Consider the following 144,179-nt stretch of genomic DNA (forward strand, 5'->3'; position numbering starts at 1 on the left):
GTTTCCCTAAATAAAGTGACTATTCATTTATTTAACTTCAGCACAAACTTGTACCATATTTTGTCATTTTATTACAATCATATAAGTTAGAATTGTGTTATTATACTACCCTTAGCCTTGGCCCATATTTAATATGCATGAGGTTAGGATAAGCAGCAAGCACGTTAGCTGGTATGTGCGCTTGACATAAGAATTATGAACTACCATTGATGAGATTTACAGTTTCATTTGCAGCATGCAGTCATTTATTGATCTGGAGGAGCTTATTAGCGATCCCTTCCACATGCTTTATCAACAACATGTAGCTGTCATCCCTCCTAAGCAGCAGGTTCCTGTGAGAAATCTATGGCTTTGTCACTCACTCTAGGGAGTTAAAGAATGCCCTGTCACAATACACAGCTGTCTATTTTATACAATATACATCATGACACAGCTTCAGGCTATGCTCTCACTATTCTACATTTTGGGGCAAGGACATCCTTTAACTTGCTGGTCTTTTTTTTTTTTATAGATTGGCCCAAAACACTTCACATCATTGTCAATTCTTTAGTTTGAGGTAGTAAATATTCTACTTCTGCTTCTATTGTTTTTGTTCATTTAATTGCATTTTTTAAGTAGATGTTTTGTTTTTTAAAGTGGTCAGTGTCACTCAAGTCTGACACTATTTTGCATGTAGGTTTTGTATTTCATATATGTGTATAAGACAAGTTCATAATAAGAGCAGCTGGTCAGCTATGCAAAATGTTAAATGGACTGGTTCTTATATAGCGCTTTTCTACTCTTTCCGAACACTCAGATCACTTTACACAACTTGCCTCATTCACCCAAGGACTTTTTTCTATGCTCTTTCTATGCAAGTGCTTTCTGTCCAACATTTGCGTGCATTTATACTCTTACAGACAGACTGGAGAGAAACCTGGGGTTAATATCTTAGCCAAGACTATACTCTTTGCATGCAGACTGGAGCAGACAGGGATCGAACCACCAACCTTCCAATTGGTGGTTCTGATGCACCTGAGCTACAGCCACTATTGAGGCAAAAGTGGGCATGTCTTCATTTCGCCACAAGGAAAGGCATACTCACATGAATTCTGTCTACAGCTAAGACTAAGCTTGTAAAGCAGTGACTCAAATGTTTATAACTTGTGAACTTCAAGTTGATTAAAATCTGATATTGATAAATCATATATTGGTTATCCCAACTATGTTTGTGATGATTCAGCGCCCAGAGCTTGACCAAATATACACGTAAGACACGTGATGTCAGTGGCTTGAAGCCTCATCTTTGCTCCATGTTTGAATTTTAAAACACGCATTTATCCCAGATCATTTATACAGCTTCGCTCTAACACATTTATTGGCCATCATCAGTCTTGCTTAAAGTATCCATGCATTAGAGATGGGGTTGCTGGGGGGGAAATTGCCCTAGTTTGATAATGAGGCCTGCAAGAGGTAGGTTGATGGCGGTGGGTGGGCTTGGGGAAAGAGACTCAGTAATTAAAGTGTACAGGTGATTCATTCAAAGAGAAGGCAGAGTATGGGAATGTGACAACATTGCAGTGAAGATGAAGCTTAATTGCAAATGTTGGCTATCTCTGAAATGAATTATTCTTACTGGGGTGTCCGTCTTAGCAGAAGCCGTGCTGTGAGGATGAGTTTATCTATGAGAGTTTTACTTTACTTTGTTTGTAAGTATAAATATAAAATATGTCTAAATCTTTTTTTTCCTAATTTTTTCATACATGTAAATGATTCACATGATGGTCATCAGACTTGTGTACTGGCCAACGGTCATGATATAAGATTGTAAATATGATTTAAGGACAAATATTTCTTTATCTTATGCAGTTACATACAGTAGAGCACATCCTCACTCATGTTTATTAAAGCTGAAATGTAAAGCGTAACTTAATATCAGTAAACACTCATATTTTACTAAATATCCCAATGATTTCTTTATAGCTTACCACCATTAAGGACAACCTTAACAAGAGTGTGCAATGTATTTAATTGAAATAGCACTTACAAGGAAGAATGTAGCCTTGAATGCCATAATAGCATGGCCTAAACCAGTGCACTGAACTGAACACTGATCTTAAATAGCTTAATACCATTAACTTGTCCACTCATTCTGTTTACAGCCTGAGAACCATCATCGTGTGCATCTTGTGACCAGTGGTTAGGAGATGCCATTGTAAATAGCTAATGGCCCAACATTTTTTAACTGTCCACATACAGACAGATCTTGTCTTGTACTTTCTTTTTTTTTTCCAGCATAAAACATGTCTTTAACTGTATTAATATTAAAAAACAAACAAACAAACAAAAACATTGGATGCATTTCATAATTATTTCTGCCTACGGTGGTTCTGAAAACAGCAGCTTAAAGAAATTTGGTAGTTATTGTAATTGAACAAGTTCTGTGCTCCTAAAATGGAAAAAGGGCTGAAAAGTCAGAACGAGGAGAATTAATGCTCTAAAATGCAAAGGAAAATTCAAATATGAGGTCTTATAGAAAGTAACGGATTTGCAAAGTTTAATCCCTTTTTAAATAGACTGTACAGTGAAGCTAGTCCTTAATCTAGAGGAATTCACAGTCCATTTCAGATGTTTGGGCATAGTGGCTCCACAGGGGTGTCACTGTAATAACCCCGAGTAGGAATCCAGCTAGTCCATCCACAATAATTACTGTTATTACCAAGAAATGAATCTGGTCTATACTTAATAAGGCTCAGATGAAGACTTTTCTGACATGAACATGTTGACTTACTTTGATCTCAGTTGAAGAAAATGACACAAACTATCCAGTTCTCGTAACAGCAGTCCTGAGAATAAAATTAAATTCAAAATCTGTGTGCTATGTACATCCACACAGCTATAAACAAAACCATGTTCTTTTTCCTGCATAATAAATATTTATAAATATTTATAAAAAAAATTTTTCTTAAGTATATTTCAAGTGTTAGAAAGGTGTATGGAGATATGGAACACCATTCTTCTTTTGATGATTGTAGTGGACAGTTTTGCGTTACAAGCCCTGTGCTACTGGAAGAGACTACTTCCATCACAACATTAAATTTATTTGTTCCCTCTAATGGGATACATGAACCAAAACCATAAATATATATGTATAGCTTTGTACAGTACCATTAGATACACAAAGTAAATTTGTGTAACCAAAACATGAAAACTGTAGTGGAATCTTTTGTGGTCAGAGAGGTAAGATCTGCCAACACGTTTCAGAAAGAACTCTGCATTGCTTTTTAACTGTGAATAATTAATTCCAGGGGCTGAAAAAAAATTAGCTATTCATGACCTTGATAGTGCACACATTAAAGAGGGTAGCGTTTGCTAAACGTGAAATTATATGCGACTAGAAAGGCATAGCTACATCACTGAAGTCACCCCAGAGTAAACAAACGAGTTCAGCAAGCAGAGGAGGGATTACCATATCTCCACTTAACTTATTTTATCCTGTGAGAATCATCAATATTAAAGGGTAAGGAGAGGGAGAGAAAGTGCTGAGGTGGGCTTTTAGCAGCAGGGTGAACCACTGTGTTTAAGGAGAGAGATAAATGAAAGATCTCCCTGGAATCTACAAAGAGAGTAAATATAGTCGTTTCATCTTTTCTTTTAACTACACAAGGTCTCTTCATTTTAAAATAGTTTAATGCAGTTTGATGTAACAATCATCCACATTCCCGTCCTCTCGTGTTATTGAATAACTTCTTATAGGTAATGTGTTTGTGTTGTCAACCTTTTTGTTTTCCTGTGCAGAAACAGACAAACACAAATATTGACTGGACAGTTTTGAACATATCTGCAGCCATGGTAATATTATTATTAAATCAATCATGGCTACATTTTGCAGGTCATTGCAGTTTTGACACATAAACACAGTGATTCTAACTGAGGCGTGACCTGTGTTTTTGTGCCTTTGGGCAATAAAGCCAGTGAATATGCTGTGCTTGCCTGTCATACCAGTATTTTGTACCATACAGAGGTAGACAGTGCCCCAGGGCTATCAGAGTCAGCATGATGTCTTTGCCAGATAAATAATCCTACAGGGACAAGTACTGGATTGCAGATCTATGGACTTTATTTCTGTTACTTTACTTCTCTTAACTTATCTGTCAGTCAAAAGGGTGTGACATTAAACAGCACACACACACACACGCACACACACACCCACCACCACCACCAATACAGTGTTTTCACACATGCCACACACATGCTAGTCAAGGCAGACACAGCCCAGGAGGAGGCCACTTGTTACACAGCCAACCTCCAGCTGATATAAGTTATTGATATTTTCCTGGCTGCTATTAAAACTTTAAAGAGGCTGTGATTAGATGGCTCTCAAAGCCTTTATTTAACTGTATAAAGGTGTCCCTGGTGTGTAGCACTGTGGGGCCATACAGGTATAACGAATGAACATCTGTGCTGCGGTCCTCCAAATCTTGGGTTCCATGTAAAGGACTTTACCGCTACTTTCTAAAGTTGTTCATTTACATCCTTAAATCTATTAATAATGTTAGTAATTCCATAATGTAGTGTGATTTAATTCTGTTACACTATCCCTCCAAAATGCTTATTTTATGTTTAGTAAACTGTAATATTTGTTCTAGGTCACACAATATCCATCCCCCCCCCCCCCCCCCCCCCCCCCCCCCCCACAAATAGTAGAAGTTGTGTTGTGTTTAAGCCAATTGTTCATTGGACCTATAAAATAAGCTGGATCAAAAAAAAGAAAGAAAGAAAGAAAATGTTAAGTTTGCATTTCATGTTTTCCCAGTCTTGTTTATGGTAAAATTGCATTATGCCACTATGGTATTAACCTGCACTATAAGTATGTAAAGTCTTTGAACCCATTATTTTTTGGACTTTTTTGGACAATTTGCAGGAGTAGACTTCATTTCTATTGATGCCTTTGCTATACAGCAGAAAAAGATGGCTCAATTTCATGGCCACGTTTCATCTCTTCACATCGTCTACATAATTTCGCTGTCATGTTTGCTGCCAAACTATCAACATTTTTCAGTCAGGAGGAATTTATTTGGAATGATGATGTCAGTCATTTGTCTCATACAAGGTATCTTTTTTTATTCTTTGGGGTCCATTTATAGATGCTTCACACTGGACTGTGACAGACATTAGTGTGCGTCAGTACCAGCTTGGACAGTGCTAAAGAATCATGACTCTGATGGTAGGGAAATATGAGGGTAATTTTACTGCAAATAAAGAGTACACTGTGCTCCTTTAAGGCATTTAAGGCAGTGAAATACAGTTGAGCCCCTCAAGAGATCACAGGGTTTGGTTTTGGATTTTTTTGATTGATTAATTGTTTGCTTGTTTATTATTTTGATCTTATAGTAGTCACAGTACTAACATAGTGGAATGCCTCATGTTTATGTAGCAATCCAGAATGTAGAACTTTGGCTGCTATTGCCTGACCAGAGTAATAAAGCATATATTTAAAAACAAATTCACAGTTACATAGACAGGTATAATAAATTAATCTTCTAGTAGTTGATACCACACCAAAGCTTTCATGGTAACAATAAGGATGTGGTAAGAAAATGTAACTGACAATTAAGTATGAAACCAGGGCTTTTAGAGTACTGTTTGATACTCATACCGAAAACCTGAAGTAGGGGAAATATCTCTGTGTAAGAGTATTACTATGTTCATTTATATTGTATACATTTACTTCTTTATTTATTTTTAATTAGCAGCTGTATTATTGTTCACATGTTTGCACAAAACCTGGGATCAGCGCTGAGGAGTAGAAAGCCTAGTCTAGGGTCATTTCCCTGTGCACTGACCATCCTTATTATAAGGCAGCTGGAATCATGGGAACTTTTAACGTTGTGGTTACAGTAACACGAACAGGCCACAAACAACACCCGTTAGTCTCAGCCCCCCCCCCCCCCCCCCCCCCCCCAATAATTCATTATTTTCTCCATTATGATCTCTCATTCACTTAATATTCACCCTTTCTTCCGCCTCCCTTGTCTTTTGGTCTTTCCTTCCTCTGAAACACCAACTGAAGCCCTTCAGGCTCACCGTATGCTGAACACTATCCTCTAAGACTATGAAAGGTTTAGGTGAAAGATGAGCTTTACGCAAAACAACTGTCTAATAGCTTGGAAACAGATATGCTGACATAACATCTGTAATGTCAAAATATCTTAATATGACAAAAAACAATAAAACAAAAACCCAAACAATAAAAAAAAATGTATGCAACAATTTATCCCAGTGTGTGTTTGTGTATATATATATTTCTCTCTCTCTTTCTCCCTCTAAACATTTTTTTAAACACTTTTGCACTACATGAGTAGATAGAAATTTGGGATATAAATTATTTATAACCTCACTGAAGATTTTGTGACAAAAATTATGTAACAACCTCAGAGAAGGTTTAGTAATAGCAGTCTATTAACAGAAGAGTCTCACTGAGGTTTCAGACCAGCTTTCATTAAATTCTTAATTTAAAAAAAAAACTACAGAAGCAGATAGAAGTAAGTGTGCTATACCACTGAATGGAGCAGTTTATTACTTTCAATTTACAACAGATTGTTTTTGTGTGTTTTTTCAGGGGATTTTGTGGAAAGCTTTTTTTTATTACCACAACACAAATTATAATTAAAAAAAGGAAAAGAAAGATAAAAATGTAAAAAATACAGTTGTAATGAAATTCTCTAGTAATTCATTAAAGGTGTTTTAACAGCTCACAGGTAATTTTGGTGAGGACTTTTATGGTATTTCCTTATTTCATGGTAGATTTAGATGGTAGCTTCCATGAAACACTTATCTGTCTTTCTACCAGCAACTGCTTCGTGTCTCTTTTTTCTGCCCCACATTCCTTGTTATTCGTTTTGTTTTTGTACCACTAGTGCTTCTGTCTTCCTTGATTTTCTTTCTGCCTTCAGTCTTTTCAAGCTTCCTTTACCTTCCTTACTGTCTTCTATTAATTGCACAGCTTTGTGGGCTGCTACAATTCCTGAGGGAGGTTCTACCTTGAAGAGCCAGTTTTGGAAGTTGGCTCTTTCCACAAGTACCACGTCCAATTTGGCCCATCTATGGTGGAAAAGCCGAGTGGCGACCACATAATGACCACTGTCTGAGGGCCTGGCTAATTTTTCATGTTCAAACAGGCGGCTGACTCCTGGACCCAGACTAGGTCTAATGTAAGGTTTGTAAGTGCCTCCAGAGGTCATAAAACACGGTAACCTGTGCGTCTGATCTCTTTTATGTAATCTAAACCATGACTTTCATGACAGCCTGCTGTGGCAGTGATAAATTCACTAAGATACATTAGAAAAGAGTCTTAACACATTTTCCTAGAAAAGTCTGTGTCTTTATCAGTTAATTTAACACAAGACTGCTTGGCATAATAAAAGAAACTTTTGCCAATATGTTCTTTCAAAAAAAAACAACTCATTTTTAGATTATGCATTTTTAAAAATCTACTCTCTTCTTCTGCACCGATCTCATCATTTCTGAAACAGAGGGGGTAATTTAGGTGGTGTGCACACGAAAACCAGTTTTCCTTGCTAGAAATGCCAGGCGCTCATCTGAAAACACCCAGCTGGGACCACTTGAGAGCATTTTGGAAGCTCAGTGTTTTATCAGCTGTGAAAATTTGGTTGCTGTGATACAGAACTTGCTTGAAAGTAATGTGTTGGAAAGGAAAGTACCAGAGTCTAGCTGACTGCTGCTTACCTGGTAGACCCACAGTACAAACTCAATTGAGTAATACACCCAGTTATTCTCTGTAACTCTGTTTCATCGTTTTATTTAAAAATTTGACTGAATTCTCTACATCTGACATCTTGCTGTGTTGGACCTCATGCTCCTCATCTCTTGCTCAGTTCAGGTGTTGAAGAACATTTAAAAGGTGTGCATCTGTTGGAATTCCAGACAGTGTCTTGATAGTCCTGTGAGAGTACAAATATTGTGGTGTGTTGGGGGATTGTTGTATAGGTAATAATATAGTTTCTCCTTTGCTTTCCTTTGCCTTTGCCTCCTTTGCTAATAGAACTTGAACACTTGAAGTAGGATGTAAAGTCAGTCTAGTATTTGTCCACTTCAGTTTCACTATAATTGGATACCTTGGTAAAAATAATGATAAAGAAAGAAAGAAAAAAAGAATAAAAGAAAATAAAAGAAATAGACAGTTATGAGCTACTTCATTTAATTCTTGGAGATCTGAAAAAAAAGGGTTATAATCACTTTAACCATTATAATCACCTTGCCACAGTGTTAGTGTTTTTAGCATCTTATAAAAACCAATCTAGCATAAAAGTGGATCTAACAACAGAGACTTCACCCACTGGTTTTGGACTCTGCATTAGAGCATTGAACATCTTGCTTTTTTGAAGCCAGAAATGATCTTACATGAGACGGTAGACTGCACAAGTTTTCAGCTAATAATAGCTAGCTTGGTTAAAAAAGACCTTTAATAAACTTTATCTGTGCAGCTCAACACACAGAGACAGTGAGTACAAAGTGACAAATAAAATCACTGAAACTGAAGAACAAACTTCTTGGACAGTCTGGACCATGCTGTTAATCAAAGCACCTGTCGCTCTAACTCAATTATGCAGATGGATGAATATAAGAAGAAGAAAAAATCACCCCACTCATGGTTTTTATTACAGATGTCAAAACAGGCTGTAAATAAACTTTCTAATGCTGTAAATTTGAACATTTATCATAAGAGTTTAGGTGAGTTTAGACTCCCTTTCAGTACCAAGTGGTACAAAGAGGAACTGCAGTTGTGGGTTGGGTTTTTCAGCTCTGGATGTTGCCCCATGGTAAAAATACAATGCTCCTAACATTTTGGCTTTATAAAAACACTCCTGAGTAAATGCTCCCTTATGTTAGCAGTTTTATTTTAGAGCTTGAAAACATGTCAGCTAACCCTTGTACATATTGTCTGAAACCGAAGGCTATTACTCTTGATTCTGTCATGTTCCCATTAGTTCAGCGATAGGTGTTTATGTACATTTTCTTTTGACCACAGCTCCCCACAGAGCAGCTGCTCTTAGCTTTTGGGGCCTGTTGCTTGAGTTCTTCACTCTCTTTCCAGCCTGTCCAAGTGACATTGGCTTTTTGGCCTGATTCTGTGTGGTTTTGCTCCAGTAAACTGCACACAAATCATGCTTCCAGCAGGCAGAAAGATAAACATCCTAAATGTATTAGCAATAGCATTCTCACTGCAGTATGGCAAAGAAATGAAAATATGGTTTTGGAAGGCAGTGCATCATAACTGTTAAATACGGAGTCAGCTACACTTTGTGGGGGTCACTTCAGATTTTAAATAGGTTAGTGGAAAGTATGCAGCAAAAACAAATGTCTTGCGTCATCTCAATCCTCTAATTATTAGTAGGGATAAAAAGAATAAGACACGCAGATGAGCCGCAGTAAGAATAATAGACCACCTCTATTGTGACCTAGATAATCCATTATGTAAATGGAAATATTCACTGCTCATATTGTGTTAGCCGTCTATATTAATTTCTACTGTGTATTTGTGGGTGCGGTGGTTTACCTCCTTGTGTTTACAGTGAGTTGTGAAAATAAAACAAGATGTAAGACAAATCCACAGTGAAGAATTGCCCCTTTAGTATAATTCTTGTACAGTATAATAAGTATATCTTATTGTAGAAGAATATGTCTTAATTATTTTGAGTGATCACCTTTGCACCACTGTTGTGTGTAGCCACATAATTACTTTGCCACCCAAATACATTCTGGCAGAATAAGGTAACCTATTGTTATGATGTGTCATTGTTTAAAAAAACAACAGCATTTCACTGACTTATATGAACTTTCTTCAGGAACCTTAAATCAAATTTTAACCCTAAAACTTAATAGCCCCCTAAGAACCAAGGAAAAAAGAACCTTCCTATTGAACTTTGTTTGTGATTTCCTGCCTCTTTGGAGCTAAAAGAGGCCACCCAAACACATGAGATATCAATTGAAAACCCAGGATGCCCTCTATTTAGCGCATCAGGACTAATAGGGTAGTAATAGGGTAATAAGTCAAAAGATACAGACCAAAAACAAATGTCCATTACAGAGGACATAAATAAATAGGCTGGTTCTCAGGAGCATATAGAAATATATGATAATCTGCCACAGTCTTCCTCTTCCTGTAAGTGAACACCACAATAAGTGATAATCTGTTGCAGTGTTCCCATTAGCCTTTAGGTAATTTACATCATAATTCTTACAGTGGATCACTTTGTCTTGCACATCATCTTTTAAACCATATCCAGTAAACATACGGACCCGAACTGTTCATTCTTGCACTGACAAGCTCTTTCTCGCTTACTCGAAATGCCTCTTTGTGGATTTCCTGTGTGAGGAACACAGACTAGTCAGCTTCTCAACGAATCCGGACTTTTTCTTGAGGTCTTCTAATGAAGGGTGTTGTTACTGCAATACAGGATGTAGCTCACTGGCATCTTCATGTACAACTTAAAACTTGAAACCTCAATGAAAGTACCTTGTGGCCTTGTGAAATACGAATGAAGAACTGCTTTTTAACAATTAAAAAAAAAACTTCAAGCAAAGGAAACGACTAATGCGAGAAAGTTTTCCTCGTGTAGTCATTTCATTACTATAACAGTTGTGGTTTTAGAAGGTGATTACACTGCATGCTCTGCAAATTGTCAGTCTAAAAAGAGTTATACATGTTTTGAATATGTTAAGCACAACTGTTGTTAATGGGGCAGTGCTCAAGGAGATGAGTGGGAGATGTGTTTTCTAATGCAGAACAACTAGACTATGTACTCTCAAACACTGAGGTCTATTCAGACACATATTCAATTTAATCTCTATTTTAAAAATGGTTGATACTCAAATCTGCACTTAAGGAAGCATGGGTTTCTCATTGCCCTTGCTGACATACAATATCCCAATAATTGAGTTGTATTTATGCCAGTGACTGGAAATCTAATGCAAATGTGACGCAAAACAGGGCAACCTAAAAAGATGGTTGGAAAAAGAAAGGACAGCTACTCCACTTCTGGGATTGTGGCTGTAAAGTAGCTGCCAAAACTGAGACAAACTCAGTAATTCACCCAAATGTTAGTCTGTTAATTCATGGTATCTATACCAGACAACTGTAACGCCAACAAGAAATCTAAAAAGACACAAATGCGCAATGAAGAAACTGAAAAGCAGTGGTTAATTCTGTTCTGCATTTCTGAAGAAAATAAAATATTTTTGGGTGTGAAAAATCTATGTTAGTTTAAAAAAAACACATTTGCCCACTTGTACATAAAACTTCAGATCATCTTTTTGTGCACCACAGACGATTTAAGGGGAAACACTGAGATTGATGCAACAAATTGACTTCTAAGTGAACAAGAATTACAGTCTTCTTTTAACACTTAGTAGGTTTGAGTTAGACATCATCGACATCATCTGTAAAAAGCCATCAAATGAATTTTAACCAATATTACCACTTTCATCTACACTAGGATGATGTGTCCTAAATCAATAAGTAATCAAAACAATGTATTTACATTTACTGCCAAAAAATGCACGGTAGTTTAACACTGCACAAAATAAACCTGTGAAAGTTAATGACCTGAAAGCTATTCTATTATAAAATGCTCTTAATCACAAAATCCGAGTAGACGATTGGAATAACAAAGGAAGCTTCAGAGAGAAACTTATTAACAAAGACACCTCTAACCTTAAAGGACACACATTTGTTTATGTCTGGATGTGTGTATATTTTTTTGAGTGGGGGAGGAGGAGCTGTCAGTGGCTTGTCTCATCTGTTGGCAGGCCTTCCATCCATCAGGGCTTAAGTAGTTTTCCAACAGTACATTGACCTTGAGTGCCTGGTATCGATTTCCTGTGGTGTCGCACTGAGAGGGGTCGTTACCACGTGGCCCCTGCCGTGGGGTGTGATCAGGAACAGATTCTTGAAATCCCGATGCGATGGTGATGGATCGGCAGCCTCTGCTGACCATCAATCCTCACCTACCGTAACCAGGGTGACACCTGAACTGAATTTATCATCATACAAGCCACAGACGTGGCAAAGACAAGGATGCAGTGTTACACTGTCAAATAAACTTTCACGCAGGTACAAACAAATACACACTCAGTTGTGTGTACTATATCTGACCTTAGCTGAGAGCATATCCTTTTTCTATCTACGGTGGGCCCGTGATTAAACTGAGGATAGAATTTAGATTGCTGATGTGACAAGATGATGTATGACTAGATAAGAGTGTGTCCAGATATAGTTGTTCAGCTACATATAAAAGGCATCAACACAGTAGTAAAGATATCCTCTCTGTCTATGTGACATTGTAAAGAGGAGAAACTGAGCGAGCGCAAACTTCTTTAGCATTTAAAGACAAAAGCTCAAGTGACCTTACATGACTTGTCATCACTGGGTGTTATGAGCAGGTTTATTCTTACGATAGAAAGGTTATAAAATCAGGTGAAAAAAAACACTCTCCTTTTTTAAAAAGAAATTAAATTTGTTGTATCTATATTTTCTGTATCCCTGATATTGTCTCTCTGAGCAACAACCATGGTGATAAATTCAGTTCAGGTACCTGTATTATTTGCTTTGTCGTAGAGGGAGTAGTCTGTCGTGCCCTCCAGACCACAGCTCAGAGCCACAGCTGTAGGCCCCATGTGGAGGACATCAGCTTACAAGTGATACCCAACAAAACGCTCTCACAGTACAATGCTCCTTTTCTCTGAGTTCCCCAACAGGCACCACACGATGAGATTGAGCCAGAGATTTTAAGAGCAAGCAGATACACGCACACACACACACACACATACACACACACACTCGTCCAAGTTCTTATATACTTATTTCATTAACTCTGACAGCAAAAGAGATTAATGCAACGCACCAGTAATAGCAAAAAAGCAGAGTCTAGAGGCCCAAAACTTCTCCATATGCAGATGCCTCACTCCCAACATCCTCACAGTAAGACCTGGATTAGGTAGCATCAAAGGAAGACGACTGTAATCAATCGATTTCTTTTTTAATGTTAATTCTTTCATCAAAAGTAAAACTTTAAATTACTCTTACTTTTTATTTTCAATTAAGATAGATAGATAGATAGATAGATAGATAGATAGATAGATAGATAGATAGATAGATAGATAGATAGATAGATAGATAGATAGATAGATAGATAGATAGATAGATAGATAGATAGATAGATAGATAGATAGATAGATAGATAGATAGATAGATAGATAGATAGATAGGTTCTTTCTTGAATTCACATGATGAACTATGTACAACTGTTGACTAGACATACAGAAAGATCTTGCTGTGATAATTGTACAAACGAATGCCTTTTCATGTGCTAATGTACAGTTTTTTTTTCATTGTTCTTTGATCTTCTCAGTTTGACAGTGGACTGGCCTCCATCTCACCAGTTTGACTGAGAACCAAAGCAGACAGGACTAATCTATCCACACACAGAAGATGGCCTAGACCGTGCTTCAGAACAGCACGCTGCTTTGATAAGGAATGGCTTTGAATGATTCCTTAAACTATTGATTGGCTTGAAGTTGACATCCAGCAGCAGGAGAAAAAAGACAAAAAAGAAAGATAAAATCAAAAGGCTTCTTACTTATAACCCTTTAAGGCAAAAGTTTTGTATGTGAATATCTACGTAGTTTTCCTACTTGTTTTCTCTAAAATTTCAGTCTTACTTGCACATAACAATTTATTTCTATTTCTACAAATGTTTTTAATTAAATATCAGAAGATGTTTTATGTAATTAGTATAAATTGTCCCAAGAACTAAGAGGCTTTACCAATTTAGGTGTCAAATTAAAAACATTTTTAGTGTTTAAAATATACTGATATGAATTTATTTAACAAAACACAATACTAATGATAAATGACAGCACTTAAAAATAAACCTATGGCGGCATCAGCTTGCATAGTTTCCTTCATATTTGCGGTTTCAGTGTGGTACAGTAAATACATAAATAAAGGCATTGGGTTGGAGGAGTTGCAATGAGTCTTCCTGTTTCCACTTGTGGTGTCCTTGTCCGTGGTCTGCTTCTGGCTGCACAGGCTGTTGTAGGAACAGCTTCTCTCTGTGCACCACATAATTCAGCCTGGGAGGTAAGCTCACCCCCTACAGCAAAGTCGAGACAAGACATTGCTCAGTTCTTCCACTACTCCATGTACTTCTACATGAATTAGTGGAAGAACATGTAACCATCCACATTTCTTTCTTTTTTTGACAGAAACAAGCTTGGGAATCGTGGCTTTTCGAGTTGTTATAGTTAAAACGTCTGTATTTTCTGATGAATTTTCTTATAAAAACATAAAAAATAAATAATAGCAATATGCTAACAACTACACAGGGAATTTTCAGGATTCTACAATCCTTTGTTCATATGTCTGTGTCCTTCCAACCACTGTGCGCCATTCCTCTTGCCTCTCTCTCCAAACATTGACAACAGCGTAATTTGTACTGCTTTTCCCAGGGGCCTAATCGTTTACTTCCTGCTTGCAGAATATGCAAGTATTGATTAGATATCAGACCCTAATTGGGGTGCAATCTCTCTCACCCTCAAATGTTCAAATCTATGATGGAAATGGCAGAAAGTAAATAAACTAATAATACTTGTAAATAATTCTGGCCACTTGCCCTGCCACCACATAAGTACATTGTCTAATATTCATTCTTTCATTTCAAACCCAAGCCTTTAAGATCACAACAGTGGAGCTAAACTTTGCTTTAGCAAACATCTGCCTATTAGATCCATGTAAGTGATAGTTTCACTCTCTGTATTGTATGTAAAAGGATTGACCTACATGACCCCAGCTCTAGAAAGCCTGCACAGCTTTCTGCTCTGCTTGGCCTCTTTGGAATACTGTGGGCGGCTCCGGGCACACGGTGCAGAGCATGGCTGGAATGGGAATAGACAGTTAATGGGCACTTACAGGATGGTGAAAACATTTTCCTCTGGAGATTGTGTGGTTTGGAGATTTCTCAGCAGGACGTAGCATAGCCAGTGTCCCGCCACTCACTGCCTCTGTGTCTATGTCTATTTTTTAGTGTACTTACCCAGTTTCTCTTAATTTCTGGTGTAATAGCATTCAGCTGTCGGCATACCTCAATGGTAAATTGCAACTGCTGGTATGCTGTTTACTTATGCCTATCTGCCCCCCTACTAACTTTATTTTTCCTTCATTCATCCCATGGCACTCCACTGGACAGGTTTTCCACACACCAAAACCAGTCTGCTTATGGTGTGTCTGAGGGTCTGGATTACAGTGGAGCTTTTCGCTCACTGCCCAGCAGTGTCTGGTGATGGGTACTGGCTGGGCCCCAAGCCTCACGTCCACTCCAGACCAGACATATGAGAATGCCTTTGAGTCTGGTGTCACCTCAGGATACGTTGGAGTCAGCTGCACATTTTCCGAACCCTTCGTTCTGCTTTTTACTATACTGCTATATCTCTGTCCATTTAATCCACACCTCATATAAGTTTGGACTTCAACCTTAATATACAGTAGATTTTATGATCTATAAAAAGCACTTTCCCACTTTCACTTTCATGTTTTTTTTTCACTGAATATGTTTGCTAATGTTAGGTCAAGTGTTTGCACTGATTCCTACTTTTCCACAGAACTGTAAAATTTTCCGATATCTACATATGAGGCTTACTTTTGTGCCAGTCTTTTTGATTGAAAAACAGCAAAAAATCTGAGGCACAGATTAGATCACTTCAGTTGTAAATGCTGAAGAACATACAAAGGCTAACGATGGCTAATGACTGCTGACATCTCAGCATTGTAGACTGTTTTCTGCCACAGTACAGAATATGCCACAGAGGATTGTTGAAGTGTAGGTGCTTATTCTCCGAGAGTGAAGGATATGTGTGCCTGTGGGAGGGGTGAAATCTGCAATGGAAGGCAGAAGTGTCCAAATGTGACCCCCTCAGCAGAACCATCCAACTCTAAAGGCTATCTAATTGACTGGACGGTGCTCTCCTGCCTCTGTCCATCCTCCCCCAGTCCCTGTGGATAGCCATCAGATGGATTGTGTGAACTTGCCCCTAATCAAGACCCATTCACCACTAATGAGAGGACGGTTAATGACCAAATAATGTGTGTACATTAGGTCAGTGTGTCAGTAAGGCAGAGGGATGCATAAAGCTTTAGACAAGCAGGAAGCTTGAAAATTAAAATAGTCAGATTTAGCTGATATGGGAAAAAAATCAGCTTTTGAAAATGAATAACAATAAACTGAAAATAAAGAAAATACTTGCTTACTTTTTGCTTTTTAAACATTTGGAACGCTGACTCGAAAAGTATTCTCTGTCTATGAAATTGGCTTGTTTTCCACTAAATTTATTTGGTAACACATTCAACATTATATTTGTTAGCTTTTATGAAAGCTCACTCATCAGAGAAACACTCTCTAAATAGCTGAACCCATTTGAGAACTCATATCAGTTGTCTCACGAAGATGCAGATAATTTTCTTGCCCACTGGCTAGGCCATAGTTGCACATCAGTCATTGCTCACAAATTTAGATATATTTTTATGTATCTAAATGTGCCATTTGTTTTAATACCATGATCACAATGTTACTGACGTCCCCACCATCAACACACTTTAAGCATGAGGAGGAAAAATGGATGTGTTAATGGTGTAAGTGGAACAATGGGATATAATTATTTTTATTACAGAGCAAGTATCTCCATGCCATCAACTGGAAGTAACACAAAGCTGATGCTCAAAAAAGGAACTTTATGCATGAATTTGTAATTAATTTGAATCGTAATTAATTAATCTGCATTCTGTTATTCTATCAGGTCATCTCTACAAAAGTTTAAGAAACAAAGCAAAGAAAATTACCAATTAGTAAAAGAAACAATATTACAAATGTAACTGATAAGCTTCCCTAGAGTTACCACCAAACTTGGTAGTGAGACCTACATTTTGGTAGGGGGAAATGTTGATGGTTAAATGTAAAACAATAGCTTAAAAGCAGGCTCAACTATAGCTCTGTTGGTTGAGCAGGAAACATATATGCCAAAAACCTGCTGAAGCTTGGGTTCAACTCTGCTCTAGAACATTTCCTGTCTCCTGTGTTTCTACTCTGCTTGCACCATAATGCTAATAAAATCTAACTAAAAATTTTGTTTTTAGGCTCTAATATAACTCTCATTTTGGTCTCCCTCTTTATGAGTCCATAATATGACGTTAATAGATCTATTTAAAACTGGAAACCTGGAAGTAGTAGAAATAAGGTCAATGACAAGTTTAATGAATCTTGAAACATCTCTCTCCAACTCTTTGGGATGCTAGGTGTCCTCATGAGAATTTAGAACCAGACTACTATTTAAAAGGCCCTGGATGACCATTTTCCAGTCTCAAATACCCCTTTCAGAGTCCAGGTTAGTGTAATAAATGTCTATTTCTAGCTGATTGTGTGTCATCCTTGGACCGGATTAGTTAGCAGGCAGCGGGACCTCTGATGGACCAACATACCCTCTTCTGCCACAGGAGAGACAAGCATGAGGATTCATCCATCATTGCTTTTATGAAGACCTTCCTCAAGGGAATGAGCAACTACTGACTGCTTTGCTAGGGTTGGAGATGAACCTCTGGGGTACATCCTGGTCTTGTTTTCTTGAAACTGTGAACTGGATTTGATTTTGATTGCTTGATTAGCTAAATGCAAGGCAATTTCAAAAGCTATGCCTAAATAGATAAGAGCTGTAAGTGTTTGAGACTGTTGCTTTCACTTTCAGTAGCACACTATAGGGTTAAGCAGAGTGCTGCTCAGGCTGGATTGTATTCTCTTCCTCCACACTGTGCGGGGCCAAGGAGGGGGAAGGGAAACAGGAGATTTATGTCCTTCTGTGACACATGCTGCTCTAGGTCTCATGTTAGTGGAAAATTAGATGTTTAAGAGTCTGGCAGAGAAATACAGCTCTCTTTAAATCCTCTGCTTGTCAGCCAGTGTAACAGCATTATAACTAAAGTCCAGCATGATAATGCTTTTAATGACAGCAATATGTCACCTTTTCAGCAGATTTTCATGGTTCTTTTACTCTGTGTCCAAGTGAAGCCCTCAGCTGTTTAAAATACAGCTTATATGATGCTTTATGACTTGTCATGTTAGGCACCTACAAGAAAAAATGTAACTTGACTTGAAGATGAACTTAAAAAATAAAGGGTTTTTGTCACTTTGACCTGATTAATATTCAGACAGCAAGTTCACTGACAATGGAAGCCCAGTTTATCAACGTGCCTGCCCACTCTGCCTGTACACAGAAAGGTCTATGAGTGAAAGTGGCTCATAATGCTTTACCTAAGGTCTGTGGGAAAATGACTTGGGACATAATTTGGCAATCTTTTCCAAACAAGAAGTCACAATTCCATACTTTCCACCCATGACAGTTAGCCTTTGTCCATCCAATCTGACATTCCCATAATGCCCACGTGTTTCAGATGCCTCCCTCTTCCTTGTTTCTTCAATTCTGTGTCTGTTTACTTTCTAAAGGGCTCTCTCTGCCCTCTGTTCTCAGCCTTGCTGCCCACTCTTCTGTAGGAGAAGAATGGAGACTGTAGTAACTGCTGGACTTCTCGATGATGCTGAGGCTTGTGCCATAAGATACACGGTCCAGAAGCTTTTGAACCATCCATCCATCCATTCTCTTCTGCCTATCCTTTTTCCCATTACACAATTTTTGTTCTTCAAACTGAGTTTCATCACATTTATTTTGAATACAAAATGTAAATGTCATATTTAAATACCAAATACCAAAAAATGATCAAATATGCGATCCCCAGTGTTGTTTATCAGAAGGACGGCATTGGTTTGGGTTGTCTGGAAATAAACCGAGACCCTACTAAGGAAAATTGAAATTTTCAAGTTGTCGAAATGATCAAATTTATCTATAAATGTTCATGGCTGCCTCTTTTCAGTGATATACTAGTAGCCCAGCATGAAACCCACAACAACAAAAACTGAAAAAATTAGGGTTTTTTTTAACGAAAGGGTAGATTTAGTCTGTCAATCACAAAGGTTCTATGAATGTCAAAATTAATAAATGTATATGTGTAAAATAGGCTAAAATATCAACGGAAGCAGTAAAGTTAATGTAGCAGTAGTTCAAGCAGAGTTTTTTTTTTCTTTTGCAAGAACATGTTCATACAATTACCAAGAAAAGCAGTTTCACTTCACAGCTGAGATGTGACTGCAGCAGAGGATATCTGTGACCTTATAAGGAAATCTGGATGTTGACATCTGCTCAATACTCTGAAGTTTGAGCTTTAGGGTACTTTCACAAATGGGTTTCCCAATTTTTCAGAATTCAGTTGAATTCAGTTCAGTTTAGTTCATTGTTATGTATATAGTATCACAACAACAGTTGCCTCAAGGCATTTTTTATATTATATATCTTATTATATATCTAATTGTTATAACCCAACAATCAGTATATCCCCTTATGAACAAGCGCTTGGAAACAGTGGGAAGCAAAAACTGCCTTTTAACAGGAAGAAACATCTGGCACAAACAGGATCAGGGAGGGGCAGCCATATGTGTGGTGAGTTAAGGGTGAGGGGAAAAGAAGCAAGCAGAATGAAGAGAAGTTATTAGTTATGGAGAAATGTGGTCTCTCTTTCTAGTCCCTGTCAGATATTCTCACTACAGCATTTTGGATCAACTGAAAGCCCTTTAAGTAGTTTTTAGGACAACCCGATCATAAAGAATTACAATAGGCCAGCTTAGAAGTACTAAATGCATGAACTAGTTTTTCAGCTTCACTCTGAGCCAAGGTATTTCTAATTGATCAAATATTATGCAAATACAAGAAAGCATATTTGTTTAATATCCACATTAAAGGAAATGTCCAGGATTCCTTACAGTGTTACTGTAGGCCAAGGTAATACCATCCATACTAAGTATCTGGTTAGACACCATGTTTCTAAGATTCTTAGGGCCAGGTACAAAAATCTCAGTTTGATGGGTTTGTGTCATCTGGCTTCATGGACAAATAAAGTTGTGTATCATCTGCGTAGCAATAAAAACGCATGCTATGCCTTCTAAGAATAAATGATTGAACACGTAATGTTCTAATCTCTGTTGTACAAACTTTACAAACTTGCAGTCAATGGTGCACTGAGTGCACTGAGGTTTAGCGGGACAAGCATAGAAATTAGTCCACTATGAGAGGCCACAACAAGATCACTTTTTAACCTGCATTAGTGATGTTTCTATACTGTGATGACAGTTTTACAACTCATCTTTCAAGAATTTTTGAAAAAGAAGGAAAGTTGGAGATTGGCCTATAATTAGCTAACACAGCTGGATCAAGTGACAAGTAATCGTTTTTATTACCGCTCCTTAAAGGCCTGCAGTACACGGCCCATTAATAGACTTATACTGATCATATTTAAGACTGAAGCAGTAGTTAATATAAGGATTTCCTTGAGCAGTCTTGTATGAATTGGGTCTAAAAGACACATTGATGGGTTGCAGGAAGTGTTTATTGATGTTATTCCAGAAAAACTAATAAGAGAGAAAGAGTAAATATCATTAGTACTGCTAGTAGCTTTACATAATGATATATTTGTGAGGATTATTGTGAGGGATTACAAAAGTCACTGACAAAAAGTCATTGACAGAAAAAAGTTTTTCATAAAATATCCAAGACGATATTTATTTTTACTTCTTCTCTGTCAGCCCAATTTTATATTTTTATATTTTTAGAATAATGATTTATCTCTATAGAAGCATTGATCTAAAACTTTACTGTTTGCAATTGAAACACGAAAGACACTTCATCTCATTGCCTCATCTGTAATGGCTTCAGGACTATCATCAGACTTATACTGCCAGGAGATGGTTATCACCGCCGGACATCCCTGTTCAAAACTTCAAATCCAGCTCACCCTCATCAGTGAACCAATCCCTAAAACAACAATAGGGGAGATAAAAACAGTGCTATATAAACCACAGCAGCTTGTCTTCCTCTTGAGCACAAAACCTGTGACCACTGCTTCCTGGGTTAGAGATTGCAGCCGGATTTCATCCAGGAAAGGACGGTTATTCTCTTAGCTAATCCCAGTTCTATGGATGTTGTGAGAAAAGCTTGACCAAAGAAAAACACTGGACTACCATGAAAAGAACTGAATAGAAAAGCAGCTGAAATTTTTGTATAGTATATGTGGGTTTGTGCAATTACCAGTTATTTGACGCATAAAGGAGAAGACGGTGGAAAAATGTTCTTCAGATGGCATTTAATAAGTGATTTGTAACGTTATAGCCTAGAGATTATGCTGTTTGTATACCACACAAGGCCATCCTATTTAATCTCATCAAACATAACAACCCATATCATGTCTTCTCTGCCTGGCACTCCTTAGAGATATACACAGCCTCATTTATCTGGTCTGGACTGGGTCCAAAATCTTCCAGCAAAACCTAAATTTGTGTAACAAGATCTGGACCTTGAGATGCACGCCTGCCACAGCAAATTGGCCTCATGTAGAGAGAAAAAAAGAGGAGAAGTAGGGGAGGGCTGCAAAGCTAGTGAAGATGTAAGCTAGCAGGGGGAGGTAATCTTAGATCCTACATGGCCTGGAGTAGCGTGCCCCCTGATGCTAAACATTTGGCAGTGGACCAAACTGTGAGGACAAACACCATGTCTTCTACAATTAGACACAGTTCTCTCAACATAGTAACATGGTGCTACTTCAAATGCGTCTTTTTTTTTTTTTCAGAATTGTTGGTGTTTAATTTGGGTTTGCCACTGGAAGTGGCACTGGCTTAGTACATACAGTCAGTGAGCTGTAAATCCAGTAGGTAGGTACAGTTAGGGTTTTTTGTGCATGATAGAAATTCTTGCATTTATCATTGTTACAGTTATTTGTTTTGGAGTTTGCAATGCAAAATAAAAATTGCTTGATTTCAGACTGAGAAAGATTCTGTCATTCAATGATGTTTAGGACTGACTGTTTGAAAATCAAATATTCTCTCATGGGAACACTTTCTGTAGTCTCTCTTTGTTCTGTTTCCCTTTTTCTGTCTGACAGCAGATGTAGGTGTGAGATAAATGTGTTCTGGTAGTGTGTTGCATGGCTGGTTGCAAATTTAATGTATATCCTTTTTAATCTGAAGTTTCTCTTGGTTTAGGTCCAGTTCATATCCACAGCCTCTATGTACTGTTTTCATTTCCCTGGTCAAGTTTTTCTTTCCGTAAAGGTGCAAATGAAATCACTTTTCTACCTGCCAAAATATTTACAGCTGCTTAAACAGCAATATACCACGCCAACTTTATGTCAGTATTTCCTTATTACACATTTGTTTAATAATAATGAGTTGTTAATTACTACCAACTTCCTCTCCTTGTCCAGAAGTGATTAGTGAGGTCCTTAATCAACTCATAGACAGAGAGAGTTTAAGACACGCTAAGAGAAATCCACCAAAACATTCATCTGCTTGGATCGTATTGAGATGCAGCTTTTCTGGGGGTGAATGAAGCACTAGAAGTACTATCACTGTGTACTTGAAACAGTGCATTTCGGGTAGCTACTGAGCTTATAGAGTGCAACACTGTGACACTAGCGATAGTTCTCCCATATGGTGAGGTTTACATAGTACAGTAAAAGCACTTTGGTTTATGTTAGTCAAACACTGTGGTCATGGTTAGAGGCTGATAAATACAGGCAAAGTCACTGTGAACATTCATACATTAGAAATCTCACCAAGCCACACATTAACTAACCTAGGCCAACTGGGCCAGAGGCTAAACATAACCATAAAACATAATAATTTCACTCAAGAGGGTATTATACAGCAAAATCGGATCTTTTAGCAGAAGGCAAATCCATTCTCAAATATAATAAGTAGCATTTTTAGGAAATTTAATCGGTGTGCATTTACCTCCCTTTAAAAAACACTGGCTCTCAGGAGTGGATCAAAAATTCAAAGAACTTTATCAACTAGTTTGTTCAACTTTCTTTCATTTGTTATTCTATATTTGTAGCTCTCCTTTTAGTATATAATATAGATTTCCTACACTATTTCCACTGTATATTTTTTATGCACAGGCCTTTTTTTGTGCTGAATACAAGGCCAGTTCGTGCCACGAGCTGGAGAAAATGAAGAAACCTCAGCTCAGTTTATGCAGCCAACACTGTAAAATTAACCCTTTCCATTCCTCAAACTGGCTTTCCTTTGACCATTTCTTGTTGAAGAGTTATTGCATATGCATCACCCTCCGTTGTGCCTCCTGAACACAATGGGTTAACACAGACACTTCCTGTGTTGGCAGCAGTCCCAGATAAAACATGCCTCTGCACGTAGACGTGCAGACGATGAAACATCTGTGTTGCAGAATTGACACATGCATACAACATTTTACAGTTCTGCGTGCGCACCCCCCACAAATCTTCTTTATTGTTTGCCTTTTATCATATTTTTAGATGAAAAGATAACAGTGTGTGATTCATGAGTTTATTTCAATTCAGATTTGGAAAAAGAAAAAGAAAGATACTTTATGTAGCAAACTGCCAAGTCATGTGAAAGACTCAAAACGCTCATCTAATGTCACTTATTAACAAGATTTAATGCTACTTTTAAAAAACCAGTGATTGCAGTTGCCTTAAATGTTTGCATTTTAGTTTGTTAAAGAATCAGCTCTTTTGTGAAGTACTTATTTCCACCTTCCAGTACTTCATTACTTTGTTACTTCATAAACATTTTTGCTTTCTTTATCTGTTGCAGGATAACAGGGTCATATAGAATGCACAGACAAAGTCCTGTTAAGTAGAAGTCAGAAAAACCCAAAGGTTTACTCATGTTGCTGGCGGTGATTAGTGAATTTTAAATTATCCCTTGCTGTCTTTGTTACTGAACAATCATAATCACATTTTGAGTACTGGGAAGCTATTCAAACAAATCAAATCAACCTGTGTGTCCTCTGTAGATAAAAATGAGCGTCTGATTTGATCTTAATTTAAGTTATATGCTCATTATAACATGGGAGTCCAGCTTTTTTCTTTTGTCAAGTGTATGACATTGGTGACATTAACACTGAGCTTTGAATAATCCATGAACTTTAATAATACAGGGGTATTTTCCCCCGTCCTCCCCCATGTCTTCCAATTTGTAAACGTGAAGAATACATTGCACTTTCTACAACAGAGACCTTTTGTTTATTTAAAGGTTGCTATGCCAGACAGGCGGTATGCAACACTAGAGCTGCGGTGCCCTGAAGCAGTCACATTAATGAAAATCAAAACAATTGTGAGCAGCAGGAACAGCTGTCGTGCATACACGTTGGCGAAATGAAACTGAGAAAACTGAGAGGAGGTAGTCCCCCAGTCTCCATTGCAGTATTAATGTGAAGGAAATTTACACTACTACTTTTAGTTTCACTAGACTTTTCAACCCATCTCAGCTATATGTGCATAACTGTATCTCTCACTTGTTGCTTGTGTCTAGGTGCAGGGAGCTGGGTGTTTCTGCCCCAGGTGGAATTACTACCCTAACCATACCACTCGACTCGCTCATCTCCTGCTACAGGTGTGTTGTCTGATCTGGAAATCTATGGGAATCAGTTCTCTCTTTGTTCTGTTCCCCCATTATTTTCTGTCTTCCAGGAAAGGTACGCCTTACGATGCCAGTAAGGCATCTAGTGCAGATGTCACACCCCCATCCATCGACCCAGATCACGTCACTCACTAAACTGAAGATTCACTAAGATACAGAACTTCCGTTAATGACTTTATGCTACATCAGCACAACCACACAATGCTAAACCATGCTAAACCACACAAACTCAATTAAAACAATTAGTTATCCACAGTCCAGCTAGTGGTATAGCATGAGTTAGATTTATTTGAAAATACTTCATTTTCTTTGTTCCTCCATGCATCCTCTTGGGATTGCAGAGTAAGTTTCATGATGGGAATCCTTGAACTGGATCAGTGAGGTTTAAGACCTTCAGAGGAATAAAAGCTGTATCTTTTTATCAGACTTTTCCCCACAGATGACAGACAGTTACAGCAACACAGGAAACATTGTAGTGTTTTAACACGTACCAAGTCCGGGGTTCCCCAACATCTCAGGATGTTATATATGAACTTGCGGCATCACATCCTGCCTTCCTCTCACTGCTCTACCACATCACATTAAAGAGAACCTATGCACACACACACATATATATACAGACAAAACAGTACACAGTACACATACACTTGAAAATATTCCCACACTGTGGTGTTTCAGTTTTGTTTTCTTTGCCATTGTACTTCACCTACTTTCTAGGCTTTTTTTTAATCACTCATTGTTTGTAACTTAACCTCTTTAACCACCTTTGAAGTAGAATATTCTCTTATGTGAATAATGTAGACCATGCTTTATTCGGCATGTAAAAAAGTTAAAAGATTGCTTAGCATGTCTGCTCCTGAATGTCCTACATTGTAATAAAAGGATGACAGACCTTGTGAATATTAAAATGTCTTTCAAATGGGTACTGAAGAGCGAAAATGGAAATGTTAATGCAGAGAAAGAGAGACAGATCCGTTTTGCACTGTCCATGTCTGACTCAGTGCTCAGTGTGCAATAATGACAGAAGTAAAGCACACCACAGTGATCAGTTGGGTAAGCTCCTAGACCTCCAATACACCCCTCTTCACTCTAATTGACGACTGTAATTTGATGGCACTCGTAACAGAGTTAGAAAGCAATTAGCGTCATGGCCCATCGGCACAAACAGTGCAGAGAGGCCACCTGTGGGTCACTTTTTAATTTGGTGAGTGCTTAGTGCTTAGCGCAGGACTATGCCTTTGATATACTCCGTAGATGGTAAATCCTGTTAGTGCTAACTTCACAAACTACCCCACCAACCAATATCCATCTAATCCACTGGTTAGGAGCTCACCAAGCCACACAGCAAATTATTAGGGTGTCATCTGGCCTAGGATTAAAATCCAGACTCCTTCGCAGAAAAAAAAAAAGAGATGAAAAAGTGGAGACGAAAGGGAGGGGAGGGAAGAAGGACAAGGCAATGATGGGGGAGGGTGTTTAATTAAAGCGACTGATCCGTGCTGTTTGTTGAAGGACTAATTGTCTTTCCCCTGAGGAGGCTGTTTCCTCAAGGAGCCTCTCCAAATTATACTCTAGACGGTAAATCCTTCTTGGTGGTGAGGACTACAGCTCTAACTGGAAAGGAAAGAATAATTTAAGGAAATAAGTTTATTTCAAAACAGTAACAACATACAAGGAGATTTCCTTTGTTCCTTTTGTTCTATGTAAATACTGATGGTCCCGAGTGTCTGTGTTTGTTCTAATTAGGCCAACAGTGTTGATCTTGTCAGACACTGTGCTGTCCCTTTTTTGTTTTTTACCCTGGGGAGTGTGTTTAACATGTAGCCTGCAAGCAGGGTACTTGACCCAGAATGACCTTTAACCTCTAATTAAACCAGTTTGGGTTTTCCTCCCTAGCTGTTATCCTCTGGCCCAGATTTCTGACTTTCCTGCCTTTGACTGTAAACCTGCCTTTGAGCAAAACGCCACATGGTTCACCAGGACACAGTATAAGCTGTTTATGGCAGTCAGTACTCATTGTGTTTATGTGCATTGTAATGTGTTAATGAAAAATGCATTGTACCAGGTGTATAGTGGATAGAAAAAGAGAGTTTGGCATAGTCTGTTTCTCAGAAAGAACGTTCCCATCACATGTTTTTAGGGATCAGTGTTTTCTTGTTTACAAGACTTGACCCTGGTCTTGAGCAGGAGTCCAAATTATATTTTGTCTAATCTGGTCAGGTGGGGTTATGTTGCATTGCTGGATTTCAATATGACTAATTCCTTGATGGATCTAAACAGACTCCCTATTAGCGCTGATCAAGTGGTGCACCACTATCATCACATGTCGGTTTTCAGGTGGGACAGAGAGTGTGAACTGATGAGAATATGACATTTATTCCTACTCATTTTGACCACAGCTGCTCATTAATGAGTAGCACGTCATGCTGCTGCCAGTTTTAGTGTTCTTTAATTGGGTCTGTTTGGGTTTACCGCATTTTCAGATCTAATTATCCTCGTGTTCGACAGTCTTTGGGTACTATTTGGTTCAGGTCTGTTTTTTGAAAGCTAATTCAAGCACATCTGGTCCAGGGAAGTTCTTCATGAGCTTATTTGAGACTGTTCTAAAATGTATTTTTCAGAACTTGAAATATTAATAAAATTGGCACCACAGCTTTTACTTTAGAATCTATAACCCTTCATTTAACAATTCTGATCAACTTCAGTTAACAGAAATCATGATTCACACAAAAATTATGATCTATCGGAGAGGAAAAATCCTCTAACTGTGGAAAGTTACTGCTTTCTGTTTTTTTCTTTGTTTTACACAAAAATCTAACTATGTAACTGAACTCACATAATCACCAAATCAATGTATTGAAGCATGACTGACCTTTGCTTTTTTTGCTTTGCTTATTCAATTATCAGGAGGTAAGACTCTTACACTAGACGTAGGTGTTTCATTAGAAAAAAAAAATATTGCACAACCTTCAAAACATAATTATACATATGCTTTACATTCTCCATCAGTAGCTCAGCACTGATTGTGGGTTTTATGACTGAAGGTTAAATCATGGGTTTTTTGTTTGTTCTGTTTTTTAGAATATACATCCAACAGGTCCATAATAAATCACATGTTCAATTCCAGTATGGCTTCTGATTGGTGAAGAACACACTGTCACTAGGCAGTTTTAACCAGTTACATTTCTCAAAACTCCACCTACATAGACAAAGCCAAAGCTCTGGCCCCCACTTGACCAAACAAAAGAGGAGAAAAAGAAAAGAACTGAGAGATCCCACAGTGCTGGACAATGACACAGTGTAGACTGGACATGTGTGAAGTGTGGATGCTGTATCAGCTCTTTGTGCTACGACTGCTGAAAGCCTGAGTCACAGCAAAGTTCTCTGGGTTGATTTGTAACTGGTCATAGTAGAAAAATACTAGTTATTCTTTTCTAATAACAGGACTTGAGAGAAATATTCCAATAGACAGCACTATAATAAGTACTGGTAAAGACGTTTGAATGGCCCTTTTAAGCTAGTGCTGGATTACTGAAAATTCTTCATAATATAATATCAGAACACACTGTCCTCTTTTACATTTAGTTTCAAACGCCTGCAGACTAAATCAAGATACTCCACTGGGCATAAAATCACAATTGCATGCATATAAAATGTAGTGGTCTCTAATGCATCCGTTCTCCTGCAGTCTGGAGCTGAGGTTTGTCTATGAGGCCTGTGTGGACGTGTGAGTCTAACTGGCACTCTTGCAATATTTCCAGCCGGCGCTAATGTCTTTAACAGCCAACTGTGGTCTGAATGGGGTGCAACAGGAAACACATAGCTGTCATCAAAACACACTTTTCTGGTCAAGGGTCCTTACGATAAATAAAAACAGGTTTGATTCATGCACTGACTATATTTTCGTGATCCCAGATAAGCTTGCCAATTCACTGTCATAAACAGAGTGAATTTACAGTTCCTATTTTGCATTTTCTATGGAAGGGAGAAGGTTAAGTAAAATCCAATGGCAACATATTCTGCCTTGTACGAGAGTGAGCAGTGCTGTGTCTTCACTTCAACTGTGCATGGAGTGGGAGCAGCAGTCACAGATGGTGAACAAATGTTCTATTGAGGGAGTGTTGCACAAGAGTAGGTTCATGCGCAGCCTAGCAGTGAGCTTTGCTGCTGATGGTGTGAAAAGCAGCCACCAACAAACACGACTTCTTCCATTGATCTATGGTGCAATTTCACTCGAAGAGTGGGAATACATGTTTGCTTTATAGCATGTTCCCCTTTGTTTGTGTCTGAGCCCTTGCCAAATCATTTTACTCATTGATCAGTATTGATCAGAGTAGCTTAGATATGGCCTAATCAGTCTTAAAAATTCTGTAAGAGCTGTTGTAGATTGGTTTTACATGCCATGTATTATTATTTAAAATAAATCAGCATCCTGTGTTGTCGGTCTGTAAGATATAGGTTGTAATGTAGCACCACTGAGTTTGGTTTTAAGAGAAATAATATTAAGACAAAAAATATTAAGACATTTCTTCAGATTTATGTAGGGCTAAAGCTATTTCCATTACATCTGGAATATTTCATCTCACACTGAATAACAAACCAGATTTTGCCCACAAAATTGCAGAGCAGGCCATTAACACATAATTACTTGGTGTGAATAATGGCTGCATATATGAAATGCAAGCATTTGGACAGCATTAACTTTTTTCAGGTTTATGTACCTTAAAGAAACTGAGAAAATTAACAAAATGTGTCAGGAAAGGGAGGCTGAGTGTAAGTATGGACACAATATGGTATTTAAATGATCTGGAAATGTGTATTCTCTTTAAATTTACGTTTTACACTGTTTTATTGGAGGGGCAACCTAGCATAAAGTAAATCAAATATAATTTGTTCAGGCCTCATATCTTTTATCACTGACATTTGTATTTTCTGTCTTAAAAAAGTAAATAAATAAATATTACACCCAGTTTTGTTTTTCATGGTACACCTAGATACCAGTGTACAGATTTCTAGGGAAGATGTCCCACTTGCAGATATTTTTTAATAATTTTTTTTTAACACATCTGCTCTTTGGTGGAAAAGACAGACACACATACATGTTGCTCTATCTTTCTCTTTAGTGTTGAAAATGTTATATTTGATTCAAGTCACGTAGCATACTTGGCCAGGTCATAGTTTTCACTTATTTCTTCTTTAGAAAGCCTCTGTGTAATTTTGGCAGTATGCTTTAGATCGTTATCATGCTGGAATGTTGCTCTTCTGTCAGACCTTTGGAGAGTCGGACTCGTCTCATCAGCCAAAATATTGGAATTATCCACAAGCATTCGCGGTGCCATCAATAAATTTCATCTCCCAAACACCTTTTGCACTCCATATGCATCACCATATTGTCATACTGTCACATCCCTGCTTCACTTGCAAAACTACACATTCACTTCAGCAGAGTTTGCCAGGCACATGCCAAACATGCTGGACACCATGTGCATTCATCTTTGTGAAGTTTCAGAATGAGATTTCTCCAGTTCCTCCGAGAATTCCTTTTCTGTGAAGCCTTCATGCAGACACAAGGATAGACACATCCCATAGATCCAAACCAACATACTTCTATTGCTCACATGTCATTATATAATCATGTTCATGAAATTAACCTAATTAATCATGGGTCACCATCAAAGTTTCAACAAACGTGTACTTTCGTGGAATTCATTTTCTTCTTAAAAAAAAATAATTTTATTGTTTATAAAAGGAATTTTTACTTTTCAAATTATGAAATACTTGATTGGTAACATAGCCTTCAATTGTTTCACAATTGAATAGATTATGTTGCACAGGGCGATAGTCTCTTTTTTGTGTAATGCATTTTCCAGGAGGACCCCTGATTTTGCAGTGACAAGACAGATGTGCATTGTGTTATGTATGTTGGTAAAACAAAAGGAAAACAAGGTCAAACAAATGTAGCGCTGTAGGGAAATCATAGATGAATTTGGAAACATTAATTGCTATTGGGCCTGACAGCAAACACACTACCAGGACTTGTTGTTATGGCCTTTACATTAATGTGAAAGCATGCAATGATTGAGGATTCTTCTAATGAATGAGTTAAGATTAATAACAAGATTGGACCAGGAGCAGAGGGGAAAGGCAGACAGGATAATGAGGGTTGCCCTTGTGTGTGAACAGTTATGCCATTGTCTCTGTGAGTAGGTGTTTTGGTCTGGATTGGTGGGCCCTGTGCTGTAATTGCGGCTTGGAATGTCAGTCTTGTTAGAGGATGTGCTTCGACTACTGGGTGTCATTGTCTGTGTGCAGTCCAATGACAGAGCTGTGGAGTCACAAACTACAATTTAGTTCATGACTTTTTATTAGCCAATTTAGTTCCTATGTCTCCATGGGAAGAGCATCTTGCACAGAAAGACATTTGACTAACTGCTTTGACAAGCCTGAATGTACAACAACAATGCCTAGCTTGAGTGTTAAGCATATTCTATGTAGTTTATATGCATAGTATAGACTGAATGTGTGTGTGTCTGTGAAAAGTACATGTGTGGTGGGTGGCAGAGTGCAGTAAGCATTAATACTGTATCCATACGCAGGTGCCACATTGGTTGCTAATTTACTGAAATAATGCATTAATGTGGCTGCCATATTGTTCTGAGGTAGGCCTCTTAATGCACGAATGCCTGTGGAAGGAGAGGTCAATTACAACTCATTACTTGGTGAGTTTTCTTTTCCATTTTTATTTATTATTTTACACCAGCAACCTTATCTGACATTTCTATAACATAAGGTTTTAAACTGCTTGTCACTGACTCTACAGTTTTAAAAAACTGATGGGATTAATCATTCATTTACAGTAGCTGTCTGTCCTGCCTGACTTTAAATGAAAGTTCCAAATTGGTAATTTTGTCTTCTCTTCGTAGCACTGTGGCCGATGAATATCGTCAAACTGTATCTTTTAGGAAAACTTGCGCAAAATACACAAAATAAATCCACCTGAAATTATTTGAATGTGTTATTAACTACAGTTCAGAGGCCGCTAGCTGTCACTAAAGGACATGTTAGTATCGTTAGCATTCAGAGAAATAGCTTACATAATTTAAAGTCACTTTAAACATTTACACATACTGTTGCATTGAAAAGTATTACTGATCAACTCACTCATTTCATCAGAACATGAAATCTCACAGAAATCTGGCATTTAGTCTTGTGGCAGTTGCAATACCTGATGAAGTTACATACCAAATTCAAACCTGTGACATTCTACTTTGAAGCTACCATTAAGGTACCAGCGTTCAGTACAAACAGCCTACAAATAATGGTGCTAAGTGTTTTGACCTCTACTGAGCATTAAGTCCTTAGCACCTCACTATAAGGTTGTCCTTTATTTAGGCATTCTTTTACTGAGTTGTTGTTGAGTATTTAGAAAAGTTATTCAAACCACTGCTAATAATGCTACTGCTGAGTATGATATACTCTAAAATTCCCTTCTTTCATCCTTTACTTTTCTTGGAGTACACTACAGTGGATCAATACATGGCCAGACTCCAAGCTGTTGGGGTAATAATCCTCACTTTCACCATGTTTTAGACAAAAACAAATGCTTAGCAATTATTCACTCTTTTGCAATAGCAATAATAATAAATGTACGACTTGTTTTTGTGTAAATTTTGGGTCAAACAGCCAAAAATGTAATGCATTTATTGGTATTCAGGATACTAAACAGCATTTGGTAATGATAAGCCTGTGACATGCATTTTAGTATGACACCTACAGATCCATAGATACTTGCATTTATGTGTGTGTGTGTGTGTGTGTGTGTGTGTGTGTGTGTGTGTGTGTGTGTGTGTGTGTGTGTGTGTGTGTGTGTGTGTTTTTGTGCGTGCGTGTCAGGATGCAAAGGGAATTTTGATGCTTTGACACACTAATCACCACATTGACTGAATTATCATCACGTGCTGATTGCAAGAAAGCAATGTGAACTTTTATCAGTTTAGCTGCCAAGAGATATAAATGTACGCATTGTGCAATGGTGATCTATCTCTCTATCTCGCTGTTTTTCTCTCGCTCGCTCGCTCTCTCTGCCTATCTCCCTCTGTGTCTCTGTGTCTGTCAGAAGAGCCCGGAGACTCATTGTTGCGCAGGAAATGCTCTCACGATACAGACTGCTAGCTTGTATACTCTAGATTTAACCCTATAATAGCAAGAGCGACATTTAACTAACCAGCTCCTGTTTGCCTAATGTTAAACCCTCATTCCAAAAACAAACTGGACAGACTACAACCAAATAGAGTTACCAAGAAAAACCTAGACAGAAGATGAAACTGAAAAAACAGGTGTTTTTTCAAATTATATTTGTATTTTTGATTGACATTATGCTTTGGAAATAGAAGATATATTTCTTTTTTTTGTTTTTTTTTGTTCATGAGGTCTTTACGTTTACAGACACTGACAATCTCAGTGTCTGTAAACTGCTTCTGCTTCTGCCGCTCATAAAGACTGACAATTATTTACCTGCACGTCTCGTGTCTCTCACGTACAAATACAGTGGGGCACTAGTTGCCTTAGCTTAACAACATGTCTCCAGAGGAAGAGACTTTTACAGGCCAAACAGCCCTGTGAATATCTTATCGCCCCCCTCCTTACCTATGCCTCTTTTATATGAGTCCACACTCATCAATGTCCACACTAAAATCTCCATTAAAATGAATCATTAAAATAGAGTTTGCAAATGAACTAAAGCATATCTTTTGAAGAGTAGCAGGCCTTTGGCTCAGGATTGTTTAGCGCATTTTTTAGGCTCATTTAACAGTGATAGATTTATTTATCCAGAAGGTGCTTCTCTGATCTTTTTATCAGTCCTGTAGGCTGAGAATGGGCCTGACTTTCAGCCTGCCTCCTAAGCCTCGTCAGTATCTTCCCATTTCATTAGGAATCACTCAGCACTTCAGAGAAACATTCAATTACGCTCCAATGGTAATTAAATGTTCTTCAAATGAGTTCATTTAAATCATCGCCATTTGGGCTTCAGTTGGGTTTTTAATGCCGTGCTCAACACAGAGCTCAAATGAACGTTAAGCGCCTCACCCAGTGGGAATATTTGAACGGCCATGCTCACAATCACAGTCAGATGACTTTTAACCAGCTTAGCAGCGTTAACAATTGAGAAGATATCATTACTAGGAAAAGATCAAGACTGCAGGATTTAAACATGCAACAACTCTGATAATATTGGTAACTCTCTAAAGCAGATGGTGTGTACTTGCAGGTCAGAAATGAACCTCACAGTTTCAATGTCACAGTCAGTCTTATTGGAGAAGAGCAAGTGTGACATCGCCTGAAGTTGCTTTGCTCACCGTGTTAGATTATGTCTGATTTGACATGGGTAATAGAGGGGACAAAATTCATCCACTCACGTTTCATTGTGACGAAGGTTTCCACATTACAGGTTTGGAATGTATGACGATAAAAGGCTTAAATGTCATTGCAAATCCTGTGATTAGAAATGGCTGAAATCCAAGACCAGATTTTTAACATTATGGGACATTATGGAAAACGTTAAATATGACGAGGTAAAGCCCATAATGACACTTTGTACTCTTTCTTTGGCAATAGTCTTTTTATTTAGTTAATCAGACAATCCATTATGAAGGGCACAGCTTTAGTTTTACAATAGCTAATGCACCACTATAAAAGCTGTAAAGTGTTTTGCTCTTTTGTTTTTTTACTGATGCTACCTTTAGAGCAGAACATAAGTACTGAGTACACTCGTAGAGAATAAACTTTTAATTGTTCATATTGTGTGTTAAAAGGACCACCTCCTACCACAATGGACCAGCCCTGTACAGTCCAGCATAATAAATGCAATAATTATGTGTTTCTGATATAACTGTAAATCATTTAATGACCCTACAAGCGAGAGTTATTTTTAAAAGGGATTCATCAATATTCTCCAGGGGTGTATAAAGAAAGGTCAGAAAATCTCTTATTAGGCTTGAGCATGCGCATGGGTGTGTGCCTCTCTTTGCATTTGTATATGTCTGCATGTAGTTGGGAATAAGTTTGTGCAATTGTTTCTGCTTTCATGTATTTATTTAGATAGAAGAAATGTCCTTATCACCAGTTCACAAATATGTAGACGTATTTCATCACTTCATCACACAAGACTGATAAAAAATGAAGATCCTGCTTTTCTAAACATTATAATATTATGTGCCATAGCCCTGAGGCCACATCATTTATTGCATATGAGAAGTATTAGATTTATGTACCAACATACAACACACTGGATTTGAGAACCCTTCTAAAAACTCTGTGGATCTTATCAAACTGTTGTTTGTCATAAGCAGACTGTTTATCTTCACTAAGTCAATAGTCTGTATTGGCATATTTGACAAATACTGTGTTGAACATAATAAAGAGATAGTCTCATTAGGTTCACTGTAATGACCATGTAGAAGGTGACAAATGAATGGAAAAACAACATAAATAAGGACATGTCCAAATGCTAAACTAAACCTAAAGCCCTTGTATAGAGTCACATGGAAAGGTATAACATTAGGTGGTATTATATCATATTATTATTTACCACTGCCATGATGATCAACTCAACAAAAATGACAGGAGTAAAAAAAGTTATCATAAAAAAATTTAGCTTAAAAAAAAGCAAATAATTATTGTTTTTTGATATTCATTGTGCATTTATTCATTTTTGCATTTGTGAAAATACACAGCAGGAGTTAGAGGCTGGATACTTTCCAGATGCTTCTGTACAACACAACAACTCCCCTGAACATTGCATGTTTGCAGCTTAAAAAATTTGTAGCCTGGAAATTGAGAAATAGCTGCTTTATGGTAACGAACGTGCTATATCAGCACTGAACTGCTATATTGTATATTGTATGGAAAAACACCCCTTAATTGTTTGTAAAACAGCGAATGCAAACAATGAAGTAAACATATTTCATGTTCCATCCATCCATTCGCATCCGCTTATCCTTTTCAGGGTCGCGGGCGCTGGAGCCTGAAAAAAGGGGATTGGCCAGCTCTTGGATTTACGTAAGCATCTTGCGTGTATTTAACACAATTGCCTCATGCTTTAAAGTTAAGTGTAACTACATAGTGTAGAAACTACATGGTATGCAGAGAGGCTGTTCATATCATGTTCAAGTGAAGTAAGTCAATAATATATCAATGTTAAATCCCGCGACACCGTTTCAGACTCGCGCTCTTTAGATCGTGGTTTCAGGAACGCATCCATCTCAGTCAAGTCGAGCAGCCACCTCTACTTTTTTTAGTATACCAAAAAAAGTAAATTGGGTGGTTGTTACATTAAAAAAAGTCTAACTTGTAATTTGAACACAATAATTTCATGTTTCTATGAAATTTCTACGAAATTCAACAACTTAATTTGTTCTTGTTGACATGATACAATCTAGTAAGAGTGGTTAGTTGCTGAACTCATGAAATTCACAAGATCGCACAAGATTTCAAACTGCAGGAAAATCACTGGAGTTATAAGAGGCAGACAACTACACACGCACCACGTGCATGCTATTGCTATTTATTGTGTAATATTACAAAAAGAAAAAAATTCTGCATCAAATACAGGAAATCATAGCTTTCCTATAAGGTCCTGTGTTCAAATCCACATTCTGGCTAGTTTGCAGGTATTCTGGTTTCCTCCCGCAGTTAAAAGTCATGCAGTTATTAGAGTTAGGGTTAACTGATGATTCTAAATTACCTGTGAATGTAAGTGTAAATGGTTGTTTGTTTCTATGTGATAGACTGGTCAGCTGTCCAAGGTGTACCCTGCCTTGTAACCTATCACTTCAGGGTTATTTCCCAGCCCTCCTGCAACCAGGATAAAGCTAGAAGGATGGTAGTTGTTGAAGACCCATTCAATTTTTATGGTAACCAGGATCTAGACTTTGTTGAAGATTATGTAATATGAAGACAGCATGTAGTATTTAAGTGACCAAGTAGTATTGGGGTAAAAGTTATTGAATAGTGTTAAAATAAAATGACAAAATTGTGAAGGATTAAAATATTCCAAGAGCTCAATTTACTTCATCTGAACATGTTTCAATCACGTTTAATGAACACAAAATGCACAGGTTTACTGAATATGAAAAAGTTGTGTTGATTTAACTCAGTTGTTTAAGTTTCTGCCAAAGCAAAACATTTGTGTGCAACCAATGTCCACTATTGAATCAAGTAAATCCAACATGGACTTTTTTTCAGTGTATCCCAGCTGTCATAGGGAAAGAGGCGGGGTACACCCTGGACAGGTCGCCAGTCTGTTGCAGGGCTAGCACACAGAGACAGACTGTCATTCACACCTATGGGCAATTTAGATTTTTCAATTAACCTATTCCCACAAAGTGCACATCGTTGGGAAAGCTATCCACCAGTTAATATATCATTTAATTGTGATACACATTAACCTTACACATGACAGTAAACCAATACATTATGTTCATGTGAATGTAATAATGGCTAATATGCAAACCACTCTGCCAACTCTTGTACAATATTGACTAGTCTTCTTCGATTACTTAGCATGGGGTGAAGAGAATAGCATACATTTACTGGGCACATAGTATTAATTAGCAACCATGTCACTGAACTTGACAAATATTCAGCTGGGGGGGAGGGAATGGAATATGAGAGATAAAACCTCAAAACTCATGTGTCATCCCAGGGTCGTGTGACACTAAGACAGTCTAGAAAACATGTGTGACTGTGCTGTTCACAGCACTGTAACACATTCACTGGTTTACTGCTGGTTTTTTGCCATGAAGCCAAAGAACTGATACTAACTTGTGTTCAGACACCAGAGTTCTCTGCTTACATAAAGCCCACTAGCTGTAGGCTACGAAATATTTTCCACCGGTGTCACAGTGGCTAACCAAACTCCACCTCAGACTACAACCCTGCTCTCCTCCTGACCTTATTTTGTCTTCTCTGTCCTCTATCACACCCTTCTCTGCCTCACCCTTCTTCTGACTAATGGATTAAAGTAATTGTGACATGGCTGTGCCCACATTCTGTTGGTAGGGTGAAAATTGATATTCCAGCTTTGTTGCTGTCACTAAACTGTTGATGAAACTGCATTGCAGCAGTGCAATACCAGCTCGTCTCGTTAGTAAAGATGTAAAGCATGGGTTGCCTTTCTGTCTTCTTCATTTTACAGTTAAAAGTAATGCTCAGAATGCTATGTTTTATTTGGTTTCTTGTTTGGTAAAGCCATACTAAACTTTTTTTTTTAGCTAAATTGCCTGTATGGTTGCAGGCTCTATCGGCTTCCAGGTATTTGAGTGCCAACATGGATACAGTAACAGTCTCTGGTTAGCCCTGCCTGAAACTGAGGAACCCGCTTCCCACCACACACAAAGTCTAACAGATACAAAAGACAACTTACTGACCTCTGATCTTCCCGCTCAGTTGCCTCTAGAGCTAACCAGAATGAGAGAAGTTCAGACAGATAACAGCAAAAGACCAACCTAAAAGACAGTATTCATGTTAATGCTAAAATTCTCTTCTAAGGTTTAACAACTACTGACTATATACTTTGTAAAAAATAAGTGTCACCATAGACAAGGAGTCACACAACAGATGTGTGTAGAAGTAATGGAGAAGTAAATTTGAGTCCTTATCTTATCAAAGCCATTTTTAATATTCAGATCTAATCTGAGGTCAGAAAATCAAATTAGAACATGACCAACACCCTAGATTGATCATAAACCATTACAGACCGAAACTACAAATCATGTTGTTTTGTTTCTTGTTTGTTTCTTGTTTGGTTTTTAAACAGTACACTGTAAACAACTACACAGTGTTTAATGCATTACAATTGACGGTTTACATGATGCATTTTAGATTAGCAAATTTAACATAGTCAAAGCAAATGAATTGATAACATGTAAGTGGATCCATAATTCAGTGTTTAACACATTCACCTAACCTGTGAAAGATCCCCAGCTCAAGAGTGGGAAGGGACGCAAATCCCAGAGAGAGTTATGCCAGGAAGGGCAAAAATCCATGCCAAATCAAATATGTGGATTCATCCCTTGTGGCAACTCATGAAAATGTGTGTTAATTAAATAAAATGAGTGAAATAGGTGACACACAAAGTGAGTATATACACAAATAGCCTTCTTCAGTCGTGTCTCACGATTCTTAAGTTTGGAAAGCCAATGAACACATTGAACATTAATGACTACAGCATTCTAACAAGCTGCACTCTTCAGTTTCATGTGGCTGCTGTGGTTTCAAAAATCCTCCAGATTTTTTTTTCAAATTGCTGAAAAGCCTGAGCGAAAAAATGAGGTGACCTATTTAATGAGGCTGGATGGTTTCATATCTTTATAAGTCAACCTCGCGTTGCTGTTCCATCTCATCCCATGAACGTCTGTCTTTCCGGTTCGATAAGTTGTCTTCACAGCATATACTGATCTCTCTCCATGTAGATCTCTCACAGGTCTGCATCATCAATAACTTCAAAGGCACAAAAGCAGCTAAATTAGGTTCGCCACTTTCTTCTGTCATGACTAATGAGCTTTCCCTTCGTTTGTATATTAGTCTCAGTCCGCTGTGGCCGCACCCCAGGGAACAGGCCGCTGCTGTGCCTTCCTGTGAACAGGTAAGCCCAAACAGATGACAAGGCAACAGAATGGAAATACAAACAATAGGGTTTTGTTTGAATTTTATTTGAGCCATATGTAGCGTTCAATTACCATACAAATGGATACATCCACTTACCCTTTAATAAAACATTCAGTAACAGTAATGATGATGTTTTTACACAAAACACAGCCTTATAAAAAAACTTTTATTCTGCATTTATTCTAATTTATTCAACATGTAATAAAATATTTGAAAGTCTGTTGTTTTACCAAATTAATAATATATAACTAGTATTTCTCCCATTTAAAGATTAGAAAATCAGAATCAGAATACTCAAATAACCCCCATAATGTTATGTCAACAAAACATAAAGACATAACCTGAACTATAGTTTTGGGCAGCCATAGGCCAAGTGTTGAACTCCCTGTGGTTGTAACATATCTGGTTTATTGTCAAGATCATCTTCCACATGACTGAGTTGAACTATCATTAAATAGGACGCATACAAAAATCTAAAAATATACATCATTGCAAAGATGAGATCATACGCTTGGCGAGAGAGTGGGAAACAGGCTATGATTATAGGCTTTTGTCACAGGAAAGAAATGGTTATTTGTCAGCACCATGTCAAAATAGGCCACAAAAGAAATCAACACTCTTGTGGCCAGTAAGACAGGGCCAGTGTGGCTTACATCACTATTTTCCCTAACAAACTTCTTTATTTTTTTTTAAGTGAGCTGCTATTAGTCATTAGTTAATTGCATTTTGCCTATACATTAATGGGAGACTTCAACAATACACTGTATACAAACTGTATACAAACCTTACTATTTATTCTGATTTTTAAAAGTCATGCTGTGTCCACTGGGGTAAAGAAACTATAACCACCTAACTAGACAGGACTTACAGTGGAAGCTGGATTACCAAGACTGACTCATGTTAGTGTTGTACACAAGTCAATTAAATGCAGGAGACCTCTGAACTGAGATAAAGAGCAATGTACTCAGATAAAGTGAGTTTTATGGCTTCCACAGAATATCAGTTTGCACTGAGCAGCGGGTTCACTCGCATCCACTTCCTCTGATATGACTTCTTCCATAAAACACAAAATTGACTTTGTTATGTAAGATGTTTGAAATTCAGTCGGGGTACCGTGTCTTTTTCCTACTGAAGTGAAGAAAACAACGACACTCGGACCGTGTACATGTGTTTGTGTTTTGCAAACAGTATATGTTTCATTCAACTTTCAACTCTTCGAAGATTGTGTGGACTGGATGGGGAGGGGAATCCCTTTCACTAGCGTGCCCAAAAGGTGGCAGTGTTGAGTTTTACAATGGTGTGCGAAAACATGACAACCTCTTCAATCCGCCTTTCATATTTTTTTTTCCTTTTTTTGCCAAGTTACCGCGCAGCTTCTTACATGCCACTTTTGTTTTATATTTAGTTGATAAAACATAGTTTCTAGGTTTTAATTGTGCTGTACATTCAGACAAATAACAGACATTGCCATTAGGAAGTGGACGGGTTTTGTTCAGGTAATGTTCGCAAGATTAAGACTTATGTCTTAAAATGTATAACCAGTTTATGCTACAGGGTTACGCGAACTATATAAGGTCTGTTTTATGATTGCTTTATCTCTTTTTTCTATATGTCAAGCATTACAACTCCGTTTTGTAATTAATTTAGAGCATGCTCTGTTTCGTTCCACTTACAACTCATACTTCGAAAAATTAAAGTAATAAATAAATAAATGAATAAATAAAATGAAATCGAAATTACGATAAAAAGAACAAAAGGATCTATGCTCCGACTGACAGTCAGCTGGTGTCCATTGACGGTAGATAAAAGTTTTGTTTCTCTGGGCTACTAATATGTTAATTAGCTGTTAGAGTGTGCGACCCTATTGGCTCGTCGTCCGAGTCAATTTCCCATTTCCAGCCTGACGTCAGAGCGGCTACAATGCTTAAACTCATCTGCTGTGTGATCCCACTAAAAAATCGCCCCACCAGACAGCGGGTTAGAACGTGCAAGTGAGCTTTTACTCCCTGACCTTCGGTGTGTTTCCCTCTCCGCGTGCGCAATGTATTCATGAAGACCCCGTAAAGTGTTAAATGTTTGAAATCCAAAACCGCCGAATTTCACATGCTGAAAAAGGACTCCGCTACTCGTACGCGCGGCACTGGTGTGTCAGTGCAATAGACTCTGCAAAGAAACTCTACTCACACACGCCTGCAAAAAGGACGCCGAAAACCTAATTTTTTTTTCAGTTTCAAGACAAACGCGTAAAAATCAAACTGGCTCACGTTCTTCCCAACCAACCCAGTTTGACAGCTGCTCTTCACCCCGTTTGGAGGACTGTCAGCAGCAAGAGGATGGCATCAGAGCTGGCAATGAGCAACTCCGACCTGCCCACCAGTCCCCTGGCCATGGAATATGTTAATGACTTCGATCTGATGAAGTTTGAAGTGAAAAAGGAGCCGGTGGAGCCCGATCGCAACATCAGCCAGTGCAGTCGCCTTATCGCCGGGGGATCCTTGTCTTCCACCCCGATGAGCACGCCTTGCAGCTCGGTGCCCCCTTCCCCAAGCTTCTCGGCGCCCAGTCCGGGCTCGGGGAGTGAGCAGAAGACACACATTGAGGATTTCTACTGGATGTCCGGTTATCAACAGCAGCTGAATCCAGAGGCGCTGGGCTTCAGCCCCGAAGACGCGGTCGAGGCGCTGATCAACAGCAGTCATCAGCTCCAGTCTTTCGATGGCTATGCCAGGGGCCAGCAGTTTGCTGGTGCAGCCGGAGGAGGAAGCACCATGGCCGGGGAAGAGATGGGGTCCGCCGCGGCGGTGGTGTCGGCAGTAATTGCTGCGGCAGCCGCTCAGAACGGAGCGCAACACCACCACCACCACCATCACCACCACAGCAGCAGCCACCACCAGGCACCGGGCGTCCAGTCCAACGGCACTTCTGGGACAAATCACCCACACATGCGCTTGGAGGAGCGTTTCTCAGACGAGCAGCTGGTGACCATGTCAGTGCGGGAGCTCAACCGGCAGCTACGGGGGGTCAGCAAAGAAGAGGTGATCAGATTGAAACAGAAGAGGAGGACCCTAAAGAACAGAGGCTACGCTCAGTCCTGCCGGTTCAAGCGAGTTCAGCAGCGGCACGTCCTGGAGGGAGAGAAGACACAACTCCTGCAGCAAGTCGAGCACCTAAAGCAAGAGATCTCCAGGCTGGTCCGGGAGAGGGACGCGTACAAAGAAAAGTATGAGAAGCTCATCAGCAACGGCTTCAGAGAAAACGGATCCAGCAGTGACAACAACCCTTCATCTCCGGAGTTTTTCATGTGAGTTTCGACATTATCGCGAAATAAAACTATATCAGATGAATAACTCACCCCGCGTAAAAAGTTTTCATTCTGAAACTTTTTTTTTTATTATTTACTTGACGCAAATCCCACTATATGCCTAGATGAAGAACTAATTTATCAACTTTTTGATTTTTTTTTATTACATTTTTTTTTTTTGAAAATAAGTTCCCTCCATTCTACCACTGCTGTAGATTTGGAGGGCTTTGTTATCCGCATTTTTTTTAATCTAGAAGAGGCGTATTGAGAAAACTTTCTACTTTTTGCTATCATACTCAGTATATTACACATAGTTTGTCTGTCAAGATTTTTTTTCATCTCTGTTCATTAGATTTGCAGTGTTTGATATTTGAAAGTTGATCCAACTTTATGCCGCAGTATACCAAGTGTGCATGCAAGCACTAAGTATACTCCTTTGAAGTTCATCAACTTGGCCCTTTTTCATCATTTTAGTTTTGATTCAGTGTACAGATTCTTATCAAAAGTGCATCCATCGACAGTATGTTTTTTCCTTTTTTTCTTTCTTTCTCCTTTTTTTATTTTTTATTTTTTTTGTCTGCCAAACTTGGAGGATTGCAAGCCTGCCGTTTGACGCCACCTCATCTCATGCGTTTGCTTGTTATTGTGTGGAGCAACAAAAGACTGTATCCATTACAAACTCTTCATTGTTTTAAAGAGATGTGTTATTGAACTGCCCTGCATGCTGGACATGTATGGTTTTTCTTTCTATGCTTGAAGATGTCCTATTTTGTCGGATGACTCCAGCATGGCACTCATACTTCATTTAGGCCTCCTCACTTTTTTGGGACAGAGACAAAAAAGTGACAGGACTTCCCACCCCCTGTAGTGGTGCATTTCAGCTGTGTTGAAGTGCACCACCATCGGCTGTCATAAGACTGCAGTGAATGCGCTGGCATTCCTGGTGGAAGTTTGTCGGCGGGGACCCTGGTGCGAGGGGAAAAAGAAAAGACTTCAGTATGAAGGAAATTACCAGTCAATTTCCTGGAAGTTTAGTCTGTTGCTAAGCCTATGTTGTTATTTAAATATATTCCATTGTGCATTTGTCATCATTTGAATAATTTTTAAAGCGTAATTTAAAGACAAAGTTTTATAATCTATGATGCAAAAGATATCATGTGCTACAGCTTATGTCATATAGATTTCTAGGATAATTAATAATAAGATTGCTGCCCAAAACTATTTTTAACACTGATTAAGAGAAATTGGCTCGGCTCCAATTTATACAGTGAGCAGTATTGTGCAGTGCATAAAACAGCGCTTTTGCAGCATGTGCTATAAACCGAAGTGTGAGAGATCTGGTGTCCGACACACATTTTATTATTATATTTTAAATAACTATATTAAGAAAAAGTATATTTGGAGAAGACAATTCTCACAAGTCTAAGTAAATTACTGTGCTTTTGAAAATGTGTTTCTTGATTGAACTGACTTATTCTGAACAGAAATGCACTAAAAAAATGTCATGTGGAAAATTAGCTTTCCATCTCCCAAGAAGATAGATCTGACATTCGTTTACGACTTAGTCGTATCATTTGGAGATATTAGCATCAGTTCAGGGTATACTGTTGTTTTCTCTTAAATAAACGTAAACATTTGCAAAGCAATAAGTAATTATTCTAATCTATAATGTCCGGACATTATTAGATCGTCAGGGAGTGTCACCCTGCATGTATAAAAGGGGGGAGTACCATTCGCCAATAAATTTTGAAAATATGTTAATTAATCTTTCATCTTACATATAGTATATATATACATATATATATATATATTTTGCTGTGCAAAATTATTTCATTCACTAACCATATGTGATGTTCATATGTGCTCGTTTCTCATTTCATACAATTAAATGATATGCAATAAATGTATGTAATTGTCTTCAATAAGTTTCTCACTTTTCTTTTGAGTTGTCCTGAGACTCTTTGTTGTTTGTGAGTGAAACACACAGAAATGAAACTAGAAAACATGTCATCTCCATATTACTGCCCCACATTTTAACACTGCTTATAGGGGTCTTGTTACCCTCTTTTTAAGGCGTTTCTGCCAGAATTAATTTAGTAAGAGCTTCTTACACCATTTTGGAAGAATCAGAAACAGGAATGAATTGAACATTTAAGGAAAGCAATTCAGGCTGGCAGTGTAAAAAAAAATTGTAAAATGTAGAGATGCAAGTCCATTGTTGCAATAACTTAATGAAGCCTAATAATAATAACAATAACTCACAGTGGCGTGCAGCTAATTAAACATTTCTGCTTTGACAGTCTGTTGAATGATAGAGACGCATGTTTCTTCACAATCCATGAATTAACACCAAATAAAAATATATGTATTTATTATTTCCTATGATGATGATCCTAAAAAGGAGAAACAGACCTTACCTGCTGACATTTTTCATTTAAAGTCCAACGTGATTCTATCATTATAATCAAAAAAAAAAGTGTTAGAAATATTGTGTTTGCATCTCAGTTCATGAACTTCATCCTCATTTTTATTTGCAGAAGTCCAATTTGATTTTATGTCTGATAAATCATGTTAACATTATTATGAACAGTCTGGTCATGTGTGAGCCTTTCTATTTGTGCATATGTGTGTGCTTGTCTTAAGTGCTGCTTCATGTGGGAGTATGCAAGCGTGTATTTGGACTTAGGTGTAAATCTGAATGTGTGTGTGTGTGTGTGTTTCCTTGAGTGGCAGTATGTAATAATGACAACACTGTGAGTTTCTTGTGGCTGTGCATGATGCATGCTCCATATTTGTACCCTTCACTTACCCTTTTTACACATTCTTTGCTTACTTATCTGTTGTGCCCGCTTACCGTGTTTCTCGGACACTCTGCACTTACAGTCATTAGCATGTCATCGTTTGGCTTTCTCAGTTTCATCCAGCTCTTTCCTTTTTGTCAGTGGGTCTGGACATTGGCCTGAAGCAAACATGCTGTGGGAGACGGGGCGCACGGAGGGCACAGCCATGTCAGGCATGTGAGGGGGCGCTGGAGAAGGTGCCAATTTATGTCAGCCACTGTGGTTAGCAGAAGAATCTCTGCTCTGCTGTACCCAATCTTGCATTGCATTTGGTGTTTTTACATCATATGCTGATTTTCTTTTTAACATAACTTTTGGACTGCACTTGGACACGAACTAAACTTGCCACTTTCCAGAAAGACAAGAGGAAAAGTTCTTTGCTGAGTTCACAGGGAATAGGCTTGTGGGCATTCGGAACAATTTGTTTGTTGAAACAGGAAGACCAACGTGCCAAAATACACTTTGAGGAAACGCTACAGTTTCTGAAGACAGATTCAATCTGGATTTGTCTTCTGTTTTGCAGTTTAGCCACAGATTATCAGTGTCCAACGGATACAGACAAAAAAACGCCTTTCATAAAAATGAACCGCACTGTCAGTGTGTTAAAGCAGTAAGTGCTCAACCGTTCGTAGTCTTTGCCATTATAAATTTCATACTTGTTAAATTTGCAAAAAAGCAAGCTTCTGCGCCATCTGCCAATGATGATGTGCTACACAGCTCATCAAAAAGGAGAGAGAGGGAGAAAGACAGTTTTAACCCAAGATCTGAGGTGTGCACTGCTGCTGTGGTGGCTGATTTGCCCAGAGTGAGGGGAGAAGCTGAGACAATAGTCAGGCTTGGGCTGAATTAAATGATTTTGCTGATGATTAATAGTAGTGTGGGCCAGTGGCTCCTGCGATGTAAAGATGATAAATTGTGAGTGTAGCTCTGTGCAGCTGTGCCAGTGTTGGGTCTTAGCATGTACACACCATGCAATTTACAGCCAAGCCGTTCTCCTTCTTCCTCAATTTATCTAATTACATCTAAAGCAGTAGTAGTCTGATATGTCACATTAACCACAACAATGTATGAAATGACTTTAGAGAGGATAATCATTTGCTTTTCCCCTCATTTAAAAGACATGTTTTTGTATTTGCCATTTCAAAGACGAAATAATTTCCTCTTTGCTTAAGAGTCTCTTCTTTTCTGCCTCTCTTTAAACCATGCTTTCAGTGCAGTGGGTTTTTTGATGTGTTTTGAGTGGCATGTAAAAAATGAACATTTGTTTTTTGCTAGGGGCTTCTTTATAAGACTCTTAAACTTATTTAGTTTGATTGTTTCCTCATTGGAACAGATCATTTAGACCTCTAATGTCCATCCACTAAAACACAGTCACCGCACGCATACTAAACATGAAAACACACTCACCAACTTACAATACGAAAACAAAAGAATAGATTTGCTCCATTCTTTTGTTTCAGACCATAGTGTTATTTGTGCTTCTCTGTGTGTGTGACTCAAACAGTCGAGTCCCCGAGCTAAATGGCATTTTTTGCGAAGACAGATCTAATTTGTAAAAAGATGTTTCCTCTTATATCTGTGGTGCCCGTACGCAGCGGTTATGTAAGTGATAAAATGATCGATCTTCCAGCGAGACACTCATGTGGAACGCTGGCGCTATGCAGGTTGACAGCATAAGATGCAGCACAATGTTCAGTTAAGTACCAGTACGCCAGTCGACACAACCAAAAATAAGAGCCGGTTGGGGGTTTGAATTCTTACAGGCTTTAGAAAGTGCCAGAGGAACAATTGGAGCAAATCTTTTTGTCTTGCTGTTTCGCACGGTATGTCATGTATGTGTTTGTAGGTGTAGATGCATGAATCCGTGTGTGTGCATGCATGTGTATTCCTCTTGTTGTGTTTTTTGTCAAAGAGGATGAGCAGAGGTCAAAAGTTACAGCGCACAAGGCTGCTCTCAAAGTCATTAGAGTAATCCCTGCCCTGGGGAACTCATGCTCATTTCCTCTGCCCAGAACCCAATGAATGAGATGTACACACACATCCGACATAGGATAGTATCCAGTAAATTCAGCACAACTCCCTGCTATATATATTTTTTAATTATTAACATCCTATATTTCACTCCTGTCTTTACATTTTTTGAATCGCAAGAAAACAAATAATATATTTTTGACTGTGAAAAGATTATATAATAATACTATACTATAATAGCACACATACAAAAGGAGTTTAAATACAGGATGCAGGAAAAGTGTCTATTAAATATGCTGTGAAGGGCAGTGGCACTTGGCTTAAGCTGGCCAGGTTTATTTTCACGCTGCCATTCATTCTGATTATTTTCATGTATTCATTTATTTATTTATTTACTCTGAGTCTGGTAGTATTTGTGGCACACATGGTGAACATTTAATCTTGTTCTCACACCCACTTCATTCAACCATTTCATTGTGGGTGTTGCAAAACAAAGCAGCCAGTCGTACATGGGGTAAATTCATTGTTCCTGTCTTAAATATCAACTGACTCAGAGTGGGTGTGTTAAGCTGTGGCTTTCTGTCACATTTTACACAACTGGGGTTAATAAAGACTCACAAAATATCAAAAGTGCCAAGTTTCAACTGTGTTTTTTGAAAACATATTTTTCTAATCTGTCTTAGTGTGATGAGAAATCCTAAATAAATGGAATAAGATCTTTCTTTTTTTTTTCTTTGCATTTTCACATTTGTTCGTCCTACCTTTGCATGGAATTTGCTTCTGTTTTTCATTTTTACTATTTTCATTTTCAACAGTTAGAAAATGTTTTATATGAGTTTGGTTGTGGATAAAAACCACTGTCGACAGAAGATTGGAGAGAGGATGTGCAGCAGCAGTGGCAGTCATGTGTCTCAACACAACCAGGTGGCAGCCACATCTGTGAATGGTCTGTCTAAGTAGAGAAACAAAACAGGAACATTATTCTCACATTCATAGTGTAGAAGAGAGGAATAGTACAATCGTATAAGAGAGGAATGGTGCAATAGTGCAGTTCACTGGGAATAAATAAATGCCAAGCATCAATACTTACACTTTACACTTTGCTGTCGATGATGTCTGTACATTTCTTTCTTTCTTTTGTGGCAGAAAGCTTGCTTCAAATAGACATTAAGCTGATACATGTGGTGTCATTAGAGAGTCGTCCTTGAAAGACTGGCTGCAGGTTATGTTGGTAATGAGGTGGTAGGGATTTGCTGGAGTAATTTTATATGTCTGTAAATGGACCCAAACCAAGAGCCTGTGACTTAAATAAATGCAACAGCGCTAAAGCAAGAGGTAACGGAGTAAAAGAAAAAGTGAGACACACAGTCCTTCAAACGGGCATATGTTTGTGAAATTTCTCCCACTAAAAATCTAGCTACATGAGTGAAATCCCTCTGTGCTCCACAAATGTTTTTGTTTTCTACACATTTAAGTCCATTCCTTTGGTTCCTCAGGTGTAACTTTTAAAGCAGATCAGTATGAAATAGGGAGCTGCATGCAGAGCGATACACATGGAGCATAGATGTAAGTGCAATTTTGTTGTTTAGGTAAGTCCAAGTCATATCTCAGCATATGTATTTTTACACTTTCAGTACTTTCACCTTGAATGACAGGTGAAATAAAGCAAACCTAAGACATGAAAAAGATAATATCCTGCTATATCTAACAGGTGATATGATTTGTCAGCTGATTGGCTGCTGATCACAGTTTAGCACCATTAGGAGCTTTTTGGGTTTTTTTGTTTTTTTCTTAACATCTGTCATCACAACAGCTGCCTCACTGCTTTTGTGCCAGTTCTATGTGGCATTTATTTGAAAATCCAGTGATTTAAAATTTCTCTCACAGTAGCGTACAGGCAAATTACTTCCACCGCTGTTATTTTCCAGGAACTTTAAATCGGCCCGGCTTGGAATCTGCAAAGGGAGCTAAGAGCTGAGCTAATGTTTTTACTTGTGCTGCAACATTTATAGGGGATATGAACTGTATTTGGACCCGCCTAAAGAAACATGCCCACTTTTGTATGTTTTGCCAGGGTACTTCTGAAAGTTTCAGTCACAAGGTAGCAAGGAAACAAGACTTTATCCCTCTCTTTTTTATTTGCCACGATTCCTCCCCTGTTAGAACAATTCATTATTCAACTGAATGAGATGAACAGAAATAAATGCCTCTACAAAAAAAAAAGAAAAAAAATCTATTTTGCCTTGTCTGTGTGATGGCACGCCGTACGTACGCTTAGATATTTTAGTTTTGTCTCTTGTGTTTTGATGCATGGGTTCCGCCTGTAGAATCTATTTGCATGTAAATTTTTACAATTCCCCCAGCATCAAACATTTACTATGATACATGTAGTGTATTTCACCAAAGAGACAAGGTGAGAGTGAATCTTGCTCAGAATGAGTCTGCTTGTTTCTTTGTGATTGTTTGTGTGGGCCTTCTTGTGTGTATCCGTGTCTGATGCAGACAGAAGGGAAGAGGGTGAAAAGGTGACACCAAGCATATTTACGCTGATATTAATTTATCTGATCTGTTTGTCCAATCTTTTCTGCTTCTTCAGGTCATCAAGAAAATTTCTCCATCTGTGATTTCAAGCACCATCCCTCCGTGCCCTTGAGGATTCTTGAGGTAAATGTCTGATAACTTTGGCCTTTTTTTTTTACATTTTCTGCTTAATAATAGTGAGCAATATCAGATTTGTTGAGTTTACAAAATATTCCTTCTTTAGAAAAATACCACAGCTTTGCACATGCTACCAAACATAGCTGTGTTATACAAGTATTATTTGTGGTATGCATTTTTCATTTATAGCACTACACAATTAAATCCATATTAACTATTCATTAATATCAGGCAGTCATATTAAACGGAGAAAATAGTCACCACATATGCTACTGAATGTTTTAAAACATAATGCATGTCTGTAAGCTTTTTATAATGGATACATAATGCATTGTATATGCTAAAGAGCACACACCTTCTTAATGTTGGCAATATCTCTCTACATCTATCTCCCTGATGCAATAACGTTCCTTGATATCGTATCCATTATCATACCTTATTTTATCCATGGAGAAGAAAAATCACACGACACATGAAGTTTTGAGTCATCCCCGATCAGGACAACCGGCAGATTAGAGCCACTCATTCAAATGCAAATTATATGTTCGTGTTTTGCACCAGTGACAAAGAGTGAAAAATAAGATTTGAATCTTGATATCAATTTGCAGAGACAAAGGGCAACCTGGGAGAATGTATATTGCAAACCCAAATGTTCCTGTAATGGTTTCACTGATTGTTCCAAAGCAAACAGCTGCAATGTGCTTCATCATGACACATAAGAATGAAAGAGCACTTGCATTCTAACTTTTTCCACCAACGTAAAGAAGAATATACTGTAAGTGTGTGCGTGTGTGCTTGTGTACATGTATTTGTATCTGCTGTTATTTACTTGATTGTCTCTAAGTGGGGAGCGGGATCAGTAGCTGGCCTTTCGCCAGATCCACTTAACTTCAGGAGGGGAAGCAGGACAAAAGCCATCAGGGAAGACAAGGACAAATCATCTTTAGATGAAGTGTTTTAAGTGCTCTGATTCTCCTCCCACGTCATCACTGTGAATTAGGTGCCCTCTGCTCACTGCTAAGGGGTGTCGAATATAAACAATGCCATGGGAACGGATGTTAAACGAATTAAAGTGGAAAACCATGAGGGTGTCTATCTTACGCGGCCTCGTAAATCTCGGTTCTCCTGCCATGCGCTATGCTGATGTTGTGCTCTGACAACCTGCCAGCTGAACTTAGAGGTGCTGCGTGCGGTGTGGTCTGGTCGATCCCATTCTTAGCAGTTTCAACCATGGCAGACATTCCAGGCAGAGCCATGTCTTTGTTTTATGCAAATCCATGCATATGAAGAATGGGGGGGGGGGGGGGGGGGGTGATGAGCAGTCTGGCCACGTAGCTCCAGGAGGACAAGCTGAGTGATGGAGACGGAGAGCCAGGTCTTGGTGTCCTTGCCTGGGGAAACAGTGTCCTGACTCGAGCCTGGACTGCCACCAGGACACTATGTCACTGTGCCTCTACCTAACTAATCCTAGAAGAAAAAGATTTTCCCAGGCACAAATGTATTTACGCCACAAGATGCAGAGCTGGTATGAAGATACTGTAAATAGAGGTTAACATTGGTATAAAACTACCTGCCAGTGTGCTTTTCCTGTGTGTTGTAAAGGTAGGCACAGCTCAGGGGATTGCCATGCAAAGAGACACTGGAGTTGAGAGCCCAGTAGGGAGCTGAAGGACCCAGAATATGCTGACAAAGATAAAATGCCAGGTGTGTGTATATGCAGTGTAAGAGGCTGTGAGAAAGTGCAAATATAGATTGGGGGGGAAAGGTCTGTGTGTGTGTGTGTGTGTGTGTGTGTGTGTGTGTGTGTGTGTGTGTGTGTGTGTGTGTGTGAGTGTTTGTGCTCACATAAAGATACAGCATACAGTCATGTGACCATTGTATGACAACGTGGTTTGGGTGAAACCTACTGAAGCAGCATCACCCACATACCACAGCTCATCGCACTGTTCAATTTCCCATCTTATCAAGTGTCTTTCGTTTCTTCACATCTGTGTTTTTCCTCTGTGCAGTAAATTATGTTGTTTTTAAACTTCCCAAAACATCTTCTCTTGCCCACCCCTTCTTAGAGTTGCTTGTTAACGGTAATGGTTAGTAGGAGGCGAATCCGTCACAGTGTGCTCTATTTCTGGGTGCCAGGATGTTGGTCTCAGTCGTTGAGGGCAGATGAAATCGATCCAGATTAACCTGTCATGTGGGGGAGAAAATGAATGGGACAGAGGGGTGCAGAGGCCATGGAGAGAAGGGGGGCAGTGTGAAGTATAAAAACAACCTCCTCCATATGGGTCAAAAGTTGTGGGATGATTTATTCAAGACTGGGTGCTATCCCACCTTCCCCCCCTTCTATCTGCTCCACCTGCCTCTTGGAAAGGAGTGAGAAACTGGAGACTGTTCAGGAGGAGGTGACTATATTTAGCCTTGGTGACCAAAGACACTGTGGTCTAACTTTAAAGTTAAAAATACATATATCCATGTACAGTGAGATGGACACAGTTTGCGTCATCACAAGGCACCTATCACAAATTTGTCAGCTTGAAGTGACTCGTGAAGAACGAGTGCAAAGCAATGTGCAGCTTCCAATGGATGCCTTTTCATTAAAAGACTGTATGAGATTGAACTAAGTTTTAGTACCCCTGATTAAATTCATGCTATTAAAAGTTATCATGAAACAAAGATTTTACTTGTAATTGTGAAAATTATGTATCCTAAGAAAAATATGTGTGTGTGTGTGTGTTTGAGGGGGGGGGGGGGGGGGGGGGGGGGTTAGGGGGGCAAACAAATAAGCAAAAACAGAAGAAAAAGAATTGAGATTTATAGTTTCATTTGACTGTGAAGTGCTACTAGATTTAGCCTGTGTTTGGGCAGAGCTCCACTTTGCTAATTATTTTCCTGTGGCAGAGTTCTCAGCATGGCGCTCCTTTCTCACTCTGAGAAGAGAGACTCACTGGTAAGTGCTTAGTCAGCCCTACTCTGGGTGTGAGATACTGTTGAGTCTCTAGTGGACTGTAGGGAGGCAGAGCAGCGTGGGACCAAAGCCATGACAAGGTGAAGGCTTTAAAGTGAGGGCGGGCCCATCATCACCCATCAGTGAAAGGAAGAGAGATAATATATGAAAGTTGGGGACACTGAAAAAGAGTTCTGTTTAGTATACTCCTTATTCTGTACTGTTAAAAGTGTTATGGGAAATATCATTGCTGTGTTGTTTTGCTAGGTTCTTGATGCCTCTTGCAGAGGCCTGAAGAACCCAGACACTGAGCAAGAGCTGTTATAAAGCTCCATAAAGCTAGCGGCTTCACTCTTTATCAACTAGCAGTGGCATGGACTTTAAAATATATCAACACATCATCATCAGATTCAAGTTATGACTTGATGGTTCTTGACTTGATCTCTGGAAATCCTGCCTGCGTTCTGTTTCTCTCTTCCCTCTCTATTTATATTCCAATGTCAAACTTGCCCTTCTTTCTATCGCTACTCCTCTTTATAGAGTGGCACACAGCTCCTCCTCTTCTGTCTGCCCCGCTATCCTCCAAATGACTCTCCTCCCAAACAAACTTAGCTTCCTTCCCCTCCCCTCTGTTCCCAGCGTCACTTTCCCTCCCTCCCTCCCTTCACCTCACACTGCACCTGCTTCCCTCCCGCTTTCTGTTCCCTCTCCAAACGTCACTACTCTCCCTCCCCCCCCTCTCCACTTCTATTCTCCCCCTCGTTAGCTTGATGAATGGCTTCACTGCAGGGAAAGTGCTGATTTTCATCCCTCTGTCTGATTTCTGCTGGCTGTTATTAATTTCAAACACTCAGAGAAAAGCAAGTGAGTCAATAAATAAGGAAATGAACACACTTCATCCTGCCATATAGCAGCTCTTGCAGTCATTCACCCAGGGTGCGGGTCCTCTGTGGAGGCCAAGTCTGCATTTACACTGATAGAGTTCAGGTCCCCTCCTGAATCACAACACGGCAACATATTTTTAAGGCAAGAATAAAAGTTGTCCAGTAGCACTGCATCATATCAAATGTTCCTGTAATATTTTTAGTATCTTGCTTCAACAGGGCTAGGGGGGAGACAGAATGGTACAAAGCTAATAGCTCTGAAGAGACTTCCAGTGTCTTCTCTCATCTTTTCTCTTTCACCCTATAGTGCACCATTTAAGAAATGTACACACAGAGTGACAAAGAGGAGGAGAGAAAGAGAAGCAATGAGAAGTAACAGGCTAACAGAGTTATTGCTGTGCATTAAACAATGCTGTCGACGCTGTGTAGTTAGGGCCGTATGTCTAAGCGCACATTACTTACATTCCTGGCTTAATGCATTGTGCGTGCCTGCTAATGTCAAACACAAATAGCCTCCGAGAACAACACAATTCTCTCAGTTTCTTGCTGTCAAACAGGAAATTTCCAACCAAAAGTTACTTTTCTTTACTTTCTGTTTTCAGTTAAAATGCTAGGGTATTTAATCAGTCCAGGATCCCAGTAATGCATGCAGAGGGACAGATATTAGGCCTAAGATATTATCACACTGTTTACAAAGTGTTAAGACAAGCAATCAGGTGGGAGCTTTAGTAATGCACACACATCATTAGATGTTTAGTCTGTGCTCTAGAGCCACAAGCCACAGGGCTGTTTCTCTTGGCCATTAAAGCAATATTTGGTTTTACCTTAATAAACATACAGATTTTTTTGTAATTAGCTGATAGATTCCTGACACCTTACTAACTTTCAGCTTTATAGAGCTCCCAAGCTGAATCACTTCAGTGTTAAACAGTGTTGCAAGTGCAATTTAATGTTGTTGTTTTGCAGGCGTACGTTAGTCATAACTTGACTCGCCTGAACTTTTAGGCAGCATTTTATATTTAGCACACTTAATAGAAACTCACACATGGCTGCACAATGCACAGTCAGACAACTTGGACAATTTAGACAAAACTGATATTTCTCAAAACTGATAGTGAAAAAAAGAATACATCAGCTGATAAGATTAGGTGTATTTAAAAGATCATGAAGAAAACTGGGTGTTAAGTTAATTTTGCTAAACTGATAGAAACATATGGTGTGCGTGGACGCCAAAGCCCCTACCCCTCCTTTACGATGTAGGGACAGGAGTGCTGTAATAGAAGAAACAGTTAGAGCATTTAACACTTTGTAAATAAACATCGGGATTCTAAATGCAGTTCCATAACTAAACCAGAGGACATTTATGGGAGGTGAGAACAGACATAACATATTTTAACTGTGTATGTTTGAGAAAGTCCAGACTTGGTGTTCGGTCAGAGAAGAACCAAATAACATAATATAGAAAAGTGTGTGTGACCTAAAAGATTGTGTGTTTAATTTGAACAACAATAGGTTTTGCTTCTTTTTGCTTACACTGATTACAAATTATGTGGGAATGTATGGTGGAGGAAGATGAAAACAAAGCTGTAATAATTACTTAGCACTCTTCAGTTGCACCCTGTTAAAGATATGCAAACTTTGCTTTTATAAAGGGATGACATATGTACATGAGAGGAGAGGAGAGGAGAGCTGTATTAGTAGTAGCTGCAGGGGTAGTGGAGCCTGTATGTCTGCTTCATGGCTCTGTGAGCGCAGACATAACTATTGTGTTTACAAGGCTGAGTTGCTCTTACTGTTAAATTATCGAGGTGGGGGCGTGTTAAAAGAGGAGGAACAGAGGAAGGGGTGGGGAGGGGGTAAATATTTGTCCGTCTCTCATAGTTCTGGTTAACCAGGCTGAGGAATTCTCTTTGCATCTTATAATTACAGAATTTGGGTAGTGTCACTCTTGGAGAGTGCATGGCCTCAGAGACCTGAAAGAGGAGGCCCCTCTGACACAGCGTGGAGAACGAACCTTAAAGTGTGGAGGCGGGAGAGTGGCACGCTTCTGCGTCTCACTACTGTCAAAGAGGCTTGTGTCAGGAGATTACACCGTGAAGTTAAACACCGTGTTGGTCACTTTTTTCTTTTCATTTGCTCTCTTTTTATTTTGGCTTGGACCAGTGTGAGACCTTTCGGAAAGAATGTTGTGGCTGAGGCAAAAAAAAAAAACTAAAATGAAGAAAGAACCACAGTCCTAGTTTGCTCAGTCTTTCGCGGAACGGAGGAAGCTCTTTCCTCTCCCTCGTGCACAGCCCCATGTATTGAACAACATCTTCACTCCTCTTAGTTTTTATTCCTTCTTCCTCTCTGTGGCCTGATCATTAAAGGAGAGGGATGAGTTCACAGCTGATAGTGTCTGGTTGCAAGAAGCGGACAACGGTATAGGATGACATTATCGGAAGCGGCTGCATATAGATGCTAAGACCAAAAAAAAGACACAAACAGAAAGAGAATATTATGGCGTACTTCTCTCAGTATAAACGTCTGTCTGCTTGAATTACAGTAATGACCCCTGACAAACCATAATAAGACACATGGATCTCTATGGATACAAGCCATGACCAAAGGAATGGCTCTCTGTTTACTTTCCATTTTGACATTCTGGAGTATGAGACTCTTGTTAGCAAAAACTAAAACGTGATTAGTTTCCTGTTCTCTTCTAAAACTAATAATACACTACACACACACACACACACACACACACACACACACACACACACACACACACACACACACACAGGGAAAAACACACACACAGAGAGGCACACAAACACACACACAAACCCATATGAATAAAAGAAAGAATATTAGTAACTTACAGCCAAGTATGGCACAACTGTTATTAGTGAGAGAGATGTGTAAGGAGGGTGATGGAGAGGGACGAAGCTTACCCTCTGTCTCTGTGGCTGAAGTGGAATAGTTGTGGTGACGGGTTGTGACAGCCGAGGGAACGAGGGAGCAGGAGGGGAATATCACTCCAAAAATCCCCAGGATACAGGGAGGGAAGAGTAATTTAGAATGAATGGCCTGCCGTATGCTCTCGAGCAGTTCCTCTTGTCTTTCTCACTTATGGATATAGAATTGCATGTGGACAAGTCTTTTTCTATCTCCTTCTCTAACACACACACATGCAAACACACACGCGCTTGCGTAATAGATATTTACTCTATGAATTCTTGCATTAACTCTCTAGTCACTAGATTATCATAATGATTCAGCCAATAAGTATTAATACTGGCTCCTTCGCTGGATCCCTCGGGTCAAAATTAGACATACATCACACATATGCCACACCAGAATGAGATGCGCACAAGTCCTGTACACTGACTCTCATTTCCTTCCATCGTCTCTTGATAGTATCCCTAATAGACCTCTCTCCCAGTGGCACACTGCTGTTGCAACATTCACCTACTATTGCTTTAATGAGATGTCTGCGCCTGTATGAGTGTGTGCGCATATGTCTGTGTGTGCCTGAGAAAGAAAGATGTTAGCGATCCTTGCGGCCCTGTTTATCTCTACGCTTGTGTTGGAGTAGAGGGAGGTCAGAAGCAGGGCTGCTTGTATCCATCTCCATTCCCATGGCTGCTCTGTCACAGGCACAGTGGTCACAGGAGAATGAAAAGACTATGGATTTTTTCTCCTCCTCCCTACACTCACCAGAGTAGGAAGATTAGGCAGAAGATGAGCACAGCCTGGCCCATTCAAAGCAGCTTTAAGCCCAACACTGGAAGCATCTGACCTGAGTTCTCTGGTTCATGGAGCACAAGTACACACAAGACATGCATTCGCGCACGCACACATGCACAAATCAACCAGGGAAAGATTTCTTGGTTTACTTTTCCGGTTCAGAGCTTGGTCACATGGTGTCTGGGTGTTAAATGCTGACATTGTGGCCTGTGTACATTAAGATGCTATAAGCACACGCAAGTGCACACACCTAAAACACTGAGAAATAAGCCTTCGCACTCCCTGCTCAGCAGCCCCAGATGGAGGCTGACAGTTGCATGTGCATAAAAAGATATTTTTAGGGAAAACTTAATAGACAATAAGGTGAAGCGAGTCAGGAAAAAAGAGGGGAAGGAGGGGGCATCCACTCATAGGCAAACAGTAATAGGGAGATAAAATTCAAAGCTCTGCAGCTCTCACTAGCAATTAAAATAATTTCCGTATAATTTGAGAAAGGCCTGACCCGCCTTATCGGTTTCCAGATAAGTCTCCTCCTCCTTCTCCTCTTCTTCACCCAAATGCAGAGGGCCTGATGACTGAAAACCGACAGCGCACTGATAACCACCGCCATATGGGCTCCCTCTTCTCTGCTCAACTCATTTCACTTGCTGCTCTTCCCTCTGCACAAACACTTAAAGATGCAGGCACACAGTCACACATGCAAACACGAAGCAAGCGCCATGATCAAAAGCTTCCCTTGTTTCTTGTTTTATTGTGGTGTGTGTCCATGCGCGTGTAATTTGTATCATTTCATATTCTTTGTTTTGCACCTGGGTGGAGAAGAAAAAACGTTAAGCATTTGTTTCTTTTAACTGAATGGAAATTCTGATTGAGAAAAAAGCGTAAGATTGAAAGAGCGAAGCATATTCTAGAGAAAGTGTGGGTGAGCGAAGCGAAACTAAACAGGGCCTGAAACCTGATGCCGTCTCTGTTTACGGGGGTTTTGTGTAAAAGTATATATACTATATTAGATAAAACTAATGTTGTGGGCAAACATGGACTGCAAAAATTAAGCTTGCCCGAATGACATATAGATGAGGCATCATTTAAATATCTTTCACCGGACTTGATTAGAGCGCTTAGAGTGGCGACGAGTAACTGTAACTACTTCACACCTAGCAGATGTATTGCTGGGGACAGGCAGTGTCAAGTTACAATATATTTATATTAACTAATATATATTCCAACATAGATTAAAATAAGTTGTGGTTAAAAGCTGGTTTTTGATACTGTGTTTCACCTGGGTTGAGTGCTTTGTTCTGCTGTGTGTGGGAAAAGATTCCTACATTGCTAAAAACTGACACAGATACACATACAGTGACACAACATGCAGAGGAGAGGAGAGAAACTAGTGTGGTTGTAAAAGATGCAAATAAAACAAACTGTGCACGTACTTTAAATAAGCCAAAGAACAGAAGTCAGAAATTTGTTTACGTGTGTTATTTTTTTAATTTACTTTTTGTTGGTTTTTTTTCATTCCTTCAATAATTTGGATGATTAGTTCTTAAGAAAGTTACAACTTGAACCTGACTTGAGTAAACGGGTGCCACCGCAATATGGCACCCATTTGGGAAGCCAGTAAGTAAGGGTTCCAGTATTCTAGTGATGGTTCTGCAAATATGAACTAAGTTCCTCACGTACAAGCTACATGGGAATCACTGTGGTCAAACTGTTGACACTCTTCTTGGTAGATGATAGGATGTGACAACTGACTACAGACTTTTTGCTACTTTACATAAACAGTTGTGGTGGGAAATGGTCAGTGGCAGTTATGGCTTGTGTGTCACAATGTGTCAAGTAGGCTGGTCTCAGATGGCCCATTTGGGTCATGTGTGAAACAGTGATGTGACACTGTTATTCACGAATGGTGTTTAAACCACAAGCATCTGTAAGTGTGTGATCTGCAAAAGAGAGATCTCGGTTTTTCCAAGAAACAACAGTTTAGATTAGGTGTCATTTGGTGTGCTTTATTTAAAATCAATGTGTGATTTTTTTTTTTAAAGGCGGTTACAGATTTAAAGAATGTGCTCTTGTGCATTGGGATGTTTGTGTATCTTTTTTACCTGTGTGTGCAGCGCAAGCCTCGAAGTTGGTAACATGTCTGAATCATTTGGGAGGTTGTGCTGTCACGGACGCACAGAGGGCAACGTTCCAGTGAACAGGAGGTGGGTGCAGTGACATAAGCGGGACGCAGTACATCTACTATACGCGATGCTCTCACAACACCTACATATGGAGGGGTCAAGGACATGCACACGCTAAGTAATGCATATACACTATCGTGAGATGTAATTTATTTTACATAACACTGACTATTTTGAAGACCAATTTCAAGACAAATTCTGTGCAACATTTCTTTGCACCATTATACTGCATTTAAAGTGAATACAATTTTTTTTCTAGTCTCTGAACAGATACAGTACAATAAAGAGCGAGTCTGGTTTCATATACTTGGCAGCATCCTGCGCACACACTGTGTGCGTGCTGTAAATAGCCAGAGTGTGTCGTGCATCTCTGCTGTGTTTGGACCTATTTTAGAGCTGACACAGGAAACAGGGCCATTCTGACAGCCACCCTGCCAGCCGGTACTGCACACAGCAGCCCAGGAACCTTCTGTCACACACACAAACACTCACACACATAGACACACACACACACACACACACAGTCATACACACAGAAAAACTAGAAGTTTTTCATGTTAACAACCTGCCAGTCCTTAATCCACCTCATAGGCTTCCACAAATCATTTAATGTCCTCTTTAAGGACACATTTTTGTGTTCACCTGTGTTTTGTTTTTGGGGTTTTTTGCAGTTCAACAATAAAGACCTTCAACAAAAGCCCTGGACCCCCGTTCTCAAACATCTCCCATCACATCTTAATTACTATCAATTTCAAACCTTGCAGTACAGAAGTGATTTCACATCTGAATCAACTAGAAAAAAAATAGCTTCTGTGTTACAGATCCTTGCATAATATCAAGAAAAACGATAACTCTGGCAGAGAGAAGCTCAGTTACTCAAGACACAGGTTTCTGCTTTCAGCTACATGAGACAGCTGGAGATCCAGTCCACAGTTAATTTAAAGTTCATTCGTGTTGTTCAGTGTGTTTGCTATTCTGCTTCCTTGTTCCTGCACCGTCCTATTTTTTCATATATCCACCAGGGTGATGTAATTTAATTCAGCATCTTTGTAATTCATTCATTTGGTAAATATTTTGAGGGACTTAGTAATATAGAGGCACAGACTGCGGGAGTTTAAAACCTAAATTAAGCTGCATCTCAGTGATATGACAGTGCTAGCTCATTTAGAGACAGTTAGTATACAGACATAAATGCCTCTTCAAAGGCTGCTGCAGAGTCCCACTCACCAGCCTCTCATGTTTGGGGTGGAAGATAAATTCTGCAGGCTGCTTCTGCCTTCCTGTGTAATTATGTGCACGGTGATGTGCCTTTACAGCCTGCCTAACAGTCGGAAATTATCTCCCGGAAATGAAGTCCAATTAATTGTGGCACTTTGCAGGCGTACATGTGTGCAGAAACACTGTAATGACACTTAACGGGAAATTGGCTCCTGTTGAAATATTTAATAAATAACTTGCGAGGTGAAACAACCTCATATGATACTGACAAACGTAGCTTGTTCTTTTGGTTTTTTCTACACACACAGACACGCATACACTTCAATTTAACAAATTTCTCAGTTGCTTGGTGTAAGGCATCACACTAACCGGTAGTTAAAAAGACGCATACTATGTAAACGTATCACAGTTTTTCCTGTGGACCTTTGTCACATGTCACCCATTTCTTTTTCGCCTCATGTTTCCAGTCACTGCCTGCTGCCAGCTACTGAAGAGAAGAAAAATGCCTGAATTTATCATTTTTTTAAAGAAAAATAAAAAAAAAAATAGGTAGATTTTTTTTTTGACCTACACGTGGCTTTACAGTATCGATCCAACCTAAAATGAAAAGGTCTATAAATGGAAACAGCAGTCTTTTAGGGTCAGTGACACACCGTGTCACGCCACAGCAGCTCTCTATTGTAGGGCACAGTGTGTTGAGTCAGCACTTTTCAGAGAATAGCACCTTTTGTTTTTGTCTCTGGGAGTCTGGGTGTTCTGCCCAGAATCACCGTCCAGACACAAGCCATTCGGGAATTCGATTTTTCTTTCTAATAAAAAAAGAGATTTGTTTCTTATTATGCTCATTTTTTTAGTTGTTCTCTGAATATATTTGAAGTTTTAATTCACTTTTGACATAGAATATTCCCCCTGTGATTTCTTATTTCTGAAATTATGTGATTACTAAATGTACAGCAAACAGTTACTTTCTGTACTCTCATACAAAAGCTGTTGGAGTGGATTTGGTTGATTGCTCAAGCACTCCTCAGCAGCAACGTTTTACAGGAAGTGAGTGGATTTGAACGCCCATGCATCTGATCATCATCATAATTGGCTTCAGATTAGCTGCGACATTCCTTTAAAAGTTGATGTGTTCACCTAATTTAAAAATTCCCATCCTACAAGTCAAGTTTTCTCAAATGTGTATGAAAGGATGCGTGAGTTTACATTCACCTCTACATGTTTATAACACTAAATGACATTAGGGCCATTGTGATCTGCTTGGTTACACATAATAGTGTATCTGGCCAGCGTGTGAGTCTGTCAATATGTGTGTGTGTGTCTCTCTCAGTGTGTAAAGACCCGTTCAGCTCGGCAGTATGGCACATAAATGGCCACAGAGGGGTGCGAGTGTCAGCCAGAACGCGTGCTTGGCAAGCACAGAGCTATGCTATTAGCAAGCGCTAACAGTTTTATTATTAGAAAATAAACGGTGCGCTGCAAAACTCTGAATGTTATTAGCACCTCACCATCTGGGTCTGACAGCTGTGTTCAGCCACCATCATGGCTGTTCTGCTAAAGGCTATATCTGAAATCGCCACTCTTTATCTACAGCACTTTCACAGTCGTCCTGTGTCTGTCAGTTTCCTCTTTCTCACATTATCTCTTTTTCTTCCTCTTGTTGTTTTTCTTGCAGACATGAAGATGGGTAGATAATTCGCCAGCGCAAACTCTTGATTTCTCACACTGAAAGAATTCAAACATTTTTTATTATATCAATAGAGGTTTTGTTAGTCCTGTGTTTCAAAGTGTTTCACTAAGATTTAATTTAAATAAGAAAAAAAAAACCTAAACCAAAACCACAGGAAGAATTCTGCTCTCACAGAAACTCAGTCCTTGACTATTGTTCTATTTTATATAAAACATGTTTTACACACAACAGACAAAAAGAGCGTGGAAACAATAAGTCTCATAATGCTTTGTTAAAAGAGACATACTGTCTGTGCTTGCTTGTGCGCGACTTCTTGCACACTAAAATGTGTTCCCTTTTTGTAAGTGCTTGAAAGTGTGTCTGCAGGGATACCTTTAGATTTCTTTCCCCCGCATGTGTGTTTTTCCCTCCTTGATCACACAGCTTCTGCAAGGCTTTATTTAAACAGATAACCTGCTACTAGAAGCCCCCAGCACCCCCCCAAAACCTCCTAAGTCCTCTCCTGGCCTTCCAGTCTTTAACAACAACCCCCATCGAAAGGAGACACCTCCAGAAATTAGCACTCTTATTGCAGACACTGCAGAAAAGCCTACCCTCCAGTGTTTCTCTTTCTCGAGCAGAAAATACTTTTCTCCACTAAAACAGGCCAACTGCTTCTAGGCGTGCATCTCCTGTGCCCGACCTAATCTACATGCATACTTACCTTCCTTTATACTTATGGGCGTCGCTACCGAGAAGCGTGAAGGACTCTGGATGGCATAAGAATCTATTTCACATATAGATGCACAGGGCTTGCGCACAGGAATAGGAAAGAGAGCAAGGAAATAGGAAATATGTTTTCAATTTCACTCACCCTCCATTGTATTGTGCCACGGTTATCCGCTGTCTAATTCTATTTGTTTAAGTGTTCCTTCACTGTCTGGTGGGTTTAAAGAACAGCGTCAAATAAGCTTTACAAAGAAAAAAAGTGGATGATAATAATTCATTATTTTATTTTAAATGCGATTCTTTCATTTACACAAGCAGCACATATTGAAAAATCCACAGCATGGGTTTTAGATAAGCTAAGAGGTGTCCAGTACACCTCTTAAAATTGATTGAGATGGACTCAACTTTTCTTCTCTGTCCAGGTAAAAGTGGTTTATTTTTAAATCTTCAAAAGCAAGTCTTCAGGATTCAGTTTTGGTACAAAAACTTGGCTTTAATTTGTAATAATTGTGGGAAATGACATATGGATGCAAGATAGAGAGCAATTTATACAGACTTTAAATGAGTAGTGAGCAAGTGAGTCATTCTGGCAGAAGAAAAAGACAATATTTGGCTCTGGACTTGTTCAAATAAGTTACACAGCACTGACAGTATGCTTGTATTTTCTTCAGCAGTATGGTCTAAACAAACAGCTTTTGAAACGCTATCAGACACAGGGAAAGCAAGCACACTCATTTCACACTGCCTGAGGTTTGCAAAAGGACCATTTTGTTTTGATGGTGTGTGCGTTTGTATTTTTATGCAGCTAAACACATCTGTGTGCAACGTGGTAACACACTTGACTTGAGCCTGACCACAAATCATAGTGATGGTTGGTGAGCACCACATAAGAGAACAGAAATGAAGCAGATAAGATTTGAGATCAAACAGACCTTCCCCAGTCGAAACTCCCCTCAAGGGGCAGCACGGCTACAAAGTGCTACTTAGTGTATGTCTCATTTAGTGGAGCCACTACTGCAACCACTAACGAGGTGATAACACAGACAGATGATAAGTTATTAGGAAAATGAAATAAGACCTGTTAAGTCACTTTTCTTTGCTTTCTCTGTCTCTCTCTTTCTCCCCATTATTGTGTCATTGTGCAGTATTTAATGGCATCTTTCAGAATAAATTCTGTGTATAAATACAGACTGTGATTTCAGTACTTTAGTGACAACATAGAATGCTGGTCTGAACTGAGATCTAAGCTCAATTGGTCCAAACACAGCAGACAATTGGCCTCCGAGGACAGATGAGGAATGGCATTGATGAGAGGTTTTTGTCACTGGCTGGGAGCCAGAACTTAATGTGGATAGTGGAGTATTTGAGTTTGACAGGACTGAACGCTGTTTGTCTGACAGCTTACTGCCGCATATCTAACTCTAGATAATATCCAAAACCACTTCTGCCCCTTGTGCTCCCCAGTAGCTTCTTCTTGTTTTTTTTTTTTTAAATGCATGCTGAGATTTTCCCTCTCCTCTATATTCCACATATCGGTGTAATTGGTGTAATTCTCATCTTTAGTTTCCAACACACTCCAGCAAATGAAAAGGTCTCAGTTTCACTACAACCTAAGTGTAGCATATTCCAAGTCTAAACATGCACATATACAGGAGCACGTACTGCTGCACACATTCATGCGTTGTAAAATTATGAATGAATTTGTGGAATAAGTCTGCTAAAGCGAGCCCTTGTGAGAAAACTATAAGAATGTGCCAAATAAAAGGGGTTGGGAACCAGTGCTGTTAATATCGTTGTCTATGTGTGAACTGCTATCCCTCCAGTTTTTGTTAACTCTCCCCTCTGTTGCTGTTTAATGTATCAGAGGTAGCCACCATCCTTCTAAGAACTGGGTTTTGGCTGACTCTATTAATGGCAGAGTGACAGAATCAAAGGCGGCTTTATAACCGTTATCCCCCTGTTGACAGCCAAATTGTTCTGTCAGAGAAATCCTGACTTATCTTATCCATTGTTCCTGTGGTACAAATTCAACCACAAAGCAATGGATACAATAGCACACTCTTACACTTTAAATAACTTGAATTCAGCATCCTCTCCTTTTGTGTTTCTTTTTTGCAGTGTAATACTCTAAAGACATTTAGGATTTCAAAGAGGACAGATTTGATAACTTGCATCTCTGCTGGAGGAAATGTGCAGAGTGTGCGTGCGGGTATGAAGGGCGATGTATGTTGCGAGTAGTGGATTGAGAAAATGTTATTACATAAATGGACTATGCAAGACAAAGACGCTGATATTATCATAATTAAAAGTGAGCAGCACCATATGGTGAGGGAAAGAAAGCAGCTCATAAACAATCAAATTGAAAGCCTCTTGGTAAAAGAGAGGTAGAAGAACAGACAAAGTCTGAATGTACACTTTTCTATAACCTTCTCCTCTCCTCATCTCTTCTCATCCTCTATGTGAGTGCATGCTTGGTCAGTGCCCTGGTCTGCTAGGGGTCTACAGTATGCTCCAGGAATAGTCCAGTCACGTGGACGCACTGTGGGATCTGTTCCCCTGGCAGGAAGCTGTTATATGGTTACAGTTATTTTTGTTGTCTGTCTGGGGATAGTTTTTACTGCGCTCCAGAGGATCAATAATTGTCATAAAAGGACTGCGTCACCTGGTGCCTTCTTTGAGCAGGGCATTGAGGCGGTGTGTGTCTGCGTGTTTACGTGTTTGCAAGTATACACTGTGGGCAGGTATGAATGGGTGAAATGCTTGGGTGTTTGTATATTAACTTAAGAAGGGAGAGGGGTCTGTCGATCTAAGCGTGTGAAAAATTGTGAAATGTGTTTGTTACGTGAGAGGAAATGAGCTGCAGACAGTGTGGTATCCGTGGTTATGAGATGTTTTTTAGATGTGTTACATTTGATATATAAGGATGAGGTGTCATGGGTCAGTCAGTGTGTTGGTGAATTTGACCACAGCGTGCACTTTTGTGATGGTTTCATACTTGCGATAACAGTACATATTGCCCTTTACCTCTTTGACCTCTTGTGTCTGTCTGCACTTTTTTTTGTCTAGAAGGCCACACCACATCCCCGTCTGTAGCATGTCTGCCAAGTATCTGTGTCTCTCTTATAACTTGTCTACTGTATACAGTATATGTACCACCACAGCCCTGAAGCTGAAGTCAGCCCTGGGGACTCAGAGAGGAGGTCCTATAACGGCACAGGCAACGGAAGCTGGCTTCTAGCTAATTGGTTCCTGTGTTAGCGGCACACAGAGACAGTGTCAGACTCAGCACTTTCCCCCCTTGTTCCCTCTCCTTTTCCCTTTCTCCATCCATCCATCCCTCCCTGCCTGCCAGCCACAGATGCCGCACATTTAACATCCCTTCAGGACACATTCATGAGCTAATATGTGCATTGCTTGATGCCTGTGTGCTGTGTGTTGCCAGAGAAGTTAGGTGTGGCTCAGGAGCTAATAGTTTGGCAAAAAATAAAAACAAAAATTGCAAAAACAACATAAGAAATTTGGGTGAAAAATAAATAAATACTTAAAAACATGGTTTAAAATTAAGAATTTATTTTTTAAATCTATTTCCTCTTTGAGGAAATCTACACCTCGGTCAGTGATATTCACGGTGATTGCTGCTAATCTATCCATCTATGCCTGCAATCTTGCCCATCATTGTCTTCTTTGTCCTTTGTATCTGTCTCAACCCACAGCCACAGCCCTCTCTATGGGTACAGCTGATGAAGGTCATTGTCTAACTCTGTTTATGTCCACCCTCCCCCCCTTCCACAAACACATATGAACACTCCTTCAACCGATGGTCCCAATGACAGGGAAGGCAGACTTCTAGTCCAAGTAATCACAGCTTGTAGGTGTTTGTGTTCCAAAATGCACACAGATGCCTCCACTGTGAGTGTGTGTGTGTTTTCATACTGTGGGAGGAGATGACTATGAAGGGTATCCCACTGAGTGTGAGTGAATTTGAGGAAAGCGGGCCTTTTCGCGACCCAATCACAGAGTAGGTGTCTGGTTGGTCACCGCCTAGTGCTGTGTGTTTATCATCGCAGGATGTCCTCTCACAAATGGGCTCAAACTTTGTGAGCCACTCGCTAACTCACATTCATAAGGTATTATCCTCTACATTCTTGTGTTCTTGCCAGAGGGTAAAATACTGTAGCACTGTCTGTGCTGTATTTTCTTGCAGTTAATGTTGATGGGAAAAAAAATAATCATACATATTCTAGATACACAGAGAAGCTTAGCAATGCTTTGTCCAACAACTCAACAACAATCAATTTTTTTTTTTAAAAACAACAAATGCACATTCATTTAAACATTTATTTTCAGTATTTAATCCTTCAAGTTTTCTAAACATCACCATAAATGTTTGCAGTCAGCAGCAAGAAATATTGTGGGCTTGGAAATGTTGTCAATGAACATTTTTCATTAACTGAATTTAAATATATCCCTATGGTATTGCATTTCCTGCTAAATGCATTTGCTAATTAAAAAAAATGTTATGCATGGAAATATGTTTTAGGCTGATGTGCTGAAACAAAGCTTTACAAAAATCTATGAGATGGAATTTCTTCCACGAGACACTTTGTGCGACAGACCCTTGTCTCCTGTCACACCCTTTAAATCGCTATGATCTCCCTCCACCCTGACGACTCCAGAGATGACCTCCTGTATGAGGGTGGCAGCACAGGCTTGGCCCCCTCTCTGCTCCACTGCATTAAACATTGATGGAGCTGTAAGGGAAAGCTGGAGCCTGTCTCACACTGTGGTCTGGCCCTCACCTATAGCAAGTCTCTTCTCTGGCTGCAACCTGTCTCCTTTCAATTTCTCCCCCTCCTTTCGTAATCTTTACGTTTATTACTGCTGTGGTTATTTGAATGTGGTTGAATGAAGCTGTCTGCAGCAAGTGCTCCTCAGTATAAGGAGACACATCAAATCTCAAGAAATGATAAGTGTGTGCCTGTGGCCAGTTGCACTGCACAACGTGACTTCCTGGAAATGACTGCGTGTGTGTGTGTGTGTGTGTGTGTGTGTGTGTGTGTGTGTGTGTGTATTTGATTTCTGTATTTGCATCAGTGTCTGTGTGTGGTACATTTATGTTATGCATTATGACTCTTAACCACAGAGCACAGCTATATGAAAGGAAGTGGTAGGAGACAAGACGGCAAATACTTTCCTTTCCTTATCAGTGTGTGTGTGCTTGTATGTAGCAGAAGCGGTGCATAACATCAGACCATCAGCACCCTGCTATTTTCACAAAATGTAAAAAGATGCGCAATTGCTTCTAAAGCACTTTCAGATGCATATGAATAAAAGCTTGATTAAATCATATGCACAATGAAATTATACCTTGAAAAAATAAAAATAAAAGTGTATGAAATGTGGGGGCCTGCAGTGAGGACGGCATCAAAGTAACAAGCATCGCTAACAAGTGAAATTTACTCATCCATTAGGCCAGTTGAACAACATGTAGTGACAAGTTCAAACATGAATATATCCAAGAGAGATTTAGTTACTGCCACCCTACCTCACCCATCTGTACCCAGTGCAGACTTACCATGGGAGATCTCCCACACAACCAACAAGTGGTAAAGTTCAGCTGCATACCAGACCTGTTAAGACTGTAAATGTATTTATAGAGTGCAATATGAGCTGGGTTCGGGTGTTGGACAGTAAGAGAATGAGACTTTGTAATCTACTATGTATGAGAATCAATGTCTGGTGTTACTTTGTGTTAATGTGCGAGGTCTGGCAGGAAGCATGTGCCTTAAATGTTTGTGTGCATGTGTGTGTGTATGTGTGTTCCTGTGGTGAGGATGAATGTGTGGGAGAAGGCTTGCGTTAATTAGGATCATGCCTGATTATGTGGCTTTAAGGCATGGAGAGTTTGTAGATAATCACAAGTGGTTTGTGCTAGTGTGTTGGATCCTGAGAAGGTCTACTGATAGATCTCTCTGCCAGTTACCTGCTTTAATAGTTCACAAGCGAACGTCCATTCAACACATGTAGGAGTACAATAGGACTGTTTTCAGCTCTGAATTACACAAAGCAGGGATATGATACATCCTGCAAGTGCTGATTAATATAAGAGCAGTGCACTTTTGAAAATAAGATCATCATGATGCAGTGCAAAAACATAGAGGAGATAAAAAGTGTAAGACTCTAATAAAACACTCAACCGATGCGGTACATTCCTTACTTTTTTTTTCCTAGGTATTTTAAAATGATCTGAATTGGCAAAACTAAGCATTCTCATTAATCCGAGCATCTCAGAAGAGTTATCTGCTTTAAGATGAGAGAATCACATGAGAATAAACCTAAGTGAAATAATCACAACTCTGAGCAACAGCAAACGCGGATGAATAAATAAGGCTGACTAAATAAATGATCAGTGATTGTTTGGCTCTAAGTGCTGTTGCTGTAGCTCAGCATCCTGATTTAGTCGAAGCCTTCAGCCATCCCTCAGCGGCGCTATGGTCTTAGCGGAAGAGAAACGGCTAAAAAGCCCCATTCTTCTTCATACCTTCAATATTCAATGAGAGTGCTAATTGCAACGTGCTGAAAGAAAGAAAAAAGGGAGGGAGGTGCAGTGGGGAGGTGGGAGGAACATACTGGCTAATGGTCCATAGGGGGAAAATAAAGAAGAGGAAAAAAGGGGGATTTAAAAAGTTAGACATATCCTCAGGAGGTTCCTTCTTCTGGGTTTTTACCTGTGCGTCTCTTAGCTCTAATACTAATGCTCATTAACCAGTCTGTGTGATATCCGCCATATCACTGCTACTGTTAGCCACCATCACCGGGAGCACTCTGGTGAAGCGAGTGCATCGAATGGTTACACATATGCTCCTCTGTTGTCAGCCGGAATACGACCCCCCCCCCCCTCACACACACACACACACACACACACACACACACACACACACACACACACACACACACACCTTTTTGGGGTTTTTTTTGTTTTACCTCAAAAGTTAGTTGGATAGATAGCTTGGAATATATTTGCTCAAGGTGCACCCATTTGTGAAGAAGAATTTGGGGATGCATATGCATTAAAAAGTCTTTGTGTGTATAAAATGCAAGCGCAGCACTTTAGCTTTCCCTCATCTTTCTACCCCTGTTTCTCCCTTTAATCTTTGGCTGAGTTATAATACAATAAGTCTCTATAATCACTGAATCTGCTTCTCTCGACTTTGCTGGGATAAATGAATGGGCTCAAAAAGAGGTGAAGGAAACAGGAAAAACAAAATAATGCAAATTTAAACTTGATATTAATCATTATAGAATAAAAAGTGATAAAATATCATTACGTTTAATACTTTTTGCATTGCATTCCACTTATGACCACCAGAGGCAGCATTTCCAACATGTCTCTCTTAGATATTTTAGCTGTGGTGTTTCCTTGTCCTATGTCTTGCAGTCAGCCCTTTCACTGTCCCCTGGTATACAGCAACTGAAATACTGCTGATAGGAAGTTTTCCTCATAAATCATGCCATTCACCAAACAAAGCAATAAAGATGTTTGTTTGCATTATTGAAGGAAAACTATTGCCTGAGGTCAGCTTTAAGCAGTGGCGTGTGTGTGTGTGCATGTATGCATTCTTATAATACGTGTTTACTTCTTTGTTTTCCTGCCAAGTATTTTTTTTCCAGGTCTAAGGAAAGCACATTTTGTTCATTTTCTATTTTTTCCACACTGGATCAGGTAATAGTATTTCAGACTGCTCAGCCAATCAAAAAACAGCAGTGTGTGTGTTTGCGAGCGCTTTTGAGTGCTAAAGTGGTACTGGGAAGGGGGTTCTGTATAATGCACAAACTTAAAATATACGTTTGGCTGCATGTCTGTACTTGTGCATAAGAGCTGGTCCGCTTTTATGTTCCAATGGGATCTTTGGGGATTATTTACAACTCTTGACAATTTTATAACAACCCATTTGGTGCTATTTATATTGATCACACATGCTGCCAAGTACAGACTCAGAATAAAGGCTCTTCCTGAAATGTATTCATTCTGGGCTTTCTGTTTTTTACTCTTTCCTCCTCTTTTCACTGCCTTACTGCAGTTTTGACTTGCTTCAAGTTTTTTTGTTTTTTTGTTTGTTTTCGGTGACACATGCTCTCTCCTAAAACTTGTCCCTGGAGTTACAGTGTGGCCCTCTTATTAGACACACATCATAGTATATGTCATATAGACCACTTTCAGTTTGCAAAAATATATTTGAGGTAAAACTGTGTGTTTTTCGCCACGCTCATGCTAGACTCAAAAAATGAATATTAGTAGTATATCAGTACTGATCAGTGACGTCTGCCTAACCCTTTGCCTTGTTTGTGTTGTGTGGCTTCTGTCTTTCTATTGGTGAGTCACACAGATACCCAGATAAATACACAAAAAACACTCTGTGGTTTTGTGTTTTAATTACTGAAGTGAGTCAGGAAACTGAAAATCACAAAAAAATGTTTCTAAAAGCATGTCTGACATAAATGAAATACTCCATATTGTCTGTTTGACAATATGTCAAAGGTCAAAATGTTGTCAGTACCTGTGCAACATAGCTTACACCTACTTGATAATTAGAGAGCAACCCAACCCAGGTCTCTATCAATAGGACCCTCTGCACAGTTGGTCAGTAAACAGCATTCCAGATTAAGCCTGAACCTGGTACACTCGTTAAAATCAAACCCAAGTATTTGGTTTCCCGTCATGACACTTCCATGTGATTCATCACTGCATGTGTTTGTTCAAGTGTGATGAAAGTTTATAGGCAACGTCTCCAGCTGTGCTGTAACTTAACCTAGTCCATGGGAGTCTGTTCTGGGCTCTCATGGCCTTCAAGCAGTCAGCACTTCATCAGAGGGAGAGTCTGTGAGTGCTTTGCATGGCAAAAATACTACTTTTATACCGAAACCAAGAGGGAAACTTAAAACACAACTTGAGAATGTTAAAAGACAAATAAGAACATGGGAGACAGGTAAAAGGTGTGCACTGGAGGGCTTACATATAGGAAACTAAACAGCTTATAAGAAAGACATTACTTGCTTGCTGTCCACTTACTTTAAAAACTTTTTACGATCTTGTTTATGCTGCCTCCTCATCCTTGCCACTCCTCCCTCCCATTCTGTCACAGAATGAGTGATGGTAAGTGGCTTCCAAGCGGGTACTGCAGAGTGAGGGGACGAGAAAGTACCTGCTTTTGTTATCTTAACACGCAGCACCATGCAAGAGACAACCATCAAACATCCTGCACCACACTTGACAAGACCAACCTCTACTGATGTGAAGGGAGATGGGATTGACATGCTTGGTAGAGTGCGCTGCATCCCTGGGCCCGGTAGCTTTATGAGTCCAAGTCGACGATAAAGACACAGGCTTCCATGGCCTCAAATGCTCCCCGGGTTAGGGTTAGAAAAGCATATAAAGCAGGGACAGGATGCCTGTTTAGTCAGAGTTCAGTGTTATCTGAGTAAGCTCTTCCCATTCACAGAAGCAAGAGTAACCACAGCTCACTAAGACTTGAACTTTAAATAATATCCGTATCCACATATTACCACTAATTTTCCATTCAAGGTCACACAGATGCATCAAAATGAACAATGCAGCTTTATCTTTCCACGGGCACAAAAATAGGCAACTACACTACACGATAGTGTATGCAGGCACAGTTATAACCATACACAGTATAAAAAATGTAAAAAGCTACTGTGACATCACCTATTGATTTTGGACTCTTCAGTGTTAATGTTTTTTTTTTCCTGCTACCACATTTGGATGGCAGTGTCAGTGCACAAACAAGTATCACCACCAGTTAGTGCAAAGTAAAAGACCAATGAAACACTAAAATTTCACACACTAAAACTGAAAAACAAAACTCTTGGATAGTTTGTACCACACAGGAAGCATATTTTTAGCTAGATAATCTATTAAGGATGCCCCGAAAAGCACCAAGATCACAAACACTGTGTAGTGAAGAGGTCCAGCTTTGTTGAGTCAGCCACATGTCAGACCTACAGAAACTGCAGTTTTCTGAACTTACATTAGCTTCATTTCTCAGTTTTGCCTATTAGTTAGCTTTGCAGAAAGGTGAAGATAATGGTCAAGTGAGGTCATGGTGAAAACACCAAGTAGTAAGGCTGACCATGCAGCACTTGGTAATTGCTGCTGGGAAGTGCAGCCAACGGCTGAAGAAAGATGAACATGTAAGGAGCAACAAGAGAACTATCAATAATGGGGTGAGGCCCACGAAGGTAGGACTGCAATCAGGTAGACAGGATTTGTATGGACCTGATGCACACAGTTACTAGTAAGTAGACTACATAAAAACAAAGAGCTAGGACCTGAGTGTAACCATTGAGCAACACAGGAAATAGAGGGATAAAGTACAGGGAAAAGGGGAGAAAACAGAGGGCACATGCTGAACAATGGCAGCCACAAATGCAGACGTGAATACACTGGAAGAAAAGATTATTTCCTGCTTTTCACATACCTGTGGCATGTCACTGACAGATGCTTGTGTCAGTGTTTGTTTTAGCAGCTAGGTTTTTGGATGACAGGAGGAAGCTCTGGAAGAGCTCTATCAGTGTTTAGACAGATACCACTGGGCCTGAAAGACACGCAGGCTATCCCCAGGCCATCAGGTCACTACTCCTGAAGTAAAAGTATCTGACCACAATAAATGGACCTTGACCAATTTATAATGCCAGATAATTGGATGTATTAGATGGGTAGTTTTACTGGCTCAGGGCAGTATTCACTTTGCGCAATTGAAAAAAATAACAAATTTAAGAAGAAAGTTGTAATATGTTTAATCAAAACTAACTGTACGGGCCGTGCTAAACCCTGTCCATTTATAGCTAATACCATTAGGTATGAGTAATTTAAATGAGTAATTTAACATAACCAGTGACTGACGTGACAGTCTGTTTGACCTCGTTTTCAAAGCTTTCTTTATGACTGGAAGTGCCCCTCTTTGCAGGAAGTTGAACAGTGTTTCATGGAAGAGAAATCTTCATTTCCCTACCCTCATGTTCGGGAGTTAACAGGACCATGATGAGGAGCAGGCAGAAAGAAGATGAGGAGCACAGGCAAGATTAGACACAATGAGAACACACAAGTAGGCCTACATAGACATCTGTTCCTACTGAGAAACTGATGAAGAACAGACCTTTACTTTCTGTAGGTACAGAGACACACAAACACATGCTCCCAGCTGCACTTAATGCACAGCGTACATGCTCATGTAGCACAGATGACGGACAAGTTTTCAAAACATTTTATGGATATGGTTCAGCATTGTTAAACTGGAAATAACAAGGCTGCTGGTACATCTAAATGCAACTGAGAGACGGTGGAGATGTGAGTCAGTGCCACAGTCCAATCGCACCCTGTTTTTCTAGGCGTGTGAGTGAGCGTTCCCTTGACAACCTCTGACAGTAAAGTGTGAATCATCAGTTGTTTCATCATCATCACACTCCTCCCCCGGAGCACAGTATGGGGGCTGTGACCGCTCCAATCTTGTTTTCTAGTAATGTGTTAGCCAACAAAGCTTCATACACCTTTCTTCCTACTTTTCTAACCCGCCCTCTATTTGTATGACTTTGTCATGCTCTCAATAAAGTGGATCAGCTTCATCTTTATATGTATTTAAAGGAAATCCATCTATGCACAGCAAATTATATACAAATTTATTTAAGTCTTTGACATTTACGCTAGGCTTTTCTCCAGAGTAGAATTTATACAGATTGTGATCGGGTCACTTTCCTTTTTTCTTTTTTTTTTCTTTTTAAGATGATTTAATTTCAGGAACATTTCTCTCAGAGAGGAATTAGACTGGGAATTGGAATTAATTAAATAACTCTGTGGGTCAGTGATGAATGGTTTCAAATGGTTCATGCAACAAGAGAAACCACAGCCCCGCTACTTGTCTCTAACAGCTCCTCAAACTGGAGGGGGGGGGTACGGGCTGAGGGGTGTGGGGTGAGGGCTTCCAAAGGCAACCTGTGGTAAAGGTGGTCACACTGAGGTTCACAGCTACGTGTGAGTGCTGTATTGCTTTTGTTCAGATGAACTTGCGCACAACTGCAGGCACAAACCTACATCCGTGTGGGGCCGAGAAAAGGGAGAGAGGCAGGTAGTGAAGTTTCTGTTGCCACAGATAGTGTATCAATTCTCACCGCCTCAAAAGTCACCGGAATGCGAGACTGCAGCTTCTGCCACTGCTGTGCAAACAAAAACACTAACAGACTCTGAACATCTAAAATGCCCGCTGACATGTTCCACTGAGCGAGCTAACATAATGAATGTTGGTTTTCAGCAAACTGTCTTGACAATAAATTAACTGGATGTATTGCAACGGTACATAGTGACCTGGGCTTTCTGCTGTTAGAGACAAAACACTAATGCATCCAGTTATGTAGCTGTATTGCCTTTGTAGCTGTGCGCATTTGCGCCTGTTGTGGAAAGGTGTTTTATTTATAGTTATATTGTTTGACATTTCTAAAAATGCATTATACGTGAAAGGGGTGCATTAAATTGCCTTGGAGAAAAGTTGATGCATCAGATTTAGGATGGAGTGCAGTGTTTGTGAGCAAAACATCAGCGGGCTGTTTTGGCGCCTGCACACCAATGCTGCCATGATTCACTCTTTTCCTGTGCACAAATGAAAATAAAATACCCAGCTCATGTCAGTTACAGCGGCAGTTGTGTAGCCCTTTGTAGGTTTTATGTGTAGCTGTGCATGAGATCAGTGGATGCAGATCTCTTCACCCTGAATAGGTGAAGAGAGGCCAAATAATTGCAAAATGAAGCAAAAATGTGAAAAAATTTCACAAAAAAAACTGGTCACAGTATTTTAGCGTTGATAAATTCTACTTACTAGTATAATGAACTGTTAAATATTGAATTTTTTGTCTTGCAGTAGTGTTTGTTTTCTTCTGTAATATGATTGTCCGATATGAGCTGCACCTTCCCAGCACTGCGGAAAGGATGGTATCTATTTCTTCTCCTTCCTGCCATGGCTTATAGAGCAGGCATCCATATCTTACCCTAACCCCATCATAGTTCTCTCAAGCCTGATATCTTTGTCAACCGCACTGAATAAAACGCTGCTTCCTGTTTGGGTTGTCCAAGCAGTGGCAGCTCTCTCTTACTGGCTGCTCTAATGTTCCTATGTCAACTTTGACCCTACTTAACTGAAACCACTGTTATCAGCCTGGTTCGCCCCAGTCACAGGAAGTCATGCTCTGAACTCAAGGCCTAAGACAGGGTTATGAAAGCACGTTGAAAAAAAAAGAAGTGAGGGGTGAAAATCTACTCAGCAGAAACATTTTGTCCTTTCAGCCTGCAGTATGCACGCGTGTAGTTTTAGTGAAAAACTGAAAAACAACAACAACAAAAGTTCTATCCTGGTTAGTGATGATGCTATTGTGAACAGAAAATAGGTGAAAGAAAGAGCATAACCTGAAATGATGCTGCTTTGACTGGGTTGGATTATTTATGATGTTCAGTATGGGTGTATGTTTATTGTGTTGCAGTCCTTTTCTCGTTTAGATTAAACAAACAGCTCAAGGTTTCAACTGCTTCCAGAGTCTGTCTGGTATAACCATCATCTTTTCATTCACGCTTTCAGAGATGATGTTTATTTGACTTCCTCTTCTATCCTCCTCCATTTCTGGTGTACTCTAAACCGCTACACTCCCACACGGAGTGCTGCAGCCCAGCAGCTGGTAAGACAACGAGTAAAAAAATGTAAAGAGACAGACCTCTTTTGGCTTGGCTACAGGGGTAGTCACACGCAGCTAGTAGGTGCTAAGTCTCATGCTGAGTCTGAGTACAGAAGACTTATGCTCCAGCAAAGCTCTGTCTCCTTGGTTACAACACTGCGTTGTGTGCTTGTTATGCTGTTAAACATCCAAAGGTGGACTAAGTGACAAATTATCTGATGGGAATCTTTGATGACGAGTAAGAAATTTTAAAGAGTAAAAGTAGGAGTGTCTGTCTCAGCGAGGGTGCATACATAAGGGACAGCGTAAAAGATGAAGAGACTGAAGTTTGAAAGGAGGGACAGACAGCATGACAGACCACTGAGTGTCTATGAAAGTGAGCATAGCACCGTCTCCATCTTTCTTAATAGAAACACGCACTAGTCCATTATGGGTAGGTGTTTGAGAATAAATCATCTAACAGGGCCCTTTTCAAAGCATTACCCTGTCAAACCTAATCTAACCTACCTCTGTCTGCCTCTCTCCTCCCCTCCCGTACCATCCCATGCCGCACTCCCTCTCCTCCCTCCCTTAGTGAGCAAAGCCGTTTGCCGCCTCAGGCAAGGGCTGGGAACATAAGCAAAGTCAGAGCAGAGTCGTAGATTCGAGTCACCACCACAGTGTCTCCTCTCAGACTGCATGCTTTGCCTCGCAGAAACAGGCCAGCATTATGAAGAGAACACTCTGGGTGAACACCATCAATTTGTGTTTGCTCACCCATCGCAATATTTAGGCCTCAAAAATGATGCACTTTGTGTTCCAAGGACATTGTGAGTGCGGGATTTGTAAATGAATTTGTTTGTGAATTTAATTTTTAGAGGAAGAATGCCGGAGCCTTTGGTGAACCAAAAGAAAACAAGTTAATAGCGTTTGATGTGACCACTGCTGCATTGAACAGAGATGAGAACTACTTTCCTCATGTCTCCTCTGTGTCTGTCACACAGTGTGGTTTTCACCACAAGACACATCCCCTATCCTTCTGGGAACCATAAGGCCAACCTCTATAACAGCATGGCAAAGCAACAAATAGACTAGTGCAGAGACTCTGAAAGCCAGAAAAGTTTTTGGAAAAACATGCAGAGCGATGCTATCTCTTATGCGGCTTAAAGAGGGGACTATTTGACTTTAAATGCTCAGAAGCTTGTCTCTTTCTCATCTTAGCTGATTTTTTTTTTATCAATTAAGTTTGAGAGGTGTACAAAAACTTTTGTTTTCTAATTTGTATATTCAGAATTAACAATGTAAGGTTTGGCAAGGATTCTGATACATGAGAACTGTTTTGCACAGCTTTGCACTTCCGTTCTCACTTAAGGACAAGCCCCATTGATCGGTTGGGATATCGGGCAATAAGCCCTGTGTGTTTTTCCATGGTTCCCTCCAGAGCTAAAGCACGCTGATGCACAGGGCTGCTATGACTGAGATGGCTCGGCCCACTGACTGACAGCACTGGATAAGGGATAGTGTGACTGTCCTCAGTGCCAGCACAGCTAGAAGTGATAAACACCAGAAACCTGATCCAGAGACAAGAGACGCCTTTGCCTTCGACAGAGCTCAAACTTAATGCACTTCTGTTCTTCTTAGCCAAGCCCAGATTTGCTTGGCTCACTCTAACTGAGCCCGATATATTCTGGCCAGGTGGAGGTCAGTGGAGGCTATTCTGGTAGTTTTTTGCCCACTTCTGATTGGCTCTTCCAATTGCCAGTCTATCAGAGCACTAGATAGACAAACCATCAAACTTTCAATCTGTGTGCTGCCTCTGCATTATACTGGGCCTTTCAGTCTCCATTATTCCAAAAGCTTGTCCTATCCAATATTCCTAAAGGACATACAGGACCTGAGCATTCTCTCCAGTCTGGAATATTTATGGAAAGTTTATTTTATCTGGTTTTTTTATTGCTACTCTTGTGCAAATAGCCCCCCATAGAGTCCCTGGTCCCTGCCCTTGCAGTAATGGCAATGTAAACATGGGAAAGTAATTTGAATTCTAACAAAGTGGAGATTAGCTGGTGACAGTTTGTGGCATGGGCGATTATTTCTAAAATAATCCTGTTTTGATATGCATCTGCGTCCTGGCAGGGATTTTCAATTTGTTTTCCCATTGCCGCATGTAAACAAGCTCTAGTGTCTCCTTATCATGGCGTCGCACGGACAAGGAAAGCGCGTATTCCCCCCACCACCCCACCCTTTCCATCTCACCACACAACCTGTCTCTTCAAGCCTGCATCTGGTTAGAGTCGCTGAGCAGCCGCGCTTGTCTGGGTTTCAACAAGTCTCTCTATCGAGAGCAGGTAGGGGGTTTTATGTGTGTACCTGCAAGTCATTTGCAAACATGAAGTCCTCAAAACGCACCTCCTGAATATGTTCTGCTTGAGGGGTTCTGCCCATTCCCCGTCTGAATAGGCAAATATGCAGCATGGCAAAATGGCCTCCTGTCTGCCAAAGGAGGCATCCTACCCACAGGTCTGGGGCATGTGATAAATGTTTACACTTTTGATTGTCAACCAGCAGTTCGGAAAGAATTGACTATTAAAATGAATTACTTGCCTTAAAAAAACCACTTTAAAGTTACAGACTTAATCCAAAATATTACTGGAAAATGCTGTATTAGAAAGATTTATTGTTGCAAGTCTTATCTGTCACTTCTGTAGATGTAACTAGTGACGGGCTTTCCACATGGTATCATTTCACATGGTGCTTATAGAGGTGGTAAAACCATGGTAAGTTCTGAGCAGCAATATATTAGCTGTTTACTTGTCCTTCTTTCATGTGGATAGAAAGCCAGGGAGCTATTTATCTCTCTCTGATTGATTGCTCCTGCCTGAAGCTAATCAGCATGTAGCTTGTTGTGTCTTAATGTTTATGGGGATTAAAGGAGGATAAACATGGTAATCCCTAGTGTTGTGCAGGACTTCCAATTATCACGCTGCTTCACCAAAAATAAGGTCACCATAGATTTAACCTATTAATACGATATAAGCCAGCCAATATCCCCCTGTTGTTCATTTCACCATAGCTAAACGTGACATTGGACCCAGATCCAAACCCACAAGAACAGGCTAAAACTTACAGGTGACTCATCTCCACGACAGTAGGTTGTGACTGGAGCTGACCAGCTGGGTTAGGCTGTGGTCACTGACGTGCCAGAGGCAGGCTTCCTTACAGATAGAGATAACAGGCAGAGGTGAATGTCTAGTCCATGCTGACAGTCTGGATCGATTAGGGATGGATCACTTACACGTACCGATCGTTACAACCCCACCCCAGCACTCAGGTGGAGCCATGGAGTGCACAGCAACATAGAAAGGTGATGGTCCTGACTGAAGTGCGTCCTTGCCCAGATAGCTGTTCTTTGGTGGAGGTGGCATTTGCGTGAACTTACTTTTAAGAGTCATTTCCAAAACTGTTGACAAAAGTATCCTGCGATCTTTGACTGACATAGATTGCAGGATTGATATACCTTCACATTTCATACCATTAAGGGTGTAGGAAAAAACAGAGTGGACTGGCTTTCAGTACAAACCACCTCCATATCCTCCTCTCATTAATCTACTCTAATATATTCAGTGCAAAGAGCTGCTTTCCTGGGGAAGAGCAAGCAGGCCTTAAATTACAATACAGAGGAGTGGAATCATTACTACCTTTAATGTTCCCAATCTAATTGAGGTATTAATTTAAGTAGAGTCTCCAGTGAGGATTATTCATAACTGCTTTTTAATTTAGAAGGGTGATCAGCAGAAATATTCCCAGATCAGAGGCAAAGTTCCTCCCCTGGTTTCCCATTTCACTGCTTTTGAAACCCCCTGACATTTACATGGTGAAGCAGGAAGAAAATACAGCAGAAGAGAACAGTCTGGGTTTTTTCTTTTCTTTCTTTTTTTTTTTTTTTTTAGCAATAAATGCAAACAATAAATTAAATCTACTTTGGTGTGTTTCTTTTGTAATGCTAAAGATTATGTGTTGCTCAAGGCACAACTAGACACAAGTGTGGCACTGACTATGTAAAGTATGCTAATCTAAGTATTACTGAATGTCTCTAGTCGAATGATAGCAGAGAGGCTGATGTGTTAATTAGCTGCTTCTGATGAAGCATAAACAGTGGATTGAAACACAATATCAGTGTTCTGTCTGAATGAGCCCAGTCAAGTGTAACAGAAGCTTTAGCCGAGGAGAATATATTTATGTATACATTATTCCTCCTACAATGAAATGTTTTTGGAAATCCATGACAAGTTTTCGCAGACTGTGTTCTTCCGTTTGAAATCACTTACTTAAACAGTGAGGCTCAGCGGGGAGGATTATTTGTGATGGAACTCCATATTGAACCACAGCAGCCAAATTTGGCCAACGGGGAGAAATCAGCAGCCCAAGAGAGAAAGGCATTTGACTTTAAAACACACACACCCCCCAAAAAATGCACTTAAGGGACGCGCATGCACGCTTACATTCACATACCAAAACAAGCACACTCACACACACATGCACATGGACCATGCCCCAAGGCACTCGAGTCACGCCGATACTGTCGCAGTCCCCCTGTGGCACAAGAACCAGGCATGGCATGCCATCTGGAGTTGGGAGGAGGGTTTGTTAGAAGGGTGTTGAAACCGAGTGGTACATGCTTCGACCGTGCGGCTGACCATCTGGCTTGGCATACTGTGTATCAGTAACTTTGAGCATTCCTGCAAGAGGGAGGAGGAGGGGAGATGGATGGATGGAGACAGAGAGGTAGATAGCTGTAGGGTTAAAAGCAGCCAGAGCACAGTGGCACCAAGCTGATGGATGTATTCTGTGCTCGCTCTCTCTCTCTCTCTCTCTCTCTCTCTCTCTCTCTCTATTTTCTCTTTTGCATTTGTGTTGAGAAAGCAAAGTTGTCAGTTTTGCAGGGACACAATGAGCACACTCTGTGCTCATAGAGATTAAATAAAATTCTGCATGCAATACACAACATTAGGAACAGAAATACTGATCACTATTCTTTAATAAATCCATTTAAACAAGAAATTCTAGAGTTTAAAATAGTTGAGTGAGTGTGTGTGTGTGTGTGTGTGAGTGTGTGGTTCACGCTGGTTTAAATAATCTGAGGTATGATAATGGTGGTTTAGACAGTAAAGGATATGTTTTTTCAAAGATAAAGATAGCCGTTGAGTTAGTAATTATGAGGTTTGATTAAATAAACTGTTCTAGATTATCTTTACTGTCACTTTTAGATCACTCCACACAAGTCTTATTGCAGTATCATGCACTTGTACTGAGAAAGTGGATGAAATATGAAAGTTTGGCAATATATCCAGGCAGTAAGCAAAGACTGTTGGTATGGTTAAAAAGTAAACGTAGCTTCAATATATTATGTGTCAGCACTCAATTTCACAGTTCACAATATATATATATATTGGAATCTAATTTTAAATGTTAGATAAGCTACACTAAAATCTGATAAGGTTTTTGATTTGTTTTCATGGCCCAGACCTTCCAAGGACCTTTTGATCACACCTCTCAGTCTCCAGTAAAAACATGCTTTTACCAACTAAACCATCATTATCAATACAGGTGTCACTGATGTCAACGATGTGAAATTACATATAGAACTGTGGCGAGAGACAAAAAGTCTATTTTTAGCTGATTTCTCCATTGATGGGTTAAATTATTATCATCAATATGAGATTAATAATAAATTAAATCAAGTCACTACAGTTTCAGATAACCGGCACTTGCAACACAGGCATTCCTGGACTTCTGCATGCTTTGAAATCAATGTGGGTGTGTGTGCAGAGTGGCGATACTGATCCTTCATTGTCATCTTTATAACATTCAAGAAGAGAAGTGTATTCTGACAGAGTACATGTCTGACAGTTCAACGGATATTTCAATTATAGCTGAATGCGAGTGTGCAATCAGGGACACGCTCCTTTATTTCATATACTGAAAAGCCTTTTTATAACAATTATGGTAAATCTAATTCGTTCATTTTCATATTCCAACATGTGAAAGTCTCTTTATGCTGGAAATGAGAAGTAAACCCCTGGTGTGTAGTCCTCTGTCACTTGTGTGCTAAGTTTTTCTTTTGTTGTTTCATTTACTTATTTATTTTTGGATTTTATGTCACACATTGCGGATTATGAAGGGTGCATGGGACTACCCTAATGGGCGTACATTAACCTCCTCTACCACACTATCCCAGCAGTGATGCTATCGGTCATCGATGGCACAGGGACGACGAACGATTGGACTATGGAACAGATCGCCCAGTCCTAATGACACATGAAAAGCTTGGCAATGACATGAGATGCTAAATGGCTTTAAAAGCACATGCTATGATGGAAATCACAGTCGCTGAGTTATAAACCTTTTTGTTGGCTGCTTTGGCTGAATGTTGTGCAGCTTTTTTTTGTTGTTTTCTTAAATAAATTGTGTAGTTTACACACATATTTTAAGTCAGAAGTGGGACATTACTGATCTTATTTCCAAAAAATAACGTTCCCTTAATTTATTGAAGTACAGGGGGAAGTTTGGAAAATGTAATCATTCATTTATTTTTAGTGACTTCTGATCAAAACAATGCTTTTTCTTCTAATCCAGTTCTTACTTATTACATAGTGTGCATAAGCAAAGCAAATGACTGGCACGATCGTGGCTCAAGAGTTGGCAGTTCGTCTTGTAATCAGAAGGTTGCCGGTTTGAGCCCCGGCTCGGACAGTCTTGGTCATTGTGTCCTTGGGCAAGACACTCCGCCTACTGGTGATGGCCAGAGGGGCCGATGGCGTGATATGGCAGCCTCGCCTCTGTCAGTCTGCCCCAGGGCAGCTGTGGCTACAACTGTAGCTTGCCTCCACCAGTGTGTGAATGAATAGTGGAATTGTACAGCGCTTTGAGGTTCTTGAAAAGCGCTATATAAATGCAATCCATTATCTGTGATGAAAGTGAAGACAAAATAAGTGCAGGAAAAACCAGTGCTGAGGAACTCCTGCTTGTGGCAGACCTGAAAAGAGCCGACAAGAACGCTTAAAATCTGTGTAGCTTGAAACTCCATAACATTTTTTTTTTTTACCACAAAGACTGACAGAGATAGTAAGGGAAGGAAAGCGCGAGAAAGAGATAAAGAGAGAAAAAGAAGATTTCGCTTGTGAGCTTATGTGTGGCCTGACTCGTGTCCGCATTAAGCCAAGTGAGGTATCCACTTCCCCTTAATATTTTATGGTTTCCTTCAAAGAGGTCCTGCTGCACGTACTAAAGTCTCTGTAAGGGTTCAGTGAAAGAATTCAGACTTCCTACCTGGTATCCTGGCCCTGTATAGAGTTACCCTCCCTCTTTTGCTGATCTCCTTCCACACACACTTAACTGTATTTCCCCAAAACAGTGACTGCGCAGTTAACCTGAACCCATGAGGAGAAATCCACCGAACCATACTGACTGGATATATGATCAGACAGCTTCTTAGCTGAGGTAGATAAAAAAACATGAGAAAAAGCATTCACTTCAAAAACATGAAAAAGCTTTGATCTTATTGGCATGAGTACGTGTTACGGTGTCATGGCATGCTATATATTGTAAAGCTGTCAAATAATGAAATGTGTCAATGAAAACAGATTCCAGACACTGTTAATTCGATCTTGTTGAAAAACTCGGGAAAATACATTTTTTAAAAAAGAAGATGCACTATATGTATTTATCTTGGTGCCCAATTACTGACCAGTGAAAGGGACCAAAGATTTTCAAGGAATACATAAAATCTGGCCTTGCTTTAACTTCAAAGCCAGGAAAGGGTATAGGGTTCCTAAACACATCATGAATATTGCAAGATTGTAAAGTCACTCTTTCTGATCTGAAACAGAAACTTTTGAAGAGCTCCACCCCCCCCCCCCCCCCCCCTCCTCTAGCCCTCCAACTTACAGTAGCAAAGCGGATGGGCAGTCCATTAACTATTTAAATGCACACAGAGATGTGAGAAGTACTGGCCAGCATTTTAATGAAAAACAGAAAGTGAATTGGCTCCTGGCGGGACCACTCTGTTTCTGATTACCATTACTACAGCTCAGAGTTACATTTTATAGGTCTGGATGTGATTAAAGTTACATTGCTATTTTCTTTTCGTCTTTTTCAGTCTGCATATGCATGCTCTTTTCTACAAAACCAGATGTGGATACATAACCTTCGTGGCAGATCCATTTCAATGTCTGCAAGTGTAGACGGTGACAAACTGCTACCAAATACAAATAGGTTTGAGTCAAAGCCAAAGTGTCATCTGTCATTCCTATTTTCTAACCCTTGGAGCAGTTCTCACCCCTCCAGCTTTCATGGTCCTATCTTTTGCTTGATACAAAAAGCAACATCTTGTATTTATGTTGTGCTCTGGTTTGAGACTTGGTTTCTGTCAGGATGAGACATAGAGGTTGAAAGATATATCACACTCATTCTTTCAGAGTTTTCCTGTAGACGCGGGTAGCTTTTTACATTCATTTTTAGGTTGGTCCTTTTTACCTGAGCGTTTTTTTTTTTTTTACCTTACACAAACATATAAATCACATAAGCATGAAAAATGCACTTAACATAAGGGATGAATCAGTGTTGTATCTGCACATAACAGACAAGTTAGCAAGGACCCAAATTTAAATTGTATCTTTAAACACTTTTGTTACTATCACCCTTTTACAACAATATATAATTTGTTCCAGCTTCTTTAGTTGAATCCAAAAAAATTGTGTTTTTGTTCCAGTAATGTGATTATTGTTCAGTGAAACCTCATCAGCGATGGTCTGAGTGGAAGCCTGGCAATCAAGTGTTTGAAAATTTGGGTTCCAGTTGTTTTGAAGTCAAGCAGAGAAGCAGAGCAGTGAGTGTCTAAAGCCATCTGTAAAACATGATGGAGGCACTATCGTAGTCTCGGGCTACATTTTAGTCACTGGTGGTGGGATCTTGTCATAACCGATGGAATTATGAACATAGAAAAGTACCACCATACAAAACCATCTGGAAAGCCTGGGATTGGCAGTGGCTTCATTTTTCAGCATGACAATGATCCAAACACACTGTTCATTATATATTCAACTAATGGGTCCCAAACTGAACAAAAGCTGAATACAAACATTTTAGATTGTAAAAGTGAAGCATCTCTAAAATCACCCTCTGTTCTAAATGCACCATGAAAGAAGGTGCTGCACATGTAGGGTACAGTGCACCACTAGATTATGTGCTTCAGTTGCAACCAAAGTATGAATCTCATAATACATCCACTCTCTTGCTAACATGGTCACTACTTTCTCTGGTGTGTTCCAGTCACAGCACAGACTGGAGATTTTGAGAAATGTTAACTTGGTCAGGGGGAGTTCACACTAAATAGAAGCCTAAAAGTAGAAAAAAGATAATAACTCATATAGAACAAGATTACAATCTATTTCTGACTTTGCTGTGAGCTCTGTTATTGTTCCACACATGAATGGTCTCTTCTTTATTCTTCTTATATCTTTCATGAATGTCAAGTTTGTTTACATTTCACGTTGTTTGATGCAAATTCATGTCAGCAAAATTTAAAATCTTTTTTTTTTAAATATCTGGAAACACAATACGACTGAATTGTGTGATAATAATTACAAAATTCAGGCAACATTCACTTTCCTACAAGCATATTATTTCTGCTATTGTAAATGATTTAATACTATAATATTTTGGAGCTAGAGAAGAACATCTGGACATAAAGCACAGCAATATGTAATCTGATGCCCACTATCTTAAGTATGTGTGTAACAGATCCATAAAGTGATGCAAAAGGTTTTACATATATTCTGACCGTTTCTTTACTCAACAAGTCTATTAATGCATCTAAGAACAGAGAGTGAACTTTAATGAAGCATTATTTCAAAAAGTATGTACTGTCTTTTTAAGAAAACGATCCATCTAAAGCACAGTTCTGTTCTTTATTTTCAAAGCATCTGACTCTTTAGTATTTTTACCCGAGATGTTACAGCAACAGCCACTTGAGCTCCCTCAGGCAGGGTGCTAAGTGGCTGAGAGGACTGGGAGCACTTGTGCAGAAGACTAAAGACGTGCCTCTGTAGACACGCATGCATCTTTGCACCGCTCCTACTTCACACACAAGCTCTCCCCAGCAGAGTCAATAAACGGTTTGTTTTAAGTGTCTCTCTCACTTTCATTCACTCCGTGTATCCTTTGCTTAGCTCTGTGCTCATCTTATGAAATGCCTTTCTCTCTCTCTTCTCTCTCTTTCTGCGCTTCTGAAGCAGTGCTCAATCTTGCGCTGCAGCGCAACAGGAAGCCATTTAGAGTGAAGTCCCCACCATTGTTCCAGTCTGTTTCTCTCAAAAAGCTTTTATCGCTTCTACTAAGCGCTCTGCCAGGGGGAGAAACAAAGATTTGTTGATGGTTTGCTGCTACTAAAATTGCACCCTGGAGGTCCACACGCTTAACATGTGGAACATGTAATAAATTAGGAAAAACGATATGCAAACGTGGATGATGGAGGATGTTCCTGTGAGTGATGACAGTGGGGCATGTACCATGGCAGGGACACTGCCATTTCCTCTTTGCTATCTAAAATCCCTCACTCGAGCTTTCCTGTTGATCTTAAACCTTTTCTTTCTTTTTTCCTTCGCTTTCCTGGAAACAATCATGTCTGTTTAAGCCCAAGTCTGTAGTTGTGAATGTCACAACAACAGTTAATAATGTTTATTTAATGTTTAACTTGACACAGCACAGCTTACAATTCATGCATAAATATTGCATTTGACTTGTAGAAAGACAGTAAGAAAATGCAAGACAAAAGGACCCATCTTATCAAGAACCAAGCACTACAGATGTCTGAAAGACACACAGTGGAACTAATGATATTGGGATTTGGTTCTCAAATTATTATTTTTAATCACCTCATTTAAGGAGTATATTATGACCATTGGTTTCTTAAACACTGAATATCAAATTAAGCTATGAACAAAAGAAAACCTTTTTGGGGCGGGGGGTATGTGAAGAAAACAAAACAAAATGAAAAAATCTGAATCACAATGGGCAACACTATAAATATAAAAAGTGCCTACAAACTTTTTTAAATGTGAAGATTTACATTTTATTGACATTCATTTTCTTTGTCACATTATCACAAACATCTTTATATAAAATATTTGGATAAAAATCAGGCAAATAGATTCTGGAGTCATCAGCATATTACGCATAATATAGTCTCACGCTTAGAAGGGTGTGCCTTTCTCTTGACTTGTTCAATTCTGTCTTGTTTAATGCTAAGAATCCAAGTCTGTTCCTTGACCCTTGCTACGGTAAGCTACTTTTGGATAATCAGTGAACATAAGTTAAAGTTAATTGCCATGTCACAATGTCACAGACACCACAGACTCGCCATTGAGGACTATGTGTGGGAGGCAGTTGTAAGAGGATTACAGGGACCAGATGTCTGTCTGTTTAGTTTGGCTTTAGTCCAGGCAGGTTCAGGTCGGACTGACCGCCAAGGTGAGTTCCCAGGAAAAAGAAGAAAAAAGAAAAAAAAAGAATTTATGTTCCTGAAAATGCATCTTGTTTTATTAGAAGCCACGGTGTTGCCAGGTACTGACAGTTACACTGATGAAAATCATAAGACCAGTGAGAGCATGTAGTACAGCATATGTTACCATGCAGGGGTAGCAATATCACCCCATAACTTCAGGACAGTGCTACACTAACAGGCAAGCAATTTCTTTTTCTTTTTTTTTTGCATAATATTACACTATAACCTTTATGTAAATAATTTAAAATGCTTCCTGAATTATTCATCAAAAGTGGCTATAAAGCCAAGGAAGCACTCAATCTGGCGGTATTCCATTTTTTTTAATGTTCTTTACTATAGTAACTATATGTATTTATTGAGAATACATCACTGCATTTCTTTGTTGATGCCCAGCTAAATGCATAATGTGAACATATACAGTCTTCTGAGCACAGATGAGGGCTCATTGGTGTTGCCACTATGTCTACAAGTTATGGTTGCACAGTAGTGCACAGCTGCTTATGATATACAAATATGCTTTTAAAGCTGTACTCATCTATAGTGAAGCATGTTTATGTGACGATGAAGAACCTCCTTGGGTTTCAACATATCTGTTGTGTGGTGAAAACCAGCTACGACTGATCTATAGCTGCTCTTACAGCAGCATACAGACTTTATCCTAGAGATAGAGTCTAAACATATACTGTTGCAGTTGAGAGACCACACAAGATATTGCAGATGTGCTCCCTACTTAATTCCCCCAACCTCCAGTTGACAACTTTGTAATATCCATGCTAAAGTCATCCTCTCCTGCCTGCATGTGGCTGAGTAGAGACTTGAGTTGGATACCGTGAAGGTTTTGGGACTGGAGCAAAACCTTCACCTACTGTATAGGATCCTGAAGGTATATTATGTCTACTCTGTCCATACCAAGGACTGAAGGCACCCATCAAAGCCTTTTGTCAGCCTGTCACCATCTCTTTTCTGTGTGACTTATGTCCCCTCAGGCATCTTTGGGGCTCCATTACCTTTGTGTGTATTGTGGGAATGCCAGGACCTTCCCGTGTGTAGAGCGTGTGGCTCAGATTGATGGGCAAAGGTCTAACTGTGACCTGGCTCACTTTCGCTTTGAGCACATACAGATTTATATGGTGCAGGGATGGGAGAGGATACAGAGACACTCAAGGGAAACATTTAGATGACTGATTTACAAGCATACAGTTCCTGAAAAATCCTTTAAACGAGGACAATGGATTTTTTTGTACACATACACAAAAAATTGTCATTTAAAACCTGTTAAAATGACAATCAGAAGACTCCAAGCGGTAAACAGACTTTAAAAAAAAAACTTTTATGTCACAGCGGCAGTGTTGAAAGGATGACTTATGATCTAAAGGTTAAAGTTAGTTTCACTTACGTATTGGGCAGCTGTGCAGTGTTTCACTGCTGGTAGGAGAAATGTGCCACATTTGTGATCTGTTGATCCGTGTTTTTTTTATAGAAATTATAATAAACACTCAACAAGACGCTTATTATTTGCACAAAAAGAGAATTTTGCTATACTGTCTGGGAAAACTATGCCAGCCTACTTTCTATAGTCGTGGCTTTCTCTCCATTTCCACATTGAAACACTTGAACACATTCAGTTGTCAGTTCATTGGGTTGAGGAGCGTAGTGTTTTTTTCCCTCCAGAGAAACTGTACAGCGCCTTGAGCAGAGAGCTAAAGCTTTGTAATCACTGTCCTGTCTCAGCCTCTGCATTTCTCTGTCTGTTTTTTGTTAGTATTGGAGCTGACAGCCTCTCAGCGCAGGATGGGCTTTGAACCTGGGGGCTCCTCTCTCTACCAGAGGCTAATCGCTACTTCAGAACAGGGGACTGCCCCTAAACAAACATTTACTGTTGTAAAAAGAGGGTCAGCCCCTAACGATGTGGGTCAGCGGGGCCTTTTTACTGCACAGCCTTTATGGAGACGGATGCCAGAGATGGACAAATATCATGACATTAGCTGTCAGCAGCACCAGAAGGGGCCAGATCCAGTCATACTTTAATAGCTGTTTGTTGGTGGAGAGGAAGAGCCTCATAAAAGAGGAGACTCTTATCTTCTGCGGACCCTGTGTGCTTGTGTCACAGCCAAGATTGACCACAATGAATCACCACCAGACTGATTCAGGCCAGAGATGGACTGCACTCCGTCTAATTGCAGTGCATACTTCCATCTACAATGGCCTACAGAAGGAATTATAAAGTTACATTAGCATTAGAGTCTAGCTGTCTTTATAGCATATTCCACATAGGTTATTTGTCAACACTGCATATACATTAGTTTAGGTGTCATGTAATACAATGATATTTTGGACAGCATAATCAGTTCATCCAACAAGGTTTTATTTGGTGACAGCGCTGAGGGTCTTTCTCAGCCTGAGGATGTACACTCCCCACCTCCACATGCTCACACCTTTAACGACTTCTTAAATGTCACTGAATGTCAGGCGGGGGGATAAAAGCAGAGGACCTCCTCCTGCTTGCCAGTGATCCTCTGTAGTTTTTACTATGCTACAGTGCTGCCGGGCAGGACATATGCACTCAGGTGTGGCCCAGATTTCACCGGACCGGCTGGTGACATGATTTAATGCATTCACTACTAAGGAGCCAAGTGAGAAGAACTCCTTGTCAGTGGAAGAACACTGATTGAGCACAGCATGCACCAACAAATGTATCCTTTGTGCATGACACTTAGGAGAAAAATCATCCATCACGCGTGGTTTCATACAGTATAACACTTCAAAATAAAAAGTAGGCACAGAACCAGGACCTTCACAAAAACCACACTATTTACTTTCCTTTGTTTCAGAAAGATTTAAAATCATTGTAAGTTGACTGTGTATTCCCTGCGGAATGGGCTACTGCTGTGATGAAATAAGCATCAACTCTGCTCAATTTTCCATTGAGCTAACCAGGCAGCTCATCTCCATTAGTGTTAGTCTAACCAGCTCCGCTCTGGATCTCTTTAGCTGTGATCTCGCCAGAAGCCAGCTGGGTGTTATATGTGTGTGTGCGCATGTGGGTTTGTGCGTGAGCTTGTGTGATTTTGTGAGAGCTCAGTACTCTGAGCCCTACAGCTGTGAGAGATCTGAGTGTAAGGCCATGACGGGGCTCAGTTAAGCTCAACAGCGTGAGCCTGTATCAATTACGCTGCAACAGCGATACGGACACAGTGTGCGGTCTTCAAAGACAAAGACTTATGACCGCCCAGCGTCTCAGTTCCTCTGGCCACAGAGTCAGCTGGATAACCTTCAGACAACACACACTCAGTAGGGGGTGGAGAAAGACACAGAGAGACGATTTTAATACTATGTGCTAAAAGCATTACAGCTTACGCACAGTTCTTTTCATAGAGATGTAAATCTACTCAAATAAGAGTTCAGAGTTTGAACATTAATATAGCGTTAAGTATTGCATTTTACATTAATTGTGCTGAACTAGAAAACCACAGGCAATTATCTAACTTTGCCAATGTTTACAGTCTAGACTGTAAAGTCTGTTACAGTACTCTGCAACAATCCTACACATCTTTGAGTACATAATAGAGTAACTTTTGCAATTAAGGAGTTTGAAGTGAAATAACATAGGACAATGAAGGACAATGGTACCTGTCTCACCTCTCTGCAAAAAAATCTGTGATCGAGCACTCCTTTGAACATCCTATGGATCTAGGTCCAGGGCTGGAGACTAGTGGTATAGATGTATAGATGAGCTATAATCCATGCAGGTGTTTCTCTACCTAAAATCTTCTTTCCAATATCTTTGTACCTGCACATCCAATATTGCTCAAAAGGCAAGCCAATTCCTTTGAGGATATCACCAACTTTGAGAAATTCCAAAGGCAAAACTGTCACGCACATTATGTCTGGTATTTTCCTCTACTCCAGTTAAAGAAATGACTGCTGTATCAACCAGTCAGCTGTGGACTGTAGGGAATGTAAAGGTGTATGTGTGTGTGTGTGTGTGTGTGTGTGAAGAGTGGTAATGAATGAAGGTAAATGGCAGGGTATGAAGCACTTCCTATCGTAATTTCACACTTGTCAGCTCTTGTGAGGAAACTTCACCTTTACACAAGGATAGCAGAACAGGCCAGACTATAGAAAACAGAGAGAATATGTCTTCATGTTGTGAGATAAATTCTCTATGCAAAGAATTTCCCTTGCAAATATGTCCTGTTTTTAAATCCAGTAAAATAGTGGTGTTTTGACAACATTTCAGTTGTCAATCAAAGGGTATTTAATGAATACACAATATGCATTTAAAAAGTCAAGCCAAAAGACTGTAGCATTGTATACATTGCTTTATAGAAGCAGGTGGCACGGAGTTAAGTTGTCGTGTACGTGCACAGGCACACGCGCACATGCCCATGCACACATTAAGTTGGGTGGTATCTCATTAAACTCTGAGGTGGGTGCGTTAAGTGCAAGCACATGATATCCATTAAAGTCGCTTCTTAAACCACATTAATAAAATTCATCACTGCTTGATGGGAACTGCTTTTCATTATTAATCCTTGTGCATGTATGAGTTAAATCCTCACAGTGACTGTGTGATGAAAGGACCCTATCATGCTCACGTTCCAGGACCATACAGCCGATAATCTCCAGCTAAATTGAACCGTTCCTTTATTATTTTTAATTATTTATTATTATTATTTTTAGTTTTTGGCAGTCAAGCTCCAGTTAACAACAAGAACAGGGACAACAGTCACCCCGAGCCTAATTCCTTCAGTTAAAAAAAAAAAAGAATTGTTTTATGCATTGTTTAACATACACAACAATAAAAATTTATCCTCAGTGTAAATTTTAGCTTCGGTCTGTTCAAACATTTATTTTCAGTCAACGCATTTACTCATAATGTATTAAATGAGAGACAGACGTTATACAACTCTCTGCTGATGCAGCACTATCCATATTCATGTTCCATGCTTTTCACTGAGCCCTTCAAACTTTTGTAAGTGCATTACTAGGAAAATCATTATCGCTTCTATAACATTTACTCCAAACAAAGCTTAAAAGCTAAATTTAAAGTACAAAAAGAGATATTCCAATATTAATGATATTGATTAAATATGGACGGAGCTGAAAAAATAATCAATTGATTCATTTGCACATGTCAGCTTCTATCTATCGGTTTAATATGTGATGCGAGTTAGGGAGCATGAAAAGTAAGTGTTTTCGTTTGTGTGAGCACGAGAGAAACAGAGCAGGGATGAGGAAGGGGTGAGTAGAGGGAGGATATGGGAGCCTTCTCGGGGGACCTTAAACAAACTGACTAAAGTGGTCCTGTTTTCTGATCAGGCACAGAGAGGAGAACACTTAGCACTGCTAGAGACACTCTAAACAGCCACTGAGGAATTAGCCTGTTACTGGGGAACTTCACAGCTCCAGTACTGGGCTGTGTCCCTGACTAAGTAATACAGAAAATAGAACAGACAATAAACAAGTGCAAGCATGCACACGGCTATTCATACTCCACCCACACTCGTTCACACATACACAGGTGCAGCAGGATGTTCTCTGTGTATCCAGCACTCTGGATAGTTGTCTCAAACCAGCACAGATAAACATATAAGTACAAAAAACCCAGGATACCATATGCAGAACGGTTTCTCTGAGGAAAAGTTGCAGATAATGAATGGGCCCCTCACACATTTCATAAAAGTGTTGCATGTGACTTAAAGAAAAATATGTTTCCACTGAGGAAAAGCGATGACCTTATTCCTTCTCCGTGTCCTCCGTGTACAGTTTCCCCGCATCGCCAGGTTTGTGCAAACAAAGATGAGTTTAAACTTGGGCCCCATGATGTCAACACAAACACAGGATAGAAAGTTCATCTTTAATTAGGTGTCCCCCCTTTTCTAAAGTTCATTTCAATTAGTCCCACCTCGGCCCCACTTTCAGGTCTCAGTGATTTGTCAATGCCTCAACTTTTATGTAGTGCAGTGTGGTCACAATGCAGCATGCAAACAGGCGCGTGTATGTTTTCTGCATGCGTGTTGCTGTTTATTCTGTTTGTGTGACCTCGACCAAAAAAAGAAAAGAAAAAAGGAACTCCTGTGCCCTTGACATTTCTTTCTTGTTCTTATGATGAATTGCAGGGGTTATTTACTAGTTCATAGGAGAGAATCCCAGATCCCTGCTTTGTTACCAAACGCTCAAAAAGAATGTAGAGACATACATAAAAATAACTGCTCTGGAACTTTAACTGTTTTAACTGAAACGCTAGTGAGAAATGCACAAGGTGTACTACTATTAACCTCAAATTATTTTGCAATTTTCTAAATTAGGACATTAATATTTCTAGAACACTTAATGATTTTGTTAATATCAAGAACATGATTTGTTAGTTAAAAGACTTGGACAATAAGAAAAGGTCTTCTTAGTCACATCAGAGAAGCAGTTCAGTTGCTGATTTGAAGTTTAATAGAAGTGTTGTTTATACAATAAGCACTTTTAATCAAACGCTGTCAAGTACCAGTGGGCTGTGTACAAATCAAGCATCAAGAACTGTTAAAGAAATATGTCTCATGATTTACTGTATATCAGCGTCTCATGTAGGAGCCTTGATAAATAGCCTATAGGTACTGTATAGGATCCTGAAGGTATATTATGTCTACTCTGTCCATTTTGTGACACCCTAACATAAGCCGATCAATCAGCTGTAATGAAACCCATCAGGTCACCTTTGAAATTTATCATTTTTTTTTGTGAGCGTAAAATGAAACGCCCCTTGATGGTATGGATGCTAAATTTAGATTACCTATGCTATATGCAAACATATGTCTCCCCCTCCCCCCTCACAAAAAAGAGGGGGGGGGGGGGGGGGGGTTGTGAATTATGCTGAGATACCGAGGCCATATGCTCATGAACTTGTGGAAGGCGAGTCTCAGATGAGACATTTGACTTTGTTTTTGCTTTTTTTCCCCCTTTGCACCAACTGTTCTGTTTAAACATAAAATTATGCTCTTTTGTTAAGAGCAAAGTTGAAAATGTAAACGTAACATATAACAGTGCTTTGTTGCTCATCAGCGAAAGAAAAATTGAGCAATCACCTGAGTGTTTGACTCGCTTTCACCCTGTGGTGTGCTTTCCTCTCTTGCTAAGGTTTGAGGTGCTTAGCATCTCTTGTTTGCACACAATCCGTCTGTGATTATTGCCCGCTTCAGGCTTCATGCACAGTGATGCGTCTTTTCACAAAGCAGCTTAATTTGCATAGATTTTGCCAAGAACCTCTCAAGTCTTTAGGAGTGTGCTTAAATGAGCAATCATAATGACAGATCTTCCAGTTTGGTAAAGGCATGCGATATCAGTATCAGCTGAGTTGCACGCAGTAAATTGGCTCTTCAAGTCAGAGAAGGCTCACAAGAACTTATAAATAAATTTGTTCTGATGTGGTGGGAGGATTTCCAACACTTTAGTGAATTTTCCACAAGTTTTCTTGAATAGTGAGCGCAAACCTGTCTAAGTGCACTCCAGGTCCAACTCTACGGTTCACTTTCTGCAGATGGCACACAAAAAAGTCCTTATTCGAGCATTTGCAAAGAAATAAGCTTCTCTTATGTGTTTGTTGATTTGTTTATTTATTTCTTTATTTTGTTGTTGTCATTTTTTTTCTGCTGAACACAGCTGCTTGGGCTCCGCCATGCATAAAGGCCCAATATGGCTATGTCTGTAAATCGGAGTCCGGGGGCCACAAGACAGAAAAGAGGGGAGAAACACCCGGCGAAATTTAGCGCACGATGGCTCCCAGCGGGCATCATTTGGGGACCAGAGAGATTTTTTTTCCTCATTCTCTTTTTTCCCTTTTTCCTGCATGGTGAGCAGGTTGGAAAGCTCAACCCTAACGTTGCTGCTGACACAACCACTCAGGGACGGCTGTAACAGCTCTCTTAGCATGGCACCTGTTATTGAGCCATCAGAGGGAGAAAGAGAGAGCGAGAGAATGAGAAAGAAAGTATTGCGGGGTGGGGGGGGGGGTAAGTGTGGAAGCAGGAAGGAGTGAAACTCAATTGTAATTTCAGGGTTGTCACAGTTCTCAGAGCCTGTAATTCTGCTGTCGTATTGGCGAGTGGACATACTACACTGACTCTTCGTGCTGAGACTGATCTCATCTTCACAGTGCTGCCTTCCTAAATTTTCATTCATCTCAAATCAAGTAAACAGATTATAATTAGATTCACATCAGGTTACTTTGTAAACAGAGAGCGGTGTGTGTCTACGTAGCGGTCACACTCCTGCTCTTACTCTTTCTCCACTGTTGTGTTTGTCTGGCTTAACACATTTTCTTCCCACTGTCTCTTTTCCATTTTATTGCATCTAAAATTACTTGGACAATCCAGTCTGCCTTTTATGCAACTCCTTTTCATTTGTCTTCATCCCCTGAATACAATTGGCTTTTGGAGTGAAGTGATTCATAATGCTTTCATCAATGATTCTAAGACTCCCTATGTCTCAAGCCTTACGAAGATAAATGAGCTAGTGTACAGTCAAAGAGGAAGTAATAATAGCAGTGTTTTTCATTCATGATCTATTTTCTCTTGAAATGATAACACGATAGAGAACAGAGACGTTTCAAGGATTTCCATAACAGGTCAACATAACTGATAGTTGAGAGAAATCGTACAAATATCGGTGAAGAAAACAAAGACAAACACTAGTCTTGTTTTTTTCAGTTTGAGACAATCATAAGAGGTGCAAGGCAAGTTGTTGTCCACTCAAGCAAAGCAGCTGCATTCCTCTGCAGAGCAATCAAAATGGATTAAACCAACCACGCTCCAGCTGCCTCCACGCAAATCAGATATGCCTGTGATGATGATAATCAATCCATAATAAAATAACACAACATAAATCTGATAGTGTTGTTCCAACAATTTTAATAACATAGATTTAAATATTGCCATGTGCACTGGAGTGATTTATTGACGAAAAAGTGCTATCAAGCTTATATACACCCCGTTCCTGGTTGCCCGCCAATAATGCCATTAACTGCATTGTTCAAACTCATTATGTGATGAGAAACACAATAATAATCGCAGGACTACAAACGCACAATTTCTCCCATTGAGCTAATCACTTTCGCTAGCATTATTAGTCTCTCTTCCTCTCTCTCTTTCTCCCTCCCCAGTTCTCTTTCGCCATAAATCCTGGGAGAGGCGGGTGTATAAATCCCTAGCGCTGAATTAGTATTGTAATTTCTGGTATCCATGCATGCTTTGCCAGCACAGACTTTGGAGTTATTAATCTGGGGAGACAGGTGCCACAGAAACAATATGCTGAGCGGTTGGCCTGGATACTGGGCCGACCCCACCCAAGTTTAAGTCCTCAGTGCATTCAATTAAAATTACAAGGCATGGACTGAAGCCTGCTTTTAGAGAAAATAAACAATCAGAGAACTGCAGGGATTTTTATATGTTTTATTATTGTAAGTTACTTTAAAAAAAAATGCGAACTTATAAAAAGTAATATGGAACTTAAAAGTGGTGGAAAAAATGGCTGTTTTTTTCTCTTTTGGCATATGCATTGAGACTTCTTTTAAGTCCTATAATGTGCGAGTCAATGTGGTTTGCCACATTTCTGATAGAAAAACTGTTACCGCACACATTTGGGCGACCGACGAACACAACAGATGAAACACTTTGTTTGCTTTTGTTTAGGCATGAACTCTTCTCCTAATACAAGCCTTTTAAGTGATCAAAAAGGCCTGGCAATATTTGGTGTTGTCTGCGTGAAGAGGGGGAGGCAAAAGAAGTGTCATCGAGTGATATACAGCTCTAGTCCTCTGTCACACAGCGCAGTGTCTGCTGGGAAATAATCTGACATCTTGCGCTCGACACATTCAAGCGATGAGTACAGCCGGGTGGAGGAAAAAAAAGGAGGCGGGGGGAGAAGGAGAGATGGAAAGCAGAGTGATGGGACAAAGAGGCGAGGGAGGAGAGAGACTCCGGAAGAAGTAGGAGTGCGAGCAGAAAAGTGAAAGGAGAGAGAGGACACAATCAATTCACCAGCCCCGTCTCCATCATGTCATCGCCTGTCAGCATAGATTTAAGAATAAACCTTTTGAGAGACCTTCCAGAGCTTTAGTCTGATCGATGTCCTGGCAGTGTTGGCCCAGATGTCACTGACATGAATCACATGGCCTTCCATCAACTCATCACTGGGAACTATCTGACCCTACTCTTCACTATTCTAAGTTTGTAGTGGCACCCATTCTGTAATCTTGTCTTATATCTATACACGAGTATCCACATATAATCCTACACAACCCAGACAAACTAGTTCAGATGCTAACCTTGCACCCATTACTAATAATATCCCAATGGGACAGAAAAGTGAAAGCGCATATGGGCAAAATCATTAGAAAAAAACAGAAAGACGGAGAGAAAGCAATAGTGACGGGGTGAATAAATGAAGTCATTAAGCATGTGTTTGTGGGAGCCTGACTCCCATATGACAGTGCAGGGTGGCAGGATGCTTCCTCCGCCTTTTGCCATAAACAGACAAACAGATTGACTTGATCGTCTCTCTCCTATGGGCGGCTTTTCGCCTACTTTCTGGGGACCACTTAGGACTTTGGCTCCCCTGACTCTCCAGAGAGAATGCTGCTTGTGCCACTGCAGTGCATGGCATGGCTTCTCTTAATTAATCATTAGCTCTATCAGATATCAGACTGATATAAAAGCTGATATTAAACCATTTAGTCTGTATCCACAAATAAAATGACATGTATTGTGTTAATAATTTACTGAAAGCTGTCAAAGAAATAGAAAATGTTTATTTAATGTGTAAATAGTTGCTCTCTTTTTCTTTTTCTTCCTTAGTTTACCAGCTACAGTATAGTATGGAGGATTTTTTTTATTATCACCACATTTGCCTGAAACCATTTGATGTAAGTAAAATGTAAGTAGAATTCCAGGCCCAAATGTGCATACTTATGGCTTTCTGCTGACCCAGCTGTCAAGGATGTGGACTGGCAGCTTCAACAAGAAACACTATCCTGTCTGTTGTGAATTTCCGGACTGAAAACACTGCCTTTAAAAATAAAAACTGATGAACTCATGAATCATCAAATGTTTTTATATATATATATATATATATATATATATATATATATATATATATATATATATATATATATATATCTATATATATATATATATGCCAAGAGTATCATGTTTGGTCATACTCTTGGCATAAATAACATTTTTGTTCTTCGAGTCTTCAGTAGCGAAATTAGTGCTCACCAAGGTGATTTTTAACATAGGCAATACTGCTCTAAATGCCTGAGACAGTTTAGGTTCATTGCTAAAAAATGTTAATGACTGGGCCCTATAATAATAATCCAGGATAAAATGAAGTGTTAAAAATCATATCTGTCAGCAGAGTGGAACAAATTCTCCTCTCTGGCCAATGGAAAGAGAAAACCACTGTGACTCCATCTCCGCAGCGCATAGTGGAAAATCTACCTCTGAGTTCAAAACCTTATGAAATCATGAAAAAAAATGTTCAGTTTCATAGATGAAACTGAGATAAAATTGACTCTTTCCTCTCTCACCGTGTTTGTGTAAGATACGTGAGCTGTTATTTTTACTTCCGTTAGTTCAGTCCTTCCCCACCCTCTCACTCTGTCTCGTTATGTGAGTGATGTTACCCATCAGTGTAGTGCATGTGTTGTAAAACTGTCAGCCACTGAAAGATTGACTGACATGGTCAGCCCTAAGATTACCACCATAGAACAAGCAGGGGTAGAGAGAAAGAGATACAAACTGAAAGACGTGCAAAGGGGGGGACATGAGGGGAAACAGGTGCGTTTAGACAGCCACGTTTTATTTTACTTTCTTCTGTGAGCACTGATCAAATCCGGCACTAAAACCATAAAACAAACACTGTTAGCATTAAAAAGAGTGAAAAGAATGAAAAATAAAAGACTGATCTACAGACAAGGAGTGTTCCCGTGCAATTTCCAACAGCTGTTGATTCAAAGGGAAAAACTTTATTTGGTCCAGATGGTCTCAGTCAGTGGCAGAATGAGAGAGCTGACTTCATTGGCTCCAGCCATGTGTTTTTCCTCCTGATAGAAATTAAAATGGTCGTTCGTTTGTCACCGCTCACTACACAGCTTAAAATGTAGCAATGAAACGTTCCTTGGCGATAATGCACCATAATTACTCAAACGCCTGTTCTTTATCTGCAGCAGAGGGAGGACAGAAGGAGCATTTCCTCAGATGAGATTTTAAAACCCAGAGAGCTGTCTCAACCCGCAGCAAAAGATGGAGAACACAGTCAAAAGCGTTGTTCTTTTTCAACTGGAAAGAGACATAAGCCTGTCATCTTCTTGTTCAAACCGAGGAAAATGAAAATCCAAGTGTTGTACGACTTGTAATTCTTTTTTCTTTTTTAAACAGGACACGTAGACAGTTTGATCAGAGCTTCTCTAGCTACAGAATGAGCCTGAGTATCTCTGCCTCCGATCAGATGTAACGGGCTGTAGTAGTGTGGTGTAGCAAGTATCCCGCTGTGATAAATGTATTTATTTTAGCAGTCTGATGGGTATTGATCTCTTCAGCGGCTCCTCCACAGGTTAACATTATGGGACCTTGGAAAGGAAGATAGTAGGCGATTCTCAAAGAGCACACATCTCACACCTTACAAATGAGGTGAAAAAAAAGTCTGTTGTGGAGGTGTGGAAAGGTTAACAGTGGCCGTTTGACTGCCAGCTAAACGTAAAATCAGTCATTTATCGGAAATAAAAGTAAGAGTATCTTAGCAGATGCCGATGCCGAGATGAAAGACCTAACATGACAGAAGTTGAGTCACAGCAGCGTGAAACTGACACACAGTGGCGAGAAAAAGAAAAGAAAAACTATCCACATGACATTTTTTAAAGCTGTAATGTGCACATCCAAAGGCACTCATGAGTAGGCAGCAGAGGTATGAGATGAAGTAGAAGAGGTAGATGTGACCTGTGGTTGTTTGACTCAAGCATCCACTACAGCGAGGATGCTGCTTGTAGAGGACACGAGTGGAGCTCACTGAATCATACAAAAAGATATTTTGAATGGCTGATTGTGACTGGCCTAAAACTCAGCCGTGGGCGAAGTCCAGTCATAATGCTTTGTGAGAAATTTCACAAGCACTTGCTTTTCAGTTCAGTTTCACTCATGTATTTTTCTTTTGATCTCCCTGTCTAAGCCTTTTCATGTTAAAACTTTGACAAATGATTCACTGAGCTTTTTCTATGCCTATTGAAAATGTCAGCTGCATAGCCAAAAGAATTGGAATAATATGAATAAAAGTAAAACTATGACATTAAAACATATATATATATGTATATGTATGAAATGCATTTGCATGTATAACTATTAGTTATACAATTAAATTTACAATTCCCCAATTTAAAAAGGGTTTCAGTTTTATTGAGTGAGCATATAGCATATAGTAATATTTTACATATTTATATTTTAAACAGAAAATGAAAATAATGTCGTCAGACTGAAGTGCAATGAAGCAAAATGTTATTTTTCTGTTCTGTAGATATTTATGTTTCTTAAATTCAAATGAACTCTACTACTCATGTGTAAACTGAGCTGAAAGGAAAGGGTGTTTTCTGGCATAATGTATTTTACGATGACTTTAAAGAAATCAATGTGTGTGCGTGCACTGGAATCAAAAATTTAAATATAAGAAGATAAATGTGGAAAGGCAAAAGAAGAAAATTGTATGAATGCTAAAAGTTATTTACCTCAATGTTTGGCTGTGCGGATGACGCTAAATAGCCGCAGATTATGAAACACTAAAGGAATGTGGTGTTGCCCTCATTGTGGCTGATTCTTTGAACACAGGATCTGATTGGGTAATCCATGTCTCCGTTTAAGTTTTCTTAACAGGGGGACTGTAAAAGGTTAACCAGAATAATACAATGTTCACAGACATAAATGCTGAGCAGATATTATTAATAATAATAGTAGGGAATTTCCACACTTAAGTCTATTGTGATATCAAATCAAGGTCTATTCTGATTAGTGATGATTTGCGGTCGGTTATGAACACGTTCATGGTGATTTTATTGCGCATGCAATAAAGTTGTACATTCCTGGGTCACCTAAGTTTGCTAGAGACCATTTAAATGAATTCACAGAAAATCTGAGTACAATCAAATCTTGTTTTTTTTCTTCTTTTTTAATCTTGTTTCGCTGTTGTCTTTCTCACTCTCTACTCTTTCATCTGCTAGAGCTACTTTTAGTCACAATGTCTAACTCATATTTCAAAAATTCATTTAATGTTACATTAAGAATTTTTTTTCATTACATATTCTCTTATCTTTTCATGGCAAATAGATGTTTAAGTGGGGAGTGTTTTAGTCGGTGAGAATTTTTTCTCTTTTTTTCAAAAAAGGCTATCACCGAATGTACCACAAGCATTTGCATCTCAGGAAATGTGTCACCCTTATGGGACAGTCCCAGTACCAAGCACTGAATGTGGTCGATTGTTTCAATTCTTTTACTGGAAAAAACTATACGATTTTTAGAGATTACACTGTGCAAGCTATGGCTCTAAACTACATTACCTTTTTATTATTTTTAGTTTTCATTATGTTACTCGACGGTATGCTATATGTTTCCCTCTTCCAGTAATATTGCATTAGATTTCCAATATTCATGGTGTGTTTTTCCATCTTTCACAGATCAAGACTTCATGGGCTTTTTAGATGAAAAATTATCAATACAACATGAAGCATCAGCAAAAAACCAGTGACACATTGCCAACATGCTCTTGTTCCCGGTGCCAGCATCAATAATTCAAACACTAGCTCATAACTTTATTTTCAATGCATAATTGAGGCCAACCCGTGATGGTTGGTCTTTCTTTATTCAGCCATTTATATGTTGAGCAATTTTTAAACAATAAGAGCAGCAGTCCATTAAGCTTTTAACATCTCCCTTTCATATTCCAGTACACGCTGGAAAGTATGGACAGTGGCCTGTGCTGCTGCTTTACTCTGTGCTTTGTCGTCAGTGCTGTAAGTGGTGGATTGCTTTCAGGTGCTTTTTTTTGTCTGTCGTTGTATCTAGTGAGAGCATGAAAATCTTAAAGTGATAACTGTGGGGAAAAGCTGTGGTGTGGAAGTGAAAAAAGTATAGACTCCACATTTAAAAAGTGTGGTTTGGAAAGGAAGGGGTCTCAGGCTGAGGTGAGAATTTGCACCTGCAGAAGCACTTCCATTTGTGCAGGGCATGGGTGTCTGTGTCTTTCTAGTAATTTACAGCATGCCTAATTCATTTCAAAGCTATTTTCTAGCTTTCTAAGTTGTTTTCACAGCTAAATATTTGCAGTGGAGAATGCAACTTGGAAGGGCACAACCACTACCCTGTGACTCATTATATGACCTGGCTACATTTATTATGTGTTTTGTACTACTGCTTAATAAATATTGATTTACTATTTTAATTACATGTTAATCTCAAAACACATAGGTACCAGGGTTATTACTCTCTCAAGTCATACTGCAAATTTCCTGTTTGCAAATATTTGTTGAGGATGACATCCTGAGAGGGCCATAAAAGTGAATAGCAATCATTAAACAGAGACTAGCTTTCTACAATATCTGCAAAAGTGTCAATATCAGCAGCACAGACTGACCCAGTCTTTAATCAATTGCTTTTACACTTCTTTGTCAAAAGCAATAATTTTCAGGGCATACACGCAAAAGATATAGGTAGAAATCTCAAAAGTCCCTTTCTGTATTTAAATATGGATTTAAGAAAAGAATCTTTAATGTTTATTTCATTTTCTCCTTAACTTAATAAAACCAAATAATCAGGTTTAAATTTCCTGACAAGCTTTTGAACTTTCCAAACAGACAGAATGACCCCAACCAATTTAATGAAAATGAATAATGACTCCAGTATTGTTTTGAGATAAGTGTAGTAAAATGTTAGTACAGTCCCAGAGCAACTCGTGATTGAACTGATATTAAATGAAAGCATGAAGAAAAGACAGATTAAAAGGTCCCTTTTTATTTATTTATTATATGAATGAAATTATCCTAACCATTTAAAGACTCTTTTTTTTTGACAGATTTGAAGACCTGTTAAAGCGGCTCTTTGAAACTAAGTCCAGGTAATAATTCTCCTAAAGGTTGCAATCTCTTCCGGTTGCTGTTCACAATGATGCAAATCGAATCAAAGGAATTTAAATAACAAGCATTAACTAAGCTGTGTGTGAACTTCTTGCTGTTGTTATACTAAATTATTTTCCAAACAAGAGGGACTTTTTCAGGCCTTCCAAGTTATTGAGTTTTAAAATGGGAGAAAACAATGGGGAAGGTAAAAGCTATTTTTTTCTCTGTACTAGAAGGTTTTTTTCCTTCTCTGTTGCACATAAAAAGTGCTTTGCGTGAAACCAGTAAACAGTAGTTCTTTCATAAGCACATGCTTGACATTTGTAGTTCAAAGACAAAATACTTGAAACTCAAACATCAATCAAACAAACTCAGATTATACCCTGGTAAAACAGTTCCCAGGAAGGAAAAGGAATAAATAAAATACAAACATGGAAATAAAAACTCATAGTTCCAACAGTATTCCATGTTCTTATTACTATAATTTATCATTGTATACTATCTGTAAACATATACTGTATATATACTGTCATAGTTTTTTTTTTTTTTTTTTTTTTTTTTGCTTGGCATGAAAACCTGCAGACCCCTTAGGCCCTTTCTGTATATGACTCCTAAAAGGTTATCATACAGCACTGGTTCTTAAACATTTCTAACATGTCCTCTTTCAAATGCCAGAAAAAGCTCAGATCTTAGAGTTTGTATCAATGTTTAACTAAATTAAAATATTAAAGGTGAATTCCAGTAAAATAAAGGTGAGCATGACACAATTGGCTGGCTGTAGTTAGTTCATCATATTTGCCTCGTATTTTTTCTTTGGTCATTTTGCCTGAACAAAAGTAAAAAAAAACATTTACTTTTGATGAGGGTGAACAACACTGAGTGTGTGTTTGGGAATAATCTATGCAGTATGTAGTATTCACATGGTTTTTTCCTGAGATCAAGGTGGCTGGTTTAATTGAGCCTGTACTGGACCCAGGGCTGAGAGTGCAGGCAGAGGAACATCGATAAACTATAAAATGGTTCCAATATGGCTAATCGATGTGGCTTTGTGAGCAGCTCCCTTGGGACTTTGATTTTCCTCTCAAACAACAATTCAGGATCTCTGGTCTTCAAAGCCAAACTCCATCTTTGCTGTTATTGTAGTTGTTGCTTTCCCCGTATTTGAGTGATGTCACTGAGGTCGATTTCATCCCTGTCCATAAAGACTCTCCCACACTTGAATCACCCAGGAGACAGCTTCGCTTTGTCTGTGCAATGGTAACAACAACCAATAAAGGTCAATCTCCCATGGTAATGGCCAATTGGGTTTGTTCCCGTTATTGGCCCTCTGAGCAGTGGTCAACAGATGGAGAGCTGGCATCACTGATGCAAGTTACACTCCAACCTTCTGTATCCAGGCACTGCTGTGTGATTCTACTCATCTTCTCCCTCAGCTTGTGTTGGCCTGTACATTACTCTATCATGCACAGCTTTTGTATGAGGAGGACCGTCACAGTAGAGTCACAGGAGTGCTGCCAGTGAGGGCTAACCGTCTAACCATTTCAGCTAATTGCCTCATTAATGATTCACTGGTGTTAGGCTGCTCTAGCACTTCGCTGTGGGGAGCAAATTGTTCTGATTGGTTTGCCTCTGTCAATTATTGATGAGGCAGTGAGCTGAAGTGCTAACACCTGGCTTTAGAAGTCCAAGTGGCCCTGCATTCCCATCACATCCTCTGTTATCACACACCTTGGGACTACATTCTGTTTGGAGAGGATGTAGTCTTGACGGTAGCAGTTCTCTGAGAATGGACGTAGCATGCCCTGGGGTAATAGCTGTGAGCATGTTAGCTCAAAGAACACGGCTAGCTGATGTGCAAAAGCTGGACAAAAAAAGACAGTTGTAGTGATTTGTGCCGTAACTAACCGAAGGCAAACGCACGAAGAGGCACCACTGATGAAGCTAGACTGTGTACATGTATTTATATGCAACTACAAATAACAGCAAAATCTAAAATACTTGATTATAATAATGGAAAACTACTAGAAATCATAATCATAAATCATATTCTTAAGTGTATTTTACCATCACTCATCATGTCCTTAGGAATCATGTTAGGCAAAATTAAACAAAATATAAATAGATAAAAGTAAAAACATTTTCCACAAATGGATACAATGTAAATACAATGACATAAAAAATGTATAGATTCTACCAGCATCAGTGGAGCTGTGATGGTATGCAAAGCAATGCCAATACTTTGTTTATGGTGATTTATAATGGGTGCAGGCAGTACCTTTACAGTAGGGTCATGTAATTGGATCTCCAGTAGATAGCAGCTGAATTCCACTATAGTCTCTGTGTCTAATGGCCCACCCACAAAGACCTCCCTCTGGCCACATGAATCATTCTTTCACAGTGCACAAGATGCTGGAAGGTCTCCCGAAACTTTTTAGAAACACACAACACAATAAAGAAAATGTGTAAAAAAAATGTTTATGGTTCAAAATGGTAAATCACAACCAGACTAAATAATATTTTTAATAGAATTAAATTAGACTCACCCATGTTGTTAGTGAATTGCCTCATCTCTCCTTGGCCTTAATTGAAGCTGATTATAGAGTCACCCCCCCATGCTGACGCCACTGTCACTCTGAATCTCAGCCAAGTGGGCTTTCCATGTACACTCACAGGGTGGTCATTCTGCCTTTGTTTTTACACTGGGACCAGTGACAGCAGAGCCCATCCCACACTTCAAGTGCAGTGACTGTTGCTTACTGTGTGTCACAATAAACCCTGGACAAGCACGCGCAGTTCAGACAAGGGTCCTGTATTGCTCACAATGTGGACTTCACTCACAGTCTTGAGGTGTACTTTGTGTGTGTGTGTGTGTGTGTGTGTGGGTGTGTGTGTAGGTGTGTGTGTGTGTTTACATATCTTTGTGGGGACCAAAAAGTTTACTATACTTGTGGGGACCAACAGCCCTTATGGGAACAAAATGCCTGTCCACACGAGTTTGAAGGCATTTTTGAGACTCAAAATGTGGTTTTAGTGTCAGAGTTATAATTAAGTTATGGGTAGGTTTAGGGTAAGGGTTACGGTTAGGCATTCATTTTTGATGGTTAGGGTAATGGTGAGCAACTAGGGAAAGCATTATGTCGCTTAGATGTCACCACAAAGATATGAAAACACAACTGTGAGTGTGTGTTTGTATGTGTGCGTGTGTGTGTTCACGGCGTACATGGAAAAGCAACACTAGTCAATTGCAGTATGACTCCCACTTTAATTCTTGTCTTCCTTTCTTGTCCAACCCCTCCTCCCCCCTTTCTCTTTCTGTCTCTCTCCATTAACAGATAACCTAATGACTGAGCAGTGATGACATCAAAGCGACTGACCAATTGCACCGAGACACCTACAAAGCACAACATTCAAAATTATTTCCCGAAGAACAACAAACAAGGCCCGCTGGAATTCTTCAAAATCTCTACAGCGATTCTTGAAAAGCCTCTTACTACCCCTGTTTCCTTTCCCAATATTTTACCTCCAGCTTTTTTCTACAAAACCACAAAAATAAAAAAGAAATAAAATAAAATAAAACAAAAATAAAAATCACAGAGACTCATAATCAGGAGATGGTTGATTCTCTTCGATGGGAAGATCACTGATGCATGCTTCTGTAAATAGATCACAATAAAAACCCTATTCTTATTCCTAATATAGGAAACGTACCGAGTTGCTCTCACCAAATTCATAAACCTTCATTACTGTGAATAGAATACCCATGGTTCAATATTTTCCATATAAAATCAGTATTCTTACCTATTCAGAGCCAATGTAGCTATCATTTCAGATATTGCTTCTCTAGTCTTTGAAGTTAATTTAATTGTAAAAACTGTACTTACAATTGTTCTTATTCTCAGCCTAGTCTTCCTCTCCAGTATCCACACTAGTACGTGTAAATAGAGACAAATGAAGACAACCGCATGGATCAGACTTTAGTGTATATTTACCACGCTCTTAGATCACAAATCTCAGTATGTGGATATTTCAGACAACATTTTTGAAAGTTTAAAATAGCTGAAGATATTTTCTGATGGCCAGTGATTTAGTCTCAGATACCTGGATACTGTCTGAATAGATCAAATTTATCCGGCCACATTACAATGATTATACAACAGAAACTCCTTTGCTATCATCAGTGAATTCCATTGGGAAACAGGCAAATTGAACAGAAGAAGCAGGCAATTTCCCAAAGCCATGATTCTAACATAGCACCTCTAAGTATTAGGTTTAATATTTGATGTACTTTTTTTTTTCTTTTTGTTTTTTTTTTATATATAATTTACAGATTTCTCCCATTGTCTTCTTATTTATTATTTTCTACTACAACAACTGCCCTGCCCTCTCATGCCCACTTCGTAACTGTTGTAGCAAAGCTGCTGTTAGCCTGAGAGAGACACGTTTTTTTCTTTGCATGGTTTGAAACTGTGCTCCAGTCCTGAGCCTACACAGGGGCAAAAGAAGACCTCAGTAACTGCAATGTAGAAATGAGGATTCTGGCCTCTGCCTTCAGTTGACTATGAAGCTAACCAAAAGGACTGACTGACATCGTACCAAGCCAATGAAGAGATGACCTCAAGGATTAGGCCCTCACTGGTGAAGACAGAAATCCTTTTGCATGGACAACAGGGATAATTTCTAGCTTGTTGAAGACCTCATCTCCACCGTTGTGCATCCTCTACCTCTCAGTGTTCTGCTGTGCATCAAGAAATCCATGTCTTCACACTGACCCCCCTCTATTACCCCACGTTTCTGCTGCATGTCCCTCTAGAGCCTCACGAGGAGAGTTCAGCATTAAATGCTTTGGATGGATCTATATGGCAATGGGAGAAACCAAACCAATGCCCAACAAGTACACACATATGACGCATGCATAGAGATGCTCAATCATACACAATGCCTCTCGAATATGTTGCTGTATATATGTACACTATGTCAAGTATGTATAGTCTCAGATGCTGTACTTTGCATGTTGATTTGTAGATGGAATGTGACCTTTATTCAAACAAGAGGATGAGCAGGTAGTGAGTGGGTTGACTCTCTAAACCAATGCAAGCCCTTTGACAGCTTTACATCTCCATATTTGATGGCAGGAGATTTACAGTAAGGTGACAGAAACAGTTTGATGTCTACTGTGACATGTTGTCTTCCAGCAAACAGCAGTTCTGATAAGGTTTAAACTCTCTGAAGGAACACATACTGTCCCTGCTGATGTCACACAGAATCTGGCCACAGCGAATGTGGGTAGAAGAAGAGAAGGAAAACTGGGGCGCTCCAATTAAGTGGCTGCGCACAAAGTGGCATAGGGCATCCTGCCAGCAACTGTCTATTCATCCAGTGTCAAAGGGATTTGCACGTCTCAATGAGTGTATGCACTGACAGAGAAGTCCAAGAGCAAAGCAGAGGAGGGGAAGGAAAGGAAACAAGGCTGGGCTGAAAGGAGTTTTTTTTTTCTTTTTTTGTGTAATTTCACAGCTTCTGATCAAAATTTAAGGTTGTACTAAGCTGATGTTGACATACTTTACTGGTCGGTCCACTTATTTGTCAATTTTTAAAAAATTTTCAATAACCCCTTGACCCCATCTATTACTATCATACAGCTCTCTGGGCTGTCATGACCTAATGTCCTGTCTAAGGTTAACTTTGTGTTAATGAGTATGGCCCTCTGCTCCACCAGATGTTCACCCTTGTGGCCAAATACCCAATACCCTCTATGCTTCTGTAATGCCTGCCCACTACATCTGTACTCTTTCTGGATGCAGCTGCAGAAATTTCTCAACCATCTAAAATGCAGTTGAAGTAAGAAACGACATCAACTCTGCAAAACAGGTGCTTTCTTTTGGAGTAAAATTAATAAAAGACATAAATCAAAATGCTGCACCATAAAAATAGAATTTTAGCAGAATACATGTGGTTGCCTAATTTGTGTGTCTTACACAAAGTAGGTCTTACAATTTATGTGAGCAAATCTTCTTAAATCAAATATTGTCAGAGCACACCAAAGCTATTTACAGTCAACATGTAAACTGACTTGAAATTTGGACTTCTGACTTAGTGGTGATTAGTTAAGGAAGATTTAAAACACAGAAAAGGATGAAGATGTCATTCAAATATGAGACTGTGTGTGGTCTGAGTGTCAAGGCTTTCCACTTTGTTAGAAGTGAAACAAAGATGAAGCCGTATGTGACAGGTAGATGTGCTTTCCATGTTTTTGATTGCAGTGTTTAAACACCACCCAGCAATAAAACTGGACAGGACCAGAACAATATAGACAGCTATACACCTGAACACACAAAACGTGTGTAAATGCCTACAAGCACAGAAGCACATCCTTGATCTTTTTGTGACAGACGCACACACACGCGCACAGCAAGCTAATCTAAACAGCAAGGCTGTATGTAAACAGATCGTCGACATAATGGGATTGTTCAGTGTGCAAACAATAAGCTGTTAGTGTAATCACAGGTCAAAGATATATTACCCAGAGGGCCACGCTGTATGTATATTAACATGATGGATACGCTGGAGAGGAGGGGGCAGGGATATCAGGGATATAGAGCTCTACTGATTCGGATTTACCCCCTACTGGGTCTTGCCCGCTGCCTTTCTCTCCTCTGGCTCCTTCATATGGGCCCCACTTAATCAGTCTTCTTCTCATCTTGCTCCTCCCCCCATTCACCCACCCCTTTCTTATACACCAAATTCTTCTATTTCTTCACAACGCTCCCTCTTAACTACTTCAGTCATGTCTTTAACACAGTATCTTCATTTACTTATTTCCTCTCCCTGTCGCCCCTGGGCAGATTATGATCAGCTTCGGTAAAGTGGTCAGTCCATCTCTGTGGTCAGTGGGGTATCAGGATAAAGTAGCTCCACAATCTTATTTTTGGATTAGGCCAAGAGAGGTCTGGCTTATACTGGACTACTGAGGTGCTTCACCCATGTCTAATAAAAACAGTGAAAGAGCAAGGCTAGAAAATAAAAGACAGCACCATGTTGGGGAAGAACAATGCATGTGATAAAGAGAGATTGCTACATGTTCCCCTTAACTATGTACTGTGCTTGTGTGTCACAGTGAGTAGCAGCATACTAGAGCCATTTCGGGCAGGATAAATGCCGCAGAGCTTACTTTATAAGATCTCACCTTATTAACTTATCTCTACTTTATTTGATTATGATCTAGCCCATTCTCTAAACTGGTTAATAAGTCCATGTCCTCCTGACTAAACACTTGATTAGTGTCATCACCGGCTAGCTTGTGTGTGTGTGCTGCATATGCCTGTGGATCATTGAAGCAGATGCACACTGGGGCCAAGTGACAGAGTAAACACATAGACAGAACACTGCAGAGGAAAAACAACCTGAATAAAACGGGCCTGTTTGATTATTTCAAGTCTGTCTGCCTTCTGGATGTGTGGCTGAAGATATGGTGTAAAGCTTTTGTGTGGACAACCAATGCTCAATACAGAATAGTGAAAAGGCAATGTTACATCAACTACTTCATTACAGCTGCTGGCAGGTCAAATCCCGTTATAAAACTATCCCATGAGTGTGAGACAGTTGCTTGTCACAGGCAGCTAGTTAAGCCTATGCCAGCTGCTAAGCAAAGTTCTGTTACCTTGCCTTGTGAGTGATTGGTTGTTGCTATGACAATCGTGCCAGCAAAGATACTTCCCAAGCCTCAGGCATCTTAACCATCAAGTATTGACACTACGCATACATGTGAATCCTGCCAAGGACACAATGCTGTAGCAAGTGATAGCTGCCCCCACCCCTGGCACACAAGAGAGAGAGATCACTGTTCTGAACAGGGAATAGCAAAATGTATCATAGAAAAAAATGCATGACTAAAAGGCGATTTATTGGAAAATATGAGTATAAATTTGACAAGCTAAGATTTTCTAGTAAGACCCCAAAATGATTTTTAGTCAAAAAAGCTACAAAAGACTCACTTAACACTGTATAACAGAGTGGCATGGTATATGGAGCTCTTTAAGTAACCACCAATCATGAAGGATGGCAGTACAATTTCCAGTGTGAATTTTAAATTCTTATTTTGTGTTTGTGTAGCATTAAGCTACACAACTATAAACTTATCCAGATGACCTCTATCCTCTATTTCTATGTTAAGTAATACTGCAATCAAAGTTACATACAGTAACTTTGATGACAGACACATGCTTGACAGCAGCTCTTCTCACCATGCAACTCTGTACTGCAGAAATATGCAGCAGCATACATATCCATGCCCTGCTCTTCTTTCTGTCACACACAGCTCCTTTTCATACACACAAAAACACACACTTTGGCTGTCTGTGTCTATGTCTGATGGAGTGTCATGATTAGCAGTGACCTCAAGCTAGACAGGGATGGGGTAGTGGGAGTGGGGTCAAAGGTGGTAGGATTACAGTGAAGCAACCCGTGTCAAGTCCTCTACTTCAATCCTGACCTCCAGGCTGACCTGAGCCTTTTGAAAAATTATTCACATGTATGAGGTCAACATACTGTGGGTACATCAACACATTACTCACAGAATATCTAACTCATGTGTGTATTTGAACTAAGAGAGGACTCTTAAAATGCTTGAAATGTAACACATGAAGTGGTGTGGACTTTGACGTAGGGATACAGTGGATGAAGGTTGGTCTCACAACCAGACAGCAAGAAAGACAGAACAGCCCTCCTTATGCCACATAGCTAATGGCAGGGATGAATAATAGAGCCTTTAAAGCCCTTACTGCCACCTCATTCTGGCCTGCACATAAGCTTGAGCTCTAGGTGGGCAGTTAGCCATCAAGCCCCTCGCTGAGATGAGATGAGCTCCCAAGAAGATTGGGGATGGGGGTGAAGAAAATCGGATTAACCAAAATGCCTCAATTGGAAGAAATGCTCTGGGCTGACCTCATTGTAATACCATTGATAAATGCTGTAAACCAAATCTTTAGCATCTGATTAGATAATGGAGGAAATCACAACCTTTGTCTGTGGGATGCAATGGTTCAAAACACACAGAATGTGAGTTTTTAAAAACAAAAAAACGAGAGACAATAGGGACTTCTACAAATAGCCAAGTTTGCTACTATAGAAACAAATAAATGGGGAAATAATAAATTGCCAGGAGCTGTGGACAGGTGGCATTTCAGTCTGCACCGTTTAGCTGTGCAGTCTGGTTTCTGACAGCTTGATTTAGTCTCCCACACCTGAGCCAGAAAACAGAGAGAAAATTAACGGCAGGGAAAACAGCTTAACTAGATTCCAATTTGCCTGCTTTGAAACACAATTGATGAAGCTAATGCACATGGAAAACACAGAATGCAGTTTTTGGTAGAGTACCAAGCTTACTTTGATTGTGCGAAGTCTGTGCACACTAATTCAGGGTCAGACAGGAAGGTAATAGTACTAATTTAATTTACCCCTGTTTTGTTCTATCCTGCTTCGGGGGGTGGGGGGTAAGGGTTTACCTTTAGGGTGTAAAACTGAGATTATAGTGGCTCAAGAGGAGATAACATGCTGTTCTCCCTGCTGTGATTCGGGTGTAATCCTTCAGTTTTAGAGAAGTGAAAAGTTTGTAAAGTCCAGAAAGTTATGAATACATCCCTTCTGGGCCCCCTACAGAGCAGAGAGTCTGAGACAGCAGGGGATAACCATATGCTATCAAAGTGCTCTTCAAAGCTCCCATCTTTAGTCGACTAAATTATACAGTATCATCACATATACCTGACAAAAATAGAAGAAACGTAATTATGCAGCCTAATGTACTAATGGGGGAAAAAACATTACTAGAAAAAATATGTATTTCGGAAGTCTGGCCACTTTGAAAGGTAAATAATTTTCTTTTTCACTCGAATGCGTTTGTTTAAACTGCGTTTGTGCTCCAGTAGTGTGGGTCAGCTCATCATTTTGTTTTTACATGCTTTTAAAATACTGCTGCTGGTGAACAATTAAAAATTTATGATTCCTATCACAATGAGCTCCTTCACTGTTACCAGAGGTTAATTTGTGCTCGCCCCTCATTTCAATTGTACCGTAGTAAATGTCCACATTATTTCCCACATGGGCCTGGATGAGGGGTTTGATTATCCAAAGGTAGACCTTGGTTGGCTCTGTTATTATCAGAGGGGCCGTAAGCTGCAGTAACAGCTTCTAGGGTCTTATTGCCATGGCGATCAGCCCCTTGCCACTTGGCCTCCGTGACCCTAGTCAGAGATAAGCTTTATGGGAAAGCACATTAACATGCTCTGGCAGTCACCTCCCTCCTTTATCAAAGGCAGTTCTGTGAAATCAAGTGTTTATGGACCCCCAGTGAGGGTATAGTGCTGCTGATTGCCCATATTAGAGGTTGACTGTAAATGAGCTCGAGGTGGACAAAGGACTTGTAGCAGTTGGGAGAATTGAGGATACGTAATAGTGATGTTATCCTCACTAAATGAGCAATATCTTTAATGACTGCAACACCCCATGAGCAGGTTACTAGCCCCTGGATTACAAATGCTGTCTGCAGCCTAAATATATCCATGTCTTCCATTCTTTCTACAAAAACTGACAAAACTATAACAATAAAAATGCAAAATCTGCTTTTGGATATGGTGTAACATATTTTGTAGTCATTTATTCTATTCGCACTATACTGTAAGTGGCAGCTTCTTCTTCGACTGTCTTCTCATTTTTGTTGCACTACATCCATTAAATAAAACATTTTAAAGGCCTTTTTTCTACATTTCCAAGCACACTGATGTGGGCATTTTTCTGTGGCTATGAAAGGCACAATTCGAAAAAGAATGTGTCAATGCCGAGTGCCTGCTTAGAGCCTGATCGCTGATATAAGATCATCTCAGTATGTCCGCAATGATGGATGGTGATAGCCCAGTGTCTTTGTACAAATCAGGAGGCCCTCCTGTTGTCACTGACTGGACAGATACAGGAAGCATGAAAGAGAGAGACGCAGCCACAGCTTAATGTCCTTCTCTGGTGCTGTGCATGCTCTTTCCTATTTGCTTTTCCCTTCACGGCACGGTTAACATCGTAAATTAACCTTTCCAAGCCCCCTGTGCTCAGAGACTAGTGCGCAATACAGACAAAGGGAAAACTAGATCTCTGTTATGCAATGCGGTAGCACTGGTCAGAGACAAAGCCTGTTACAGAACTGAGCTATTCCTTTTGCAGTGAAGGGGAATAAAACAACACACCTTGTTTAGTCGAGCAAACATTCTCTTTTATGTGCATGTCCCATGTACTCAAATCGGTATGAGGCTGCTTTTTGTTCTCCATCCTAGAAATGTAAATGAAACACATGAAAGAAAATGTATTGTAGTCTTTTCTTCCTAGTTCAAGTCTGTAAATAGGATGTAAATACCAAACAGCTATGCATGCTAATATACAAGCAATTTGTTCAGGTACTTTTGTAATCCCGACTTCTCATATGGCATGTAGTGACGACAAGAAGCAAACACTGAAAATCATAAGAAATTGTAAACACGGATATGGTTTGTAAACAACTTCAAAACTGAAAAGTATATGTCTTTGCTGTTAATGTTTTCTTACTGATAACTAATGCATTGGCCTGCCATTTACTACACTGCTCTGCTCATGTTACTTTTTATCTTTTTTATGTTTCGTAAGGTAGGGCTGAGGCAAAAAAAATAAAAAAAATAAATCACTGGTTTGCGGTCTAGTTGGGATGGGGACTAAGAAGCTGAGGGGAAAGCAGTCAGATCATGTTTGTAGGTCTTTTGCTTTTTTGTTGATTTGTTTTTCTTTTCTTTTTTTGAGTTTCTTTTTTCCATTGCCACTGCATGTTTACATGCATACGCTTAATAATTAATGACATATTCTGAATGTCTTCCACAATAAATCAAGTGTTGTGGCAAAACTACTTAAAAGTAGTGAAACTGCGGTGCAATTTTAGTTATTTCACCAAAAAAGTCTTATCACCAGCTTTAGAGTGTGCTCTTTAAAAAAAGGCATTAATCTGTTTTCTATAAAAGAAATAACAATTCTGTAAATGTCTGTAAATTCCGATTAACAACAAACTACAAAGCTGGTACAACAGGCAATTTTGACTCCAAATTGTCCAACTCATGACATGCAAGGGAAAGAGTTTTTGATATTTTTTTTCTAATATTAAAAGAATAATAATGTCCAATGAAAAATGATAATCTATATTTCAAATTTGCCTCTGCCCTAGCAACTCTAATGTGACATTTTATGAAAACAGAAATAGGGAGGAGTGAAAATAAAAAATTGTTTTTGTTTCTAGAGGATTTATTTTCAACCATGTTAGAACCATGTTAAATCCCAAGGCGCTCATAGTAGATGGAAGTGTCTAATTTTTAACCTGTGCTAAAGATATTTTGAATTTAATAAATAATTATTGTAAAGAGAAAACATGTCTGTCTTCTGAAGTCTCTCTTGAATCCTTCTGCGTACGAGTGATAAAGTAAAACTAAACAGTGAAGGGAAACTAAACACAATTACAGAGTTTAGTTATAAAACGCATTAATCCGGTGTTGTGTCCTGATAAACGCTAGCCCTGGTCTGTAAGGGAGCCTAACTGCTAGATTTTTCCTCTTTTTTATATCTTTGGTGGAGTACAAGGAAAGCAATTGACACAATGACCTTTGACCCCTGGCACCCAGTTGTATAAGACGGAGTGGAGACCTCTCACTTCACCTTGGCTTTGGTGAACCAGACTATCTATTATATGCCACTTTAATATCGCAGAGATTCCCAAAATATTTGTGAGTTCTGTGGCATCTGTTTAATTATCATCATTCTAAGATTACTCCTTGCCTGAAACTAAAGGAATGGCTAATACTTTTGTGAAGGTTATCAGACTCAGTCTTCAATTAATTAAAAGTCTCTTGCACAGAGCAAGGGAAGTTTGTGCTTTGTATGTTTCAACAAATTGTTTACAAGAGGACACATTCAATTAGTTATTTCATTATCGCCCTAGGTGTAATCAATTGACAATGCCAATAACAAAGCCAAATCAATTTGTGAGCTGACTTCAGCAAATTTCTGTAAATGACTGAAGAGCACTTCTAGGTTCGTGTTTTTCTGCACCGTTTACACAGAAACCCCAATCACGGGCCATGCTACCGTACAGGCCATGAGAATATTTGCAGATTTGAGTGTTTCAAAGATGTTTGATTCGGTGGCTTCGGTCAGGAATTCCACATGTACACACTGTCTTCTGCAGGGAGCAAGGTTCTGTATTTTTCTTTGCTCCTCTTTTCCCCTCGAGTGATATATGGCAAAGAAAGAAAGAAGCACTCGCTTTCCCTCTGTCATTCCTTTCTCTCCCCTCCTGTAGCATAGATAAACAATGCGAGTGACAGTCTCTCATCACTCAAGAGGCTGAATCTCTGGCCCTGACCCGATAACATCAAGTGTGTGTGTCACCTGTCAAGTGGCTTCTGTCACACTTCAGTGGGAACTCAAAAACAAGACTCTGTGCATGTGTGTGTGTGTGTGTGTGTGTGTGAAGTCGATTGGGGGATGGTGTTGTGGGTTTAAGAGTGCCTGTTGGCATGCAAGCGCAGGCCTCTTTAGGCATGAGTGGAGTTGAGAGTGGCGAAGGGGGGGGGTTGGTGCTTCTGAAGGTATGCCAGGAAACTGAGAAAGAAGGAGGGGGAGGCGTAACGACCCAAATGAGAAGGACTTGTGCAGACACTGTGAAACTATCTCATTTTGTAGGCTCCGCTAGTCTCATTCTCATGTTCAGAATGGACAGGGTGATCTGGGAACGCAATTATTTTCACCTATAAAAGGCAACATATGCCAAGATCATAAAAGATCTTATTGGACAGTAATTTATTAAAGCAAGTCATAGAAATGGAGAGAGGTAGGGCACTAGCTATAATACGAAGGTGTCGTTCTGCTTCTCATTAGGGGCCAGTGTCAGTGAAATTCAATACTCCAGGTGGCTGACAACAGAGGGTTAGAAGAGCTAAACAGAAAGATGCCCTCTCTTTATAAGATCCTGGGGAAAAGGGAACATTTACTGCAGCTATATTGTATTGAAATTCCATTCTTGATTCGTTTTCTGTGTTTCACTGGAAACTTCCAAAGTTGAATATGTGCAGGACAGGCATCCTTACTATGATTTATTTTTCCATTTTATTGGATAAACACGCGTTTTCTTTTTCCAAAGGTACGAATGAACTGTAGAGCTTTGAGGCTAACAATGATCATCATCCTCATTGCAACAAACAGCTGCTACTAAGCAGAACTGGCATCCTCTTAAATGGATGAGTGATCTGAGACAGCGTGTTTGTTCCTATATTTCGAACGTTTAAATCACTGTTGAGCCCTGAATGAGCAATAATAAACTATCATTGTGATCCTCACAATACTGAATGATGTGGATTAGCCAGTGGGGAGCAGATTGTATTGAGGAACTTATCAGCATCTTCTCATTATCTAATACACGAAGTGAAGGGGGAGATGATTATGCTATGGCACATTTAAACCAGAACAATAGAAGCGTGTGTACCTCTGTTCATTTGTTGCACAAAATGAACAAGGCAGATATATGCTATTGTCTGAGGTTATTGTAATGTTAAAATACAGTTTTTTTGTTAATGTAAATGATTGTAAATGACTCTTCTTTCAGACAAGAGCAGGTTTTTGTATTCTTCACTGAGATAAATACCATCACAAATGAGGCGCGACAAAACAAAAGCAGAATACAGAGAGAAACGGGCAATTGTGATCGAGGGAGGGAGGGAGGGTTTTTGTGCAAACCTATTGTGTAATGTTTGGCAACACGCTTGCATGTTTGTTGTCGTCTTTCACACTGACAACCACGTTCTGACACACTCAAAATGGAGGAACATCCTGCACTGCCTGCAATTTTTGCTCGTTTTAACCAAAAATGTGGCATATGTCAGCATGGTGTGCAGTGTGTTTTTAAAAGAATATAATGGAACATTTCTGGCCTCCCCAGAGCTCTGATCTCAACGTTATTGAATCAGTGTAAAATCGTCTTGATAGAGCATTGAATGTCCTTCAAAAAGCCTGGAGAACAATTGCAGAAGACTGCTTACAGAAATTAGAAGGAAATTTGCCTAAGATAGGATGTGTTGAAGAATGAAGGTGGTCATAGCAAATATTGACTTTCAAGCTTAGTAGAATTGTCAAAAGTTTCTGCCTTATACACTGGATTTCCATTTATGCTTGCACATGCTTCAAAAATTACATAATAATGGATTTAATTGGAATTAGTTCCCATTTTACTAGAAAAAAAAGCATGAAGGTCGGTTCTAGACTTTTGCACAGCATTTAAGGATTTAAAGTTGAACTGCCAACAACTAGACAGAGATAAAAGTCATATCATTCCATAACTCCTGTTGACATTTCAAATAATCATGTTATTAATTTATCAACATCAGTGATTTTTGCCCTCATTTTTCACTTTAAAACGTTAAGAAACTACATTTTAAAATAAATCTGTTTATCTCAAGTATTCCGTAGAACAAAGACAATCTAAGAGCCTTACATCTCTACAAAGTGCTAATACGTTATCTATATTACAACACACAGAAGTGAAATTGTGTTACCAGCTAATTAGTCAAATTTACACATTTATGCAAATTCTCAGTGTGTATTGACATGATGTTTGAAGACATTTGCTTTTGGCAACTTCTAAATCTACGTTTTCCCATAACCTTTGTGTTCAGTTCAATCACGTATTGATGTAAACTTGGTCAAGGTTGCACAGGCCATTTGGTCAGCCTGTCGAACACGTCCAGATCATGTCTGCCCGAACTGTCCAGAGAACACAGAAAGCTCTAATCCCTTGTTTGCACTGTAATCAATGTCAATATAGATCTCAGACTAATTACATAATCATACTTGTATCAATAACAGATGGAACTGATTTCTAGACAGTCCTTTATTTATAAAAGTGGTGTAGCCTCATTATAAGGTAAACACAGAATGTATCCTTGACTTTCAGATACAAATAGTACATGCAAATTCTGAAAGCAAGTGAAGGAGCTTATTTAAAGTCCCTCAATGAACTTCATTAGTCACAGCCATGCATTCTTGAACATACAGATGCACATCTTAAGTCAGAGTCATATATGGACACACACATGCATCCAGTATATTCACACAAGCACACAGCCCCTTGGACATGTCTCATTAAATTCAGGTGAGCAGATTAATTAAAATGATATTTAAATCCCTCGGGGCTGTAAATCTGCACTACTGGGGGTATATGTCACACACGCATACAGACACACAGACATACAGATAAAGCATATTGCATGCTGCATAGAAATGAAAGGTAAAGGTAAGATGAGTCATTTGTGGGTAGGCATAAACAATTATGCAAGCAATGAGTAAATCAAAGAAAATGAGAAAATATCAGAATGCAAACTTTCTCTACTTTGTCTGGATTTTACATGAATAAATAATTTGATTACTTATTAGATCAATGCTGAAAATGTTAGTCTCAATTTTAAAAATCTTTTCTAGCATAAGTATCAACTTTTGTTATTACTTAGAACTGTCACACTCTGAATCCTTCTGCTATGAAGAAAAAAGAAAAACAAATAGGGGCGAAAGGAGAAAAAACTCCACCACACGGCATAATTATCAAAAAAAAATTTTTTTAAATGCTTGTCTTACTGGATCTTTTTTGCGCATGAATGCTAAAATGTTTCATTATTACGTCTAAACCACTTAAGGCTACTTCACCACATGGTGACACTGGGGGTTCTTGAAAGGTGAATCAGCCATCTGTATTCATATTGACATGGGGTGTTTATACACGATATCAACAAAATGTCATTGCATACTAACACAGAAAGCTCAAGTGTTACGTAGGAGGTGTGTTTCGCATATGCTCACCTACTTTCCCACCAATCACATCGAGATAACGGATATGAAATGAAACTTCAGAGCACTTAGATACGTGCCTATCATCAAAAAGGAAATGATGACAGGAAGTGTCAGGTGTACATAAGTCTAATGTCTTTCTTCTTCAAGTTAGCCTCTGCATTTTGAAACAGAGTATATTTTAAAGTTAATAGCAGTTTTAACCGCTCGTATTTTTCACGCTTGCTTCGCGTTATATTTATTCATATTCAGGTTCAGTGAATTGTTTGAAGTTGACCCGAAGAAAGAAAGTGATTAAACATGAAAAGTAAATGAACAAAATAATAAAACCATCAACTGGTATGCTCCGAGCCCTCTCATGACCTTCACCTGCTGGAAAGGTGGAGAGGCAAATTGCATTAGAGAATGGCACGTCATTCATCTGGGCTGTACTTGGAGGATCATTTAGCTAATTTAATGATTAATAAGTTTAACACCTCTTAATAATTTCATTTGGCCCTCTGATTGAAATCCTGGGCTGAGCGCAGCGGGAGGCAGATGAGGATGTCTGCGACTGAGACTGCCTGTTCGAGGCTGAGCAGAAACAGCGAGGTGTAGAGGAAAGAGAGAAGAAAGAAAGGAAGAAAAAAAGAGAGAGAGGGAGAATCTCCCTGAGGACGACAGATCAGTCTATTACCACCATGACCTTTTCCCTTCACTGGATATGCCATTAGAGAGGAAATCTGAAAGTAAAGCCTTGATTAACACAGTTATCCAACATGTTAAAAGAAAAAAAATGGAAAAGAAAAAATATGTTCCCTCATTAGGAAAATGTTCTGCATTATTAATGTTAGAGAAGCCCGGCTAAGTGGACCTCAGAGCATTTAGAATTCTTGCTTTAACCAGAGGTGATCACTGTAGAGACTCACAAAGATACAACATGATTGTGCAACAGAGTGACAAAAGAATTTACTGGAAATCTTGAGACTAATGAATCTTCAGTGATCCAACCTTAATTCTTGGTGACATTTAGTCCAATTTGATGATGTGTATGACCTTTTTAACCGCTTCCTGATCTTGACAAACCGGAATTAAAATACACTGAAGAAGAAGAAAAAAAGACGAGCGTCTTCATTTTCACCTGTTACGAAATAAATTATGTGGTCAGAACTTTCCACGTTTTTGGCGAACGTGCATGTTCATTTTTCTAGTACATTTGTTTCCATCTTCGACACACGGAGGAAGTAAAACATCAGCGTGTCAGTTCTCACGATCTAGCAGCAGAACATCAGCAGTTAGGCAAGAATGCTCTCGACCGAAACTCATGACAATCATCCGGGGGTGAATCTAAGCACAGTGAGCTGAAGTTGTGGTAAGATTACAGTCAGACCTGATCACAGAACTCTGATGGGTGTCTCGTAGGTGGGATGACTTAGCTCTGAGCCAAAGCTTCACAAGCTCGCACACATTCATTTTATAAATACCCTTCACCTCAAGCGCTATATATGCCTCTTACTCCAGTAGCAGTTTCACCTCAACAGTCACATCTACACAGTCTGTGTAGCTTAAGCTGAAAACAGAAGAGTAGCCACAAACTGCTCCAGTATCATTGGAAAATGTGTCCCTGAGTGTTTTAGCCACTCGGTGTACTTGTGAGATCTTAGAAGTCCGGAAAAAACTCAGCAAAGTCGTTGATGTACAACACGGTAAAAAATCATGTTCGCCAAAGCATTAAAGTCAGATTGGATTAAAATGGGACCTTGCCCCTTCTCACCTTGGTGTCCACATCTATTGATAAGCCCATTTGCTGTGGCCCAAATCAACTAACTAAGCAACCTTGTAAAGCCCACTGAAAAACACAATGACCTTGTCTTTTTCTGTTCTGGACCAAATGCTTTACATCATCCCCACCTTTCTCTCCTCATGACCCAGGCCACACAAGGTCATGACAGATCTCTCCCCCCCCCCCCAATGTTCCTTTACTACTCCTTAGAGAAGCAAGCTCTGTGAATGAGCAGCCAAACAGTAAAAGACCTCCAGACAACCTTGGAGAGTCTGTTCCAATCTATACAGCCAGCAGGTGATGTTTATCTCTAGTATAGCAGGAAGGAGTCCTCTCTAATTGTTCAAAGCCACATATTGTCACGGTGGACAAAGAGAGTCTATTAAGTTCATGCTATAAGATTCAGGGGAAGCAAACCATAGCATGTGATATGTCAAAACCATGCCAGCTGGCACCACCTCTACATGTGTACACACAAATTTGCAAATGTTATTTTCAAATGTCTTCATTAATAAAGCCATTTATTATGTCTTGCACAGCTCAAGAGGCGAGGGATCTCTCTCCCTTAGCATTCACAACTGGACTAAACCCAACAAAGGACCAAAAATGTGAAACATTTTGCAAAATAAAGCCTGTTTAACTTTATTTTTTAAACTTTTTTTTAACATTGTAAAAACTCCTTTCTGGGCTCCACAAAATTCCTGGCCTGCAACGCTTGCCTTGACTAAAAACAAACTTTTGCACCTAAGGCGTGCAAAGGTCTGTGGACGGACACAGTGAGCGGAAATGGCTACGGTCTCTGTTAGGTTACATGCTGACACGCATCGTGTGTGTGCTTAAATGCCTTGGTGAAACTCTAACCTGTTCAAAAACTACTTAGGAAAACAAACACAGCTCTCATTCCAAATAAATGTCTGTTTGAAATGAAATGTTGAACAAATATTTTGGATTTGCTTATACAGAGAGAAAGAATGGAATACATTTTGTAAATGGACTTTGAGCTGAAGAGGGAACTCACTTTGAGGGTGGCGCAGATCAAAGGTTGTGCACTGCCTGTTTGTAAGGGCAGAATACCAACAGCCACATTACTCTGGCAACAGGACCCTTCCTCAGCAGGGTGCACCTGGAGAACACTAAGGCCAGTGTTTTGGCCAGAAAAGTCAGAGGCTTCACTTTTAACTGCTTCTCTCCCAATTTTCTTTCTGAAACCCAAGCTACTGTAAGACTGAAGAACATAAGAGAAAAGTCACCCAACACATCTGAGTATACATTTTCATAATTTATATGTGTATACATGCACAAATAAAAGACACAAAAGCACTCATAATCTTGCTGACTTGTGTTAATTGCCATTTAGTTGCTGCAATTTGCTCATTTTCAAGTGAGTCCTACTGAAGTGAGTCCACGGAGGGTTATTAAGTAATTTATTTAGCAATTATTATTCTATCAGCAGCTTTTCTTCGTCTGATTTGTGTTTATTGGCGATGCAGTCAAGTTTGTGTTGGTGCCCTGGATGTTTGCTTTTTTTTTTTTAATTCTTCATTTCTGTTTTAATTGCCTGTTTCCACCTGTAGAGAGAGGAATGGAGAGGTTTTCCCCTCTCACTGACAAACACAGTAGGCTTTGAGATGTCAGCTGCTCTCTTTAACAGGCCAATGATAGTTTCCTCCTGTCACAACTCCGACTTCCTGTATGAACATAACCTCATTAAAACTGCCACCCTGGTCTGTGGGCGGGCCTCTTGGCCCTCCCCTCCAATTAAGAGCAGCAAGGGCTGTCGCACTGACAACTCCCACTTTGAGTTAAAATCCTAGCGCTCTGGGGGCTAACGCCATGTGTCAAAACATAATTATGATCTCACCCATACCTCAGTCCAAAAGAGAAGAGGGAGTAGGAGAGAAAAAAGGAACTAAAGCAGAGTGAATGAGAGAGGAGAGTAGATGGGGGTTGCAGGTTTGGGGTCAGCGAACGGAGGCAGTGGAGGGAATAATGAAGTGTGAGAGATAATGAGCACATCTGACCATAGTGCATTATCAACCCTAACACATATGCTTGTGTCTTCAAAATAAAGTGTAATATTTATTCTGAAATCATCGCTGTTGGGCAAGGGCATGTTCATCAATTGTGCGCTGATTGTTTCCTCCCAGCGGTGAAGGTTAAGTTCAGCGGTTAAAAAGTCACAGCCTGCCTCTGTTAAGGATGTCTGGAAGTGACAGAGGCTGATACTTACCACGTTTGAAACCATAAACCTCATATACACGTGCAACAATCGACATATATCCATGAGAATCCACTCCCTCTAATCTCTCGTCCCAGCAGGTGAGACATGTTTTCCATGCCAGCTGATCTGCGTTATCCCTATTTTATCTCAGTGGATAGCACATAAAGATGAAGAGGCTGAAGAGAGTGGAGGATGCAAGCGGGAGGTCACAGAAGACTGACACTAAAGGCCACCCCCTGTCTGCAGCACACAGTGCCTCAGTGACCCAGTAACAGAACACTGCAGGGGCCAACACACTCCAAGCTGTGCCAACTGTCACAGCTGCCAGTCAGCTAGCCTTGATTACAAACAAATTATAATACCTATGTACCCCACCATGTGAATCACACACTGATAAAAAAAAAAATCTTTAATTAAACCCGTGCTTTAGAAAATTAATAGGGCAGTAATTGAGTCATAATTTACTACGTGCAGGGATCCTTCCTCCTTTCAATACACAAGATGAATTATCCTCTTTTATTTCTCCACAACCACTCCCATGGTTTTTGTCCTTTCCCTTGCTCATCTTGGGTGACCGGGGTGAGGTGGGGCTGGAGACATGAACAGACAGGTGCTCAGGTGTGTGATGTTTGACATTCTCACACAGCATGCGTTCATCACATGCAGGAGATGTGTTTGACAGCAGCGACTCCCTGACCATGATTACATTATCTCTCGGTGTGCTGCTGAAGGTCAGGGCACAGGCGTCGTTGCAGTGAGGAAAACCAGATTTTTAAGGAAGGCAGAATTAAAACAAACACTAAATAAAATATTAAATAAAAGCATTTCAGTGTGTTGCATAAGTCTGTTTACTGTTAATTCAGATTGAGAAGCTGGTGGTTTTTTTCTTTGTCTTGAAACAAAACCTATTCATGCTGAAATATGCAGTTAAGCAAAGCGTTTAATTGTTAAAGCAAGGAATACACCAAAAAAAGAAGAATATATCAAAACTTTGATCAGCAAATGCAACCAAAAAACATTCGCATTATTGTTTTGAGTAATCATTACATAAAACAAGTAGAAAGTAAATGCTTACACAGTGAGATGAATATCAAGGTGATGTATGATGCAAAAGGAAACCTGCATCTTTTTTCAGGATGATGACGGGCATACCCATTTATAAATCACTTAGTCAAGTCAATCTGTGTCTGTGGTTGCTATTAAACACTAAAAACAATGCATATTTTATAAGGGAATGTTTACATTCTGTTAATATGGCCTAAAATGCCCTTAACTCTTAAAGCATCCTTACTTTCGTCATAGTTTGTCAGCTTTTTTGGACAAACACGCATCTCGAGGAATGAAGACACAGCTACGTAACCTTTTTGTTTTTTTAAAAAATAAGAAAAAAACCCTGAACAAAACTGCAGAAAGTCACCTTGGAGAAAGGCCTGACAGGAACAGGTGAGAGAGAGCAGAAGAGTTCTTAAGTATCAAATTCCTACATTAATGGAATGCAAAGAACAGACGATATGAATGTGCAGTTAAGATTTGGCAGAGGACAAAAAGTGTCCAAGACAGACAATGAGATGTAAAGTGGAACGAACAGATCATTTAAGGCTCCTTCATCTCCCAGTAATTAACACAGTCTAACTTGGCTTCAAACAAGAGGCTACTCAAATTAAATATGAAATATTTGTCTGGAACTCATGAATTATACAAAGCTTGGGATAATAATACCCTCATTATTTGTTCACTTTGGTTTTTCCTTCTGTGCTGTTCATTTTTGTTGAATATCAACAAATCAAGCAGAGCAAAACAATAAACATTAGCTGAATAGAGATGTCAGTTACAGTGGGTCCAGATCCATTATATGGGATCGCCCCTGGGGTGGGAGTGTGACTGGAGAGGGGAGGGGGGGACACCGGGATAAATGGGTCCAGTGTTTGTAATAGAGAGGAGCGTGGCCGCTAGCCAGGGATTTGAGTTAGCAGGCCTTGTCCTGGAGAGGAACACTTCACAATCTGCCAACTGGTGCTGTCCGTGCAGGGAATGGCATGGGGACCGCGCTTTTCTCTATCTCCTTATCCTTGTGTGTTTGTGTGCATACATGGTCATCATAGTGCAAGAGTGTGTGCATGTGCGAGTGTGATTAAGGAGAGTCCTCTGGAGCACGCTACTCAGTCCTGCTCTCTTGTGCGGCTGACAAAGCAAGCGCGGCTCAGCTTGTTCGCAGCATTTCCCGGTTGAGCTCTGGGGTAGCCATGGTGAACTTGGGCTGAAATACAGCATAGTGGGAGCCCCTGCATCTGATTTGAGAAAGTCTTTCTTGGGCTCTAAACAAGCAGTTTTAACCACTTCTTTTCGCAAACTGGCAGGACAGTTGGATTTTACCTTTACACATACACGCGCTCATAAGAGCAACAGAGAAACACACACATACACAAACACTAATTGCTGTAAGTGAGTGAGTGTTTGGAGTGGGTGGACAGGTCTGGCTGAGTGGACGGTTTCACGCGTTCATGCACTGCTGCTTGAGCAGCATAATGAGGTGTGACGCATCAGACTAAGTGGCTAATGGGGTGTGAAGTCATTAGAACACTGCCTGTATCCCTCTAGCTCTCCCTGTCTCTAACTTGATCTCTCTATGCAACTCCATCTCATTTGTTTTCAGTTTCTCCACCCTTCCTTCCTATTCACGTGTTTTTTGGTTTTTTTGCAACTTCTCTCATTTCTTTTCTTGCAGTGGCCATGCCAATCTATTTTTAAAGTGATCAACAAGTCAGCATCAAGAGATTGACTTGAAGATAAGACAATTACATTTTATTTTTTTCATTCTTCTAATAAACTAAATAAAGAAACTTGGAGAAAAGCTTCCTGAGGTTTGGTTTCAAAGCTGCTGACTATAAAACTGTTTAGAGTTTACAATACATATAAAGTTTATTGAACAACAAATTTTAAAAAGTAAACCTAAAAAAGATAAACTAACATACAGCGAATAAGAAATTGATTACAGTTACAACTCACAAATGCTTCCCTGTAACAAATGGTTATAAAACTGAAGAAAAAAAAACAGACAGGGAGACACTACCATCTGTACTTTGGGATCAGACATAGTTGTTAACAGCTGTAAGAACAGAGAACAGATTGAAGTCAGTGAAACTTAATATCTTTGTCCAGCTGTCATTTTTATACTTTGGCTTCTTTTAATACTCAGCTCACTCTTGGCCACAAGGGTAGATCGATTTATCACTGGGACGTTTGACCTGTTACAGTAAGCAACATTAGAGAAAAAAAAAAACATGAATCATGGATCCTCCAATCGATAGTATTTTGGCTTGTATTTTTTGGAAGCTAACTGACTTAACCCTTTAAGACCTACCATAGAACCAAGTTCGCCAGAGCTTATATTATATTTTTACATGCTGTGGAGCCATTTTTGGGAGCATTTCAAGTTGCTATACATCAATACAACCATTATAGCCCAAACTTTAATAATATGTCTGCATTAGGTGCATAGTAATTACATAAATTGCAAAAAAGTGCAATAAACTACAAAAAAATTGAAAATCGTTTTTGTTTTTTTAACATATATTTCTAATTAGAGAAATTTAAGAGGCTTATCCCTCAAAACTGTAAATACAAAAAAGTTACACAAACTAGTTTCCCACCACAGGAAATTTATTTTGAGTGTCTTCATAGTTTTATTTTTGAAATACACCAATTTTTATATACTGCAGGAAAAACAAACATAAATATTATAGTGCAAATTTGCAAAATAACAGCATATGCATCAAAATAAACTATTTCCAGCAGTGCAATATGAGTCTTAAGCATCCCAGAAACGACACAGAAAGTCATAAAGTCAAACATAACTTTTTAAAACACATAACAAGTAAAACACAAGCTCATAAGGCCCCGATCGTAAAAAACTACATTTCCGCAAAATTACGTCACTTCCGGTTTCGGGCAGGTCATGCGGTCATGTGATAGTTCGCGCTGATGGACATAGGAAGTGTTACAAACAGCTGATGGATCGGCGAAGCGTGTTTCTGGAATATCATGTTTTTGTTGCTGCAAGTGATTTTTATGCAGTTTTTGCAAAGCTATATGTGGAAGGAAACTGTGACCTAGGACAAGCTGATGGCATAAGATGTAAGTACAACTCCTCCAGTTTCATATGCAAAAAAAATTATTGCGCTAGCTTACTTGGTTGCAGAGCTACCGGGATTTAAAAATAGTTACGCAAAACAGAGCGTGCCCGCTCCGATCGGCTGTAAAGGGTTAATTGAAGTACAACTTATCTTGTGGCACCAATGCTGCACACACTCTCCACACAGTTGTTCCATGCGTAGTTGCTAATAGTACACAGGACTAAAAAAAATCTAATCTAATGCTGCCTTAGAGGTGATGACGTATACTGCTCTGTAGAAAGGCATATGGGATACACACTCTGAACATAGTGGAAGAATTTGTCATTTTATGTCAAATTTACGTCAAATTTATGTTTTTTTCTATAACCTTAAGAGATGTCAGTGTTTTCTTTTGTTTTGCTCCATGTGTTGTTGACATGGTTCTGGTATCAGGTACAATAAAGCAGTTATACTTGTTATACTTGACACAAGTTAAAAATTGTACTTTTAGTATTTTTCTTTTTCTGTCAAACTTCTAAAGAGGTTTGTGTCTCATCATCTATGATATGAGCAGGTTACAGATGAGCCAAGTGATCAGAACAGGCAAAGAAGAGGTAAACAGAAAGCGGAAAGTAAAGCACATATAGAGCAGTTACCATAAATGCAAGGAAAGTGGTCAACGTTTTCATATATATACGTAACTGTTCGCAGTTTCGTGTATTACCACATGTCAGTCTATCCATTGTGCTGTATGTTTAGATAGCAGCTTCTTCTATCGGAAATGCACGTGTATGGAATCATTTCACAACTGGCCTTGTTATTTTTTCCAGGGTTCGGTTAAGTGTGCCCGTCTGTGAGAGAGCAAACCTGCAGCTGTGGCACAACCCCCTGCATAATTTAATTAACCTTTAAGCAAAACAGAGCATGTACAGATCCTCCCAGTAGATCACAAGCAGTGAGTCCTCCCACACATTCACTGAAAGTTACAGCTGTATCATGTCGAAGGTGTTAATCCATAAAATTCTTGTTTTCTTTATTTTGTGTTCATCATCACTGCTTTACTGTTTTGCACTCAGTTTACTCAACACGTATACTGGGGCTCAGTAGAAGTGACAGCTAGTAAACAAAAGCCAAACCCCTAGACTATTAGGTAAAATGAGCTGCATTACCCTTCCCTGTAAGTTTCAGTGGAGAAGTTTTATTTTCCCTCTGACAAGGTAAGAGCTGAGGTATCTTTTCATTGTTGCACATATTTTTGTTTGTTTGTCTCTCAGTCTGTGAGCACAAATATGCAATAGCTTCCAAGCTGAATTTAACTTGGTGGGGGATGGAGCATGGGCAAAGTCAGGACCCATTAAATGCTGGTGCAATAAAAAGTGATTTGATTTGATTTGATTTGATTTGATTTGCAGACCCAGAGCACTTTTAAATTACAAAATAAGGCAGAAGCCTTGGTGCAGAATGCATTCACCGAGCACCCAGGCCAGATAAACACGCAAAAATCAACAGAAAGTGAATGCGACCTGCAACAATTCAGAAACTTGCTTTCCAGGATGGAAAATCGTCATTTTGCGTGTGTGTAACTGTGCACCCACACACATTCACGCCCGATAGTGTGAGAAGAGAGAAGTCTTGAAAAACAATGAAACACCATATTCCCTCGACAAAGGCAGACACTGTCCCCAGGCACTGATCCAGGTTAACTTTCACATTCTATCATATAACAGTGAGGTCAGGAGCTGTGATAGGAGAATCTGATTCCACACCAGCCCGTGGTGATTGCCCTTCCCACGGAGCATGTCTCCTCCCACCAGGGAGAAGGAGATAACACTGGCAGTCCAGGGAAGCTCACAGACTGGAGAAATCAACAGTTTAATGCTGCAGACTTCTCAGAAATCCCATCAGACCTCATCAGTATTGGAGGGTCTTTGATGACCCATAGCAGCAGTTTGCATATCTTTGTACATTTTTAGTACATCAAGTACACTTTAGAAAACAGAGAAGCAATTTTTTAAAACTATTCTAAGCATCCTTTACTTGTCAGTTAGTAGACATCAGTAAGAAGTTCTCCATTTGTTTAATTTCTGTTGACACACTGTATTTATCCACCTTATCAAATGCAACAGTAATAATGATAGTATATGCATCTCAAGTAAGTCAGGCTCCTAGCTAATTGAAAATAATTATCAATAAGGTAATTATTTTTTTTAAAAATGTTTCATCCTGGTATGCGCAAGACTTTAAATGTTGCCCCTCTTCCTACATTATTTTATTACTACACTACCTGCTGCTTACCCAGGTCTACAGCTACGACAGCAGCAGTGCCTGTCTGTGACAGGAGAGAGAAGCGCCAACTTCAGTACTTAAGAACTCATGCTCCTCTCTATTACAAACACTGGACCCAATTTATTCAAGCAGAATAAATGGTTGTATGCCAGCTGTGTTAGAGTAAACTAATACGAAACCATATAACCAAAGCAATGTGCGACTACATTTTGCACAGGTGTGTGCAGGATCTTGACTGCTAGCACTGCTAATGTTGGCTACACTGGGCAAAATAATCAGACATCACCTTTGTACAGCATTATACACAACGCACGGTGACATACATTTCAGCGGAATTAAACCACTATTTGTTTCAGGTTAATGTTTTATGTCAGGATCAGTCAACTAACAGCTAGTAAATAAGTCACGAGGAGCATCCCTAGTTTCATTAATAGACCATATACATACCCATTAAACTCTCATGCAGAGGGCTGCCATTAAATGTCTCGCTGCTGTCAAACAGACAGTTCAAAACGTCCAAACTGAACAGGAGAACTCTAGTTCACTATGAAGAGATGTCCCAGTAACAAAGTACTGTGGCTCTGATTCTTGGTAATTCTCCCCCTCTGGAAAACAAGAAATCGCACAAAGCAGCGCAGCTACTGGAAGCTTTCTGAAGCATTGAAACAATGTTGTTTTTACAATAAACTTTAAACAGTTGTATTTGAGTCTGATTTATAGTCAAGACAGAAATGATCTACCTAAAAGTGCCATTTTGCTCCTCTACCAATGTCCATCTGGGGATACTTACCAGCTGACTAGATGTCTTAATTGCCATGTCTTATAACTTGTGATGCAACAGTAATTTTATGTGCAAATAATGATAAAAGGTACATTCAAGATGCATGTTGTAATCAGATTTGTGCATAGCATTTTAAGTCAATTAATACACAAGGGATGAAGCACAGCAACTTTGAGTCATAACAGTATGCCTAATTTTGTCAATATGAATTGATAAAAATGCACTTGTACATGAATATATCACTTTTTAAAAAAAAAATATACCCAATCAAAGAAGAAGTTTTATAATGTCACTGTATGTTATGCATAAACCTACATGTGTTGGGGTTAAAGAATCTAAGACAAATTCACTGTTTGAACCTCGGGGGTATTTTATTTTTTTGTTTCTGTGTAAAGCTGGTTAACACTGACCTATTAATCATTCAGGCATACAAATTGCTCAAAACTCAAGAGATGATCCAGTGTTGTGTTTACATATAACAGTCAAGTTGATATATTAATTCTACATAGAATAATGCCATTTACTCAGTTAAAAACAAGAGTTAGTATTTTCATATTACATTTGTGGACAGCTTTCTCATCTGCCTCTTTCTTGTTGCCTTCTGCTTTTCCTTCACTATACAAGTCTTGTAGCATGCATTTTAACCACCGAGGAACCTGCAGGTGAAATGTATTTATACATTAAGTTTAATATAAACACCTATCAGATTCAGTGAAACACAACTTTCTTTCAAAATACTAATATCATTTACAGGACCTATACATGTGTGGAGTCTTTGTTCTCAGTGCAAATGTGGCTATTTAAAAGATTCACAGCTTTGCATTTAAGCCTTTTTCTTTCTTGCTCAGCAATCATATCAACCGTATATTTTTCCACACACAGCTGTGGTATTCCTATGAGCCAGCCAAGTTGGGTTACATGTTTGTCTAAACATTATTCACTTGCATAAGCACAAAACTGCATTTCCTCAGAAAATAAACAAAACCAATTACATTTCCAGTCCAGTGCACCGCCTACTACCAAGGGCGCAAAACATGTGTTCTTTAGCAATACACTAAATATTTCACAGGAAAAGAACAACTCCCTGATTAAATGTATGTCCTTAAACTCAAGGAACCCAAGGTTACAAAATAATGTGGGAATAAAGAATTAAGACATTTACATTAATAGAAGTGATGTTAAATTTTAAGTGAAGAATCACAAAAGTTATCTCATTAGTCCAAAAACATTGTAACACTTTAAAACAATAGAATCAGTTATTGAGCTTCTTATGGAGAAGATTAAATGTTAATCTTGTCTGTTTTCTAAAATCAATATAATGCATCTAGTATCAAAATTTTTTGTTAGTGAACAAAGACAATAAAATGTGTTTTAATCTTGTGCTAAAGCTGATTTTTGGAGGTGGAGGAAAGTGACATTTTCATCGTGAGAGCAGGCGGTAAACGGTTTAGAAAAAATGTCGCAACCACAGTACTTGATCAATATACTTTTCATTTTCATATCAATAGTGAAAATGATTAAAAAACAATTACCTAGGAAAACAATTAAAGTATGTGGGCAAAAAGAAATTATATGATTTAGGAATTATTATTCCAACCTATTGTCCATTCACTCTTTAATACAGTTAAATGCTGAAACTGATATATAAATATATCTATATAGAGAGAGGTACATATAAATATGTATTAAAAACAATACAGAATCATAGCAACATCAAGTAGAAGGAACACAAGAAGCTCAAGATGTGAATAAATGGAGGGTGAAGTCAACATGTACACTTTTAAGAAGTGGGCTTCATTTGCAGTTTCCTTTGTTAGTGAGGTTGTGATTTTTCACAAATCCAGTAAGTGGTTGCACACAAAATTAAAATGCACAGTATTTGTTTTTATTATTATTAAAATGTTGCAATTCACACAGTACATGAAAAAGGATTTTAAAAATTAGCACATTATATTATATTTGGAAACCAATTTCACCAAAGTCTAAATTAATATCAAAAACGCTATTATGACTACATCGTTTCCGAGAGCCTGACATATATTACGGGTTGCACTCTGCATATAGAACACATTTCATTTCCAAAGCTCTCCAGAGAAATTCATGTGTAATTAGATCAATACTTACATTTGATTATTTAGCTTTTAATATGAAAAGATTAGAGGTGCCCCCAAAAGGATTAAATGTTCATTTGAGGACCACTGGTGTGTGGCCATTACTCTTGTAAGGATTAAGTAAACTAATTAGGCAGAATTTGCATCTGGAGTTAAATGTGTGCTCCCATTTAGTGAATTGGAGAAACCATGACGCTAACGTTTTCAGCTATCCTTCTTTCTGTCCATTCATGTAGGGCAAATTTTCCATCAATTTTTAAACCACGTGAAATTAAGGGATCACGGCTAGAAGACACTAATATGAGAAGATATCATTAGGGAGAAGTGAGAAAGACTGATTAGTTAGTATAAAACAATAATGCAGGGTTGATACTGGTTCTGTCCGCCTAAACTTCTGCTGTCTGAAGAGTTAGGTCATCTGTGAACAGCCACTGCTGTGGAGCAGGTGTGTAGCCATATGCATAAGGCTGCAGTAGTGTGGCCTGGGACGGAGACAGAAAACTGGGGCCTCATTAAACTGGTGCTAACCTAAGTAAGCAGCAGTTCTCAATAGGCAGAGAGCCACTTCTTAAAGGGCAGGTGGCACTCAAGCCAAAATATTACAGAATAACACAGAGATATAGCACAGACAATAATCGTGTTCCCACAATTTTGAACTTGGCATTTATCAAACTACACAGTCCCTCCTGGTCCACCCTCTCATTCTGTGTCTTTAACCACACATTCCTTCAACTGTAACTACCAACTGATAGCAATAATAGCAAATGATTCACACTTGCAGTTTCATTACACCAATGGTCCCCTTTCTATTACATGTCTTCGTGTGATGTTCACAGCCATAACAGGCAAAGTGAAATTCACTAGCCATGACAGTCTTACTGTAGTCCATATGTCAGAGGATGGCTCTATGGCCTAGCCACAGCAGAGGGGTCAATCTCTCAACCCTAATGGCTCACTTTGGCTCACGTGACTGCCAAGTAGTCTGGAACACTCGTTACAGCAGATAGGAGCAGGAAATGATTATCAAGAGGTCAATTTATGCAAGGGAGAAGGAGAATGACAGAGTAAGAGGTCAGAACTCGTCCATATCTCTAGGCATTAAAGATTGACATGCAGAATCTGAGATGGCCCCCACGCTCCCTCGCTCCTCACCACACACACGCACTTCTCCATTTAAATATCTGACAGACGATGAAAGTGCAGCCATTAAAATGTCCGCGGAGCGCTTCAGGAATGAAATGGGGGAGATAAAAGAATTCCCCTGGGTAATCAACGGAGCTATGAATTAGCTGTGAGTTTTAGACGGGGAGGGGGTTAAAGGATTGGGTGCATGTTTTACTCATTTGTCATTCATTTCCTCTGAAAACATCCGCCCAAAAAGGACGCTAAAAAGCTATCTGCTCTCATACCTATATGGTTAAAGAAGACAATTGGCACATGATGACATTTTAAATCAGGGAGACAGTAGATGTTAAATGCAGATGAATGACTTAACTTTCTTCTAAAATTGTTGACATAATTTCTATTTACACAGATCACCCTACCAGCAGATCATGTCTGATCTCTAACCACTTAGATAAGAGTAAATCCATTCAAATGTATCATTCGGCAGTTAAATTGCCTGGAATACATGCAAAATATTTGTAATACTTGTATGTGTGAATGCCTTTTTCTTATTAAGCCGCTTGGCATCCTTTAGAAAATGAAAAAATTAGAGAAAAGGTTGAATTAAAACAGATCGCTTCTAGGCTCAGTGAAAGATAACAGTGGGTATACATTTGAATCCCAGGTATATCTTGGCTTTATAAGTAAAAGTTGTGTTTGGCTGCCGTCTTCATAAGGGGTCAACACAGTAGACAGGTTCCACATTTTGCTTTGACGGATCTTTACACCAGATGTCCTTCCTGATAAAATCCGAAAGCAATTTTTATGCCGGATAAAACCAGGGATGTTTGGCTTGTAAATGCGTAGATGACTGCATAATGGGCTAGGGCTGTGCTATATGACCAAAATCTCATATCACGATATAAGACATTTATCGTCCCGACAACAATATATATCACAAAACTTTAACATTTTCTCTAAATTCTGTGAATCTTGGGCAACTTGACTTGCGTGAAGTGTACCTGGAGTGGAGTGTTATATAAGTTGAAACGGCCGCAATTTTCTTTGTGAGTATTTATTACATGGCGTGTTCTAAGGTTTATTTTTTAGCACCTGACGGCTCTTTTTAGCTTCTCGTCCGTAAACACTCTGCATACTCTTTTACCGGATTCAGTTTATTTTTGAAAAATCTCAACAGGATCTTCAGCTTTATTGTGAAAGGTTTATGTGGAATATTAACAAACGTATGGCGGAGCCACGCGATGGTTTTACCGTCGTTGTTGCTAACGGCAACGCATAAAAACAGTCTCTTGTCCGTCAGTAGTGTGGTTATATTAAATACAAGAGAAAGAGAGAACTTGACTAAAATGAAACGATAGACGTTTTCTTATCGCCATCCGATATATATCATTATATCGAACAGCCCTATAATGGGCCCTTCTTAAGTATCAATACTTAATATGTTCCCTTTTTCCTCATAGCCCACTAGGGATGGGTACCGGTGTCCGGTGCTGTGATGGCACCGGTTCTGACATAAACGGTAGTAACCAGACCGAAAAGCAGCGCACATTTCGGTGCTTTATTTCGGTGCTTTTTTTTCCTGAGCTGTGATACACTTCTAGCCAATCATTTTACGTTTCCGAGGATAGTAGGCGGGTTCAGGTACGTACGTTCTTTTAGAGCAGAGCTACAGATTAAAAACGCCCAAGACGAAGCGGTCAAAAGTCTGGCTGTACTTCACAGCAAAAGATGCAAACTCAGCAGCAACAAGTGCTTTAAGCTGATACTGTCAAAGGAGGTAACACCTCAAATCCGATGAAACACCTGGCGACGCATAGCGGTTTTTTTAAAAAGCCGAGAAATGCGCCGTATTTGATAGCTTGCTGCGAGACCTCACACCGAGCACATCTACTTCGGATGTGGTGCCTGTTATCAGACCCGGAGTTAGCAACATACCCAAAAACCCAAAGAGGAGAGTCCTGGCCCCTAGTCCTGCCAGTGTAGCAGAAATGATGAGGATGATGACGGCAGCAGCAGCCGTTCTTCTCCGCGTGAGTAGCTTAATGTTGTTCGTGTGTAATTTACGTTGAGTAGGCTAACGTTATTACATTAATGCATGTAAGGTGAACTAGCAAACACCTCGTAGTTACATGCGGCTGTCTTCTTGGTTGATGGCAGATACTCCCTTCACCCTGGCCAAAAAGGCTAAAATGACCAAAGAAAAAGAGGGGAAACAGCTGAACATTAAAGGTTTTTGGACAAAGTTTGTGTTTTTTCCATTGTTTAAGCACTGCTTCCAGCCAAGAGTCATACCATATATGCCCCATAGCTGCAGAAAAGGCTAACATTGTTATCTTTTTACAAAAAAACAGCTGAACATGAGAGGTTTTTGGACCAATTTTGTGTTCTCCATTCTTTAAGCACCGGTTTGAGCACCGTTTAAGCACCGGCACCGTTTCAAAAGTACCGGTTTGGCACCGGTATCGGATAAAACCTAAACGATACCCATCCCTATAGTCCACAATTGATTACAGCTTTCTTTTCTTGATTGGTGGCAGGTGCTAACTGGACAGGCATTAACAAATCTTTTTATTTAGCTTGTCTAAGCAGAGGACAAGTATTACCACAGTGTGGCAGAAAGAAAGACTATTGTCAAACAGAACCTCAGAGTATTTGGCTTCCCTCGAGTCTCCATGTTTATTTCTGAAGGAGGATCTTGAACATCTGTTCAAATACATGGTTCGGGTTTAGGCCAGATAGACTTGGTATAACTAAATGGATAGTAGTGATAGAATGGAAATATCCAACTCTGAAATAATTTGAGCACTTTCTTCTAAACTCTTAAACCTGATTGACTCACCTCTAAAATAGTATGAAATCTTGAGATAAACTTGATCTATTTATTAGAAAATACGGCCCTGAAGGCAGAGAAATGATTTGAAAGCTGTGTTCTAATGAGACATGGAACTAGACACTGTTCCTGCTGTATGAACTCATTATTTTCCCACTTTTCACTGTATTTGTGGATTTGGTGGGAGTCTCTGTTCTTTGGTATATGCCACTGGAGCCCATTGAGAGATGACTTAGGGATGCAGTTGGGTCCTTGACAATGATTCAAACAATGTGTTTGGTTATAGGAAACATTATTTTCTGCTAATCACTTCTTTTCTGCAGGTGACCTGTCTGTTATTTACTTATGGGACAGTATATTACATAGGGACAGTTTGCAGCAAAGTGTTAAGCTGCTGGGATCAGTGCCAACTATCTCACCTCAGGCAATAGTACACTGATGTGGGGAAAATGTGGATTTCCATCTGTTCTTTGAAGGTGAGTTGCTGCTTGAAATGACAAGATAGAAAGATCCAGGATTCTTGCTCATGAGTCTAGGGCAGGAGCTGCATACAGTTCTTCTGGCCATGCCCAGTGGCTCTCTATGACACAAAACCAAACTGGAAAGATTCATAGTCATCTAGACTGGTTTACTTTTATCACCAGTGCTCACAAGGATAGTTGATCTGCAGCTGCACAACATTGAAAGTAGCCTTTATTGTTTTTGTTGCATTTTCAAGCTGTTATGCAGCTAAATGTTTTGTCTGTTTATATGTTTATTTGCTTTAATCAAAGCAGGGTAATTTTAATCTAATTAACTTGCGCAATCACAGCCATGACTCAAAGTGGCCTGCCTAGCTTTACAGCCACTCTATTTCAAAGCAGGCTTAAACATGCTAAAGCAGGTACTTTTTCCTGCAACTCGCAATTGTGTCATCATTTTCATTATTGTAGTTCTGCTTTGCAGAGTAATCACATGTGGTAAAATATTAAAATTACATTAAAATGAAATGTAATTAAATTTACACCTAATAGTAATGTTAATAGGCTAATTTTGTCTTAATAGGCTATGTCACCTTCATTGTAGGGGTCAAATATGTTTTGTGGCTCCATACAGATTTGTTTCTTTCTAGCAATTCCTCAAAAATATGTCTCTTGATAGCAAAAGTTGCCAACCTTTGGCCTAGGCTTTTCAAAGTGACCATGCACATCTGACTACTGACACTGACTGGCCAATGTTGTCACGTGGAGGTACTCAAGGGTGTTCAAGGAACTGCTGGGATGATTAAAGCCTTTGATTAGGATGATTTTAAGATATCTCCCCTTAGAGGAACTGTGGGACCATCCTACTGGGAGTCAACCCAAGGACAGCCCCAACAGAGAAAGGGATTACTTCAGCTCATCGTGGGATTTCTCAGGAGATGGAGATGTGGTAGACTGGTACTTTCAATAGATTTCTATTCTTTTAATAGACCAGCATAAGAAAAGGAAACTATAAGGGAATTTTTGTCACATGCATCTGTCTGTATCTGATGTAGTCTACTTTAGTCTAATTTGCACACACACACACACACACACACACACACACACACACGTACGTCACTGTTCACTAGCTCTATAACATCTTCATAGTAGTTCCATTATGTAATAAAGAAAAATCTAAATTTAAAAAAACTGAGATTTTCCTACTTAATTTATTGTGAGATTTTAGGTTTTTCAATTTTATTCATCCAATTATTTATTTAGTGATGGGGGAATACTCCAACCATTTTCAGCTATCAAAAATACACATGGGTTACAACACATTACTTTATTTTGAGGGTTTGAGATATAAATGAGCACACAATTGGTCATACTGGATTTTTTTTTTCCCGCAAAGGCTTATCATGTTTTAACACCATCATTTCTCATAGTGCACATAGAATGTGAAACTAAATATCAGATAAAACTGGCTGCAAGGCAATTTAAACCAGATGTGATATCATTCAACCGCCCAAGACTGTACACATTGTATGCAGTGAGCAGTAGTCCCCTTCATGAACAATTTATATATGAAATTGGCCACAAGAGTTAAAAGTAAAAATAACCTCCTATAAAGAAATCTATCCATTTTAATGTGTCAGTTTAGCTAGATGCATTGTCTACTCAAATGTATTTAACAGTTTCCTACCAATCTTTTTAAAGGCAAGACATATACATATATATATACATAGATATATATACATATATATACATACGTGTGTATTAGGGGTGCAACGATATTCGTATCGATATTGAACCGTTCGATACAGTGCTTTTGGTTCGGTACGCATATGTATCGAACAATACAAAATTTGTAATTTATTTTATCAACTTTCCTTCTGACGATGCTGTCTGTGTTGAGCGCTCAGTGAATCTGCGTTCAACTGCTCCGCCTAGGGTCGACAGTGCAGCCTAGGCGGAGTAGTCGAACGCAGATTCACTGAGCGCTCAACACAGACAGCATCGTCAGAAGGAAGAGCGCAGGGCAAGCTAGCGAGACAGAAGTTAAGCTCCCCTTACAACATGGACCTCTCCCACTCTCATTCAGATCTGGCGTTTGGAATTATTTTGGTTTTCATGTGACGTATGACCCTGAAGGTAAGCGAGTCATGGACTAAAGTAAAACAGTATGTTGGATGTGCCATGCAATGCTCAATTACATGGGTGGGAACTAGTGTGTTAGCGCAGTTAGCTCATTAATGTGTTGGCCGTCTAGCCCCATGCACGGGGCGATCGGCGGTAGCTCGTTAACGGAGATTTGCCGTGTTGTGGCGTTAAGGTCATTTCAATGAGATTAACCTGAAAGCACTAGTGGGAACACAACGAATATGACTGCACATTTATGCCGACATCATCCTAGTGCAAAGACAAGTGGAAGCAGACAAAAAAAAGCAAGCATGCTACTAACTTTAGCCGAGTCATTTAGACAGCTGTTAGCACATGATTCTCCTTATGCTGCTGAGAATATAGCCCGGAAGAAGCGGATAGTATAGCTTTTATTTTGGAAAGAGACATTTCTCTGTAATAAACTCTCTTTTCCAAAGATGAGTGATTCCTCAATCAGATACAGGGCTCGCAATATCGCTAGCCCGACGTCCCGGGGCTAGCGATTTTTTCAGTCGGGGTACCAGAATCTATCTCTTCCCTGCCCGTCGGGCTTTTGTAGGAAGGAAAAATATATGTCAATGCTTTTGCATTCTTTCGGAAATGTAGCTGGGTAATTATGTCATTGGTATCGGTGAGCCACTGTCAATATGTGACATATTGAAATCGCGTTTGAATTTGCGCTTGTTTTTTTGCTTTCACTTTGCAATCGCGCGAACGGTGTATAGAGAGCGACAGCACTGATCTGTGAGTGATGATAATTTGTGCACCAATTCCTCTGACATCGTCTTATTAATCGTTAGCTTACTATGCAAACATGACAAGTGAAATCTCCCGCAGCTTAAACATGTGAGAGGTTGATCGCGCAGAGAATCGCTGAGCTTATGTGAGTGCGTGTGTAAAAGCATTTCAGTTCTGCTGAGCCAAATAAGACAGGTCAGGGTGAAGAAGTGACAGCCAAAGAAAAGCTTACCACAAAACGGAGAAGTTATGACAAATCAGACTATAAGGCAAAAAGAAAGTGCAGCTTTATGGTTTCATGGACAAAAGAATTTCTGTGGCTGCAAAATGAGGAGCTAAATAACCAGGGCTGCACATAAGTGGTCCGCAGGTGCGCATTCGCTGTCAAAATAAAAAACACGCACAAGGGTTAGGGTTAAATTTAAAAACTGTACTTTTGAGTTAAAATATATATTTATAATTTTAATAAATGACAAATTAAAAATGCATGAACATTTTTTTTGTATCGAAAAAATATCGAACCGTGACACCAAAGTACCGAACCGAACCGTGAATTTTGTGTATCGTTGCACCCCTAATATATATATATATATATATATATATATATATATATATATCTTGCCTTAAAAAAAAAAAAAAAAAAATATATATATATATATATATATATATATATATATATATATTAGGGGTGCAACGATACACAAAATTCACGGTTCGGTTCGGTTCGATACTTTGGTGTCACGGTTCGATATTTTTTCGATACAAAAAAAATGTTCATGCATTTTTAATTTGTCATTTATTAAAATTATAAATATATATATTTTAACTCAAAAGTACAGTTTTTAAATTTAACCCTAACCCTTATGCATGTTTTTTATTTTGACAGCGAATGCGCACCTGCGGACCACTTATGTGCAGCCCTGGTTATTTAGCTCATATTGCAGCCACAGAAATTCTTTTGTCCATGAAACCATAAAGCTGCACTTTCTTTTTGCCTTATAGTCTCATTTGTCATAACTTCTCCGTTTTGTGGTAAGCTTTTCTTTGGCTGTCACTTCTTCACCCTGACCTGTCTTATTTGGCTCAGCAGAACTGAAATGCTTTTACACACGCACTCACATAAGCTCAGCGATTCTCTGCGCGATCAACCTCTCACATGTTTAAGCTGCGGGAGATTTCACTTGTCATGTTTGCATAGTAAGCTAACGATTAATAAGACGATGTCAGAGGAATTGGTGCACAAATTATCATCACTCACAGATCAGTGCTGTCGCTCTCTATACACAGTTCGCACGATTGCAAAGTGAAAGCAAAAAAACAAGCGCAAATTCAAACGCGACTTCAATATGTCACATATTGACAGTGGCTCACCGATGCCAATGACATAATTACCCAGCTACATTTCTGAAAGAATGCAAAAGCATTGACATATATTTTTCCTACAATAGCCCGACGGGCAGGGAAGAGATAGATTTTGGTAGCCCGACTGAAAAAAATCGCTAGCTCCGGGACGTCGGGCTAGCGATATTGCAAGCCCTGTATCTGATTGAGGAATCACTCATCTTTGGAAAAGAGAGTTTATTACAGAGAAATGGCTCTTTCCAAAATAAAAGCTATACTATCCGCTTCTTCTGGGCTATATTCTCAGCAGCATAAGGAGAATCATGTGCTAACAGCTGTCTAAATGACTCGGCTAAAGTTAGTAGCATGCTTGCTTTTTTTTGTCTGCTTCCACTTGTCTTTGCACTAGGATGATGTCGGCGTAAATGTGCAGTCATTTTCGTTGTGTTCCCACTAGTGCTTTCAGGTTAATCTCGTTGAAATGACCTTAACGCCACAACACGGCAAATCTCCTTAACGAGCTACCGCCGATCGCTCCGTGCATGGGGCTAGACGGCCAACACGTTA

At 39.5% G+C, this 144,179-nt stretch overlaps 1 protein-coding gene across 1 annotated transcript; it reads left to right on the forward strand.

Annotated features, from left to right (window-relative positions):
• The first annotated feature begins 41,202 nt into the window (after window positions 1–41,202).
• mafa (MAF bZIP transcription factor a) lies at window positions 41,203–117,238 on the forward strand. The gene is made up of 3 exons (XM_085268347.1): window positions 41,203–42,576; window positions 49,984–50,051; window positions 108,148–117,238. The coding sequence occupies exons 1-2, from the start codon at window positions 41,609–41,611 to the stop codon at window positions 50,009–50,011; spliced, it is 996 nt and encodes a 331-aa protein (XP_085124473.1). The 5' UTR covers window positions 41,203–41,608; the 3' UTR covers window positions 50,012–50,051; window positions 108,148–117,238.
• Window positions 117,239–144,179: the final 26,941 nt, after the last annotated feature.

The sequence above is a fragment of the Mchenga conophoros genome, linkage group LG1, assembly GCF_057382185.1.
Source record: "Mchenga conophoros isolate Kocher_MC1m ecotype Shallow Benthic linkage group LG1, M_conophoros_male_GT1.1, whole genome shotgun sequence".
NCBI classification, from domain to species: Eukaryota; Metazoa; Chordata; class Actinopteri; order Cichliformes; family Cichlidae; genus Mchenga; species Mchenga conophoros.

Coding starts and splice junctions, on each gene's coding strand:
- mafa (XM_085268347.1), top strand. CDS start 41,609: ATGGCATCAGAGCTGGCAATGAGCAACTCCGACCTGCCCACCAGTCCC. Junction 42,577..49,983: donor TCATCTCCGGAGTTTTTCAT/GTGAGTTTCGAC, acceptor CTGCTTCTTCAG/GTCATCAAGAAAATTTCTCC.